Below are 144179 nucleotides of genomic sequence, written 5' to 3'. Positions count from 1 at the left end.
TATATAAAATGTCACTTTGATATATTACATTTTTGACACTACATATTTCTAAATCCTACCCCTCTTCCCTTCACTCCTTCTAACTACTAAATTACAGCAAACCTTTCTCTTAAGAGGCTGAAGGCTCTGATATACAACTTCCCACATATGCTTGTTGTAAAGATTCATTTTTAAGTTAAGAATATGAAATGATCACTTTTAACATCCTTAAATATTTTTCTGGAGCATGATTTTGAGTAGTTTCAAGTGTCATACATTATTTTATGTTTTTTTTTGTTAGATATTTAGATTTAAAATTTTTTAAGTTTTAAATAATCCATGAGACAGATGGGCATTTTTAACATTAAGTAAATAAACTACAAGGAAAAAAAAACTACTTTGGAAAATACAAGCAAGGGGCTGGAGGAGAGAGAGCGTCTTCTAGGAAGTAGAGATGAAGGATGATATGGAGAGTGCAGAGTACTGGCCATAGAAAGAGCTGTGGCCTTAACCTTCCTTCTTTGCATTCATCTAACAGATGAGACTAGCCACATGAAATGTTTTATTTCCTTTACAGACCTTCATTCAAAAACAAACTTATAAGAAAAACTACTGGATTGGATTATCATATGATATAAAGGAAGAAAAATGGAAATGGGTTGACACTGACCTACCTTTTGGGATGTAAGTGTCTGGAATGCATTGGAGCTCCAGCAGTGGTGTTGAGATTGGGAAGATTGTGTCTAAAAATATCTTTTCTTATTTCACATGGTTTTCACACAGAGGTCATTGGTAAGAGTAAGTAGAATGATTAAGAAAATGTTTTGGGAAGTATAATGAAAAAAGATGAGAAATGTCATAGAGATATTAACAAAATTATTATGGTAAACACATGCTCAGACAATGCATTATGAGGTACACAAAATCATAAAGTAATATGAAGTGATTGTATCATCGTGACTCAGCTAGTTATCCCTCCCACAATCACAAATGAATATTTTGAGGATCCCCCAACCAAATTCATCTGAAACTCCTTTATATTCGGTCTCAGACTAACAATGGTTTGACTTACAATTTTTCTACTTTACAATGATGTGAAAGAAATATGGATTCAGTAGAAACTGTACTTTAATTTTTAATTTGATCTTTGCCTTGCCAAAAGAAAATCTGCTAGTGATGAAGTTATAACATTTCCATATTCTAGACCTTTAGGCAATGGACTAAAAACGATAAATTATGTTATTGTAAGCTTCAGAATGAAACAGTTGATGCTGTGTTTTCTGTTCTACAGTAATTTTACCTTCATGAGTTTTTCTGGAAGAGGACAATGTGCATTTTTGAGCTCAACAAGAGTAACAAATATTGATTGCTCTAATCCATACCATTGTATCTGTGAGAAGAGAATTGATAATGTTTTGTCTACCTCCTTCCAAAGATACAAGAAGAAAAGGTGAAATGGAATTTTGTCATTTTTTTGTTCATTTGTTTCTGTGATAATTTGTGATTATTATGAAGTAATGTTTCTGATAGTAGGAATTAGTTTGCTGTGATGAGCTGACAAAAGAAGAAATCATAATTTTGGACTATGATTTAAGAGATCAGATGTCATCTGTCTTCTTGAGGAAGAGGGCATGAATTTTTTCTTTGGAGAGCAGTTTCCCCTTTCTTTAATGGCCCTGAGAAATTCTCTCTTTCTCTTTCCCTGAACCACCCATAGAACTAATTGGACACCTCTTGATAGCCTGGTTTTTGTCCTTGTTAATAGCTTGGGTCTTTTCCTGATTAATAGGATAAATCATTCCAATAGCCTCTGGGTGTGAGAGATGGCATAATTAAGAACTAAAAAATAGCTATCTTGCCACCCTTCTCATAAAAATAGATAATCAACTCTAATTAAAGTGTTTTTACTTTGCTATAGTTTCATACTTCCTGAGTGGTTGAAACAATAGTGTAAAAACTCTCATATAACCTTGACAGGTAGTTACCATTTGTTAATATTTTATCTGTGCTTTACAGTTCTCCTCTCTCTCTCTTCCCCACTCTCTTGCTGTTCCATTTGATAATAAATTGGGGACATTATGTCCTATTGTCTAAACATTTTATAAGAACATTTACTTTGTCTTGTATAACCATAGCAAAAAGGTCAAAATCAGGAAATTTAACATTGAGAAAGTACTGTAATTTCATCTATAGCCCATATTTGAATTTTTTCAACTGAGAAATTTCTTTGGTTTCTTTTAATCTGGGAGAATTCCTCAGGTTTATTTGTCTTTCTTGACCTTGACATTTTATTTATTTTTTTTAAGATTTTATTTATTTATTTAGAGAGAGACCATGTGAGCAGGGGGAGAAGCATAGGGAGAGAAGAGAGAAAATCTAAAGCAGAGTCCATGCCACGCGTGGAGCCCTCCCTGAGGCTTGGTCTCATGACTCTGAGATCGTGACATGAGGCAAAAACAATAGTTGATCACTTAACCAACTAAGCCACCCAGGTGCCCCTTGACCTTGAATTTTAAAAAAATAATTTTTTGAGTCCTTCTTTCATGCAAGAAAATTCTTCCATTTTAAGTCATGAAGTCAATGGATTTTTACCAACTGTATACACCCCTTTTTTTTTAGATTTTATTTATTTATTCATAGAGAGAGAGGCAGAGACACAGGCAGAGGGAGAAGCAGGCTCCATGCAGGGAGCCTGTATACACCTCTTAAACGTCATCAGGTCAAGACAGAATATTTGTATCACCTGCAAAAATTCCTTTCTTCCCCTTCACTACCCGCTCGGCCCAGGCAATCAGTGCTACCCTTTCTGTCTCTATGAATTAGTTTTGCCTCATATAGAATTTCATAATCATGTACTCTTGTATCTGACTTCTTTTGCTCAGTATGTTTTTTTTTAATTAATCTATGTTCTTTCATGTATCACTAGTTCATTCCTTTTGTTGCTGAGGTATATCCCATTGTATGTATATGCCACAATTTCTTCATCTCTCTAAGGACTTATGATATATTTCCTATTTTTGGCTATTATGAATAAACCTGTCATGAATACTGAAGTGCAAGTTTCTGTGTGGACATGTGTTTTCATTCCTTTTTTTTTAAATTAGATACCTAGGAGTTTGATCGTTGAGTCCTATGGTAAATGCATGTTTAGTTTGATAAGAAATCTACCTTGTTTTCCAGTGTGGTTGCAACATTTACATTTCCAGTAGCAACACACAAGAGTTCCAGTTGCTCCTATCATTGCTCATACTTGATATTGTCAGTCTTTTGAACTTTCACCAGTATGGTAGTGGGTGTGCAATGATATTTCATTGTGTTTTTAAATTTGCATTTCCCTGAAGACTAATAATAGTGAACATCTTCTCATGTGTTTTTTGACCATTTGTATGTCTTCTTTTGGGAAGTGTTTGTTTAGGTTGTGTACTTTGAAGTGTCTATTCAATCTTTTTATTTTTTAAAAAGGATTTATTTATTTGATAGAAAGAGCAAGAGAGCACAAGCTGGGGGAGCTGCAGAGGGAGAAGGAGGGGGAGAACCTGGCTCCTCCCTGAGCAGGGAGCTTGGCCCCAAGATGTTGAGATCATGACCTGAGCCAATGGCAGATGCTTAACTGACTGAACCATCTAAGCACCCGTGTTCAATCTTTTTTTAAATTAGGTTTATCTGTCTTCTTACTGAGCTGTACGTGTTCTTAAATAAATAAATAAGTAAATAAATAAATCTTTAAAATAGACTGTAGAAAGGCTTACTTCTTCCGTTCCTTGTTTTTTTTTTTTTTTTTTTTTCCTCTTCCTTTATTGTACTGGTTACGACCTCTGGTACAATGTTGAAGAGATTGATGATAGTACTCATCCATGTCTTGTTCCCCATGTTACAAAAATGTTTAGTTCTTCTGTCTTATATGTGAGGTCTGCTGCAGTTTTATGGAGACCCTCTTTATCATGTTGAAGAAATTTCCTTCTATTCTTGTTGATTGAGATTTTTATCATGAATGGGAGTTGGATTTTGTTATATAATTTTTCTGCATCTCTTGAGATGTTTCTATAGATACTCTCTTATAGTTATAGTATGGTAGATGGCATTAATTGATTTTTTCCATGTTAAACAATCTTATACTTCTTGGATAATTCCCATGTGGTCATGTTGTATTTATCACTATTTTTAATATATTGGTAGATTTGTTTGGGTAATATTTGTTAAAAACTGTGTACTAATATTCATGATGGATATTGACTTATTTATTTATTTTTAAAAAACATTTATTTATTTGTTTGAGAGAGACAGAGAGAGAGAGAGAGACAGACAGAGAGAGCGAGAGAGAGAGCATGTGTGAGTAGGGAGAGGGGCAGACCAAGAGGAAAAGATTGGTTCCCCCCTGAGCCAGAAGCCCAATATGAGGCTCCATTTCATGACCCTGAGATCATGGGTCATGACCCTGAGATCATGACCTGTTAAGAGTCAGACTCTTAACACACTGAGCCACCCAGGTGCCCCTCCTTTTTTTAAATATCTTTTTTTGTTTATGATATTGGAGAAATATTGGCCTTGTGTATTCATTTGAGATGTTTCTGAATTGTGGGCGACCACGAACTAGCTGGAGTAACTGAACCAAACCAGGCCCGGACTTGCGTCCCTCATTCACTCAAAAGGCTTGAGAGCCTAAAGGGCGAATAGTTGGTAGACGCTTGAGAATGGGCTTGAGCAGTGGTTCTCAGGGCTCGTTTGTACGTGGTCGCCCACATAACACAATAGATACAACTTATTCTGACCTGGGCATAAATGTAAATAAGGGTCTGTCTGTCCTTGCCGGTCTGTTTACCATACCTAATATTCCTTTGAAGTGTGCACATCTGGAGCAACAAGCTTATCTATTTACCAAGGTCTTCTGGCACCCGTGAGTCTGTCTTGCATGCTGAGAAAGGGGAACTTTGGAGGGTTTCACAAACCTGCTAAAAATAAACACCTTCTTGGCTTTGTTTTGCTCATGCTATAAAATGTTGTGAATCCTTGAATAAAGCTGGCATTGCTTGGACATCATCCACTGTGTCCCTCCTGTCCCCATCTCTTTACTTTTCTTTTATTTTCCTCATCCCCTTATCCTTGAGACCCTGATCGTGTTGCTGCTGCGCGCTCAACACTGAATATCTATTTTGGGGGTAGGATTTTAGTTTTCATTCCTTAAATGTTTTTTAAAATGTCCTGGAGAAATAAATAATCTTTGTTCAAGTTTTCTTGGGAGATGATATTTCATTAGGAATACCATTTCTTTAACAGAGGCTCTTTAGACATTATGTTTCTTATCAGTTTTGATCATCTTTATCTTTCAAGAAATTTGTTAATTTTGTCTAAATCACCAAATGTGTCATTTTCTTGTTTCTCACAGTCGTATTAGTTTCCTAGGGTTGTTGTGACAAAATGTCACAAATTTGGCAGCTTAAAGCCATCACAATTTATCCTCTCACTGTTTCAGAAAACAGATGTCCAAAACCAAGGTGTCAGTATGCTTCCTTTGAGACTTGGGGTGGTATCTTTCCTTGCTTCTTCCTGGCTTTTCACGGTGGCCATTGATTCATGGCATTACTTGGTTTGCAGCTTTGTGTCTCACTACCTGCTTCTGTTATCACATGAATTCTCCATGTGCATCTCTGACTTTACATACAGTTTCCTCTTCTTGTAAGGATGCCAGCCATATTGCAGTAGAGTATGACCTCATTCCAACTTGACTACACTTACAGAGACCTTACTTCCAAATAAGGTCATATTCACTGATGTAGGGGTTAGGACTTAAGCATATCTTTTCAGAGGATACAATTTAACCCATAACAGTAGTATTCCCTTATTATCTATTTACTGTTTGTAGGATCTATAATTCCTGTCATTTCTTTTCTGATACTGTTTGTGTTTCTGATATCATTGTATTTGTGTTTTTCTGTTTTTATCAGTCTAGACTTTATGTGAATTTTATTAATCTTGCCAATAAACCAGATTTTTGTTCCATTGATTTATGTTTGTCTATTTTCCGTCTTATTTATTTCATCTTTTATCTTTATTATTTTCTCTCTTCTACTTAATTTTGGCTGACTGCTTTTATTTTCCTGGCTTCTTAACTGAAACCTTTTTTAAAAAAAGATTTTACTGGGCATCCCTGGGTGGCGCAGTGGTTTGGCGCCTGCCTTTGGCCCAGGGCGCGATCCTGGAGACCCGGGATTGAATCCCATGTCGGGCTCCCGGTGCATGGAGCCTGCTTCTCCCTCTGCCTATGTCTCTGCTTCTCTCTCTCTCCCTCTGTGTGACTATAATAAATAAATAAATAATAAAAAAAAGATTTTACTTATTTCAGAGAGAGAGAGAAAGAGAGAGCATGAGCAAGGAAGGGTCAGAAGGAGAAGAATAAGCAGCTCCTCACTGAAGAGGCAGCTCTTCACAGAACATGTTTAGGGATGGATGTAAATGTTACATTAATGTAGGAAGTTTATTCTTGTTTGCATAACACATTGCTAATGAGGAACCACACAGAGCACATATCATGTAATGTGGTATTTTGAAGAGATAATAGTAAACCCTTATTATATAACTGTGTTTATGTTTCCAGACATGATGGTAATGTTGTACATGTAATATAACATATATTTTATAGTATAATTTAAATATTTGACCATTATTCTTTTATTGAAAGAAAAGAAACATTGTGCTATATTCTGCCCAACAATTTAAGAAAGTAAAACCATAAGAGTAATTATAAAATGACAATATTTCATGATTAAAATCATCATAATAATCTTTTCTCTACTTAGGTAATTTTTCTTCTCTCCCATTTTCCTATAGCCTGAATTTGTAAGTTTTTCTAAGCAGAGAATTCTCTTGTCTGTTTTCTTTAACTGTCTGGCCTGATGGGGGTGCTGTCAGACAGAACTTTCTTGTCCTCTTAGTTCTTCCTGGATTTCCTCTGCCATGCAAACATCAGGGAAAGATGAGAACTCTGTATGCAAACGACATGCAAAATGATTACAGAGATTGCCAGCTAACTAGCTCATGATTTTGACCAAATTATATCCCATTTCCCTCTCTCATTTTTATGTCTCTTTCTTCACTTCCTTTCTTTTATTACCTTATCATTAAATTATTTTTTTTCCTCCAGTTACTAGTCAAAAATACTTAATGAGTAATACTTGTTTTTGGCTCTGTGCCCCAGGTGAAGAGAGGAGCAAGGGTCTTCTAAGAAAAATTTAAATATAGGGAAGAATTATGATGAGAACAGAAACTTTCAGGATGCCTCTGAATGTTGAGATCCCCTGTCCTACTGCTTGGGAATATTGTCAGTTGTCCTGCACCTCAGATCTTTTCTTTCTGTTCAGACTATAGGAGGGAAAGTGAATCGCTTTCACCACTATTTCTGACCAAACTGTGGTACTTTCCAATCATGTCAGAGGTGTGATCAGCCGCTGTTGCTAGATATTTTTTTGACATCCTTAATTCTGCCTGATGGTGATTAATATTTGAAATTCAAAAGCAGGGGAATAAACTCAGGACAATAAAACTTTAGGGGAAGACAATGAGATACCACTTCACACCAGTGAGAATGGGGAAAATTAACAAAGCAGGAAACCACAAATGTTGGAGAGGATGCAGAGAAAAGGGAACCCTCTTACACTGTTGGCGGGAATGTGAACTGGTACAGCCACTCTGGAAAACTGTGTGGAGGTTCCTCAAAGAGTTAAAAATAGATCTGCCCTACGACCCAGCAATTGCACTGCTGGGGATTTACCCCAAAGATTCAGATGCAATGAAACGCCGGGACACCTGCACCCCGATGTTTCTAGCAGCCATGTCCACAATAGCCAAACTGTGGAAGGAGCCTCGGTGTCCATCGAAAGATGAATGGATAAAGAAGATGTGGTTTATGTATACAATGGAATATTACTCAGCCATTAGAAACGACAAATACCCACCATTTGCTTCAACGTGGATGGAACTGGAGGGCATTATGCTGAGTGAAGTAAGTCAATTGGAGAAGGACAAACATTATATGGTCTCATTCATTTGGGGATATAAAAATTAGTGGAAGGGGATAAAGGGAAAGGAGAGAAAATGAGTGAAAATATCAGTGAGAGTGACAAAACATGAGAGACACCTAACTGGGAAATGAACAAGGGGTAGTGGAGGAGGAGGTGGGCGGGGAGTTGGGGTGACTGGGTGATGGGCACTGAGGGGAGGGGCACTTGGCAGGATGAGTACTGGGTGTTATGCTATATGTTGGCAAATTGAACTCCAATAAAAAAATTAAAAAAAAAACTCTAGGGGAAGGGCATAAACCTTCTGTATCAGAATATTTTCAAGTAGAATCATATTAATTTTTTAAAAATATTTTATTTATTTATTCATGAGAGACACAGAGGCAGAGACACAGGCAGAAGGAGAAGCAGGCTCCACGCAGGGAGCCCAACGTGGGACTCAATCCCGGGTCTCCAGAATCCGGCCCTGGGCTGAAGGCAGCGCTAAACTGATGAGCCACTCAGGTTGCCTCAAATCATATTAAATTAAAAGGAGGTCATTGAGTAGAAGAATTTCTATTCTGGTGATGGAATAATGCTGATCCTCCAGAGTTTCCTTCATGTGGAAGTGAATTTCAAAGACTAAGAAAAGTGAAGATATACATTTATCTTCTTTCTTTAGAAATATTATTTTTGTGAATATTCATATCATCCTTTTTAGTTAGCTTTTATTCTTAATTATAAACTATAATCCAGATGAGGAATGTTTTTTTAATTTTCTGGAGGCATACAGATAAATAACTACATGAGATTTCGTTTTTCCTTACAAGTTGAAACTTCTTGAAGATGAACACTTTGTATTCTTGTTGAGACAAACCCATTTGAAAGAATCCAATTATTGTTTCTTAGATACTTTAAAACACAACTAATGGCCCTTCTTTTTAGTTTTGTTTATAATTATGTCCCTCAAAAGAGCATTCATTTGTTCTTTTATTTACTCGTTCAACAGTTGTTTAACACTATGTGTAAGGCATTATAGTTAGTACTGAAGTGCTACTGTAATGAAATCACAGGCCCTCCCCTTGGAGTGCTCAAACCTCATCGGGGAGAAATATTCAAAAATAATCGAAACAGAATATGAAAGCCTGAGTAATTGGGTCATAATTAAGGTGCTCTGAGAACTCATAGGAAGGATGGGATGAACTCTGATCAGGCACAGGGAAGACTTTTTCAGAAAAATCCATTCAGTTATATTTGCAGGAAGCGTATGTATTTTGCCAGTTGGACGAGACAGGAGAATGCATTTCACTGTGAGTGATTGTAATCCCAGCGCATAACTTTCCACAGACTGTTGTTCTGCCTGAAGGTACGATATGGGGCTTTGCTGGAGGAGCTGTGAATAGGGACAAGCCAGCATGGTGTTCAGCCAGAGCAGAAAACTGAAGGGCAGCTTTGTAAAGAATGGATGTGAGAATAGATATTTTAGAGAGATCAAACAGTGTCTGAAGGTTCCTGCTGAGGCCCAAACTGTTTCTCTTTTCTTCTTTGATAGAAGTCCAAAAACTCATCCCTCTTTTCTTTTCCATTACAGTTTTTCCTAACTCAGATATTCTTTAGTATCACCACTACCCTGGACATATACCTCAGGTGGAGTCCTTTTAACTCTACTGAGTTTATTTTTTCAAAGGCAATTACTTAGATTATTTTGCTTTTACAGTTTGTCTTTTATTAATTCATTTGTTTATTTTATTTTATTTTTTTACTGATGACTGCTATAGATAAACTAGCAGAGGATAACAATACCCAAGTAACACAGAGAAGGTTTTTCTTTATTCCCTATAATCTGTGATATATAGTTCCCAGCTCCTTTTCTGAAAGGTAAAAGTCCCTCTTGATCTGTTACTTCTACATTTATTTGGGGGAATAAGTAGTAAGTAAATCAAACATTTGTTGATACCTAGTTCAATCTTGTGTTAGCCTTAGCCTAGGGTAGCAGAGACTATTGGCCTATCCATGAGCCCCTGTAAATCATCTTTCTTCCTGTCATTCTCATAGGTTACTCCCCTTGCTGGCTCCCCTTTGCAGTGAGAGTGGCCATAGATCCTGACTTTGGCCTTTGAAACTTAAGACAAAGTTTGCTAGCTTTTTGGAATGGCTTGCGTTTTCTCTATTCTCTTTTTGTTTTCCAGAATACTGAGTTTCCTGGAGCTGTGGCAGCTATACCCTAGCAATGAGGTCATCAACATGCCCAGGGACAGATTAGGAAGATTTTGAGAGTCAACAGCGTTGCTGATGTTGTTGAACTCTCAGAGCAGTGCTTAGTCACTTGATCTCTGGATTTGTTATCTAGGTTGAAATTTATGTCTAAGAACCACCTGCCCATGGTTGTCAACTTCAGGTGGTTCCTGATCACCCAGAAGAGGGAACTCACACTAAATTGAAAACATAAACACATAATTTGACACATGGAAAAGACAGGGTGGAGAAATCAGAAGAGTTCTGTATTTCCTATTATTGTAGCTATACACTGTGTTCTTATCATCTGGTTTTACAATGTACAGAGGATGTGCTGTGCTATAAAACAAGATGGTTTAAGATTAAAAACAAAACAAGGCAAAACAAATGGAAATCTTGTGATTTGTGGCTTAGAAATAAAAGTGCTTTCAATCTCAGGCAGCCAAAGCCACAGCTTCTCAGCCTGCTTTTTCTCTGATAGGTCTGTTCTTATGTGTTTTAGTTCCTGACCTGTTATTTTAATTTTTTCTGATTGTGATGTCTTGTCCTAACACCTAATATTTCCACCCTCCTTAGGTTAAGCTATTTCTCCATCCGTGATTGGTACAGTAGCATCCCTCAGATCTACAGAGGATAACAAATGGGAAATTCGAATGTAAGCTTTATTAGAAAGGCCCTTCAAAGGAACTGTCATCAAAAAGGAAGAACGCCTACTCATATATTATTTTTTCTTGACAACTAAACCCCTTATGTCACATAGGATGTAGGAATTGTATGTAATGACTTTTTTTTTCTTGAACCATTATGGAAGAGGTTCTTACTTCGTCATATTTTATCTCCATGTTTCTCTACTTTCCAGAAATGACTGAGGAGGATATTTACACAATGTGAACTCTCGTGACAAAAGGAAGAGAATACAATCCAGGACTTCTAACAGGAAATACAATTATAGTTAACATTTATTTTTGGGGAATTGTAGTGTTTGAACAGGACCTTCTCTGTTCAAAAGTCCTTGCTAAGCGGTGATCTAGCATGTTTGAACACTTCTGGGGAAATCAAATTCATTTTTCCCCCCAAGCTAGTCAATCACAGATTTTAACTGCTTCTAGAATATGCTTCTTTATTCTGGATCAAAATTTTTCTTCTTGCATCGGATTTGAACAATTACTCATCAGAAGCATTTTAATGGTGAAGAAGAATTAATACTAGTCTCACATGCCTCATGACTTCTGAGACCGAGTCCAACTTCTCAGAGAATAGGTCATCATCTCTTCCTGGGTCTGAGAATTCATCACAGCCCAGAAAACACAGGAAAGATAATCTTACTTTATTTGACATAGAGTCAGTGTGTGTTTGGGGGTATTTAAGGGCATTTTGTCATAAAAGGAGATAAATACTAATGTCAGGAATTGTGTTCAAGTGAAAGGAAAAGTCAACTGATACAGTGAACTTCATTGTTATCTTAGTTTAAGAAACTACCACAACCACCCCAGCCTTCAGCAACCAGCACCCTAGCCAGCCAGCAGCCATCATCATCAAGTTCCCCCACCACAAAAAGATCATGACTCACTGAAAGCTCGCATGATGGTTAACATTTTTAAGAAATGATATATATTTTTTTCTTTTAAAAAATTTACTCATGAGAGAGAGAGAGGGAGAGAGGCAGAGACACAAGCAGGCTCCACTCAGGGAGCCTGATGTGGGACTCCATCCTCTGTCTCCAGGATCACGCCCTGGGCTGAAGGTGGCGCTAAACCGCTAAGCCACCCAGGCTGTCCCTAGAAATGAAATATTTTAAAATTAAGGCATACATATTTGTAAAGATATAATGCTATTATATACTTAAAAGAATACAGTATAGTGTGAACATAATTTTCTAGGCACTAGGAAACCAAAACATTCATTACCCACCCTACTGTGATATTTGCTTTATTGGGGTCATCTGGAACTGAGCCCACAATATCTCTGAGGTATGCCTGCACATAGTTTGAAATAGTGTAACACAAAATATTAGTATATAATAATAATAGAATAATGCATAATGAAATGTTGACTAAATGAGATTTAAAACACATATTATTTATAGTAAAGATTTTAGATTATAAAAATCCGAAACCTATGTGAAAGCTAAGAATTTTGACTATGGTATTTTTGTAACAACTAAATTTTAACCCTAAAACAGTAGGTAATTTAATTGTCTATAGTTTCAGTTAGATCACAGTGGGAAAAGGAAACAAGTCCTACACTCAGTTGTTTGATAAAACATTTCCTGAAATATTTTACTTTTTGTTCTAAGGATATTACTGTAAGCCCAGGAAAGTATCAAAGGACATAGTAATTGGAAAATACAATTATTGACTTAGAGAAGTCTAAAAAAATTATATGAATAACAAGCAAAATTAAGCTTAAAAACTAGTTATGTTTTAAGTTGAGTTTAAATGTAAGAATAGCAATAGATTTTGAAATAATCTTATTTGCATATGTTTATTACTCAAGGCATTTGAGGTATTAAAAAGAGACTCTTACTGCATTTTAAATTTTGTATAGGACTTGAGCAATTAAGTTGAAATTAATGTTCAAATATTTAAGCAGGTTTCAAATTCCTGTATTTGTGAAATAGCTATTTCTGTGTAATGAATTATCCTACAACTGATCTCACAGAGTTGGTGCATTAGCAGCTAGGCATGGCTAGTCTGGGTCCCTCTGACTCATGGTTTCTCACAAAGCCATTCCCAGGGGTGGGCCACAGTTCGGGTATCAACTCAAGCTTGATAAGGAAGGATCTGCTTTGGAGCTCACTCATGTGGCTATTGGCTGTCCTCAGGACTTCACTGGCTATTGCCCGAGACTTCAATTTCTTGCCCCGTGGATCTCTCCATAGGGCTATTCACATCATAGCTGTTTGTTTCTTGTGGGGGTGGGAGGAAATGGGGGAGAGATATAGAAACTAGTTCAAAAAAAAAAAAAAAAAGAAACTAGTTCACACTACTGAGAAAAGGATTACACAATGGCATTAATACCAAGAGGTGGGGAAGATGATTGGAGGCAATTTTAAATTAAATAATTCAAACTATAAATTTTAGTAAATATTATTTTCCATTTGCAAAAGCCGTTGATCAAGTTTGTATTGGTCAGTTTGCTCCCTAATTTGTGTCCTGATTAAACTATAAACTCTTTGAGGTGGTGCACTGTGACCCATCTCTTATCCAGCACTTGATACAATAGCCACCATGAATTTTACTTAAGCTTTATTTTATCTGGTTACTGATAATTTTTAAAAACCCAAATAACAAGAGTGCTTTTTGAAAACTTATGAGACCTGTGATATAAATTGAATTCTGCTTACTACATAGTTTCCAAAAGATCTTTTTCATTTCTGATGTTGTAATTTTGTAGTATGACCACCAGGTGGCATCATTGCACAGACTTAGCTCTAAAATCAAGGCTTTACTCTGGGAAAGGAACAAGGGGTGGGGGTGACTGGGTGACGGGCACTGAGGGGGGCACTCGATGGGATGAGCACTGGGTGTTATGCTATATGTTGGCAAATTGAACTCCAATAAAAAAATAAAATAAAATCAAGGCTCTTAAATTTAGAGATGTCTTGCTCCAAAGAATAAAGCAATATCTATTCTCAGAAAGTGTATTGGCAATGTTAGCAGGCCACTACTGAAATGAACTTAGCAAAATATATTTTAGTATTAAAAACGGTATTACTTTTTCAGTTCATGATTCTACTTCTAGAAGTTTGTCTTCAGAAAACAATATGTGAGCAAAATCGTACACACTCAGATTTTTATCACAGCATTATTTTAATTGCCAAATACCAGGGAAAACCTCATGTCCAGCAATAGTGGGAGGGTTAAGTATATATGACATAGCCATCTGAATTGAAAAATATGAAAACTTTAAAATTATTTTTATGAAGTATTCAGTGATATGACAAATGCTTTTGACTAATGTTAATTAAAAAATGGATTGCAAAATAATGTGTGGTCCCTATCATGTACAAAATATATATATATAGAAAATATGAAATGAAAATATATAGAAATATATTTTATCAGGTTTTTTCTTCATATTTTCTTTGTTGCTCCAGTTTTTAACAATGGCTAGCTAGAAGTAACATTGTGTGTTATCAGTAAGAAGTCACGTGTGAGGACAACAAAGCAATGGAATGGAAGCTTTTTTTCACTTACCATAATTTAAAATTCTTTGGCCTCTACTATGTTAAACCATAAAAATATTCACTTATTTTTCATTATCTAGTGTCTTTTATATGCCAGATATCACACTGTGTGGTGGTTATACAGAAGTAAGACACAATTTCTGCCTTTAGGGAACATATGGTCGAGAGAGAGAGAGAGAGAGAGAGAGAGAGGCAGATATTCTGTAATGTAAGGTGACAGATGCAAAAGATCAATAACAGCATAATACATTTTCAGTCTCAATTTTCACAATTTGAACTGTCAAATATTCTATTTATGAGTGTGACATACTGAACTTTGTACATATTTTTTATTGTGTAAAGATTTCCAAGAGGAAACATGATACATGAGCAAATAATATTTGCAAGTATTTATCTGATGGAAAAGATATTATCTACCTGTGAGAAATAGATTATTTGACACCGTTATCCAGGTAGATTACAGTACAGAACACTGTTACTAAAAAGTCTTGGCTTTTGAGTCTGCCATTTGGATTTTGAGGCTGGAATCAGTTTTTCTAATACAGATTTCCACAAGATTGGAGAGAGACAAAAAAATACTAAAACACAAAAACAATAAGGTAAAAACAAGTTCTGGCCACAAACACAGCATTTTCAAGCATCAGTCTCTTTAACACAATATCAGATTCTCATATGAATGTTGATTACTGCCCATACTGGAAGAATCCATACCCAAGAGGCCAAATTTAAAGTAAGCCAAGGATTTAAAGGTCCATATTGAATCAATGTTACTTAAAAAATTTACCATTTGCCTTGTTTCTAGACCTTGCAGGAAAATGAGGGAAGAGAGGAGGCCCTTGTCAGGGTCACTGTGCCTCCACACACTGAACAGGGTCTGCACTAGGCCTCATGGTACACAGTGAGATCCTTGAGCTTGAGACTTCCTGTGTGGTTTTAGCTAAAATACTGAGGCAGTCCCCAGCTGCTGGGTTAGATATGTTGATAATCTCTTAGGAAGTATCTGGGTCTATTTTTACATTTTATTTTCATAGAGTATTTGATAGTGCCTTTTATTCTATTTATTTTTATTTTTATTTATTTTTTAAATTTAAATTCAATTTGCCAACATATAGTATAACTCCCAGTGCTGATAGTGTCTTTTTTTTAAAATTTTTATTTATTTATGATAGTCACACACACACACAGAGAAAGAGAGGCAGAGACACAGGCAGAGGGAGAAGCAGGCTCCATGCACCGGGAGCCCGACGTGGGATTCGATCCCGGGTCTCCAGGATCGTGCCCCGGGCCAAAGGCAGGCGCTAAACCGCTGCGCCACCCAGGGATCCCTGATAGTGTCTTTTATAATGGGCTTTAAGTTATCCTCATGGTGGTGGAGGGTTGAGGTTGTAGAGACAAGTAGCAGGTGACCTAAAACTTACTGATGTGTTAATTATATTTTATATTTTTACTATTGGCTTGAATACACTTTGATAAAGCAATACCAAATGATGATAGTATCTGAGTTTTAACCAATTAGTAATTAGTGAAGGTGGGCCAAGAAGAGTGAAGTGCTGGTAGGTAACTAGGTGAGCATGAGAAAATGCAAATGTAGGGGATCCCTGGGTGGCGCAGCGGTTTGGCGCCTGCCTTTGGCCCAGGGCGCGATCCTGGAGACCCGGGATCGAATCCCACGTCGGGCTCCCGGTGCATGGAGCCTGCTTCTCCCTCTGCCTGTGTCTCTGCCTCTCTCTCTCTCTCTCTGTGACTATCATAAATAAATAAAAAAATTAAAAAAAAAAAAAGAAAATGCAAATGTAAATCCACTAAGTGGATAAGTCTTTGGGATATAACACTGACAGGTGAGTTCAGAGCTGTATCTCTGTAGGCTATGACTAGAATCCCTCTTGACACTGTGCCTGCTCTTGGTGTATTACCATCAAGTGAGGGATGATGCTCTACTAGCCTGGGCCTGGAGATGACCTTTTGCAGTTATCAAAAATCGTGTGTGGAGGCAGAAACATAAAGTGTAATTCAGTCTGGTTTTTCTTCTTCTTCTTTTTTTTTAAGATTTTATTTATTTATTCATGAGACACACAGAAAGAGAGAGAGAGGCGGAGACACAGGCAGAGGGAGAAGCAAGCTCCATGCAGGGATCCCTATGTGGGATTCAATCCCAGAACTCCAGGATCACGTACTGGGCCGAAGGCAGAGCTAAACTGGTGAGCCACTCAGGGAGCCCACAGTCTGGTTCTTATTCTATAGAAATATAATGAGATGCTACATAAATGATTCAACATATTCCCATTTTGTGTTAAGAAGGGATTTTATATTTAGGGACATCTTTACTTCTGAACTATGGTCAGCCTCTGGTTATTTAACTTTTTAGTTTCTCTTTGTTATTTATCCCACTCATAGATTTAAGGTTAGGGACTTTTCACAGTTATGACTGACTTGCTTCTGATGTCAATACCAGTAGATTTCAAACTTTAATTTGCCTCAGAATCCCCTGGAGAGCTTGTTAAAGTACAATCGTTGGGACCCACCTCAGTTCCTTGTTCAGTGATTCTGGAATGGAACCCGAGAATACATTTTAAACAGTTTTCAGGTGATGTTTCTGGTCCCAGGACCACACTTCAAGATCTTCTGTTATTGTTTACTTTTAATTATTTCACAATGAAAGTATTAGCTATATTTGCCAATTCCCTATGGTGTGTCTCAGATTCTTTCCTTGGAATTGCTTTTTCTGATCAGAGAAACTGTTGTTCATTTCTTCAAAGTCTCCATTAGCCTTTCCATTTCAGAGCCATATTTTCTGATTAAATGCTATTTCCACAATAGGATCTGCTATCAGAATGAAGGTTTACATTTTTTTTCCTTCACTAAGGTTCACTCCTTCCTTCTGTAGCTGCCTTATTCTCAAGGGAATCTCATTTGTGAACAAGTTCAATTCAGTTCCATCTCGATCAGGGGTCAAAATGATCCCTTTGTGGTTCCAACCTCCCAATAGGATGACCAAGTATCCTACCTTCTCTGGAGGAGAGCTTAAAAGTGTCCAGAACTGCTGATATATTAAATCACCCAAAGACCAGAGGTAGATGGTAGAAAATGCATGACCCAAGTCAACTGGGCTATTTCCTGCTTTCTGTTCCATTATGTTCAAAAGTTCTCTTGTTGGTATCCATCTGCACATCATCTTTTTTTAAAAAATAAATTTATTTTTTATTAGTGTTCAATTTACCAACATACAGAATAACACCCAGTGCTCATCCCGTCAAGTGCCGCCCCCCCAGTGCCCGTCACCCATTCACCCCCACCCCCCGCCCTCCTCCCCTTCCACCACCCCTAGTTCATTTCCCAGAGTTAGAAGTCTTTATGTTCTGTCTCCCTTCCTGATATTTCCCACACATTTCTTCTCCCTTCCTTTATATTCCCTTTCACTATTATTTATATTCCCCAAATGAATGAGAACATACACTGTTTGTCCTTCTCCGATTGACTTACTTCACTCAGCATAATACCCTCCAGTTCTATCCACGTTGAAGCAAATGGTGGGTATTTGTCATTTCTAATGGCTGAGGAATATTCCATTGTATACATAAACCACATCTTCTTTATCCATTCATCTTTCGATGGGCACCGAGGCTCCTTCAACAGTTTGGCTATTGTGGACATGGCTGCTAGAAACATCGGGGTGCAGGTGTCCCGGCGTTTCATTGCATCTGTATCTTTGGGGTAAATCCCCAACAGTGCAATTGCTGGGTCGTAGGGCAGGTCTATTTTTAACTCTTTGAGGAACCTCCACACAGTTTTCCAGAGTGGCTGCACCAGTTCACATTCCCACCAACAGTGTAAGAGGGTTCCCTTTTCTCCACATCCTCTCCAACATTTGTGGTTTTCTGCCTTGTTAATTTTCCCCATTCTCTCTGGTGTGAGGTGGTATCTCATTGTGGTTTTGGTTTGTATTTCCCTGATGGCAAGTGATGCAGAGCATTTTCTCATGTGCATGTTGGCCATGTCTATGTCTTCCTCTGTGAGATTTCTGTTCATGTCTTTTGCCCATTTCATGATTGGCTTGTTTGTTTCTTTGGTGTTGAGTTTAAGAAGTTCTTTATAGATCTTGGAAACTAGCCCTTTATCTGATACGTCATTTGCAAATAAATATCTTCTCCCATTCTGTAGGTTGTCTTTGAGTTTTGTTGACTGTATCCTTTGCTGTGCAAAAGCTTCTTATCTTGATGAAGTCCCAATAGTTCATTTTTGCTTTTGTTTCTTTTGCCTTTGTGGATGTATCTTGCAAGAAGTTACTGTGGCCAAGTTCAAAAAGGGTGTTGTCTGTGTTCTCCTCTAGGATTTTGATGGAATCTTGTCTCACATTTAGATCTTTCATCCATTTTGAGTTTATCTCAAAATGGTGCAAGAGAGTGGTCTACTTTCATTCTTCTGCATGTGGATGTCCAATTTTCCCAGCACCTTTATTGAAGAGACTGTCTTTCTTCCAGTGCATAGTCTTTCCTCCTTTATCAAATATTAGTTGACCATAAAGTTGAGGGTCCACTTCTGGGTTCTCTATTCTGTTCCATTGATCTATGTGTCTGTTTTTGTGCCAGTTCCACACTGTCTTGATGACCACAGCTTTGTAGTACAACCTGAAATCTGGCATTGTGATGCCCCCAGATATGGTTTTCTTTTTTAAAATTCCCCTGGCTATTCGGGGTCTTTTCTGATTCCACACAAATCTTAAAATAATTTGTTCTAACTCTCTGAAGAAAGTCCATGGTATTTTGATAGGGATTGCATTAAACGTGTAGATTGCCCTGGGTAACATTGACATTTTCACAATATTAGTTCTGCCAATCCATGAGCATGGAATATTTTTCCATCTCTTTGTGTCTTCCTCAATTTCTTTCAGAAGTGTTCTATAGTTTTTAGGGTATAGATCCTTTACCTTTGGTTAGGTTTATTCCTAGGTGTCTTTTGCTTTTGGGTGTAAATGTAAATAGGATTGGCTCCTTAATTTCTCTTTCTTCAGTCTCATTGTTAGTGCATAGAAATGCCACTGATTTCTGGGCATTGATTTTGTATCCTGCCACGCTGCCGAATTGCTGTATGAGTTCTAGCAATCTTGGGGTGGAGGCTTTTGGGTTTTCTATGTCATCGGCGAAGAGGGAGAGTTTGACTTCTTCTTTGCCAATTTGAATGCATTTAATGTCTTTTTGTTGTCTGATTGCTGAGGCTAGGACTTCCAGTACTATGTTGAATAGCAGTGGTGAGAGTGGACATCCCTGTCTTGTTCCTGATCTTAGGGGAAAGGCTCCCAGTGCTTCCCATTGAGAATGATATTTGCTGTGGGCTTTTCGTAGATGGCTTTTAAGATGTTGAGGAATGTTCCCTCTATCCCTACACTCTGAAGAGTTTTGATCAGGAATGGATGCTGTATTTTGTCAAATGCTTTCTCTGCATCTAATGAGAGGATCATATGGTTCTTGGTTTTTCTCTTGCTGATATGATGAATCACATTGATTGTTTTATGAGTGTTTGCACATCATCTTACACTCACTCTACTTTTCTACTTTCTCTCCCCCAGTGCCTGGAGGAAAACATCAGGTTCAACAAGCACACTTCTACTTTAGTCTTTTAGAGTACTTTCTTCATAAATTCATTTCAGCATTGTCCCAGGCTGGGTGAGAAACAGTGCCTTTCAGGGTATAAGTGAGAAGGAAAAAAGAACTCAGAGAAAAAGAAAACAGCAAGTGGTATAGCCTTGTAACTCTGTCTGTCTGTATTTATATATTCACTCATATACATTAGTTCATTCATATATTCTTTCTTCATTCAGCAAATATGAGTCTTCAGTTAACACTAATCACTACTTTTTAAGAGATTAGTTCCCCACCCCATATAATTTTCTAATTAAATTAAAATGGTATATAATTAAAAATATACTAAATGTGTATAAGCTAATTAAATGTACATTTAAATGTATAGTATTCTGATATATGACTAATAAGTGTTTAACATATATGTGTCATAGACTTTATTTTTAAGCTCCAGTCAGAGATAATACAGAACTGATGTTCTAGGGATCCCTGGGTGCCGCAGCGGTTTAGCGCCTGCCTTTGGCCCAGGGCGCGATCCTGGAGACCCGGGATTGAATACCACGTCGGGCTCCCGGTGCATGGAGCCTGCCTCTCCCTCTGCCTATGTCTCTGCCTCTCTCTCTTTCTCTCTCTCTGTGACTATCATAAATTAAAAAGAAAAAAGGAAAAAAACAAACCACACACTCAGGGATTCCTGGCTGGCTCAGTCAGTGGGGCATGTGAGTTTTGATCTCAGGGTTGTGAATTCAAGCCCCATATGGGCATAGAGCTTATGTAAATAAACAACAATAAAACACCACCAAAAACCTATATCTTCTTGTTTATAAAATTCTTATTAAAATAACGATATGAGTGAATCACTCTTACCTATAAAAAAGAGATGAACTAAATAATAGCATATGGAATCAAGTAAATCTAAAAAATCCAGCTACAGCTTGATTAATTTAAACCTTGGTTGTATCAATCAGTTCCTAAATGATTTGAGTTTTCTTATCTCAGAAATTAACTTTATTGGGGCATCTGGGTGGTTCAGTGGTTGAGCATCTGTCTTTGGCTTAGGTCATGATCCCAGCATCCTGGAATGGAATCCAACATTGGGCTCCCCGCAGAGAGCCTGATTCTCCCTCCGCCTTTGTCTCTTGCTCTCTCTCTGTGTCTCTCATGAATAAATAAAGAAATAAATCTTTTAAAAAGGCAAAAACAAAAACCCAGATCTCTCTGTAAGTGAAACTTGTACCTGTTTACTTGGTATCATTTAAGAATTAAAAGAAAAGAGCTTCTTCTAAAATCATTTAGCAATTTTGCATCACTAATGTGGTCATTATTATCTTTCATGCTATCATTTTGCACAAGTCCACATAATTTCTGAATTGTTTCTTTTCTTAAAAAATTTTACTTATTTATTTGAGAGGGAGATCGTGAGAGTGAGAGAGTGCAAGAACTGGGAGGAGGGATGAGGGAGAAGGAGAAGCATAGTCTCCTGCTTAGCAGCGAGCCCAATGTGGGACTCAATCCTAGGACCTTGTGATTATGACCTGAGCCGAAGGTAGACACTTAACTGACTAAGCCACCCATGTACTCAAGGTAGTTGTGTTTCATTAGCAAATCACTTAAAATTGTTAGTTGATGTCCAGGAAACTAGTTTATAAAATGAAGAAAATGATCTAACTAAATCTAGGTAACATGATGGGCAGTATGAGAGACATGGGCTAATTACCATGCTGTTTATTGATTGCCTGCAATATGCCAGGCACTATTCTAGCCATTGAAGTTACATTGATGAATAAAACATGCAACAGTATTCTCCTCTTATAGATAATACACTATAATGCAGGCATGATAGTGCTGGTGGGGATGACTGAGGACAAACCAAATATGCCAAGTAAATTATGTGGCACATTAGAAGAAGATAAATACTATGGAGTGTCGGGAAGTTTCTTACGTTAGCTATATCGTAGGGACTTTTGTATATGAAAGCAAGAGGAAGAGATTTCACTCTTTTAAATGGAATGGTCAGAGACAGAGTCCTTGAGAAATGACTTTTGCACAGTATCTTGAATGAGCAAGCCCTGTGGATTACCTGATGGGAGAGCATCCTAGCAGTAGACACAGCTGTTGCAGACTATGAGGTAGGAGTGTATTTAGCATGCTTGAGGGAATAGCAAGAGGGCCTGTGATGCTGGAGCAAAGTGAATAAGGAGGAAGAGATGAAGGTCAGAGAGACAATGATGGTGAGAGCGTGTAGGACATGAGAAAAGTCTAAGAACTTGGATTTTTTATGGGGGCAATGTGAAGCTATTAGAGGGTTTTGAGCAGAGGAGTGACAAAAGCGAAGGCTTCCTGGTTTAGAGACTCCCTCTGTACATTCTGTTGAGATTAGATGGTGTGTATTCTTTTGGGGAGGGTTCAGGGAGTATATGGGGACACAGGAGCCTACCTCAGAATGTGTTGGGGTAATCCAGGTGAGATGTGGTGACTTGATGAAGATTGCTAGGATTGGTGCTAGTATAAAGTGGCCAGATTCCACACTTCTTTCAAAGATGTGTGAGAGAGACAAATCAAGGATGCCTCCAAGGTTTTTGGTCCAGAAATTGTAACAATGATGCTGATATACTTATTCATGAGACACACACACACACACACACACACAGAGAGAGGTAGAAATACAGGCAGAGAAAGAAGCAGGCTCCATGCAGGGAGCCCGACCTGGGACTCCATCCCAGGTCTCCAGGATCATGCCCTGGGCTGAAGGCGGTGCTAAACCCCTGAGCCAACAGGGCTGCCCGAATGATGCTGATATTGATGTTAATAGGGCACATGTGGCATTCAGTTTTAGATACAATTTTCAGAAATCGATTAAACATTAGCTATATATGGATGTGTCAGTCACAAGGGCATTGTGATACGTTATTATGATGTTCAAGTGAGAGGTCTGTGTTGGGAATGCAGATGTTGCACACAGCAGTGCATAGACAGTGTGAAAAGTAAGAGAGTGGAAGTGATTCTTAGGAAATCAAAGGCCTGAGCCTTGGAAACCTAAATGTTTAGATAATGAGAAGATAAGATGAGGATAACCAGAAATCATTATTGAGAAAAGTACTTCAAGATACAGAAGAAAAACCATGAAGGAGCAGGTAGGGTAATGGAATCCCTTAAAAGAAGTACTACTGAAATAATAGCAGACTTTATTATTGTTTTTATTTTTAAAAGATTTTATTTATTTATTTGACAGAGAGAGAGAGAGAGCGCACAAGCTGGGAGGGTCTGAGGGAGACAGAGAAGCAGGCTCCTAGCTGAGCAGGGAGCCCGATGTGGGACTCTATCCCAGGACCCTGGGACGATGACCTGAGCCAAAGGCAGACACTTAATCAACTGAGCCACCCCCAGGCACCCCAATAGCAGACTTTAAAAGGTTGGCAAATTCTCACTGACAATTTTACTACCTGAAATTGTTATTTCCTATCAGTTACAGGAAAAGGAAAACTAAGTAATATTTTTTTCCTGTATATTGTAACCTCACTCCCAAATTTAAAATCCATGTACCTTATTCCTTCTGATTGCCCAGTTTCATAAAATTTTAATGATTTTTTTTTGTGTGTGTAAGACATTAGGCTGAGGGGGAAATGTGCACTCTGTTTTAAATGCATATAAACATCTTCTATGCTCAAAGTGAGGCTAGTGTTGGAGATGTGCACTCTGTGCACATTAATATGAATCATAGGAAATTGAAAAAAAACTCTATGTGCAGTTACAGTGTGTCACATAATGAATTTATTATATTTGGTTACTTCCTAGACGTTTCAGGAGTCTTAGAAGAAGAATTTTTCAGTTTTAGAAGAAGAATTTTTCAAGTCTTACATGTCTCACTCATGTATACATCCCAGTCTGTACTACCCTTTCTACTTTTTCCCTTTCTTCAATTGTCCATTGGCAATATTTCCATTAGTTTAGTTACAATTACTCTTTAATCTTACAACTATATGCCTCTTGCTCACTGTATGTCCATTGAAATAACTGTATATATATTTTATTTTTTAAAAGATTTATTTATTTATGATAGACATAGAGAGATAGATAGATAGATAGAGAGAGAGAGAGAGAGAGAGAGAGGCAGAGACACAGGAGGAGGGAGAAGCAGGCTCCACGCTGGGAGCCCGACGTGGGACTCGATCCCGGGACTCCAGGATTGCGCCCTGGGCCAAAGGCAGGCACCAAACCTCTGAGCCATCCAGGGATCCCCCTGTATATATGTTTTAAATTTGTGATAAATTTTGCCTGATAAACAGCTTTGTAAAATAAATATATTCTCTGATGCAGGGATTTCCAACAGAGTTTATTGGATGTAAAATGTGGACACCTCAAGTCATCAGCTATTTTTACTGTTGATTGTAGTAAACACTTTCATTACATTTGTGAAAAGGAGTTCACTGGCTCTGATTATTAAAAGTATTACTGACATCAAAATTTTAATATTTTCATTCTTCAACAGTTATTAGGGGAAAAATCTTGGAGTATTTACTCAAATTAGTCCACCATGCATGGTTTATTAAGGGTTATGATCTTTCAAACATTTCTCAGCAAGGGTAAAACACTAAAGTTTATAAATAGTAAAATTATGCATCCCCAAAATAAGCTTATTGTTTAGAAATTTCAAGAGTCAATGTATCAGAGAATGGTAAATAAAGTCAATTTGATTGAGTGTAAGATTTTACATTTAAAAAATAATGAAATGATCTTGATATAAATAAATAGGAATTAATACGTTTACATTGTTTGAAATGATGAACAAATCCTCTTATTAACCCATCTTGTTTGCTATTTACCTAGTTCCCTTCTCAGAGGGAAATATGTAACTAGTTTAGATTGTATTCCAGAGATATTCTAGGGAAGTACAAGCATATGCGTGCTGTCTGCTAAACAAAATGTCACATAACTACAAACAACAGTGCTTTTTCTTTACATTTTTGTTTAGAAACATATCCTGCAGTTTGTTCCATATCAGTACATAGGACCTGTATCACTGTTTGTAAGCAGCTGCCAATGCTACACTAAATAGGTGGACCAAAAATTTATCTACTAGTTTTATTTCCAATGGATATTTAGGTTTGTCCCAGAATTTTAAACTGTAGAAAGATGCTGGAATGAATAGCACTTAATACATTATCATTTACCATATAGCATATGTGTAGGGTTAATCTCTAGCAGTGAAATTTCTGTGTCAAAAACTGTTGTACATCAGGACACCTGGGTGGCTCAGTCAGTTAAGCATCTGCCTTTGGCTCAGGTCATGATCCCAGGGTCCTGGGATTGAGCCCCACATTGGGGTACCTGTTCAGTGGTGAGCCTGCATTTCCCTTTCCCTCTGCCACTCCCCCTGCTTGTGTGCTCTCTCTCTCTGTCTCTCTGTCAAACTAAATAAATGAATAAAATCTTTAAAAGAATAAAAAGATGTGTATATTAAATTTTAATAGGCATGCAATATTTCATTAGAGGTTGTACACCTATTATCTCCAGACAGTAGCATTAAAAAAATTCCTGCTTCCTCACTTCTTTACCAGCACAGTGTGATGATTTTGCCAATAATATCTTCACCAATAAAAGTGGTTTTGTTCTGTCATTTAAATGTACAAATTCCTATTATTTGTGAGTCTCAGCACGTCTTTCTGGTATTTCTGTTATTTGAACTATCTGTCCATGTTTTTGTGATTAATATCACAAACCTAATTTTGAGCAAAAGAAGCCTGACACAAAATAGCTCATTCTTTTATTACTGCATTTATATATAAGGTCGAACATTAGGGATGTCTAATCACTGCTATTAAAAACTAGGAGAAAAACTGCTGTGTGGATTTCTTCTTAAAAGTAATAATGGGGAATGAATAGTATTTACCATGGTGCAGAGTTATCCTTGGGAAAACAACATCCAAGGGGCATTTCTCCTGTGCTGATAATGGTGGGTGTAATAATCTGGGTGCTGGTTACATGGTTGGTATATTTATTCCTTCTGCTGTCATGACAAGTGTCATAACCTGAGTGTCTTTGAACAACATGCATTCATTTTTTCATAGTTGTGGAGGCTAGAAGTTTAAAATCAAGATGACAGGACCATGTTCCATTTGAGACTCTATTTTACTTGTTTGAGTAAATCCTTCCTTTCCTCTTCCTAGCTTCTGATGGTTGTTGGCAGTCCTTGGCATTTCTTGGTTTGTCTCTGTATCATTCCCATCTTTGCTTCTGTCATCACATGGCATTCTTCCTGTGTGTCATTGATCAAATATCCCTCTTGTCATCAGGAGATTCATCATATTTGATTAGGTCCCTCCCTAACGGCCTCATTTTAGCTTAATTAGATCTGTGGTGATTCTATTTCCAAAAAAGGCCATTATTACAGGTAGTGGGAATTACAATATCAAGATTTTAATTTTTACTTTTGTTTCCTTTGCTTTTGGTGTCATTTCTGAAAAAAAAAAATGTTGCCAAGACCAATGCCAGGAATTTTTCCTCTATGTTTTTTTCATAGAATTTTATGATTTTAGGTTTTATGTTTGTCTTTAATTCATCTTAAATTAATTTTTGTGAGTAATTTAATATAGGGTTCAATTTTATTATTCTGCATGTGGTTATCCAGTTTTCCCAATACCATTTTGAAGAGACTATCCTTTTTACAGTGAATTTTCTTGGCTTACTTGTTAACATTAGTTGTCCACATATGCATGCGTTTATTTTGGAGCTCTTGACTCTGTTCCATTTCTCTATTATTATGCCAGTACTATACTGTTTTAATTACTATAGCTTTGTAGTATAGTTTAAAATAAGGAATTGGGATGCCTATAGTTTTGTTCTTCATTCTCAGGGTTGCTTTTTCTATTCAAAGTCTTTTGTGGTTTCATACAGATTTTGTGATTGCCTTCTCCATTTCTGTGAATATTGCTATTGGACTTTGACAGTGATTGCATTGAATTTGTACATGGCTTTTTGTTTTTGTTGTTGTATGTTCCCTTCGTAACATACACATAAACTCCTATTAGGCTTTTGGCAGGTTTTTCAGCAAAAACTTTACAGCCTAGAAAAATAAAAGGGAGGATATATTCAAATACCTGACAGAAAAAATGCCAAACAAGAATAATCTCATTCATTCATTCATTCATTCATTCATTCATGAGAGACCACACACACACAGAGGCAGAGGCAGAAGCAGGCTCCATGCAGGGTTCTGATGTGGGACTCGACCTGGGGACTCCCGCTGAGCGACCCAGGCATCCCAAACAAGAATAATCTAACTGGCAAATATATATATATATATAAATATATATATATATAATTTATATAATTATATAAATATAATATATATTTATATATATAAATTATAAGCCTACAGTTAGGCAAAATCATATAACACAAAGCCTCCATTATATTAAAGTGTTGAATATCTCATGTAATTTGTTAAATACTGTACTGAAAGTGAAAAGTGAAAAACAGAATGGTTGTGTGGGTGCTGAGTAGTTGTAAGTACTTAAGTTGTTTTGGGATCACATGGCTTTCTGAGAGGTGTGGCTCACTGCCACTGTCCAGCATCATGAGAGTATGGTTTAGCCTGGAAAAAGATGAAAAATCCAAATCAAAATATAGTTTCTACTGAATGTGCATCACTTTTCCATCATCATAAAGTCATTATAAAATCACTGTCATAGAATCGTAAGTTCTCCCATCATAGGTCAACTTGTAATTTTTGTTCAGTCTATAGGATGGTACTGGCATAAAGACAGAAATATAGGCTGAGGTTATAGAATACAGACCCCGGAAACAAACCTTTGTATTTTTGGTCAAATGATTTTTAACAAGAGTGCCAGGACTATCTGATGGAAGAAATGACAGTCTCTTCAACAAGAGATACTGGAAAAATTGGCTATTTACATGCAAAAATAAAATTTGACTCTTAACTTATATCACATACAAAAGTAATTCAAAATGGATCAGAGCCTTAAATGAAAGACATGTCATCATAAAAATCTTAGGAGAAAACCAAGGAGAAAATTTTCATGACATTATATTTGTCAATGATTTTTTATATGTGACACTGAAGTGTAGACAACAGTTAAATTAATGGACTAATCAAAACGGAAAAATTCTCTTCATTAAAAGATACCATCAACAGAATGAAAAGACAACTTAGAGAACTGAGAGGGTGGCAGGTTTTATCTGATATATAACCAGAATACAACGAAGTATTCCTACAACTCAACAAAAACAATGGAAATAAATATCCTGATTAAAAAATGGGCAGAGAACTTGAAAGACAATAGTGTAATTGCTGGATTATAAGGTAGTTCTAATTTTAACTTTTTGAGAAACCTGCATACTGTTTCCCACCAACACTACAAGAGGGTTCCCCTGTCTCTGCATTCTCCCTGACACCTGTCATTTCTTGTGTTGATGATTTTAGACATTTTGACTGTGTGAGGTGATATCTAACTGTAGTTTTGATTTGTATTTTCCTGATGATGAGTGATGTTGAGCATCTCTTCACGTATCTGTTGGCTATCTTTATGACTTCTGTGGGAAATGTCTCTTCATGTCTTCTGTTCATTTTTTAACTGGATTGTTTGTTTTTTGAGTGTTGAGATTGATATATTGTTTATATATTTTGGATACTAATCCTTTATCAGATACATCATTTGCAAATATCTCCTCACATTCCATAAGCTGCCTTTTAGTTTTACTGATTGTTTCCTTTTCCGTGCAGAAGCTTTTTATTTTGATAATTCCCAAATGTTTATTTTTTATTTTATTTACATTGCCTGAGGAGACATATCTAGGAAAAAGTTGCTATGGCCAATGTCAAAGAGGTTACTGCCTGTGTTCTTCTCTAGGATTTTGATGGTTTCCTGTGTCACAGTTAGGTCTTTTATCATTTTGGATATATTTTTGTGTATGGTGTAAGAAAGTGATCCAGTATCATTTTTTTGCATGTTGCTGTCCTGTTTTCCCAACATCATTTGTTGAAGAGACTGTCTTTTTCCATATATTCTTTCCTGCTTTGTTGGAGATGAATTGACCATACAGTTGTGAGTTTATTTCTGGCTTTCTATTTTGTTCCATTAATTTGTATCTGTCTGTTTTTGTGCCAGTACTATACTGGCTTACTCACTACAATTTTGTAATATTATAGTTATAATGTTACAACCTAAAGTATAGAATTGTAATGCCTTCTGCTATTACTTTTTTTGACGGTTGCTTTGGCTATTTGGTTTTTCTCATTCCATACACATTTTAGGATTGTTTGTTCTGGCTCTGTGAAAAATATTGTTCACATTTTGTTGAGATTGCATTAAATCTGTAGATTGCTTTGGGTAACATAGATGTTTTAACAATATTTTTCTTCCAATCTGTGGATGTGATGAAATGTTTATCCATTTTTTTGGATTGTCTTGAATTTATTTTTTTAAGATTTTATTTATTTTTGAAAGAGAGAGAAAGAGCGAGTGCTAGTGGGGGGAGAGATAAAGGGAAAGAGAGAGAAACTCAAGTAGGCTGTGCTGAGTATAGCATCTAACTCCTGACCGGATCTCAACCACACTAAGATCATGACCTAAGCTGAAACCAAGACTCAGATCCTGAACTTACTGAACCACCCAGGCACCCCCGTCTTGGGTTTCTTTAATCAGTGTTTTATACATTCCAGAGCATAGATCTTCTACCTCTTTGGTTAGGTTTATTCCTAGATATGGTTTTGGATGCAACTGTAAATAGGATTGCTTTGATTGCTATTTCTGCCACTTCATTATTTGTGTATGGAAACACAACATATTTCTGTACAGTGAATTTCTATCCTGTGACTTTACTAAATTCTTGTATAAGTTCTAACAATTTTTTGGTGGAGTCTTTCAGGTTTTCTATATAGAGAGAATCATGTCATTTGCAAATAATTAAAGTTTGACTTCTTTCTTGCTGATTTAGAAGACTTTTATTTCTTTTTGTTGTCTGATTGCTATGGCTAGGACTTCCAGTATTATGTTAAATAACAGTGGTGAGAGTGGACATTCCTGTCTTGTTCTTGACCATAGAAGAAAAACTCAAAGTTTATCCCCATTGAGGATAGTGTGAGCTGTGGATTTTCATATACAGTTTTTAGTATGCTGAGGTATGTTCCCTCTCATCCTACTTTGTTGAGTTTTTATCATTAAAAGGTGTTGTACTTTGTCAAATGCATTTTATACACACAATGAAAGGATCATAATGTTCTTATCCTTCCTTTGATTAATGTGGTATATCACACTGATATGTAAATATTGAACCCTTTTGCAGCCCAGGAATAAGTCCCTCTTGACCTTGATGAATGATTCCTTTATTGTACTGTTGGATTTGATTTGCCCTATATTTTATTGGGAATTTTGTATCCATGTTCATCAATGATATGGACCTGGAGATCTTTTCTTAGTAGAGTCTTTTGTCTGGTCTTGGAATTAGGGTAATACTGGCCTCAAAGAATGAATTTGCATGTTTTTCTTTCATTTCTATTTTTTAGAATAATTTGAGAAGGATTGGTCTCAACTCTTACATAAATGTTTGATAGAATTTCAGTGTGAGGCCATTTGGCCCTAGACTTTTGTTTTTTGGGAGATTTTAGATTACTGATGCAATTTTCTTTCTGGTTACCTAAGTTTTCTATTTCTTCCTGTTTCGGTTTTGGTAGTTTATATGTTTCTAGCAATTTATTCCTTTTTTTCGGGTTGTCCAATTTGTTGGTATATAGTTTTTCATAATATTCTCTTATAATTGTTTGCATTTCTGTGGTGTTGGTATTAATTCTCCTCTCTCATTTGTTGCTTTTATTTATTTGGTTCCTTTCTCTTTTCATTTTGGTAAGTCTGGTTAGGCATTTATCAATTGTATTAACTTCTTCAAAGAAACAGTTCCTGGTTTCATTGATCTCTTCTACCTCCCCCCCATGTCATTTATTTCTGTTCTGATCTTTATTGTTTCCTTCCTTTTAATTTGCTTTCAGTTTTGTTTGTTGTTCTTTTTCTAGCTTCTTTAGGTATAAGATTAGGTGGATTTTTGTTTTTGTTTTTTATTGGAGATTTTGCTTGCCTCTTGAGGTAGGCCTGTATTTACTATATACTTTCCTCTTAGGACTTTTTTTGCTGCATGCCAAAGGTCTTGGACGGTTGCATTTTCATTTTCTTCATTTCCATGTGCTTTTTAAGTTTCTCCTTTGATTTCTTGGCTGACTCATCACTCTTTAGTAACACACTGTTTAACCTGCACGTATTTGTTGTCTTTCCAAATTTTTCTTGTGGTTGACTTGAAGTTTCATAATATTGTGGTTAGGAAGTATGCATGGTATTTTCTCAATCTTTTTGTACTTTTTTAAATAATACATTTATTTTATATTGGTGTTCAATTTGCCAACATACAGAATAACACCCAGTGCTCATCCCGTCAAGTGCACCCCTCAGTGCCCGCCACCCAGTCACCCCCAGCCCCCGCCCTCCTCCCCTTCCACCACCCCTAGTTCATTTCCCAGAGTTAGGAGACTTTATGTTCTGTCTCCCTTTCTGATACTTCCCACACATTTCTTCACCCTTCCCTTCTATTCCCTTTCACTATTATTTATATTCCCCAAATAAATGAGAATATACAATGTTTGTCCTTCTCCGATTGACTTACTTCACTCATAATATGCTCCAGTTCCATCCACGTTGAAGCAAATGGTGGGTATTTGTCAATTCTAATGGCTGAGTTTTAGTCCATTGTTTACATAGACCCCATCTTCTTTATCCATTCATCTTTCGATGGACACCGAGGCTCCCTCCACAGTTTGGCTATTGTAGACATTGCTGCTAGAAACATCAGGGTGCAGGTGTTCTGGCATTTCATTGCATCTGTATCTTTGGGGTAAATCCCCAACAGTGCAATTGCTGGGTCGTAGGGCAGGTCTATTTTTAACTCTTTGAGGAACCTCCACACAGTTTTCCAGAGTGGCTGCACCAGTTCACATTCTCACCAACAGTGTAAGAGGGTTCCCTTTTCTCCGCATCCTCTCCAACATTTGTGGTTTCCTGCCTTGTTAATTTTCCCCATTCTCACTGGTGTGAGGTGGTATCTCACTGTGGTTTTGATTTGTATTTCCCTGATGGCAGGTGATGCAGAGCATTTTCTCATGTGCTTGTTGGCCATGTCTATGTCTTCCTCTGTGAGATTTCTGTTCATGTCTTTTGCCCATTTCATGATTGGCTTGTTTGTTTCTTCGGTGTTGAGTTTAAGAAGTTCTTTATAGATCTTGGAAACTAGCCCTTTAATGACACGTCATTTGCAAATATCTTCTCCCATTCTGTAGGTTGTCTTTGAGTTTTGTTGACTGTATCCTTTGCTGTGCAAAAGCTTCTTATCTTGATGAAGTCCCAATAGTTCATTTTTGCTTTTGTTTCTTTTGTTTTCGTGGATGTATCTTGCAAGAAGTTACTGTGGCTGAGTTCAAAAAGGGTGTTGCCTGTGTTCTCCTCTAGCATTTTGATGGAATCTTGTCTCACATTTAGATCTTTCATCCATTTTGAGTTTATCTTTGTGTATGGTGCAAGAGAGTGGTCCAGTTTCATTCTTCTGCATGTGGATGACCAATTTTCCCAGCACCATTTATTGAAGAGACTGTCTTTCTTCCAATGGATGGTCTTTCCTCCTTTATTGAATATTAGTTGACCATAAAGTTCAGGGTCCACTTCTGGGTTCTCTATTCTGTTCCATTGATCTATGTGTCTGTTTTTGTGCCAGTACCACACTGTCTTGATGACCACAGCTTTGTAGTACAACCTGAAATCTGGCATTGTGATGTCCCCAGATATGGTTTTCTTTTTTAAAATTCCCCTGGCTATTCGGGGTCTTTTCTGATTCCACACAAATCTTAAAATAATTTGTTCTAAGTCTCTGAAGAAAGTCCATGGTATTTTGATAGGGATTGCATTATACTTGTAAATTGCCCTGGGTAACATTGACATTTTCACAATATTAGTTCTGCCAATCCATGAGCATGGAATATTTTTCCATCTCTTTGTGTCTTCCTCAATTTCTTTCAGAAGTGTTCTATAGTTTTTAGGGTATAGATCCTTTACCTTTGGTTAGGTTTATTCCTAGGTGTCTTTTGCTTTTGGGTGTAAATGTAAATAGGATTGGCTCCTTAATTTCTCTTTCTTCAGTCTCATTGTTAGTGTATGGAAACACCACTGATTTCTGGGCATTGATTTTGTATCCTGCCACACTGCCAAATTGCTGTATGAGTTCTAGCAATCTCGGGGTAGAGTCTTTTGGTTTTTCTATGTAGAGTATCATGTCATCGGCGAAGGGAGAGTTTGACTTCTTCTTTGCCAATTTGAATGCCTTTAATGTCTTTTTGTTGTCTGATTGCTGAGGCTAGGACTTCCAGTACTATGTTGAATAGCAGTGGTGAGAGTGGACATCCCTGTCTTGTTCCTGATCTTAGGGGAAAGGCTCCCAGTGCTTCCCCATTGAGAATGATATTTGCTGTGGGCTTTTCGTAGATGGCTTTTAAGATGTCGAGGAATGTTCCCTCTATCTCTACACTCTGAAGAGTTTTGATCAGGAATGGATGCTGTATTTTGTCAAATGCTTTCTCTGCATCTACTGAGAGGATCATATGGTTCTTGGTTTTTTTCTCTTGCTGATATGATGAATCACATCATATCAGGAAGGAAGGAAGGAAGAAAAAGGGGTGGTGGAAGCAAACAGAAATCAAAAAGCAAGAAAAGAAAAAAAAAAAGACAAACCAAAACACAAGGGGGAGTATCCTCTTATTCTGTATATTGTAAGTTCCTTGACTTCCCCTGGAACTTTCCAGTGCTGCTTGGTCAAAAATTTTTTTCCCCTGTCCGTCTAGCTGGTCTTCTGGGGGAGGGGCCTGTTGTGCTGATTTTCAGGTGTTAGCACTAGGGGGAGCTGCTCAGCCCCGTGCCTGGTGCAGGACTCTGTGAAGGATGTAGGGCTCTGTGAAGGATGTTTAAGCGGCTTATCCGGTGAGGCCCCTGTGAGGCTCAGTGGGGGTTGTTTACCCCGTGAGGCCCCAGGAGGAACAACCACAGTGGAGGCGGCCAGCCCTGGAGCTCTGGAGTCAGCTCCTGCAGTAACTAAGGAGCTCTCAGGCTGCAGAGGCCTGGATGCTCCGGGGGCGGGGCCACTGATCCGCTCCTCTTGGGGCCGCCAGGTGGCAGGAGCGTCCTTGCTGTCCTGGGCCTTCCTGGCCTCTGCCTGTCCCGGGGGGAGGCCAGATCCTGAGCTGTGTCCCGCCCTGTGCTTTTGGATTCGCGCTCCCGGCCTGCAGCCCCCTCCCCGGAGCCAGCGACGGAGCCCCTCTAAGCTGTTCCCGGGTCCAGCCGTGCGCGCTACAGCCCTTTAGGGAGCTCGGCCGCGGGGTGTGGGGCTCTCCCCTCCCCGGGGCGCAGGTGTCTGTTAGTGTTCCAGGGAGCCCGAGGGCATCCCCGCCCTCCTGGGGTCCTGTTCTAACTCCCTGCGAGCCCCTTTCCGCCCGGGAAGGTTGGTGCAGCTCCTGCTTCTCCAGGACGGGGCTCTCCTGTCCTGGGGACACTCGCCCCGGCCTCAGCCCGGCTCCTCGCGGGGCCCCTCCCCCTCGGATGCCTTTTGTTTCTTTATTTCTTTTTCCCCCGTCTTCCTACCTGGATAGAAGCGCGAACTCTTCTCACTGTAGCATTCCAGCTGGTCTCTCTTTAAATCTCAGGCCAAATTCGTAGATTTTCAGGATGTTTGAAGGTTATCTAGGTAATTTGGTGGGGACAGGTGACTTGGGGACCCTACCCCTCCGCCATCTTGCCCCTCCTCCTACTTTTTGAGGCCTGATTGTAACCTAGTATGTGATCTATTTTGAGAAATGTCCCATTTGTACTTGAAAAGAATGTATATTCTGCCGTTTTAGGATGGAAAGTTCTGCATATGTTCATTAAGTCTATCTGGCCCAGTGTGTCATTCAAAGCCATATTTCCTTGTTGATTTTCTGCTGAGATGATGAGATGATCTGTCCAATCATGTAAGTGGGGTGTTAAATATTATTATTGGATTTTTATTAGTGAATTCCTTTATGTTTGTTATTAACTGTTGTTTTATATATTTGGGTGCTCCCATGTTGGGAGCATAGATATTTACAATTGATAAACCTTTTTTTAAAAATATATTTTACGTGAGAGAGAGAGAGAGAGAGCAAGAATGAGTGGAAGGGGGGCAGAGGGAGAAGGACAGACTCCCGACTGAGTGGGAAGCCCTCACGGAGCTCAATCTCAGGACCCTAAAATCACCAACTGAGCTGAAGTCAGATGCTTAACTGACTGAGCTACCCAGGTGCCCCGAGATCTTCTTGATCTTTAGTATCTTTTAGTATGATGTAATGACCTTCCTCATCTCTTGTTACAATCTTTGGGTTAAATCTAGTTTGTCTTATATAAGTATTGCTACTCTGGCTTTATTTAAACATCTCTTTGCATGATAGATATTTCTCTGTGGCCTCACTTTCAATCAGCAGGTGTCCTTAGGTCTAAAATGAGTCTCTTGTAGACAGCACATAGATGGATTTTGTTTTTTTTAGCCATTCTAATGCCCTATGGCTTCTGATTGGAGCACTTATTCCATTTACACTTAGAGAATTATTGATAGATATGTATTTAGTGGCATTTTATTACTTGTTTTGTCATTGTTTCTTGAGATTTTTCTCTGTCCCTTTCTTGCCTTTGTTGCTTTTGGTCTTTCCTTTCCACTCAAACAGTCTCCTTTAATATTTCTTGCAGGGCTGGTTTAGTGGTCACAAACTTCTTTAGCTTTTGCTTATCTAAGAAACTCTACCTCTCCTTCTATTCTGAATGACAGCCCTGCTGATAGAGTGTTCTTGGATGCAGATTGTTCCCATTCAGCCCCTTGAATGTATCATGCCCCTCCCTCTGGTTTGCCAAATTTCTATTGAGACATCTGCAGCTAGTGTTATGGTTCTTCCCTTGTAAGTAAGGGACTTCTTTTGTCTTGCTGCTTTCAGGATTTTTTTTATTGCTATATTTTACATATTTAATTATAATATGTCTTGGTATTAGCCTGCTTTTGTTGATTTTGATGGAAGTTCTCTGTACCTCCTGGATCTAGATGTCTGTTTCCTCTCCAGATTAGGGAAATTTTCAGCTATTATTTCCTCAAATAAAATTTCTGCCCCTTTTCTCTCTCTTCTTCTACTGAGAATCCCATAATATAATTGTTATTATGTTTGATGGAGTCATAGAGTTTACTACGTCCATTCTCATGTTCCATAATTATTCTCTTTTTTTCAGCTTCATTTATTTCCATTATTTTATCTTTTATACCACTTATCCATTCCTTCGGTTCTCCTACCCTTGTGTTCATTGCATCTTGTATGTTTCAAATCTCAATTATTGCATTTTTCATTTCTGAAGGATCATTTTTTAACCTTTTATCTCTTCAATAAGGGACTCCTTGAGGTCTTCCATTCTTTCCTCAAGTCCAGTGAGTATCTTTATGATTGTGGCTTTAAATTCTCCATCAGGCATATTACTTTTTTGTTAATCAGGCATATTACTATGTGTGTTTTTTGATTACATCTTTGGCCACGACCTTTCCTTGTTGTTTCCCTTGGGACAGATTCTTCAATGTTGGGATTTTCTCTAAGTCTGTCTTCTTCTCTGTGTGGGAAAAGCCTGTTATGATTTCTGCTCCTGAGAGTAACAGCTTTATAAAGAGGAGGTCATAATGTCTAGGGCCTGGCACTGCGGGAATTGTCTTTGGTGTGTGCTATGTGCACTCTGCTGGTCTGTTCTGACTCTTCTATCCTTCGGGCCAGGCATCTCTAAAGGCTCATCTTGCTGGCTCTGGGCAGTGTTTGGTTCTTGGCCACACCAAGTATGCTCTGGTGTGCTTGTTAAATGAGACCTGATGCTATTTTCACTAGAACTGAAGCTGTGTAGAATTCTTTGGTTGGGAGACACGATGTGGGCAGGTGTTTCTACTAGTCTTCTGGGGAAGAGGCCCACTGCACTGGGACTGAAACAAACACAGCTGAGAAGGGCCATACTGCCAGAGCACAAGGGTGTGTGAATTGGTGTAGGGAGGTTAGGTGGCCTGTGCCAGTGCTCTGTTATTTATTGCAGGTGGTTCTGTGCTTATGCTGAGGGGAGGGGTAGGAAATGGCCAGCAACTCCTTTGTCCCCAAAGAGGGGTCTCCATGCTTGCTGGTGTCAGGGAAGTACTCCAAGCAAAATGAATAATCTCTCCCTGTGCATCCCAGGCATTTTTCAGATTGCAGTATTCATGCTGTCTACCCCAGATTGTTTGTCTGCCTTCTCTCCAGGAGCAGTGAGCCCTCTCCGCTTTATACTAGCTGAGACTGCTGACTTTTAAAATTCTGGGCTTTAGGTACCTAGGCAGGAGCATGCTGGTCTTCTTGGGGAGAGTCTCAGAGTGCTGGGATTGAGGGAGGTTTGACTGAGAAGGCCAGTTGTGCCAGAGTGCACTGGCTAGGCAGGTAGTGTCTGGGTTTGCCATCCTCCATGGGTGACTTTGTGCCTATGGTGAGGGGCAGAGTGGCAAAATGATGCCCATCACCTCTTTTGTCCCAATTAAGGGTAACTCTGCAAATGTCATCTCTTTCAGATATGCTCCAAGAAGAGTGAATAGTCTCTCTGTGTGTGCCTTAGGAGATCTTCAGATCAAACCATCTGCCCAGGGGTTGCTTTCCTGCTTCCCCAGGAGCAAGGAGTGCCCTTGGTGCTCTATCCAAGGTGCTTTATCCAAGGTGCTCTAGCCAAGCCATTGTCTGCTAAAACTCTAGTCTTCAGGTCCTACTTTTTTGCAAAAACTCATGAAAATCAGCCCCTCACATTTTTCCTGTCAATGGCATTGGGAAAATATACTCATGCTTTGGATCAGTGTTCTCCTTGTACTTTCCTCTCTGAGCATCTCCCTTTCACATTTCTCCATGACCAGGGCTCTCTCCCCTCTGCAGCTCCTATGATCCATTTCTTCCTCAAACCATGTTTCTTCATTTCCTACCTTCCTCAATGTGGATTCCTCTCTCCCTCTAGTTGTGGAGTTTGTTCTGTCAGTCAGATCAATTTCTTGGGTATTTAGAATGATTTGATAGTTATCTAGGTGTTTTTGACAGATGAAGTGAACCTAGAGTCTTCCTATAATGCCATCATCTTAGCTCCCTCTGGCTATCTTCTGATTTAAATCTCAACTGATAATGAAGTCAGTACCTTTCATATTTTTAGGTAATTTGAAAATTTAGAAAGGTCTGTTTTACATTGCTTCCTCTTCCAAACTAACATTAAACATAGGTGACTAGAAAACAGGCAAGTCTACTTTGACATTTCCTGCAAAAACATAACTATTATTCATAATTTTTCAAGATAGGATATATCATGGGGAAATTGCAAAAATCAAAAGTATGAGAGGAAACAGAACTTTTTTTTAATGATACTTCTGTTTCTGCTGACAGCTTTACTGAAATAAAGATTATTCTTGAAACTAAGGTAAGAAAAATACCAATAGTTCTGGTGATAGGAGAAGGCAAATCCGAGCTTAAGTCTTTAGCTACTGAAGGCAAAGTGTAACAGAAATGCTCCCAAATAATTTGAGATTTAATGTACCAATTTATGTTATTGATCAAAATTACACATGAAAATGTAAAGTAAACTGTCTCCTTTTATAATTTTCACTTCTGTTACACAAGCTATTATTAGTTTTCAAAGTAAATCACTTGTCCCTGTTCCTTGCTGTGTAATGTAACCAAGAATTTTGGACTCCTGATTTCTTCACACTCACTTAACTTTTATCAATTTTATTATAAAAATAAGTGAAAATAATATATAAGAAAAGCATAATATAAAAAATTAAAAATAAAACCAATTTTCTTTTTGACCTTTGCTTTTGGAATATTACTTCAAAATTTTATACACTTAGTTGCTTTATTATAAACTTCACATTAGTTTAGTTGGGTCAGCTGTCATTCTGCTCTATTCTGTTAACCTATGTTATCACGAACACTTCTGTCTCTCTCCTTGGTTTGTTTACTTATTATTTCATCTTCAGGTTAAACTGTGGCTTCTACTACTTTAAATCTTTTCATTCAGTATCATTATAGTGTTTATTTTTCTTTGACACAGGCTAGGCTTGGTGAATGTAAAAATAGTGAACACAACTGATATTTTATTGAAACCTTATATGATAAATAAAAGTTGAAGTAGAAAAGAAGTATGGGAAATATTTTAAGAAACACTAAAAATACACTGACATTGGTTATAAAAGTGTGTGGATGATTTAAAGACAGAAAGATTTTTGCATATAATGTCTCTATAACTAACTAATTAGTAATAGCCTCATTTCTCAAAATAGTTAGAAAATTAAAAATCAATCCTAAAAACAAGAGTCATATGCCCAAAGTATTATTGTTTTTACTCGCTCTAAATATTATTGATGAAATATTTAAAGCTATATATTTCATAGGTTTTCTACAACCTGTTACATCTATTTTAGTTATGATAAACCTGGCATCTTATTAAAAATGCCCTAACAACTAAAATCACTAATAAGTGTTTTTCATTGATGCTCTGCCCCAAGTTCTTAAGGATATATATGTATTGATTGACCTGTTAACATTAAAAATGATAAACACAATCTAGTCAACTTTTAAAAAGATCAGAGGTGGTATATTCCTGTAAATGTATGCTAACCCTGAGAGTCAATTTTCCACTTGGTTTCTAAGCTATACAAATGTTATTCAATACCTCCTAAAAGATTCTGATCCTAAAGTTCAATCTCCCAGCTAACTCATTTGCATGGTAGGTATTTTGAATGCTGCTGGAGAGGAGGGGACTTCCAAAGTCAGTCACTTCACTCAGCTGCTGCTTTCAGAAGCAGACAAGTATGAACTACAGTCAGGTGTTAATGCTTCACACCCTAGAAGACAGTGCTGCCCTGAGAGTTTACAAGTCCATACTATTTATCCTCTAAAACACATGCTCACAGTCAGTTTTCTGGTTTAGTCATCCTTTACCAGAAAGATATATAGTATTTAGTAGCAAAAAAAAAAAAGAATTATCAAATATATTTCTGTTAAATAATATATTTTGGTATTGGGGAATTTGACATAAGGCATAGAGAGCGATGTGCAGCTGCCACGCAGAGTAATTCCACTCAGGAGCCTGGAACATCATAGTTCATAGGCATGGCTAAAGACCATGTTTACCCTTGAGAGAAAGCCCTGTTGCATGCAAAATTTGCAGAATGCTTTCTCTCTTTATGTCAGAAACCTACTTCCTGAAACAGTTAGTTAGACCTTAGCAAAGAAAAAGTGTAATCCAAAGGCAAACGTACAAAAGAAAAAGCTAGAGACTCTCCATGTGCTACTGCCATTATTTAGAAGAGGATAAGACAATTGTGCTTTGGGAGTGATGGAAAAGGCAGCTCAAACCACGAAAGAGTGTTTTGAAAAGAGTTCACCTGGTGTCGCTGACATAGAGTTGAATTTCAGTTCTTATTACTAAGTATTTCTAAGAAGTATTTTAAAGCAGTAGAGCACCGGGCCCTTGAGGATCACAGATCAATGTGGTAGATGTGAAAAACAAAACAAAACTGCTTTTGTTCCAGTCTGACACTGACTTCTGGGGTTACATAGGGCTTTAGAGCTGCTCACTGAATTAAACTTTTTAAAACATGCTTTGATAGAACTAACAGAACAGAATAGTTTGATTTTGAAGCTTTAAAAGGGCTACAGGGAAACCTATTCCAAATTTTAATTGTGTCTCTGTTTCTGTCTTAATTTTATTGTTTAAAGAGTTAGTTTCTTCAGGCAATTTGAAGAGAACACAGGAAATAAGTAGAAATGTGGTTTTCTTCAAATTATCTCAACTTTTATGTATTTAGATTTAACGTGATATATTAAACAATCTGGATATCCTTAGGATGTTTGTTAAAAATAGAGGCTAAAATGTGTACACATGTTGACATTGTCTTATTTTTACTATATATATGTAGCAATTGCGATCTAACTTTCACTCCATAAAAAGAAATCATGAATCACATTAGGTAGAGTATGGATATTACCCTTTTTTATTTTTATAATTTTTCAATTTTATTGTTAAGTATTTCCTAATCTCATGAGATTTTGAGAGGATTTTTTTTTCAAGATTCAAGGTAACTGAATCTCAAGGTAACTGGGCTAAAGCCCAGTTTTAAACTGTTTCAGAAATGTGTATAAAATTTAGCATTTGAGTTCTCAATGACTCTTGTCTACACAGTAGAGTGCAGGTCTTAATGAGATACTGACACCAGTGGAAGCTGTGTGTGTATCTAATGTCACATGATCATTGTCTATCTTTCTTCTGACATGATCTCTCTGAGAGTCAAACATATCAGCAAGTACATCCTAGAGTCAAAGCAGAGGTTAAAGGTCTGCAGAACCAGGACATTGTAGTGGTATTCCTGACCAAGCCATTTCTCCAGCTGGTGAAATCCCAAGGCACAGATGCAGGTATTGCAGCCAGGGAGCTTGTGTGACCCATGCCTGTGCTGTCCCATTGAGGAGCAAAGAGGGATAAAGTAGAATTTGCTACAGGAAAGCTATATACAAAGTTGGGGGTGGGGTAGGAATGTTGCAGAAAATAACTGACTTTGGGATCTGTGTTAATTCATACCAAATGCTAACTTTATTCTATAAGTGAAGACAGGCATGGATCAGAATGGGAGTGGGTCAAAATATTTCCTATGCAGAATATGATTTCTTTAATCTTTAAATATTTTAAGGGATACTTAATTCTTTTTTAGACAACATAAGTCTGTGTTTTTTTTCCACCTTATCTCTATGGGTGCTACCTAACCAGTTAGCAATTAATTGTCCAAAGGCTAAATTCTCTTATCTTTCAGTTAAATGTAATACAAAAGTTTGATGCCTTGAGAATAAGATTATTTTCTATCAAAATAAATCTAGTTTTATATTTGCAAATTTCTTTTCTTGTTATTTTGTTATACAGATATGCAGTTAAAATACAACTAAAATAGAAACCGGCTACCTAGGAAAACATGACCTCGAGACAAGATTTACCTTATGATCTTGCACTTTGACAGAGAGAATATCTATTAAAAACAAATGGCAGTGTCTTTACGTATTAGATATGTATTAGATGGTTCAAATCAAGTTTTGTGAAGTTATAAAGCAATTAAATGATGAAATATTAGATATTTTTAAAACTCAAGAATCAAATCTATTTAGGAAGAACAGTTATATAGTCTTTCTACACTTAACAAAAATATTCTTTTGGGAAAAATGCTTTCTCTTCTTTAATCACTACATATTTATATTTTAGTGGAGAGAATTTATTAAGTATTTTTTGGAAAGTATTGTTTATATGTTAAGTGTAAGTGAAGGATCATTATTTGGATAAACATATATAAGCTATATATATAATACACATACTTTAACTAAATATATATTCATATATATTACTTGTCTTGGAGACTGTTTTCTTCCATCTACAAATAGAAAAGAGATCACCACTGCGCAGCATTGTTGTTAGAATGACAAGTCATTCCTCCCTCATTTAAAATTACTTCCTAAACTCCCTTTCCTTGAACCCCATGATTTCCACATTTTCCTCACACTCTGAAATGACCCAGTGAGTATGAAGTTCATGTGAATGAATGAATGGGGTCTGACAATAATGTGGCAGGTACGGTGTTTGTCAAATTTGTGTGTGTGTTACTAAAGAGGGAGTGACTCTATTTGTTGTCAAAATACTGCCCTTTGGAGCATAAAACAGACACTAAGTGATCAAACATAATTTTTCAAAAGATGGTATAAATCTAGATTTTTAGATGAGTTTGGAATATAATATACATTTTAAAATTTTGGCAATGGATTCAATTATTTTAAAAAAACAGTGAAAGTTAGCATATCATGTCCATAAACAGTAATGGACCTTTATTTAATAGTGTAGGATCGTTGTTCTAAGGTATTACAAAGAGAAGTTGAAAACAGTTTTCTTCCTAATATTCCCAGATAAATATTTACTTAAATTTGCTATTTTAGATTATCATGTTTATCATGCTTAGCATTTATTTAGCTGTCCCTGATACTTTATGATGAATATTTTTATGCCTTATGAACATCGCATAGGATTTGAACTGTGTTCTTTGCCTGCAGACCTCAAAAGTGAGTGAGGACAGACTGGTATATGCAAAGCTGAAATTACCCTATTCAAGGAAACAGGACAAAAGACATCCAGTGGGTAAAAGGAGAGGTAAAGGTTTTCAGGTTGTTTTCTTATTTTCTGAAAACATTATGAAGTCAGATAAGAAAAAGTGAAGACATGAAGATAATCATGTCTATATGTATTTGATATTTTATGTCTGGCTCTTTATACATCAACGGATATATTAAATGTAAGATTTATTATCACAGTGAATAGTGACATTCATTTTAAATCCTAGAATGAATTTCCATTTTGTTCTAATTCCAGGGGTTTTGCTATGCTCAATATTTACTCTATATTTTGCTTTCTGATTTGTACAGAATTTCCATGGCATATGGTTGCATTAATCCTAGGAGTTATATGTTTTTTCCTCCTGCTGGCAATCACAGTCTTAGGATCTATGTGTGAGTATTGGGCATACACAGTTTTTTTTTGAGGCATACACAGTTCTTATAAGAAAAATGAGCCAAAATGATAAATGAGATGTTACAAAAACTGAATTTCTGCAGAGCCTTTGTAAATCACAAAGTCCTACAGAAATGTTAATAATCATGATGGTGTCAATGATAATATTGATGATATGATGATGATTTTATTATTTTGCTAACACTTATTTTTTATGATACACAAATTAGGGTATATAATAGTTGCAATGGCACAAAATTTGGCTGAAATGTACAGTGAGGCTTACATATATATTCAACCTTATATTTTATGTAGAACGAGGTTTTCCATATAATCAGAGAATTGGAAAACTTTTATTTGAATACTACATCCTTTTTAAAAAATATTTTATTTTATTTATTTATTTGAAAGAGAGTGAGAGAGAGAGAGAGCACAAGCTGGGGGAGAGGCAAAGGGAGAAGCAGATTTCCTACTGAGCAGGGAGCCTGATGTGGAGCTTGATCCCCAGGACCCTGGGATCATGACCTTAGACAAAGGCAGACACTTAACTAGCTGAGCCACCCAGTTGCCCTGATTATTACATTCCCTATCATAATACAATATTGCTTAAATCATGGAGGATTATCAAGTTGGTCTATTTTGTATATCACTTTCTATATATTTCATCTCAATTTCTACAAATATGTATACAATACTTCTAATCTTTTCCTTGATGTTTATTAATATCTTGGTTCATTCATTCAACATAATTTTGGCTGAGGAACTCTGTATGGAACTAAAGATTCAAGAATTTTAAAAATCAGCTCTCATGAACTCAGTTTAAAGGGAAGATTTTTTTTTAAATGAAGCAGTTTTTAAAATAAATATTATTAGTGCTGGGACAATGGTATGAAGATATCAGAAGGATTGGATATTCCATGTGGAGGTCAAGAAAGCTTTCCTCCAGGATATAGTAATTGATATTATCTATTATAATTAGACTAGATAGGACTTAATCAGGAAGCTCGGGGTAGAGAAGACTCATCTCGGCAAAAACAACATGAACAAAAGAACATATTGATGTATTAGAAAAATTAGGTTTCTGGGAAAATAAAAGAAGTAGCTAGAAATACGTTTTGCTAGGTATGTAATTTATGATAATTTTAATATCATTTTAAGAAATGTTATATTTGTTCTAAAAACAAAAGAAACTGTTGGAAGATTTTCACAAGGGAAAAACATGATTCATGTCCCCTGAACAGATAGGAATTTTGGAAAGGTCAATTTGAATAGACTGGAAAGTGGGTGAGGGGGATCAGATAGGAGAATATTTCAGGAATCAGGATTATTTAGAATGAATTAGTGTCATGAAAGAAGTAATGAAGCATAGGGACCATATGTGAGAAATTTTAACATGTAGAATTGTTATATGTTATATGCCTGATGCCTGTTATTGATTGTGGAAGGGATACAAGTGAATCAGTGATACCATTTGACATCAGGCTATGCACTTTGGCAAATATATTCCACTAAATGTTATAGAAAGAACAAGAGAAACATTAGGTATGAATTGTTGTGTGTGTGTGTGTGTGTGTGTGTGTGTGTGTGTGGTAATAATTGTGAAGAGTGAGGAGCTTGTGGCATATCAGTGAGATGACCAGGAAGAATTAGATTGGTATGAGGTGAGTCTTGGCAGTAGGTAAAACCATCAGCATATATAAGATAGTTTTAAAAGTCTGGAAATCAAGAGAGATGCCTAGTAAAGATATGAATTGATTGTGTTTTCATCAATTAGTCTAACGTGTATTGATAAAAAAAAATAGAAGCATAAGCTAGGCCATGTTCTACCTTGTAGAACCAGGAAAAGTAGATTATGCTAGAATAACAAGGGTGAGAGGATGATCCTTAGGATAAACCAGTATTTAGAAGAAAGTAGAAGATGAGTAAACAGTGAAAAACAGTGGTGCTTTGGTTAAATAAGTAGCATTATGGCATCATATGGAAAGGAGACTAAAGATAGTCATGGGTTCCAAATAGTAGATGAAAATGAAGTAAAATAATCGCCAATACTATTTTTATTAAATTTAGCAAGAGAGAGGTGACTAATCACATTTTCTAAAGTAGATTCAGTGGAATGGTGGGTATGGTCAAAGCCTGCATTAATGACAGAGCAAATGAAGTCTCTGCAATTTATTTACCAATGGACTTTATGTAGTTTGTCAAAACAAACTACAATGACATACAGCAATGTGGACAAATCTTAGCAAAATAATATGAAATGAAAGAGCAAAATCACATAATTTCTTGCATATCATCATACTTTTAAAAATAAGCTTAAATAGTTAAAAACAAAATAAATTGTATTATTCCAGAAAATACATAAAGAGTTAATAATATCAAGGGGGTGATTGTAATGAGTTTTAGCTACACTGTTTGAGAGAGGTACAAAGATGGGATGAAATGAAATATCAACATAGATAAATGGAGGGCCATCTGAGTGGTTTGGTCAGTTAAGCATCTGACTTCAGCCCAGGTCATGGGCCCAGGGTCCTGGGATAGAGTCCCACATCAGGCTTCTTACTTAGGCGGATTTTTCTTCTCTTTCTTCCTCTGTCTCTGTCTGCAGCTCTGCCTCCTTATGCTCTCTCCCTCTCTGTCAAATAAATAACTAAAATATTTTTTAAAAAAATAGATAAATGTAATGGTTAAAATACTAGCTAAAATTCTGGATGGCTAACAAATCAGCTAAATAAAAAGTAAATAGAAGCTCTGAGAGTAATGTTGAGAGTGTTTCATGGATGAAGTATTATGAACAATCTTATGCTATCCCTAATCTAAGAGTTAGGAAAACAGTTCTGTTATAAAAAATATGAAAGAGGACAGTAAATTTTGTGGGAGAATTTACTGGAGATGAGTATATCCAAGAGATGGGAGCCATGAGAAGGAAAATGTTGAGCGCTCAAGGGAGAAATATAATAGTAGGAGATCACAATCACCAAAGATTCAGTAGAAGATGAAAATCCTCAGTAAGGATGAGAGTTTCAGACTTGTTCAACGAGAAGCATTTTTTTTTCTGAGATGGAGTGAGGGATGCCTGTATATTTATAGGAGGAAAAGCAGGAAGTTGGGGGGAATATATAGTTACCAGTGACTGTTTCTTTGTGAAATAGCAGATGAGGCCATCTGAGAGGGAGAGTCAAGGAGGTGCACTAGAAAATTTAGGAAAAGTATAAATACTGGAAATAGCTGTTGAATTGAGAAGAGTGTTACTCAATAACTATACTGTGTAACGTTGAGGTGAACTAGTGATGAGAAAGATAACTGTTGGTCAGCATTAAACCATATGTGTACAGTTTTGTGATTATTTTGAATCTGACTTTCAGAAGCTTGTGTGAAGTTGAGATGGTGAATGACAAGAGTATTTTGAAGTTGGGCATTTTCATATTTTTTTAATTTTTAAAAATTTTTAAGTGGGCTCCACACTCAGGACCCTGAGATCAAGAGTCACATGCTCTACAGATTGAACCAGCCAGGTGCCCCAATGAAGTTGGCTATTTTAAGTTGTTATTTTAAAGACTATGTTGCAAAGTTCTTGGAGGTCCTTCCAAGATTAGTTCTGTACCCTGTGTCCTTGGATAGACAGAAACGAAAGGACAAGGGAATTGGTTAGTCACAGAAATGATAGTATTTAGGTACTAGAGGTCTTAATATGTCTTCTTAATTCAGATCCAGCATATGAACATTGGAATGGGTGACTGAATTGAAGCAGTAATTGCATTTATTGCAGTTGAGTAAATTAAGAGACTGTGCAATTGATATTATTGAATTTTGTCTAATAGACATCCAATAGAATTTAGTTGAATGATGGTGAGCAGTAGTAGAATTGAAAATTATGTTTCTCAGTTGTGTAACAAAATTAAAGCATTTTTCTTTTAATGTTCACACACAAAGCAGTATACTTCATGCTTTTACATTTATTTGTGAGCTTTGGCAAGACACTACTGTTTCAGAGATTTTTAACTTTCCTTTTGCATATTAAAAGGAACTATCTGAGCTCTTGCTCCATGTAAATTCAATGAATCCATTATAAGTTTATTCTAGAGGAGAGCCAAATCACTGTATTTGGCTTTACATGTGAATACTAAATGCTAAATAAATACTAAATACAAAATTTCACCAACTTTAAAATATTTATTTGAAGAGTAGATGGCATAGAAGCTAGTTAATGTTTTATTTCAAGTTTATATTTTCTGACTTATATGCTTATATGTTTTGTATCTTTTATATACTTAAAAATAATACATAGCAAGTTACATTTTTATGTAAAATTCTGTTTTATTCTGTGACACTTCAAACTATTTTAGATTAACATTGATTGTAATTTCATTTAGTCAACAACATTCACTATGCCATTTAGAATTAGAGTGAGCATAATAATATGATCTATTAAAGGCATTCATGACCTTAACTTTATAATATGGATTTAAGTTTTTCAGAGGTGTTCTGGACACACAATGCAAGATATAAAGGACACAAAAGAAAAAAATGTTTCCTTTGTAGAAGTTGAAGATCACTCAATTTTACCACCTATCATAGGTATGTACTGAATACCTACAGTGATAGTTTACAGATGGATTCTTTTTAAAGAATTATCCCCTCTGTCCCATTTCAAGATATAATTTTAAAACTTTCTGTTGTACTTTGTCAGGTACTTTTTTAAAAAATCAAATCTATTTTCTTTATTATAGCTAATTGAACTCTTGACTTTCACAAACTCATGTTGATTTGATTGAGTAATTTATGTTCACGAATGAATTTTCCCCCAAAATAGATCCCTTGGAATTAACACCATATCTGTGTATTCACTTTGGTGGATTTCTTCCTGTGAGGAGGATATCTACTCCACGTTGTTGCAGTATATTTGTCCTCGAGAAGTCAAGATTTCTCAGTGTAATCATAACAATGATCTGAAGTCTGTTCAGAGACAGTCCCTGGTACCACAATTTGGCCAAAGAGCTCTTCCCAACATTAGACTTTTGGGAAGTGGGGAAAATGCTACTTTTTTGAACATTTGGTCTGCAGCAAGCAAGAAATACGTGGAAAGGGCAGGTCTCTAAGTGGTCTTGTGGTTGAGAACCATTGTGGCTTTTGTTTTCAAGATAAAGACTATGATTCATTTCAAGGAAATTGGTACTGCTGTGGGAAAAGCTGTTACTATTTTTCAAAAGAAGAGAAAACTTGGGAGAGGAGTCAGAAGTCATGCCAAGGCCTACATTCTAGTCTTATTAAGATTGATAATAAAGAGGAGCAGGTATGTTTACTTTATTCAACTTAAGTAAATGCTTTATAAGAAGTCTTATGTCTTTATTAGGATAATTGTTTCAACTTTCTTCCAATGTTATTTGGCCACTTTATTTTGAAGCACTTGTTAATTGATATAAATTTCTCTCGAGAGGAGACACAGGGGTAACAGAGACCTAGAAAAACCACTATTTTATTTATTTATGTATTTTTAAAGTAGGATCCAATCAGTCTAGAGCCCATAAGGGGCTTGAACTCATAAGCCAGAGACCAAGACTTGAACTGCAATCAAGAGTTGGATGCTTAACAGACTGAGCCACCTAGGCACCCCAAGATTCATTGTTTTAAACAATGAACAAGAGAAATTGCTCTGCTGTGTGTGCCATGGACTGATTTTCAGTCTTTTTATTGTGTGTGTTACACCTTCACATTTTAATATATATTAGATGGTTCGCTATTTAACTTCTCAGAGTTAATACAGGGCAAAGAAAAACTTTCTTCAATGGTGTGAGCAATCTAAAGAGGTAATTCACATTGTACTTTCATGAATAGCCATAGGAAAAAGAATGAAAAATAGATATTGAATATAGCTGGATTGATTTTTTAATGGATCTTTATTTTACTTACAATCCAGAATGTCAGAGGAAGCATCTCTTTTCTAGAATAGACAATCTAAATCACATTTGCCATTCCTTATAAAGTTTAGGACCATAAAGTCAATTGATTTGATTCTGTAGATTTCCCTCTAAAGATTCCATTTAGGCACTGAATTTTAGTTACACTATTTTGTCCTAGCAATGCTACTTCTAGTAGTATCTTATGAAGAATGAATTAAAAGCCCTATGTTTGGAAAAAACAAAAAACAAAAAATCTCCACAACATTCGGGGGTACCTGCTGGCTTAGTCAGTGGAGCATGAGACTCTTGATCTCAAGAGTTGAGAGTTTAAGCCCCATGTTGAGTGTAGAGCTTACTTAAAAAACAAACAAACAAAAAAAGCAAAGAAACCAACCAAGAAAAAAACTACCCTCCAAAAACCCAACCTTTAGGTTCTCTTGTTTATAAAATTCTTATGGGCAGCCTGGGTGGCTCAGCGGTTTAGTGCTGCCTGCAGTCCAGGGCCTGATCCTGGAGACCTGGGATTGAGTCCTGTGTCAGGCTCCCTGAAGGAAGCCCGCTTCTCCCTCTGCCTGTTTTTAAAAAAGAAATAAAATAAAATTCTTATTGAAATAGTAATATAAATTAATCACTTTTACCTATAAAAAACAGATGAACTAAATAATCACTTTTTTGGGGTATATTTTTTATTGGAGTTCGATTTTCCAACATATAGTATAATCCAGTGCTCATCCTGTCAAGTTCTCCCTTCAGTGCCCGTCACCCAGTCACCTCATCCCCCTGCCCACCTCCCCTTCCACTACCCTTTGTTTGTTTCCCAGAATTAGGAGTCTTTCATGTTTTGTCACTCTCTGATTTTTCCCACTCATTTTTTTCTCCTTTCTCCATAACTCTTTCACTATAATTGCTTTAGTTGTAAAATATAACCTTGTGGGTTTTTAAAAAAGATTTTATTTATTTATTCATGAGAGACACACACACAGAGAGAGAGAGAGAGAGAGAGAGAGAGAGACAGAGACATAGGCAGAGAGAGAAGCAGGCTCCATGCAAGGAGCCTGATGTGGGACTTGATCCCAGGACTCCAAGACACATCCTGGGCAGAAGGCAGGCACTAAACCGCTGAGCCATCCAGGGATCCCCTATCCTTGTGGTTTTGATTTGCATTTTCCTGATCTAAGATTCTCTTAGAATCTTTCAAAATTTATTAGCAATATGCTTTATTTGAAATATGAATGAATCGTATTTTATATGAAATATGATTTTATGTTTTGTCCATTTTTTCTTATTGGATAATTTTCTTATTGTTTTACAGAAATATCTGTCCTTTAGATTATTGCAGATATCTCCAGATTGAACCTTGTTTTTTCACTTTATTTGAGGGAGAGAGAAGTTCTAGGTTTAGAGGAATCATATTTACCTATCTAGTTTATCATAGGTGGAGATTCTTTTAAGGCCATCATGACCCTTTCTGGATATCTTTCATTCAGTCATAAACAGTTGAGTGATTTTGTCCTTTCCATTTCCATTTCTTCTCTACACCATGGAGAAAGTAGCTTGCCTCCTCCATTTACCATACCAGCATTTGAAGATAAAAATATCCAGTATTCATGAATCCTTGATTGCTGCTATGAATATTACTAATAATTCTAATTTTCCCACAGCTCTTCATTCAATCAAAAATAAAATACAATTATTGGATTGGATTATTTAAAGCAGGAGCTAAGTACCCCTGGCAATGGCTGGATGGCACACATCTATCTCATAGGGTGTAAGTTTCATTTCACAGTTTTCTCACTCCCTTTCCTCCTCAGGAACTGCCTGGTAGATTATAGGTCAAGAAGAAGAAAGGATTTTAGGGGATTTAGGGAATGAATATCTTGAATTCCACTTGATATCGCTTCTCAGATAGGCAATCAAATGCAAATCTCAGGCCTCAAAGAGACCTAAAGAGCATTATTTATTCTCATGTTCTTTAATGGAAGGTCCTTGCAAACACAGTAAAGTGATATTTTGTTTTTGTATCCTTCTCTTGTATGTTCTGTGATACTGGTATGTTCACTGGTATGGTTGCAGGAAATGGTAAAAATATAACAGGGAAAGAAAAGTTGTATCTAAACCCAGATGTCTCTGTCAGTGAAACTTGTACCTCTTTATTTGGTATCATTTAGGAACTAAAAAAAAGAGCATTTTCCAATATATCCTATAGTAATCTTATGTGGTCACTTAGTGTCTTTTATGCTATTATTTCACACAAGTGCACATAATTTATGGCAGTCCTCTCTGCCATCGATTAAATCCCATCGATTTGTTGGTTGATGTCCAGGAAACTAGTTTATAAAATGAAGAAAATGATCTAACTAAATCTAGGTAACATGATGGGCAGTATGAGAGACATGGGCTAATTACCATGCTGTTTATTGATTGCCTGCAATATGCCAGGCACTATTCTAGCCATTGAAGTTACATTGACGAATAAAACATGCAACAGTATTCTCCTCTTATAGATAATACATTCTTTTTTTTTAAAAAAATATTTTATTTATTTATTTATGAGAGAGAGAGAGAGGCAGAGACACAGGCAGAAGGAGAAGCAGGCTCCATGTGGGGAGCCAATGTGGGACTCAATCCCGGGTCTCCACGATCAGGTCTGGGCTGAAGGTGGTGCTAAACCACTGAGCCACCTGGGCTGCCCTAGATAATCCATCCTAATGCAGGCATGATAGTGCTGGTGGGGCTGACTGAGGACAAACCAAATATGCCAAGTAAATTACGTGGCACATTAGAAGAAGATAAATACTATGGAGTATCGATCGGGAGTTTCTTAGGTTAGCTATATCGTAGGGACTTTTGTATATGAAAGCAAGAGGAAGAGATTTCACTCTTTTAAATGGAATGGTCAGAGACAGAGTCCTTGAGAAATGACTTTTGCACAGTATCTTGAATGAGCAAGCCCTGTGGATTACCTGATGGGAGAGCATCCTAGCAGTAGACACAGCTGTTGCAGACTCTGAGGTAGGAGTGTATTTAGCATGCTTGAGGGAATAGCAAGAGGGCCTGTGATGCTGGAGCAAAGTGAATAAGGAGGAAGAGATGTAGGTCAGAGAGACAATGATGGTGAGAGCGTGTAGGACATGAGAAAAGTCTAAGAACTTGGATTTTTTATGGGGGCAATGTGAAGCTATTAGAGGGTTTTGAGCAGAGGAGTGACAAAAGCGAAGGCTTCCTGGTTTAGAGACTCCCTCTGTACATTCTATTGAGATTAGATGGTGTGTATTCTTTTGGGGAGGGTTCAGGGAGTATATGGGGACACAGGAGCCTACCTCAGAATGTGTTAGACTCATCTAGGTGAGATGTGGTGGCTTGATGAAGATTGCCAGGATTGGTGCTAGTATAAAGTGGCCAGATTCCACACTTCTTTCAAAGATGTGTGAGAGAGACAAATCAAGGATGCCTCCAAGGTTTTTGGTCTAGAAATTGTAAGAATGATGCTGATATTAATGTTAATATGGCATATTTGGAATTCAGTTTTAGGTATAATTTAACAAATATATTAAACATTTAACTATATATGGGGTTTCACATAGGCCATTGTGATATATGATTTTGAAATTTAAGTGAGAGGTCTATGCTGGGAATGCAGATGTTGCACAGAGTAGTGCATAGACAGTGTGTTAAATAAGAGAGTGGAAGTGATTCTCAGGAAATTGAAAGCCTGAACTTTGGACACCCAAATGTTTAAGATAATTATAAGATAGTGGGGTGATGAGGATAACCAGAATTCATTATAGAGTAAAGTGCTTCAAGATACAGAAGGAAAACCATGAAGGAGCAGGTTGGTTAATGGAATCCTTTAAAAAGAAGTACTACTCAAATAATAACAGATTTTAAAACACTGGTGAGTTTTTCACTGACAATTTTACTACTTGAAATTACTACTTCCCATCAGAGATATTCATGAACATTTGGAGGGAAATTAAAACTTCTAACATTTTTTTTCTATGAACTGTAGCTTAGCCCCCAAATTTAAAATCCAATACCTTATTATCATTGCCCAATTTCACAAAATTTTAATGATTTGTTTGTTGTGGAAGACATTAGGCTGAGCGGGGAAAAGTACATTCCTGTTTTAAATGCATTTAATACTTTCTATGCCAAAGTGAGGCTAGTGTTGGAAATGCACACTCTGTGCACATTAATATGAATCATAGAAACCTGAAAAAAATTTTGTGTGCAGTTACAATGTGTCATATAATTATTTTATTGTATTTGGTCACTTCCTAGAAGTTTCAGGAATCTTAGAAGAAGAATTTTTCAAGTTTTACATGTCTCACTCATGTATACATCCCAGTCTGTACTACCCTTTCAACTTCTTCCCTTTCTCCAATTGTCCATTGGCAATATTTCCATTAGTTTTAGTTACAAAAACTTTATAATCTTACAGCTATATGTCTCCCACAAGCATTGTATGTCCATTCAAATAATTATACATGTTTTAAATTTGTGATAAATTTTGCCTGAGATGACTTTCTAAAATAAATATATTTTCTGATGCAGGAATTTCCAACAGAGTTTACTGGATGTAAAATGCGGACATCTCAAGTCATCAACTATTTTTACTGCTGATTGTAGTAAACAGTTTCCTTACATTTGTGAAAAGGAGTTCACTGGCCCTTTCTTAAAATAATTACTATCATAGAAGTTGTAATATTTTCATTCTTTAACAGCTACTAGGGGGAAAGCTTAGAGTATTTACTCAAATTAGTCCTTTATGCATGCTTTATTAAGGGTTTTCAAACCTTCCTCAGCAAGGTTAAAACACGAAGGTCTTAGGAAATTACACATCCAAAAAATAAATGTATTGTTTTGGAATTCAAGAACTATTAAATCAGAGAAAGTCAAATAAATTGATTTTGATTGAGTATAAGATTCTACATTAAAAAATAATGAGATGATCTTGATACAAACAGGTAATTAATACATTCACATTGTTCAAAATATAAGAGATACAAAATGAACAAATTCTCTTAACCCATTTTGTTCGTTATTCATCTAGTTCCCTTCTCAGAGGCAAACATGTAACTAGTTTAGATTGTATTCCAGAGATATTCTAGGAAAGCACAGCTATATGCATGCTATTTGCCAAACAAAAATGTTACATAACTGCAAACAATAGTATTACTCCTTTACATTTTTGTTTAAAAACATACCCTGCAGTTTGCTCTATATCAATACCAAAAGAGCTGTGTTGCTGTTTGTAAGCAGCTGAAAATGTTACATTAAAAGGATGTATCAAATTTATCTACCAGTTTTATTTCCGATAGATATTTAGGTTTGTCTTAGAATTTCAAAATTGTAGGAAAATGTTGTAACGAATAGCATTTAGTACAGGATCATTTACCACACATATATATATATATATACAGTGTAAGTCTCTAGCAGTGCAATTTCTGTATCAAGGTGTGTATATTGAATTTTAATAAATATTTCAATAGAAGTTGTACATCTATCATCTCCACACAGTAACATTCAAGAATTCCTGGTTCTGTACTCTTTATCAACACAACACAGTATGTTATCAATCTGTTTGATTTTGCCCATAAAATCATCACCAATACATAAGGGATTATCTTGTGCCATTTAAATGCACAATTTCATATTATTTATGAGGCTAGCATCTCTTTCTGGTATTTTTTAAATTAAGCTATCTTCATGTCTTTGTGGATTGATATCACAAACCTAATTTTGAACAAAGAAATCAGACAAAATAATTCATCCTATAAAATTCTATTTATTTATAATGTTAAATACCAAGTAAGTCTAATCTCTCCTATTAGAAATCAGGACAAAATTTCCTGCAGTGTGGATTTCTTCCTAAAAGGAATAATAATCGGGAATGAATAGTATTTACCATAATGCACAGTTATCCTTGGAAAGAAACAACATCCAAAACCTTTAGTTTTGTTCTTCAGTCTTGATTGGTTTGTATATTTAAAGTTTTAGTGGTTTCATATAAATTTTGAGATTGCTTTCTCTATTTCTGTGAATAATGCTGTTGGAAGTTTGGATTGCATTGGCTCTACAGTTTTTTTTTTTGTTGTTGTTGTTATTGTTCCTATATGTTCCTATCAGGCTATTGGTGGATTTTTCAGCAAAAACTTTATAGAAACAAACAGGAAGATATATTCAACATGATGCAGAGAAAATGCCAAATAAGAGCAATCTATCTAGCAAATGTATTCTTCAGAAATAAAAGAGAGATTTTTCCCATACAAACAAAAGCTAAGGGAGTTCATCACCACTATGCCTAACTTGCAGAGAAATCAGACAGAAGATCAGTTAAAAAAAAAAAAAGAAGTCTTGAACAACATTTTAGACCAATTATATCCAGCAGACATATAGAGAACACTCTACCCACAACAGAATAGACATTTTTCTCAATTGCACATAAGACTTTCTCCAGATTAACAAATAAAATCTCAAGGGACTATCCATAGTTGAGAAAATCTTGAAAAAGTAGAACATAATTGAAGGCCTTACATCTCCTTATTTGAAAACTTGTAACAAAGTTACAATTATCAAAATACAGTCCTTCCTGAATTTATGATTTTTATGTCCCAATAAACTGATTGTAATTTGAAAATATTGTAAAACAAAGATATATATATAACTACCTACTGAAATAAAAGCTTAGACTGGCTTACCTTAAACATGCTTAGAACATTTACATCAGGCTACAGTTAAGCAAAATCATCTAACACAAATCTTCTATTATAATAAAGTATTGAATAGCTTATGCAATTTATTAAATACTGTACTGAAAGTGAAAAGTAAAAATAGAATGGTTGTATGGGTACTGAATAGTTTAAGTGCATCAGTTGTTTTGCTTTTGTGATCATACGTCTTTCTGAGAGATGCGTTCACTACCACTGCCTGGTATTATGAGAGTATGATACCACATATTGTTAGATCCAAATTCAAAACTCAGAATATGTTTTTTACTAAATGCATATCATTCTTTTGCCACCATAAAGTCAAAAATCATAATTTGACCCATCATAGGTCAATCTATTTTAAGTTTGGTTCTGTCTGTAGGATATTACTGGCATAAAGACAGACATACAGGGCAATGGAACAGACTAGAGGGACCAGAAATAAACCTAGCATATATGGTCAACTGATTTTTTTTTAAGATTTTATTTTTTGACAAAGAGTGAGGAAGCAAGTAGGGGCAGAGGTAGGCAGAGGGAGAGAGAAGCAGGCTCCCCCAGAACAGGGAGCCCAATGCGGGACTCAATCTCAGGACCCAGGGATCATGACCTGAGACAACTGCTTTGAAAAAACTATTTCCACACAGTTTTGGTAAAATCTTACAATCATTCTTGGGAAAGAGTTTAGCAGTTTTGTAAAAAAAAAAAATATTTTGCACACAATTACCACATAATTCAGCAGTAGCACTCTGGGGAATTTATTGCAGAGAAATGAAAAATTATTTTCACAGAAAAAATATGCTCCTGTAGACAGCACTATCTACAATAGCCAAATTTTGGAAACAGCTCAGTGTCCATCAACTGCTGAATGCATAAGCAAGATGCGGTATACATTGTAAGTCGACCTGGAAACATGCCCATATATATACATATATTTATTGTCCCAAAGGGACTTTCATTCCCTCAGAAATATGCAAATATGTAACATTTTAGTCAGATATAGTTTAAGCGATTATGTTTGTTTCTTAAACATGTTCTTGTCTAACGGTTCATATCCATCTCTGTGCAACCCATGAATTTAAGATGGCATTCATGACTTTTATCCCATGAGGACACTCTTAGGATAATGTGCCAAACCTAAATTATTCAGCTGGGCTTAATCCAAACACATGAGACCTTTCAAAGCATAGAGTTTTCTCCAGGTGGAGGTAGAGGCGGTTGTCAGAGGGACTGAAACTGCAAGAGGAACTCAATGCACTACTATGAGGATGCAAGGGCCAGGTCGAAAGAATGCGGCAAGAATGTGAATAGTATCTATGGGCAGAGAGTGCTCCCATCTGACAGCAAGGGAAACTGAACCGGACACCTATGGCCAAAAGGACCTGGATTCTGCAAACATTCTGAAGGAGCTTGGAAGTACATTCTTCCCTAATCCTCTAGCTCAAAGCCTACTCAGGCTGACACCCTGAATCGAGCCTTGTAAGACACTAAGAAGAATTCTGTTGAGCTCAGTTGGACCTCTCATCTACAGAACTGTGAGCTAATCAATGAGTATTGTTGAAACTTGCTAAGTTTGGGTAACACACCAAGAGTTGTTGAGAAAAAAAAGGGTGTGATATATATGAATTGCTCAGCCATAAAAAAGAACAAATTCTTAGCATTTGCAAGGACATGGATGGAGCTAGAGTATCATGCTAAGTGAAATAAGTCAATCACAGAAAGACAAATACCATATAATTTCACTCCCATGTAGAATTTAAGAAACAAAACAAATGAGCAAAGAGAGAAAGAAGAGAGAGAGAGGCAAACCAAGACAAAGACTCTTATCTATAAAGAACAAACTGATGATGACCAGAGGGTAGGTGTGGGGGATGGGGTGGTCGGGTGAAATAAGTGACAAGGATTACAGAGGACACCTGTTGTGATGAGCATGGGGTGTTACATGGAAGTGTTGAATCACTGTTTTATAGACCTGAATCTGATATTACACCGTATGTTAAGTAACTGGAATTTGAATTAAAACTTTAACAAAAAATAGACAACAAAAGAAAAGTAGAGGCATCTATTACGTGAACACAGACACAAAACCCTCAAGCTAATTCAATTAGCAAACTGAATCAAGCAATATATAATAAAGGGGGCCGAAACCATCACGATGAAGTTGGGTTTGCTCCTCTGAAGGATCAGTATCCTAAGTTGGATTCCGATGAAGCAACCCCTACAGCACAGTCGCCAAAACCCTTCCACAAGGAAGCTTCCAACAGGCCACCTGGGTGGCTAGGCAGTTGAGCGTCTGCATTCAGTTCAGGTGGTGATCCAGGGGTCCTAGGATTGAGTCCCAGACCCGGGTCTCCAAGTGGAGTGTGCCTCTCCCTTTGTCTCAGCCTCTCTCTTTGTGTCTCTTGATAGAAGCGCGAACTCTTCTCACTGTAGCATTCCAGCTGTTCTCTCTTTAAATCTCCGGCCGAATTCATAGGTTTTCAGGATGATTCAAAGGTTATCTAGGTAATTTGGTGGGGACAGGTGACTTGGGGACCCTACTCTCCTGCCATCTTGCCCCGCCTGGTCAACTAATTTTTAACAAGAGTGCCAAGATCATTTGATGGAGAAAAGGGCAGTCTCTTCATCAAGTAGTGCTGTAAAAACTGGCTACTCACATGTAAAAAAAAAAAAAAAAGAAAAGAAAAGAAATAAATTTGACCCTTACCTTCTACCACATATGAAATGAACTCCAGGGCAGCCCCGGTGGCTTAGCAGTTTAGCGCCACCTTCAGCCCAGGGTGTGATCCTGGAGACCTGGGATCGAGTCCCATGACAGGTCCCCTGCGTGGAGCCTGTTTCTCCCTCTGCCTGTGTCTCTGCCTCTCTCTCTCTCTCTCTCTAATAAATAAATAAAATATTAAAAAAATAAAATGAACTCAAAATGGATCACAGACCCAAATGTAAGACATACCAATATAAAAATCTTAGGAGAAAACATAGAGGAAGATATTCATGACACTGGATTTGGCCATGATTTCTTGTATATGACATCAAAGCATAGACAACAAGAGTTAAAACAAAATAATTGGATTAGATTAAAACTGAAAAATTCTTGCATCAAAAGATACCATCAACAGAATGAGAAGGAAACTTACAGAATGAAGAATGTGGCAGGTTATATACCTGAAAAGAGTTATATCCACATATATGGAGAATTCCTACAACTCAGCAAAAACATGGAAAAAATATCCTCATTAAAAAATGGACAGAGAACTTGAAGAGATATTTCTCAAGGAAATACATCCAAATGTTCAACAGGGATATAAAAAGATGCTCAACATCACTAATCACTGGGGAAATGAAATTCAAATTCAGTAAAATATCACCTCACACTCATTATGATGGCTTCAATGAAACAAAGAAAAAAACAAAAACAAAACAAAGAGGCCACAAGAGATGAGGTGGAGAAATGGGAAATTGCAAGAACGTTGTCAGAAGGTACAAAATCCCATTTTAGGACAAATAAGTACTAGGGATGTGATGTACAACATGATAACCACAGTTAACTCTGCTCTGTGGTATATTTGAAAGCTGTTAAGAGAGTAGATCTGAACAAATATCATCACAATAAAAAATTCATATTGGAGTGCCTGGGAGGTGCAGTCGATTACACATCTGACTCTTGGTTTTGGCTCAGGTGGTGATTGCAGGGTATGAAGATTGAACCCAGAACCGGACTCTGTGCTCACCACAGAGTCTGCCTGGGTTTCCGTCTCTCCCTCTCCCTCCTCCCATTTCCCCCTGTACATATTTTTTTCCCCCTCTCTCTCTCTCAAATAAATAAACCTTAAAAATATCCATATTTTAATTTTTCTTTTTTTTTGGGTATCTATATGAGATGATGGATGTTACCTAAACTTACTGTGGTAATCATTCCACAATATGTGTAATGAATTATTATTCTGTACACTCTATAAACTTACAAACTTAAACTCAATTATATCTTAATAAAACTAGAAAATCAAATAAACAAAATGGTAAAATAAGAATAAATTATGTTGCTTCTACCAATGTCAACTTCTTGATTTTATGTCATACATATTTTTATGTAAGTTGTTATGCAAATATGTGAAAAATTATATAAGAGCTAACATTATGGAAACTTGGTGTAGTATACCTGAGATCTCTGTAGCATTTTTGCAAGTTCTTGTCAGTCTGTAATTAATTCCAATCAAAAAGGGAAAAATTGAAAAAGACATTTGTAGTGCACATAACAATAACAGCAATAAAAAGATGCCATTAAGAATTTTTTTTTAAAAAACTTGTTCATTGGTATAAGAAAAAGGTAACCCAAATGTCCAGAAAATGCTGATTGTATGAATAGGCAATTTCATTGATATAGTGATGTTCACTGCAGCATTATTGATACTGAAAAATGAGACATCTGAGAAATACATGAGACATCTGAGAAAAAAGAAATAAGTGAGGTGTAGTATATTTAATACAGTGAAATTCTAGACTGAAGTTAAAATGAAGTTCCAGATCCTTTTGTATCAATATTGGTAGAACCTGGAAGACATGGTGATGAATAAAATAGCATTGTAGATCATGCACTGCAATACCTTCATTTAGGTATATTTCCATTCTGTATATTGTTCATTCATGATTATGTAATATATAAATATATAGTAGTATATATATAATTGCATTAAATATAAAAGTTGTCAATATGTAGGGAAATACAAAATCACAGACAAGGATACACATAATGTTTAGGTTGTCCCTCTAGAGGGAATGGAATGGGTATGGGAAGGAATATAAAGTCTTTCCCATTAGATCTGGATCTAAAGTACACAGAAAAATACCAGAAATTTTTTGCAAATTTCACAAAAAGAAAAAGGAAAAATAAAAAATTGTCAGAACATGTTTGAGAAAGGACAAAGTAGGAGAATTCATGCTACCTTGCTTGAAGGTGTATATAAAGACACAGTAATCAAGGTATTGGTAGAAGAAGATAGATACTCAGATCAATGGAACAGGATAAAGAGTTTAGAAATAGATTCACATGTAAATGGTCAATTGATTTTTGACAATAAGTGCCACAATATTTCAACAGAAGAAAGGTGCTTTCAACAAGTGATGCTGGAATAATTAGGAATTCATATGCAAAAACTTAAAAAAAGGAACTTAATCCATACTTTTGGCCATATACAAAAAATAACTTTGAAAAGGTGTCTACGAGGAGGGTTAAGGTGGTAGAAGAATAAGGCAACCCTAAGCTTATCTCCTCCCTTGAACATAGCTACATACACATCAAATGTGAACACCCCCCAAAATTGGTCGGAGGTCTTAGAGAACAAAGCTGTGTGTCTATTTGAGCCAAAGACAAAAATAATTATCCATGGAGGTAGGAGCTGAGAATTTATTTTGTGGGGAAAGGTACTGTGGAGTGGAGGGAGCCCTAATTAATCACAGAGAGAGGAGTGAGAGAGAATGAGAAGAGAGAGAGAGAGAGAGAGAGAGAGAGAGAGAGAGAGACAATGGGGAAAAAAAGAGTGAAAAAAATTGCAGAGGACTGCATAGGAAAACTGTTGCCCAAAACCATTGACTGGGAAAACTAGAGGGCTTAAATACCACTGGGTTTTGTTTGTTTGTTTTGTTTTGTTTTGTTTTGTTTTTATAAACAGCAGAACAGAGAGCCTGAAGTTTCAGTGCTCAGCACCATTGCCAGGGTTCTCTCTGGTGGTGTTCGGGTGGGGAAGGAGGGTGGAACCCAGGAGCAGACAGCACAGTCTGAGGATCCCAGGGGTGGCATGGGGTGAAGAAGTTCCCCTGCTTGGAGTGCATTTAGTATAGGTGATACGGTTTCTCTGCTGGCAAAATAGGCGGTGGGTGCCATTAGGCTGTGACATTTACTAGCATAGGAACAAAGACATGGGTGAGGGCTGCAAACCCTGGTGCCAGGTGTGTGTTGCAATTTACCATAAAGTCTGAACCACTGCACCATCATGGGACTGTTTTCTGGGACAAGCCAGTACCGGTTACAGTTCAGTGAGACCCTCCCCTCCAGAGGATCAGTGAGGTCTGTGCTTTGTGTGTGTGTGGGCTCTCTGAAGTATTGGGATTTGAAACTCAGCCATGCCTGAGATAAAACACAAGAGTGCCACCTGGCCCCGCAGGCAGATAGCTTGGGCAAAGACAGGGTAAAGACAGGGATCTGCGAGAAGCTAGGTACACAGGAGATGCGATTGGCTTTTCCTCTGTGAGGGCTTCCTGAAGAGTAGTGGGCATGTACTCCCAGTTCCAGAGAGGAGAGAGTGGGGGAAGTTTTCACCCCTCACCCACGAGCAGCAACTGACCTCAGTGAGAGAAAAACAGTATCACCAAGGGGACGCTGGAGGTACTTACACCAAGCCCTGACCCACTGTGCCCGGTAGCCACCGCTCCACTAGGGCAAGTTCACCTGAGAATCAGAGCAGCATGCACCTCCCTCAGAAGGACAGCACAAGCTTCTCACAAGCACCAGGTCTACTGATCATAGAGTGCGGCAAAGATTCAGCTCTAGGGGAAAGAGAATCTAGCTTCCTCTGTTTTGTTTTTTTGGTTTTGTTTGTTTTAATTTTTGGATATAGAAAGAGTAATTTTTAAATTTTATTTTATTTTTTAAAGTACTTTCATCTTTTAATCTTTTTTCTTTAAAGCTTCTCTTGAAGCATACCAATACATGCCTAAGATCTAGCTTTTTTTCTTTTATTATAAAAAAACTTAATTTAATTTACTTTTACTTTTTTTTTTACCATAATGACAAGACAAAGGAATTCAGACCAAAAGAAATAATAAGAAGAAATGACAGTCAAGGATCTAGTCAACACAGATATAACTAGAATTTAAAACAACAATTATAAGGATAATAGCTGGGCTTGAAAAAAAGCATAGAAGACACTGGAGAATCCTTACTACAGAGAAAAAAGAGCTGAAATCTAGTCAGACCAAATTTAGAAATGCTACAGCTGAAATGCAAACCCAAATGGATGCCATAATAATAAAGATGGATGAAGCAGAGGAACAAATTAGTGATATAGAAGATAAAATTATGGAAAATAATGATGTTGAAAAGAAGAGGGAAACATAATGGATCATGAAGGTAGATTTAGGAAACTCAGTGACTTATTAAAATGTAGTAACAGTCATATTATAGGAGTCCCAGAAGATGAAGAGAGAGAAAATGAGCATGTTTACTTAAGCAAACTATAGCTGAAAACTTCTCTAGAGAAGACACAAACATCAAAATCCAAGAAGTGCAGAGTACTCCCATTAAATTAAAAAAAAGCCAGTGATCATTGAAGCACATCATAGTCAAATTCACAAGATACAGAGACAAGAAAAAATCCTAGCAGCAAGGGAAGAAAAAAGCCCATAACCTACAAGGGAAGTACATCTATCCTCAGAACCTTGGCGGCCAGAAGAGAATGGGAGGATATATTCAGCTGAATGGGAAAAATATGCAGCCAAGAATACTTTGTCTTGCAAGGCTATCATTCAGAATAGAAGAAGAGTTAAAGAGTTTCTCAGACAGACAAAAACTAAAGGGGTTCATGACAAAAACCAGCCCCAAAAGAAATATCAAGGGGAACACTGTGAGGAGGGGAAAAATACCAAAAGCAACAAGGACTAGAAAGAAATAGAACATCAGCAGAATCACCAACTGTCTAGGTAACACAGTGGCAATAAATTAATATCTTTTATAATCACTCTAAATGTATATGGAATAAATGCTCTGATCAAAAAACTTAGAGTATCATAAAGGATTTTAAAAAAAAGCAAGATCCATCTATATGCTCCCTAAAAGAGACTTTTTAATTTAATTTAATTTAATTTTTTAAAAAATATTTATTTATTTGAGAGAGAGAGTGAAATAGAAATAGAGATCATGAGCAAGGAGAGGGGCAGAGGGAGAGGGAGTAGCAGACTCCCTGCCTAGGGAGGAGCCCGACATGGGCTCAATCCCAGGACCAGGAGATCAAGACCTGAGCCAAAGGCAGTTGCTTAACTGACTGAGCCACCCAGGGGCCCTGAGACTCATTCTATTTTACTTTTTACATTTTGTAAAACATTTATTTATTTATTTCAGAGAGAGAGAGAGAGGGAGGATGCACATGAGTGGGGGGGGGATGGGCAGAGAAAGAGGGAGATAAACAGCCTTCCTGCTGACTGGGAAGCTTCATGTGGGGTTCAGTCCCAGGACCCTGAAATCATGACTTGAGCCAAAACCAAGATTTGAACACTTAACTGACTGGGTCACCCAGGTGTCCCATAAGAGACTCATGTTAGACCTGAACACACCTGCAGATTGAAAATGGGGGGATGGAGAGCCATCTTTCATGATATGGATATCAAAAGAAAGCTAGAGTAGCCATACTTAGACAAATAGATTTTATTTTATTTTATTGTTTTTTAAATTTTTAAAAAAGATTTATTTATTTATTTATTTATTTATTTATTTATTTATTTATTTAGAGGCAGAGACACAGGCAGAGAGAGAAGCAGGCTCCTCACAGGAGCCTGATGTGGGACTCAGTCCCAGACCTGGGATCATGCCCTGAGCCAAAGGCAGATGCTCAACCACTTAGCCACTCAGGTGTCCCCAGATAAATAGATTTTAAAGCAAAGACTGTAACAAGAGGTGAAGAAGGGCATTCTATCATAATTAAAGGTATATCTATTAAGAAGATCTAACAATTGCAAATATTTGTGCTCTCAACTTGGGAGCACCAAAATATATGAATCAATTATGAACGAAATTAAAGAAACTCATCGATAATAATACAACACTAGTAGGAGACTTTAACACTCCACTTACATCAAAGGACAGATAATCTAAGCAGAAAATCAACAAGGAACTATGAGTTTGAATGACGCATTAGCCCAGATGGACTTAGCAGATATATGGAGACATTTTATCTTAAAGCAGCAGAATACACATTCTTTTGGGCTGCACAGAGAAAATTCTCCAGAATAGATCACATACTGTGCCATAAATCAGGCCTCAACAGGTCCAAAAACATTGAGATCACACCATGCATATTTTCAGACGACAAAGCTGTAAAACTTGAAGTCAGGGACACCTGGGTGGCTCAGCGGTTGAGCATCTGCCTTTGGCTCAGAGTGTGATTCTGGAGTTATGGGATCCAGTTCCACATCAGGCTTCCTGCAGGGAGCCTGCTTCTTCCTCTGCCTATGTCTCTGCCTCTCCTTATGTGTCACTCATGAATAAATAAATAAAATCTATAAAAAAACCAACTTGAAGTCAATCATAAGAAAAAATTTGGAAAGACCACAAATACATGGAGGTTAAAGAACATCCTACTAAATAATGGATGAGTAAAACAGAAAATTAGAGATAAAATAAAAAAAATACATGGAAGGAAATGAAAATGAAAACATGATAGTCCCAAACCTTTGGGATGCACCAAAGGCAGTCCTAAGAGGGAAGTATATTGCAATACAGAGGCCTACCTCAAGAAGTAGGAAAAATCTCAAATGCCAACCTAACCCTACACCTAAAGGAGCTAGAGAAAGAATAGCAAATAAAGCCTGAAGCTTGCAGGAGAAGGGAAATAATAAAGATTAGAGCAGAAATAAATAATAAGGAAACATAAAAATCCATAGTGAACAAAACTAAGAGCTGGTTCTTTGAAAGAATTAATAAAATTGATAAACCCTAGCCAGGGGTTATCAAAAAGAAAAGAGAAAAGATACAAATAAATAAAATCATGTTTGAAAAGGAAAACTCAACCAACACCATGGAAATACAAGCAAATCCATTCTTGACAAAAACCCTCAACAGACTGAGGGGGGCACTTGATGGGATGAGCACTGGGTGTTATGCTATATGTTGGGAAATTAAACTCCAATAAACAAAAACTCAACAAAGTAGGGACAGATGGAACATAACTCAATATCAGAAAGGCCATATATGAGAGACCCACAGCTAATGTCATCTTCAATGGAGGAATAACTGAGAGCCTTTCTCCTGTGGTCAGGAACAAGACAGAATGTCCATTTTCACCCTTACTGTTTAACATAATACTGGAAGTTCTAGCATCAGCATCAGACAACAAAAGGAAATAGACGGCATCCAAATCAGCAAAGAAGGTCAGTTTGACTCTTGCAGCTGACATGGTACTCTGTATAGAAAACCCAAAAGACTCCACTAAAAGATTGCTAGAACTGATACATGAATTCAGCTAAGTCACAGGTTATAAACATCAACATACAGAAATCTAGTGCATTTTTATACATTAATAACAAAGCAGCAGAAAAAAATGAATAATAAATAAAAAATAATTTGCAATTACACCAAAACCCATAAGATACCTAAGAATAAACCTAACCGAAGTACAAAATAACTATAGTTTGAAAATTATGATACACTTATGAAAGAAATTGCAGAGGATACAAAAAAATGGCAAAGCATACCATGCATATGGGTTGGAAAGACAAATATTGTTAAAATGTCTATACTACACAAAGCAATCCCTATTAGAACACCATCAGCATTTTTTTACAGAGCTAGAACAAATAATCCTAAATTTGGAATCAGAAAAGACTCTGAATAGCCAAATCAATCCTCAAAACAAAACAAAACAAACAAACAAACAAACAAAAAACACAGATGGGGATCCCTGGGTGGCGCAGCGGTTTGGCACCTGCTTTTGACCCAGGGCGTGATCCTGGAGATCCGGGATCGACTCCCATGTTGGGCTCCGGGGCATGGAGCCTGTTTCTCCCTCTGCCTGTGTCTCTGTCTCTGTCTCTGTCTCTGTCTCTCTCTCTCTCTCTGTGACAATCATAAATAAATAAAAATTAATAAAAAAATAAAAAAAAACACAGATGGCATCACAAGTATGGACTTCAAACTATATTACAAAGTTATAGTCATCAAGACAATATGGTACTGGCACAAAGACAGATACAGAGATCAATGGAACAGAATATAAAACTGAGAAATGGGCCCACAACTCTATGGTCAATTAATCTTCCACAAAGCAGGAAAGAATATCCAATGGAAAAAAGTCTCTGACAAATGGTGTTTGGAAAACTGGACAGCAACATGCAGAAGAATGAAACTGGACCACACTCCAAGATTGCTAGAACTCATACAGCAATTTGGTAGCGTGGCAGGATACAAAATCAATGCCCAGAAATCAGTGGCATTTGTATACACTAAGAATGAGACTGAAGGAAGAGAAATTAAGGAGTCAATCCCGTTTACAATTGCACCCAAAAGCATAAGATACCTAGGAATAAACCTAACCAAAGAAGCAAAGGATCTATACCCAAAAACTATAGAACACTTCTGAAAGAAATTGAGGAAGACACAAAGAGATGGAAAAATATTCCATGCTCATGGATTGGCAGAATTAATATTGTGAAAATGTCAATGTTACCCAGGGCAATTTACACGTTTAATGCAATCCCTATCAAAATACCATGGACTTTCTTCAGAGAGTTAGAACAAATTATTTTAAGATTTGTGTGGAATCAGAAAAGACCCCGAATAGCCAGGGGAATTTTAAAAAAGAAAACCATAGCTGGGGGCATCACAATGCCAGATTTCAGGTTGTACTACAAAGCTGTGGTCATCAAGACAGTGTGGTACTGGCACAAAAACAGACACATAGATCAATGGAACAGAATAGAGAACCCAGAAGTGGACCCTGAACTTTATGGTCAACTAATATTCGATAAAGGAGGAAAGACGATCCACTGGAAGAAAGACAGTCTCTTCAATAAATGGTGCTGGGAAAATTGGTATCCACATGCAGAAGAATGAAACTAGACCACTCTCTTGCACCATACACAAAGATAAACTCAAAATGGATGAAAGATCTAAATGTGAGACAAGATTCCATCAAAATCCTAGAGGAGAACACAGGCAACACCCTTTTTGAACTTGGCCACAGTAACTTCTTGCAAGATACATCCACGAAAGCAAAAGAAACAAAAGCAAAAATGAACTACTGGGACTTCATCAAGATAAGAAGCTTTTGCACAGCAAGGGATACAGTCAACAAAACTCAAAGACAACCTACAGAATGGGAGAAGATATTTGCAAATGACGTATCAGATAAAGGGCTAGTTTCCAAGATCTATAAAGAACTTCTTAAACTCAACACCAAAGAAACAATCGAATCATGAAATGGGCAAAAGACATGAAGAGAAATCTCACAGAGGAAGACATAGACATGGCCAACATGCACATGAGAAAATGCTCTGCATCACTTGCCATCAGAGAAATACAAATCAAAACCACAATGAGATACCACCTCACACCAGTGAGAATGGGGAAAATTAACAAGGCAGGAAACCACAAATGTTGGAGAGGATGCGGAGAAAAGGGAACCCTCTTACACTGTTGGTGGGAATGCGAACTGGTGCAGCCACTCTGGAAAACTGTGTGGAGGTTCCTCAAAGAGTTAAAAATAGACCTGCCCTACGACCCAGCAATTGCACTGTTGGGGATTTACCCCAAAGATACAGATGCAATGAAACGCCGGGACACCTGCACCCCGATGTTTCTAGCAGCAATGTCCACAATAGCCAAACTGTGGAAGGAGCCTCGGTGTCCATCGAAAGATGAATGGATAAAGCAGATGTGGTCTATGTATACAATGGAATATTCCTCAGCCATTAGAAACGACAAATACCCACCATTTGCTTCAACGTGGATGGAACTGGAGGGTATTATGCTGAGTGAAATAAGTCAATCAGAGAAGGACAAACATTATATGATCTCATTCATTTGGGGAATGTAAATAATAGTGAAAGGGAATATAAGGGAAGGGTGAAGAAGTCTGTGGGAAATATCAGAAAGGGAGACAGAACATAAAGACTCCTAACTCTGGGAAAGGAACTAGGGGTGGTGGAAGAGGAGGAGGGCGGGGGGGTGGGGGTGAATGGGTGACGGGCACAGAGGGGGGCCCTTGACGGGATGAGCACTGGGTGTTATTCTGTATGTTGGCAAATTGAACACCAATGAAAAATAAATTTATTGTAAAAAAAGAAACTGGACCACTTTGTTATACCATACAAAAAAATAAATTCAAAGTAAATGAAAGACCTAAATGTGAGATAAGAAACCATCAAAACACAGGCAGCAACCTTTTTGACCCCAGCCTCAGTAACTTCTTGCCAGACACATCTCTAAAGGTAGTGGAAACAAAAGCAAAAACAAACAAACAAAAAACTATTGGAACTTCATTAAGATAAAAAGCTTCTTCACAGCAAAAGAAACAAACAACAAAACTAAAAGGCAGCCTAATGGAATGGGAGAAGATATTGACATATGACATTGACACATGACATATCTGATAAAGTATTATTATCCAAATCTATACAGAAGTTATCAAAATCAACACCCAAAAAAAGAAAAAATCCAGGTAAAAAAATGGGGAAAAGATATGAATAGACATTTTTTTTCACAGAAAACATACAGACATATGAAAAGATGCTCAATATCATTCATCATAAGGGAAACATAAATAAAAGCCACAATGAGATACCACCTCACACCTATGAGAATGGCTAAAATTAACCACAAAAGAAAAAACAGGTGTTGGCAAGGATGTGGAGAAAGGGGAACTCTCTTGCACTGTTTCTGGGAATGAAAAGTGGTGCAGTCACTCTGGAAAGAGTATGGACCATTCCTCAAAAAGCTAAAAAAAGAGCTACTGTATAACCCAGCAATTGTACTATTATGTATTTACCCAAAGAATACAAAGGAGATACTGATTTGAAAGGATATATGCACCCCAATATTTACAGCAGCATTACAAAAATCGTCAAATATGGAAGGAGCCCAAATGTCCATTGACTGATGATGGATAAAGATTTGGTATATATATATATATATATATATATATATATATATATATAATGGAGTATTATTCAGCCATCAAAAAGAATGAAGTCTTGCCATTTGCAACACCATGGATGGAGCTAGAATGTACTAGACTAAGCAAAATAAGCTAGCCAGAGAAAAACAAATACCATATGATTTCACTCATATGTGGAATTTAAGAAAAAAACAGATGAACATATAGGAAGGGGAAAAAAGAAAATAAAAGTAAGGAGAGAGGGAAACAACCAAGAGACTCTTTTTTAAAAAAAATATTTTATTTATTTATTCATGAGAGGCACATACACACACACACACAGAGACAGAGAGAGACAGAGAGAGAGGCAGAGACATAGGCAGAGGGAGAAGCAGACTTCATGCAGGGAGCCCGACGTGGGACTCGATCCTGTGACTCCAGGATCACGACCTGGGCCGAAGGCAGGTGCTAAACCACTAAGCCACCCAGGGATCCCCCTGTAAGAGACTCTTAATGATAGATGATAGAGAACAAACAGGGTGGATATGATGGACATATAAGTTTATGTTAGTTGCAGGTGTACAAGATAATCATTCACTATTTGTATGTATTGAGAAATGGTCACAGGAAGTCTAGTCAACCTCCTTCCCACACATGAAATTTTGTATTGGAGTAAAAAGGAAGTTAATTCAGACTACAAATATCTTCCTTCTGGATTCAAAGTTTGCTTGGTTTTATTGATCGTTTTCATGATCATATTTTTTTTTTTATGATAGTCACAGAGAGAGAGAGAGAGGCAGAGACACAGGCAGAGGGAGAAGCAGGCTCCATGCAACGGGAGCCCGATGTGGGATTCGATCCCGGGTCTCCAGGATCGCGCCCTGGGCCAAAGGCAGGCACTAAACCGCTGCGCCACCCAGGGATTCCCCATGGTCACATTTTTTTATGGTGATTTCATAGCTGATGAAAGTCAAGTATGTGGATAACTGGACTAACACAGAAAACTGAGAGATTCTTACTGTCTATTAATCTATCTATGGGAGGGTATTAAAAGATTACCCTGCACCTAGAATGTTAATATATTAATTTTTATAGAAATAACAATGAATTATTTCTGTATTCAAAGCAAGACATAATGATAATAAGAATTATAAAACATTTAGTTCAGTTCTTTGGAAGCTAGCATGAATTGAAATGTAATATGAGTTGGAATTAACTGATCTTCAATTTAAACTCATTTAGAGATTTTTCTTTTACTATAAGATCAGTGTTGATGCTATGTTTCTTAATTTTGCTAGAGGTGTAATGATTTCTTTCAAAGAGGCTGAAACTAAATATATATGAAATTATTGGTAGGAAATAGAAAGGTATATGTGAGAAAATATATTTTAAAGATAAATGTGTTCTAATTGCTTCAGGTTTAATTTACACTTGCTATACCTTGGAAATTCTAATAGTGGATGAATTAGAAAAGTTAAATGAAATTATAAACTCATTTCAATTGGTGTGTCTGACATTCATATGACTACTGTCTGATCTGAGTCAGCCTCTGATGCGCTCAAATATTATTGAGCATTAAGATTTAGCCAACAACTACTGGCTAGACATTAATTAATGATAAGACATTTTACTAGACCTTGATAATATAGCAATGGGAAATGAGCTTCTGGCTTCTGGCTTCAAGGAATTCACTCTCTGTAATGCGGAGAGCACATTAGAGGACTATATGCTGGGTGGTAGAACAAAAATAATGGAGAGCTGCTATTAGAACTCAGAAGAGGGATGATTGACTAATATAGGTTCTAGAATAATGTGACATGTCAGCAAGTCTTCACAAATTAATGTTGATCTTAACATTGCTTTTGTCTATGAATGAGAGAGAAGAGAGGGAAAGGATGGTTAATAAAGTTCTAGATTTGTGCACTCAATTTTCTGAAACCAAGGAATCAGACAACATGATGTATTAACTTGGTTCAAAGTTAGGACATGTGGAAGATACATAGTATATAAGGGATTTTAGGGGGATGAGTCTATGAAGGAAAACAAAAATCACATCATAAAAAAGATAAAACCTTATATATAATGAAATTTTGGAATATAGGTGATGTTTGATGGGGTGATGTCCAGAGCCAACGACCAAGAAAGAATTCTTGGGATGTCTTTGGTGCAAAATGGTGGTTTTATTAAAGCACTGGGACAGGACCTGTGGGCAGGAAAGGCTGCTGCTGATTATATACCTGGGAATTGGGAGGTGTTTGAGGATAGCATACTCTCTAAGGAATTTTGGAAGCCAGGTTTCCAGGACTTTTGAGGGGGCTAGCTATTGTTGGGAAAAGGTCATTTATTACCATCTAATAAAACCTGAGTCATGAGACCCTTCAGATATATATCGGTGGGCCAAGTGCTTGGGGGATGAGTGCCAACACGTATCTTGGGGGGTTTAGAGATAAAGGAAGTTTCTAAAGGAATTTGTATAGGTTAAAGTAGACTTAAAGGACCCTGGGGGTTGGGCTAAGATTGCCTTTTGCCCTTAGCAAAGTATTGACATCTAGGCAGTTGAGTCCCTAGGAAAATGTCCCTCTGCCTGTTTCAAGGACTTGTCAATATGCTGCCCCAAGCTTGTGCTTTATCCTCAGCTCGTCCTCTCTTCCCCCATCATATAGATGCTAAGTTATTAAGACAAGATCTCAGTCTAAAGAGTTTTAATTTCCACACCAATATGCTTGTGAAATATCGGTAATATTCAATATTATGCTAGTTAATCATTATAAAGACTGCTTCACTACCCCATTCATTGAGAATCATCGATGCAGGGTTTGGTTAGCTTTTAAAAGCTACTTAACAGTAAAGCCAAATGATCAGATTTTAAAACAACACTTGATTGCCAAGCAAAGGATGAATACAAGTTCAAAGATTTGGGAATCATGAAAAATAATTTAGAGACACAATTTCTCTCCTGAATCTTTTCTAAGCTGTAATCCTTCAACTGTAATACCTGTTTTATACTTCGTTGTTAGCAGTCACTTCAAAGTTTAAAGTTCTTATTTTACTCAATGTCTTTTGCAAAACAGTACAATACCCACAGAAGTTTTCTATTGCTTTTCATGTAAGTTACCACTGTTCACACAAAAGGACCCAATAATTTGGATTTTAAATTTTATTTATTTGTCTCCTTTATGTCCCACAACTAATCAGCCATAAAATGTAGTCTGAGTATTTATTTTTCCATAAATATTTGCCCTTTCCATTTATTCATTTATAATTCTTCTGTAGTTACTCAGTTTTACCTTTTGCATGAGAAACACTTTCTGAACAGTTCATTTCTGAATCTGAGGAATATCCTTACTATTCTCCTGTGGAAAATCTGTGATAAAAACTTCCCTAAATGGTTAGATGGTTTAGTTTTTATCATTTTTGTGTTTGATTATAAAATGATAAAAGCAATATTTGATTGTTTACTATGTGACACTAATTATTCTTAATACTTCAATGTATGAAATCTTTAATATTTGTGACAAGATAGAATGTTGGTCCTGGATACATGATAAAAACTTCTTGATTAATTTATTATTGAAATATAGTTGACACAATTTTACATCTGTTTCAGGTGTACAACATAATGATTTGACAATTCTATTCATTATGCTAGGCTCACCACATGTGTAGCTACCATCTGTCACCATGTAATGCTATTATGATACCATTGACAATATTCCCTACTTTGTACCTTTCATTACCATGACTTATTTATTCTGTAATTAGGAGTACCTCCTACTCCCCTTCACTCATTTTACTCATCCCCCTACTGTCCTCTGTCAACTATCAGTTTGTTCTCTGTATTTATGGATCTGTTTCTGTTTTGTTTGTTTGTTTGTGTGTACCTCTTAAAAAAATCCCACATATAAGTGAAATAATTTGGTATTTGTCTTATTCCAGTTAGCATAGATCCCTCCAGGCCCATCTGTACTGTTGCAGAATGCAAGATCTCTTCAACTTTTATGGCTGAATAATACTCGAGAGAACCCTTATGCACTGTTAGGGGTAATGCATATTGGTACAGTCACTGGGGAACACAGTATGGATAGTCCTCAAAAAATAAAAAAATAGGAATACCATACGTTCCAATGAATCAAATACTGGATATTTACTGAAAGAAAGTGAAAACACTAGTTCAAAAAGATATATGCACCCTTGTGTTTATTTCAGACTTATTTAAAATAGGTAAGAAATGGAAGCAACCTAAGAATCCATTAATAGATAAATAGATAAAGAAGTGGTATGTATGTAGAAAATGGAATATATCTTTAAATTAATATGCTTATCAGAAAGTGTCTTTTAAATGGTTTATATGTATTATTTTACTTCATTGAGAGAGAAGTAAATATATTTTAATGAGTATATACATTATTTTTAAAATAAAAAATGCTCCTTTTAAAACTTAAACTCTTATTAAGCACTGCTTTTAAACCTCAGGTATGTGTATATGCATTTATCTATTTATTTATTTTGAAGTATAATTAACATAGAGTGTTATTTTAGTTTCAGATGCACAGTATAATGATTCAACAATTCTATAGATCAATCATGCTCATCAAGATAAGCATACTCTTAGTCCCCTTCATCTGTTTCACTTCCTCCTCTTTGGCAACCAACAATTTTATTTATTTATTTATTTATTTATTTATTTATTTATTTATTTATTTAAAATTTTTTTTAATTGGAGTTCAATTTGCCAACATATAGCATAACATCCAGGGCTCATCCCTCCAAGGGCCCCCCTCAGTGCCCATCACCCATTCATCCCAACCCCCCGCCCACCTCCCTTTCAACTACCTCTTGTTCATTTCCCAGAGTTAGGTGTCTCTCATGTTTTGTCACCCTCACTGATATTTTCACTCATTTTCTCTCCTTTCCCCTTTATTCCCTTTCACTAATTTTTATATTCCCCTAATGAATGAGACCATATAATGTTTGTCCTTCTCTGATTGACTTATTTCACTCAGCATAATACCCTCCAGTTCCACTTATTCTTTGTATTTAGAACTCTTTTTGTTCATCTCTATTTTTTGTTTGTTCTTCGTTTTGTTTCTTAAACTCTACATATGAGTAAAATCATATGGGTTTTGTATTTCTTAGCATTATACCTTCTAGGTCTGTCTATGTTGTTGCAAGTGGCAAGACTTCATTTTTTAAATAGCTGAGTATTCATCATTCCATTATATTATATACCACATCTTCTTTGTTCATTCATCTACAGATGGACACTTGAAATAACTGATATTCTTTTTCTTTAAAAAATTTTTAATTTCAATTCCAGTATAGTTAAATACAGTGTTATATTCATTTCAGGTGTATAATATAGTGATGCAGCAATTTCATGTATTACTCACTGTTCATCAAGATAAGTGCCCTCCTGAATCCCCATCTCCTATTTCACTTGTACTTCCACCCTCCTTCCCTCTGCTATTAGTTTGTTCTCTATACTTAAGAATCTGTTTCTTGCTTCATTTCTCTAATTCTTTTCTTTTTTCTTTGATGATTTGTTTCTTAAGTTCCATAAATGAGTGAATCATATGGAATTTATCTTTCTCAGACTTATTTCGTTTAACATTATACTCTCTCATTCCGCCCATGTGGTTGCAAGTGGTAAAAGTTCCTTTTTTATATAGCTTAATAACATTTCCTTGAATATATATGCCACATCTTTATCTATTCATTGTTCAATGGACACTTGGCCTGTTTCTATTTCCTGGTGATTGTAAATAATGCTTATACACAAAGAGGTGCAAGTATTTATTTGAATTAGTGTTTTTTGTATTTTTTCTAAACCCCATACCCCATGGTATTTATATACCATGTAACAATTTTGTGCTCCATTTGGATTCAATCCATATAATTATATAAGCAGTAGTTTACTAGTTTACTAGTTAACTAGTGTTAACTGTTTCTCAACTTAAATAAGTTTACTTTAAGGGAAAAAATGTATACCATCACTACAAATGGAGCCCTGTATTTGTTGACACAATGAGTTACAAGTAACCTGTAACTACTAAAAAATAAATTACATCCATTGATCTCTTTAAATGTGCTATATTTTAAAATGATACTATGATCTATTTATTAAAATACATCTGTAAAAAAGAATTATATAGAAACAAATCCTGGCATAAAACTCCTCTCTAGAGCCTGAGGAGAGAGAAAAATGGGGGAAAATATAGCTTGGAAATTCTTCTAGGTGTTCATTAATTAATAGAGAATAAAAGACTTGAAACACAGCATTGTGAGGCACTCTGATTATATTACTTGCATCATCATTAAGGGTTTTCTCACCTTACTCTCTGTGAGGTAAGACCTAAATGAATCTTACACAAATATAGCAGAATTGCTTGTCTCAATGTTGCTATAATATGTTAGTTGCAGGATTGAAATGTAAACTATATTTCAATCCAGAAGACATTAAATTAGCATCCATTATATGTAAAATATCATGAAAAGTGTTGTGGCCAAGGAATATAGAAGTTTTAACTTCTAAAGAGTGTAATAAAAATACACATAGAGAAATCTTCCTGCCAGAATGATGGCATGATAATCTCTGTATCACTGCTCCTCAGCAGAACAACCATAACTAATGAAATGCATCGTAATAAAAAAAATCAACCATCTAAAATCTTTGGAACTTGTTTTAAACGTGTGTGTTAAAATAAGAAACATTTATTTAAGAAAATGCACTAAATCTTGTTAAGAATAGTGAGAGGCTGTAGTCCTTGAGCCATGACTTGTGAACTTAAAATTGTTTGGTTGAAATATGATTATGACTCAGGAAAACAAATATGAATATGGGAACTTCAGCTTAATGCAAGATAGAATAAAAAATACATAAATAGTTTCCTGGCATTTGGTGAAATAATCAGATATATGTTTGTAGAAGTTTATTTGGCAATTTCAATAGGACTTTCAAAATCTGTTGACTTCAGGGTAAATTAGGAGGTGACAGGAATAGTACAGGAGAAAACTATTGAAGGCTGTATTAAGCATTTATGAGAATAAACACCTTAAAGACCAAATCTGTGCTGCAGAATGGAAACATGGAGGTAGAACCAAGAGAAACGGAGTGTTTATTGAAAGAAGTTGTCAGAGAGGAGGGAGAGATTTACACACAGCATGATTGATCATCAACAACCTCAAATACAAGGTTTCCTGGAAATATCTGGAATATGATCCAGGCTTTTTAGGTAAAGGAGACATCAGAAGCTTCTGAGGAATTTTGTAAATGGCCAAGTAATGACATTAGTGGTAGGCTAAAAAATATTTGACAAGGAATAGAATATAATACCAAGATTAAGTAAGGATCGGGGAAAAACGCTCACTTTCTTTTTGCATCTGCTTCTTAGGATGAGGATGTTTCCTCTTAGCTGGAGGATGTTTGATCTCTGTATATATTACACACTTTTCATTCATCTCTGAGAAATTTTAAGACACAGTTTTAAAAGGTACAAAAATTCACAGTTTTTTTAAGGTAAACTTTCAAGTTCTACCCTTCCGGTTTTCTGTGTAACACTGAAATTAGTATTTCATGTCATTTAACTGCTAATATATGATTTTACCTTTGCAGTTGTCTTCCAAGAAAGAGTTCTACCTCAGAATATTCACTTTTATTAGGGATGAGCATTTCTCTTTACACGCTTAGATATTGTCATTTCATCATCTGAAGTTTTCCAAATGTGGTATTATACTAATTTTAAAAGAACAACCATGTTATAATATATGAAGTATTTACACTACACTTAAAAATTGTCCCTATCCTGAAAAATACCAAAACATTTGTATGAGTCATTTTATTGCAAGAATAGTGTTATATGACAGGTTATTCTAAAATTTCTCCCTCATGATCTTTCCTGCTATAATTTTTTCTATTAATCTTTATTCTTTCTTTTTTATGTCAAAGAAAATTTGTTACCCCTAATCTCCTAAGGGATTATTGTCACCTCTTCCAAAATGATGTTAGAAATGAACAACTGTATAGTTAGGACCAACTTGGCTTAGCTGTACTCCTGTGGGGTTTGTTGTGTTATTTCTATAATATTTGAAATCACAGGATAAAAACAAACAATTTTCCTTGCAAATTTTTAAAAGTTAATTAATTTGTTTCAAGTATTTTAAATATTATCTTTAATCCAAGAAATTAATATGAAATAGAATTCTGATTCCATAAAATTTTTTAAAGTTCATAAGCTCACTGACTTGCCAGTGTACCCTCAAATTACACCCTTTTTATTTATTTTAATTTTTCAGACAATTATAATCTATTGTTATCTTTTATAGTATAATTGGAAATAAATAGGCTACTATATGTTCATAATATTCACTTTTGATATTTAATAATTTCCCACAAAATAACTTCTCTTAAATATTGCCATCATACAGAAAAACATTTTACAATGGCTTTAAAAATTGCTTGCCAAATCTGGAATGTATCAGAATGTAGAAGCTATCTCACACAAATAAGCAAAGACTAGATGTGGATGTGAAATAGAGATGTGGATGTGAAATGTGAAATGTGGATGTGAAATAGACAAATTAATTATTGATTGGGTCACCTGGGTGGCTCAGTGGTTGAGCATCTGCCTTCAGCTCAGGGTGTGATTCTGGGGACCTGGGATTGAGTTCCACATCAGGCTCCCTGGAGGGAGCCTGCTTCTCCCTCTGTGCATGTCTCTGCCTCTCTGTGCCTCTCATTAATAAATTTTATTTATTCTTTAAAAAAGTCTTTAAAAAAATTATGGGAATCCCTGGGAGGCTCAGCAGTTGGGTGCCTGCCTTTGGCTCAGGGCATGATCCTGGAGACTCAGGATCGAGTCCCACATCGGGTTCCCTGCATGGAGCCTGCTTCTTCCTCTGCCTGTGTCTCTGCCCCCCTCTCTCTTTGCATCTCTCATGAATAAATAAATAAAATCTTTTAAAAGAATCTTAAAAAAATTAATCATTGATTAAATAAGTACTTAATTACTCATATCATACCTTCATTGATGTGACTATTTACTCTGTTAACTCACATGGCTAATGCAAAGGATATGTTGAAATATTTGCTAGGAAAACTATAGTTATAGTCAATGGTAAACCATGAAAAATTACAGGAGATAGTTCATCCTGTAAATTAATTTTTAATTACTTAAGTTTACAGTATTACTTACAGTTTACAGGGAAAAAAAACAATCTGTGTTCACAAAAAAGTGGCACTGGTACAAGCAAGATGTTCTGAGAGCAAAAGCTATAGATAAAATTGGTAATACTTGTGTCCATGCAGTGCAGCTTCTGCATTGACTGGAGTCAATCCAAACAGAAGAGAGGAGCCCCAGAAGGCAATGGACTCTGTGTGGGAGCTGGGACCCGAGGTGATTCCTCAGGGTTCTATATGATCTCTGCTCTTGTTACCCAAGATGCTTCAGTATTTGTCAGGTATATGTGAACGTGTGAGAAAGCAGTTCATATTTGAACTTCTGGCTTCACATCTGCATCTTTCATTTTGGAAATAGGTAGTTTTTTCAACAGAGTAGATGAAAGGGCAATATAATTTAAATTTTTTTAAGTTTTATTTATTTATGATAGTCACACACACACAGAGAGAGAGAGAGAGGCAGAGACACAGGCAGAGGGAGAAGCAGGCTCCATGCACCGGAAGCCCGACGTGGGATTCGATCCCGGGTCTCCAGGATCGCGCCCTGGGCCAAAGGCAGGCGATAAACTGCTGCGCCAACCAGGGATCCCAAAGGCGATATATATTTTTTTTAATTTTTATTTATTTATGATAGTCACACACAGAGAGAGAGAGAGGCAGAGACACAGGCAGAGGGAGAAGCAGGCTCCATGCACCGGAAGCCCGACGTGGGATTCGATCCCGGGTCTCCAGGATCGCGCCCTGGGCCAAAGGCAGGCGATAAACTGCTGCGCCAACCAGGGATCCCAAGGGCGATATATATTTTTTTTAATTTTTATTTATTTATGATAGTCACACAGAGAGAGAGAGAGAGGCAGAGACACAGGCAGAGGGAGAAGCAGGCTCCATGCACCGGAAGCCCGACGTGGGATTCGATCCCGGGTCTCCAGGATCGCGCCCTGGGCCAAAGGCAGGTGCCAAACCGCTGCGCCACCCAGGGATCCCGGCAATATAATTTAAAGGACCATTTTGCATAGAATCCAAACAGCATATTTTAAAAAAAAAAAAGACTACCATCACCACCAAATGCTAAGACCCTAAATATAATCCCTATAACTGACGCAAACCTTCTAGGTTCTAAATAGAAATTGTTCTTAATTAAATATTTAAATCCATCATCTAAACTAATGTAGTATCAGTTAAATGAAAATCCATTAACAAGAATAGTCTATCATTCCCCAACATTTATCTGAAAGCGATTTTGAGCAATGAATTCTCAAGTCTTAAGTTTATTAGATTGAGAGCCATTCAATCCCTGGTTTCTTTAAAATACATCTAAATTTAATTGCTTTATCTTTTGAAATATTTTTTTTCTGTAACATGTTCTCTTTGCAGTCTGCTTTTCAGTTCATTCCAGCATAAATTTCCTTTCAGTGTGTAATCATAAAGAACAGAAATATGTTCAATTCCTCCTTCATAGTCTGAGGAAGCATTTCCTACTGTGTAATGGATAAACAGTCACAGTGCAAGTGAAATGTATGGATTCTAACTTACTAGAAAGTTGAAATAGCTTTATCTCATTTCACAGTCAATAATCACAGAATAACACAGTAAAGTGGTGTTTAGTTATAGATTTCATGCATATAGAAAAACATTTGAAAGTGGCACATTTGCAGACATCTTCCACTGAGTTCTAATCTGGAGAACTCATGTAAAGGGAAATGTATTTCGCTACTCAAAATAAAGGTTTACAGAAATGTTCAAACAGAATGCAATCAAGGATAACCATAGGAAACCTGTAAAAGAGTAATCCTATTTCTGTTCTGACTCTATGCTCTTTTTGGTTTTCTAATTGCCATTCCTTATATTTGTCCTGCTATCTCCAACTTCTAAAGACTTCACCACAACAGGCATCTGGCAAGGTCAGCACTCAACATCATTGTGATGGGAATATTAGACCCTGAAATTATTTGCTTATGCCTTGGCTTCCCACATTTGCAAGTCCATCAAATGTTTACAATCTTCTTAGTTACTACTTTCCTCCACTTAGAAAAAGTCAGTTCTCTGCCTGACTTTTTGATCATTTTCTTTTCACTATTGTACTGTTTTACAGTACTTTATCTTTATTAGCCAATGATGTTCTGTAATTACTTTCATATTCCATAGTCATAATAGTTCTTCCAGTCTTCACTTTGATTATGCTTCCCTTACAAATTACTTTCTCTAATTTTTTAGACATTAATTTACCTGGATTACTGAACACTTTATAAGAAGTCAGCACTGTGCTATGCACTTAGTGGCTATTATCTTAATCCTGAAATAATTTGAAATATCTAAAAAAATAAATCATTTTTTTATTACTAGGTAATAATAAAACTAATAGACTTATTGTTAAATTTTTGTTGGTTTTCCTTTCTGTCTTCATTTCAAGAATATACACATGTAGATAAACATAAAACCATCCTAAATTCACAGTCCTCTCAAGAAACTATTACATCAGACTGGAGTTATGGGTTTCTAGAATGATGGTTCTAAAGGTGAAATAAAATCTCATCAGGGATACATGCAATCTGCATGACAACACTGGGGGTATTAACTTTATAGCTTGATTAATATAGCATTTGCTAGGTATTGCTCTTGTAAAGTTACCATTTCCTGCCTTCCATTCTGTGTTATTTGTAGAAAGTCACCAAGTCCTGCCCACTGTAGGTGGTAGTAAACCTCCTGGAAAGAGAGTAGTTGAAATTTTTATGTGACGTTTGTCTTTAGGGGAACCTGGGTGGCTTAGCGGTTTAGCGCCGCCTTCAGCCCAGGGTGTGATCCTGGAGACCCAGGACTGAGTCCCACGCCGGGCTCCCTGCATGGAGCCTGTTTCTCCCTCTGCCTGAGTTTGTGCTTCTCTTTCTCTGTGTCTCTCATGAATAAATATCTTAAAAAAGAAAAAAAATTGTCTTTGGCTTTCCTATTTATTTCTTTCTCAATTATTAAATCATTTGTAATAGCATGGGCTCATGAATATTAATTTTATACTTCAGTTATGATCAAATGGTACCTTATACTGTTGCTTAAATTTTTTCATTTTTTGGCCATTGGGAGGTTTTTCAGGTTAGCTGGTGCAGGTGCTGTAAATGCCCCAATCTTTATATTTTTTTTAGCACTTTCTTACTTTCTGGCATTGTAAGATACTCTGAGCTTACCTTGTATTTCCTTTGTTCCAACCTTAAAATCAGTCATTTCTCCAAGGATCTGTAGTTCCTTTTACCAATAAATAGTATTTAGAAATCAGTATCTGGTACTGGGTCTGTGCCCTCTTTGTGGGATTTCATTGTTTGTAGGTTCTTCTTTTTTAAAAATATTTTATTTATTTATTCATGAGACAGAGAGAGAGAGAGAGAGAGAGAGAGAAAGAGAGAGAGAGAGAGAGGCAGAGACACAGGCAGAGGGAGAAGCAGGCCCCATGCGGGGTGCCCTACGTGGGACTCCATCCCGAGTCTCTAGGATCACACCCTGGGCTGAAGGCAACGCTAAACCGCTGAGCCACCGGGGCTGCTCCATTGTTTGTAGGTTCTTAAGTGGACAGAGCTCCATGATATGCTAATTCAGGTATATGCACATATGAATATTTATGTATCGAACTATCTGTATATATACTAAGCTAAACATGAGCACACACTGATGTCTGTGACTCTGCTCTCATGGCTAGGATTCACTTATACCTTCCCTTACTGCTTATCTGTAAGTGTGCCTCTGAAAGTGTGGAATTTGTTTTCTACCAGACACCATTTACATATTTGTTGAAACCTAATCTGGTGTCAATACCACATTCTCCTGAATATAGCTTATATAATAAATCTGAAATTAGGTAATGTGTACTTCCCAACATTATTCTTTTTCTTCCAAAATTAGTTTGGCTATTTTATTTCCTTTTCATTTCCATGTGAACTTTAGAATCAGTTTGTCAACTTCTACAAAAAATGTTGCTAGTATTTTTACTAGGATTGTGTTGAGTTTAGATTAAATTGGAGAAAATTGACATTTTACTATCTTGAGTCTTTTAATTCATCATCACTCTCTTAAAATTGCATTTGAACAGTGTATATCTCTTCAGTTTCTTTCTCATTTCTTAAAATGCATAGTAGAGATCAGGTATAGTGTAATTGTAATAAATTACACAGTTGTGATTCAAAGTAAAATTTTCCCTTATCTTTTCTAATTCTCTTCCTTTCCAGATCCATCGCATACTTTCAGGTCACAGATGGAGAAAATCCACTCAGTGGCACATTCTAGAATCCCAACCACTACGTTTAGTTGAAAATATGTAGCACATACAAATTTTGTATTGCATATCAGGTTTTAGGTCTAGTTGATACACATTGCACAGATGCTTGTTTTGTAGGCATTACAAGGGAAAAAATATTTTTAAAAGTTGTATTCTCCAGAGTTAGTTGCAGTTTTCCTTTTGAGTCAGAATTTCACCAGTCTGCATCTTAATAATAAATTATATATCTGGAGATTTGTATGTATAAATCCTTTAAGAATACAAAATGAGAGAAGAACAATAGCTAGGAAATGTAGCCTATTAATTAGATATTTGAGAATAATGTTCTAAGCAGTGAAACTTGACTAAGAGTAATATCAAAAATATGTTCAAAGTAGTTTTGATATGTGTGTGTAATATGAATAGGAGGAATAGCAACTCTAGTGTGTCTAGTGTGTTACATGTAACCTCAATGATATTTGTTTGTAGTATTTGTTTAACAAATCATACTTTTTAAGTTTTAATGAAACCAACAAAAAAGGATATGTTATATCTATATAATTTTAAGATTAAATTTACTGTGAAAATTTAAATAATAAGTGGAACAAATCCATAGACACTTTGTAATTTGTATTATATTATATTTATATAATACATTATAATGCTTTGTAGAAATAGAAAAAATCAGAATTATTGTATATTTTAATATACACAAACCTAGTTATCATCTTATTTTGTATATTTTGTGAATTAAACTTTGCAGGGTATTTCAGAGAATGATTTACCAAAGTAATTTAGTTTCTTCTCTCCAGAAAGAGGAATCCACAAATTGCTTTGAATTTGTTTTCACCAGAAATATAATTCTGAAACTGAAAGCTCATGTATATTTCTTTACCAAAATGACTTTATGTTCTACTATTTTTCTCTTCAAAACATTGATGTACTACTTTATTAAAGGCACTGTCTTCTTATGGTTTCACAGGCGAAAATAGGTAAAATCTTTTTATCGGGTAAAATCTTTTAATTTTGGAAAGCTGAATTATTTGTCTCATACTTTAACCCAGTAGAAGCAAACCAAAAATATAATAGTCAAAATATCTAATTAGATGTTTAATTATTTTGCTGATAAAGCAAAGAAAAAATTAGCCTTCGATGCTCAAACATTTTAGTTATTTTTATAGTACAATAATTTCAAACATAGCCTTGACGTGTTTTTATCTAACTCATTCAAAGTTAAAGGATTGAGCTGCCTTTTTCTGGTCATTCTACAAAAAAGTCAGTGAAATTAGCCTAAGCATATTAATTTCACATATTTTTTTTTGTAAAATTTTTATTTACTTATGATAGTCACACACACAGAGAGAGAGAGAGAGAGAGAGGGAGGGAGGCAGAGAGATAGCAGAGGGAGAAGCAGGCTCCATGCACCGGGAGCCCGACGTGGGATTCGATCCCGGGTCTCCAGGATCACACCCTGGGCCAAAGGCAGGTGCTAATCCGCTGCGCCACCCAGGGATCCCTATTTTTTATACTTACTGTTATTAAATATGTATTAAGTGCTTTAAAAAGAGAGCATACACATGCAAACTAAGAGTGCATTTGTAATTTATTAAAGTAGATTTGAAATGGAGCATTGTCTTGAAATGCATTCAACTTCAAAGTTTTAAATGGGTAAAGGAGATTAAGTTGAATTGACTTTAATACTGTATAAAAGTGGCTATTTAACAGAGGAATCATTTCTTCTGATAACTCCTTTTCTATCTTGAAAATTTGTTTTGTTCTACATGGGAGCTAGTAATCATTTGAATGCAATTGAATTATCTCTGTATTGGTGGTCTGAGAATCTGGTTATTGTGATTTCATCTCTTCTTTCTCTAAGTCCATCACTCCTCTTGATTTTCCATCTCCAAGGATATGTTCTATGAATTGGTCTATAATTCACCTCTCTTCCTTTTGTTTGTGTTTTTTAGACCTCTGTAAAATATGCCTGCCAGTTAACTAATTTACAAAACAGAATCCTTTTTTCATGGTACAATCAAGATGTAGATGGCAATCTAAGTGAGACACATTGGTTGATCACAGGAGGGTGTTAATATAGAACTACTCTTAGCTATGGTAACATCTAAGACAAAGCAAGTTTGAAGCCATTTTCCCCTTTGTTTACTTTGTAAAGTGGTGGAGGTTATAGAATTGTGTGATGTTAGCTTCTCAATAAAATCTAAACTTAAATAGTAATTTGTTTAAAATCTAGGATAATGTAGTAATAAAATATTACAAGGAGAAAAGATTATTCTATATATACAAAAGAAAAAAAGTAACATTTGTTTGATATTTATTAATTTATTTTAAATAATTTCAGTTAAACTATCCTTAGATATTAACTTTTAGTATTAAAACCCTTGGGGGAAAAAAACACCCTTCTCTGGTATATTCATAGGAGAATTTGACTAGCTTCCTAGGTCACTTTATGGACAATGGAAAATTATATCTTATTTTCTTAATAATGACATTAAATAAAACCTATAGGCCAAATGTCCTTTTATTATGTCAATACGTAAAATATCTAATAAAGTGTGATGTGAAACATTGAATATGCTTTTATCTCTTTCCTATGTATTTTTCTTCCTTGAATGCAAACTTTCTGTTTTGGAATTAACCCCAGTTATGTTTCATAGACTAAAGTTCTCTGTGGTAAAACATGAATAAGTCAGGGGATCTCTGGGTGGCTCAGCGGTTTAGTGCCTGCCTTTGGCCCAGGGCATGATCCTGGAGTCCCGGGATCGAGTTGCACATCAGGCTCCCTACATGGAGCTTGCTTCTCCCTCTGCCTGTGTCTTTGCCTCCATCTCTCTCTCTCTCTCTCTCTCTCTCTCTCTCTCTGTCTCTGTCTCTCATGAATAAACAAATAAAATCTTTTAAAAAAAACATGAATAAGTGATTAAAAGATAATCGTCAGGTACAAAAATACTAATAGAACATTGGCATCAGGATTGTTGCCAGGAAGGGAGCTTGACCTTGGGCGAGGTACTTTTCAGAGGTGGCCATTTCCTGAAAGAGTGACACCATGTGCATCCACCTTTCAGATTACTTTGCAGCTTCTTGAATAATCTCCAGTCCTGAAAGGGAGAAGAGAGCCAGATGGTGCAGTACAAAAATCTATGGCAGAAAGCAAGCCTATTCCTTCTGTGACCTTAGGAAAAGGTCAACCTTTTGCTAAATTTTATGGTTAAATGTTTAAAGTGAAAAAAGCTGTTTCCCCAAGAATCTGAAAATCTAGGAGAAAAAAACAATTAGAAATCAGATAATCATAGGTAATGTAATGAGTTTCATTATCTATATTTATCCACATCATAAAATGCAGTACTTTCACATAAAGGCTTACATTAATTTAATGTGCTCTGAATTTCCTTCTAGATTTCATCTTCTATAGATCATTATCATAGGGATTGGATTGCCACATGTAATAGCTGGAAATTCTTGTGCTCGGCATTTTTATTAACTGAATTTTGAGAAAAATATGCACAGAATCTTCCCTGGGTTTTCAATTTTAGACAGAGAAATCACTGATGGTGTAACTGAAGTGAATGAGTTTGCTCCTTGGTGAGTCATAAGTATAGACTAAACCAGGTGGGAGTGGCTCACAAAGGAATCTATTTGCAGCAAATAAGATCACAGGGAATACCTTCCAAAACTGTGACTCCCCAAGTGTGAGTGAGTGGGTTACTTTTAAAATAAAGAGTTAGGATGAATATTGAGGGAAGGGAGTTTTGTCATTGCATATTAAGGCTGGCATAGGGTTGCCCAGGTGTACGTAGAAAACATGCCTACACATGCATCCTATATTGTGTTAATGAAGCTTGTGCTCTTCTTTGGGTAGAACTTCTAACATAATGAGGTAAAAGTAATTGTTGACACTACATGGTCTATCTACGTAGCTGTCAGTTAGTGGTCAAGCTCAAACTGGTTTAAGCCAGCTAGAGCTCTTCTTGTTGTTTGTCTCTAAAAGATAAGGTTGAGTCTTGTGAAGAAAAGGGGTTAGTGAGCATCTTGCCGGTGACGCTTTTAACCTCATTAACCCTATGGGTAGGTTTCAGTGGTAAGAGAGGGTGGAGATTAGGAAGTAGGCAAGAGAAACAGCTTAATATGTATTCCAAAATGACATCTTTTGTAAAGCATAAATCATTTAATTGTATGTGTTCAGAAGCAACAGATTCTGTTAAAGAAAGTATTTCAAAATTCGTCCTGTCCTTAATTTCTTCATTTTTTTTTGTTTCCAATCTGTTCTTGGTCATTTATACATTCCTAAGCTATATATGAAGCATTTGTTGTATTTTATTGAGCATGATAGAAAGAAAATATGAATTAGAAGACAGACAAATATAAAATTTCTGACCCAGTAGAATTTTAGGTATCACTAATAGATAATATAGTAGATTTTTCTGGAACAATAAGGCACCAGTCACAGCATGGGGAGGCTCTCCTCTGGAGGATGGAAGCAAATTTTTGCTGTGATGGATCCTTTAAGATTTTGAATCCCAGCTGCACCCTGGGATTAAATACAGACTTGTGGTGTGGGGCATGCCAAAGGCCTGGGCACAAAGTGAGGATAGGGATCTGATGAAAGCCTGAGACACAAGAAGGAAGACTGTTTGTTTTTCTGTGAGAACTTCTAAGTGACAGTGGGCCTTAGTTCCCTTCTCTGGGGTTGAGAGAGAGCAGGGTGATGCCATGCTCTTCCCCTCTGCCTTCCTCTCCAGCCCATGGCTTCAGTTAGCAACACAGGGCCCCTAGTAGAGGCTGGAGATGCTTACACCAAACCCCAACACCCTGTACTCTGCAGGCACATCTTTTTAAAAAATACTTATCTATTTATTATTTGTTTTGCATGAGTATGTTCATTTTTTAAAATATTGTATTTAAATTCAATTTGCCAATAAATAGTATAACACCCAGTGCTCATCTTACCACTGGCCCTCCTTGGTACCCTCCCCCAGTTACCCTAACCCTCCACCCTCCTCCCCTTCTGCAACCCTTTGTTTGTTTCCCAGAGTTAGGAGTCTCTCATGGTTTGTCTTCCTCTCTAATTTTTCCCAATCAGTTTCCCTCCTTTCCCTTATGGTCCCTTTCATTATTTCTTATATGCCATGTATGAGTGAAACTATATGATGATGGTCCTTCTCTGATTGACCTATTTCACTCAGCATAATACCCTCCAGTTCCACCCACATCAAAGCAAATGGTGGGTATTCATCCTTTCTGATGGCTGAGTAATATTCCATTGTGTGTGTGTATATCACATATATATATCACATATATATCATATATATATCACATATATATCACATATATAGATATATGTATATCACATCTTCTTTATCCATTAATCTGTCAGAGGACATCATGGCTCCTTCCACAATTTGTCTATTGTGGACATTGCTGCTATAAATAAACATTAGGGCAGGCACATCTTTACTAGGGCAGATCTGACTGTGAACCAGTGTAGTGATCCTCTCTCCCAGAAGACAGCATAGGCCCCTCACACGCACCAAGTGTACTGATCATAGAATGTTCCAAAGCATCAGTTTCCTGGTGGAACTAGAACCAGACTTTCTCTCTCTTTTTTTCCGTCCTTTGGAATCAGGCTTATAATTATTTGTTTGTTTGCTTTGTGAAAACTTTCATTTTCTCTTTCTTTGGATCAGTTTTTTTTTAAATTTGTTTTGTTTTGTTTTTGGTTGGGGTTATTTTAATAAATAAAACAAAGCACACCTGGTTGGGGTTATTTTAATAAACAAATCAAAGCACACATGGTTTAATAAACAAATCAAAGCACACCTGTAAAGGTGCAAACACTCCCCACTACAAGCAAGGAAGAACTGTATGAGGACTGACCTGTGAGAAAGAGCAGCCAAAACACAACAGCAGAGTATACACAGAATATACCAGAAACACTTCCTGAAGCAACAGACCCTGGATAGTGCATGACACCTTCTTAATGTAACATTACTCTCAGGAGCAGGAAACATAGCATAATAAGCTTTCATAACATGCAAAAGACAAAAACCTAGACAAAATGACAAGACGGAGGCATTCTCCCCAAAAGAAATATCAAGAAGAAATCACAACCAGGGATTTTCTCAAAACAAATATAAACAATAAATGTGAACAAGAATTTAGAACAACAGTCTTTAAGAATCCTAGCTGGGCTTGAAAAAAGCATTGAAAACACAAGAAAAATCCCTTGCTGCAGAGATAAAAGACCTAAAATCTAGTCAGGCCGAAATAAGAAATTTCATAACAGAGATGCAAAATTGACTGGATATAATCACAGCAAGGATGGAACAAGCAGAGGAATGAATAGAATGAATAGGTTATATAGAAAGATAAAATTACGGAAAATAGAGAAACTAAAAAGAAGAGGGAAAGAAGACTGTTAGATCATGAGTATAGACTTAAGGAAATTAGTGATTCCATGAAATGCAATAAAACCAAATCATAGGAGTCCCAGAAAGAGAAAGAGTGAGAAAAATGGGAGAAGATTTATTTGAACAAATTATAGCTGAGAACTTCTGTAATTGGGGAAGGAAATAGGCATTCAAGTTCAGGAGACACAGAGAACTCCCAGAAAAATCAACAAAGATAGGTCAAAATCATGACATATCATAGTATAACTTGAAACATACAAAGATAAAAATAATTCTGAAAGCATCTAGGGGCAAACTGTCAATCTACAAGGGTAGATGCATAAGATTAGCACAGACTTGTCCAGAGAAATTTGGCAGGCTAGAAGAGAGTGACTTGATATATTCAGTGTGCTATATGGAAACAAATATGCAGCCAAGAATACTTTATCCAGCAAGGTTGTCCTTCAGAAGATAAAGAGTTGAGATAGAGTTTCCAAGACAAGCAAAAAACTAAAGGAGTTCATAAACACTAAACCACCTCTGTAAGAAAAATTAAAGTGGACCCTTGAGCAGGAAAGAGACCAAAAGCAACAAAGACTAGTAAGGAACAGAGACAGTCTGCAGGAACAGTGACTTTACTGGTAATAAAATGGCACTAAATTCATATTCTTCAATAATTACTCTGAATGAAAATGGACTAAATGCTCCAAACAAATGACATAGAGTATCAGAATAGATTGGAAATAAAAAGACCCATCAATATATGGGTCTCATATGAGTCATATGAGACTCATTTTAGACCCAAAGACACCTCTGGGTTGAAAGTGAGGGGATGGAAAACCATTTATCATGCTAAAGGACATCAAAAGAAAACCAGAATAGCCATATGTATATCAAACTAGATTTTAAGCCAAAGACTATAAGAATTGAAGAAGGACACTATATGATAATAAAATAGTCTATCCCACAAGAAGATCTAAAGTTGTAAATATTTATGTCTCCAGCTCGCAAGCACCCAAATATATAAAACAATGACAAACTTAAAGAAACTTATTGATAATAATACAAAAATACTAAGAGGACTTTAACACCCCACTTACAGCAATGGATAGATTATCTAAGCAGAAGATCAACAAGGAAAGAATGGCTTTGAATAACACACTGGGCCAGATGGACTTAACAGATATATTCATAACATTTCATTCTAAAGCAGCAGAATACACATTCTTTTTGAATGCACATGGAATATTCTCCAAAATAGAATATATACTGGGTCACAAATCAGCCCTCAGCAAATACCAAAAGACTGAGATCATATCATACCTATTTTCAGACCACAGTGCTATGAAACTAGAGCTCAACCGCAAGAAAAAATTTGGAAATACACAGATGTATGGAGGTCAAAGAATATACTACTAGGAAATGAATGAGTTAACCATGAAATTAAAGAAGAAAGAAAAAATTACATGGAAGCAAATGAAAGTGAAAATATCATAGTCCAAAATATTTGGGATGCAGCAAAGACAGACATAAGAGGGAGGTATATAGCAACACAGGTCTTCCTAGAAAAGCAAGAAAAGTCTCAAGTATACACCCTAACCTTATACATAAAGGAGCTGGAAAAAGAACATCAAAATAAAGCCGACAGCCAAGAGAGGAAGGGAAATAGTTAAGATTAGAGCAGAAGTCAATGATATAAAAATAAAAAGGAACCAGTAGAACAGATCAATGAAACTAGGAGCTGATTCTTTGAAAGAATTAACTAAATTGATAAACTTCTAGCTAGATTTATCAGAAAAAAAAAGAAAGGACCTAAATAAATGGAATCATAAATGAAAGAGGAGAGATCACAACCAACACTGAAGAACTACAATTATAAGAAACTATTATGATCAATTATATGCCAACAAATTGGACAATCTGGAAGAAATGGATAAATTTCTAGGAACATATAAACTACCAAAACTGAAACAGGAAGAAAAAGAAAATTTGGGCAGACCCATGACCAACAAGGAAATAGAATCAGTAATTAAAACTCTCCAACAAATAAGAGTCCAAGCCCAGGTGCCATCCCAGGGGAATTCTGCTGAACATTTAAAGAACAATTAATGCCTATTATGGAACTGTTCCAAAAAGAACTAGGAACAGAAGGAAAACTTCCATACTCATTCTATGAAGCCAGAATTACCTTGATTCCAAAACCAGACAGACACCCCACTAAGAAAAGGAGAATTATAGACTATTATCCCAGAAGAAAATGGATGCAAAAATTATCAATAAAATACAGGGAAAATAAAATCCAACATAACATTAAAATTATTCACTGTGGTCAAGTGGGATTTATTTATTATTGGCTGCTGGAGTGGTTCAATATTTGCAAATCAACCAATGTGATACATCACATTAATAAAAGAAGCAATAAGAACTATATAATCCTCTAAATAGATGAAGAAAAATATTTGACAAAATACAGCATCCTTTCTTGATAAAAATTCTCCACCATGTAGGGATAAAGGGAATGTACCTCAACATAATAAATGTCATATATGAAAGACTTACAGCTAATATCATCCTCAGTGGGGAAAAAACTGAGAGCTTTTCCCCTAAGATCAGGAACATTACAGGGATGTCCACTCTCACCACTGTTATTGAACATAGTACTAGAAGTCCTAGCCTCAGTAATCAGACAACAAAAAGAAATAGAAGGTATCTAGATTGGCAAAGAAGAAGTCTTTCCAGATGACATGATATTCTATCATGGAAAACCTGACGACTCTACCAAAAAATTGCTAGAACTGATACATGAATTCAGCAAAGCCACGGGATGTAAAAATCAACATACAAAAATCTGTTGCACTTCTATATGCTACTAACGAAGCAGCAGAAAGAGAAATCAAGGAATCTATGCCATTTAGAATTGCACCCAAACCCATAAGATACCTAGGAATAAACCTAACTGAAGAGCTAAAAGATCTGTACTCTGAAAACTATAGAACACTTATGAAAGAAATTGAGGAAGACACAAAGAAACAGAAAAACACTCCAGGCTCATGGATTGAAGAACAAATATTGTTAGGAGAAAGGGGAACCCTCTTATACCATTGATAGGAATCCAAACTAGTTCAGCCAGTCTGGAAACAGTATAGAGGTTCCTAAAGAAGTTCCTCAGAAAGAGAATCCAGCAATTGTGCTATGAAGTATTTACCCAAAGGATATAAAAATACTTACTTGAAGGGGCATATGCACCCCAATGTTTATAGCAGCACCACCAACGATAGCCAAACTATAGAAAGAGCCCAATGTCCATTAATTGGTCAATGGATAAGGAAGAAGTGATATATATAATCTCCACACAATGGAATACTATTCAGCCAAAAAAAAGAATGAAATCTTGCCATTTGCAGCAATGTGGATAAAGCTAGAAAGTATTATGCTAAGTGGATTAAGTCAGTTAGAGAAAGGAAAATACAAGATTTCACTCATACGAAATTTAAGAAACAAAACAGATGAACATAGGAGAAGGTAAGGAAAAGTAAGATAAGATAAAACCATATGGGGAGGCAAATCATGTGAGACTCTTAATTATAGAGAATAAACTGAGGGTTGCTGGAAAGGAGGTAGATGGGGAAATTGGCTAAACAGGTGATGGGCTTAAGAAGGGCACTTATTGTGATGAGCACTGTATATAAGTGATGAATCACTACATTCTACTCCTGAAACTAATGCTACACTAATTTAATTAACTTGAATTTAAATAACCACTTGGAAGAAGAAATAAATAAAACAGTTGCATAGTGTTCCAGAAAAAAAAAGCCGAACTAATTGAAATGGCAAGGGGAATGGTGGCTACCAGGGGCTATGGGATGGAGTAGATGGATAGATGTTAGTCAAAGGGCACAAACTTCCAGTTTTAAGAAATAAATTCTATAAAGCTAATGGAATAGCATGGTGATTACAGTTAATACTACTGTAGTATAATACAATTATTATATACTTAAAAGTTGCTATGATAGTAGATCTTAAATGTTCTTACCAAAATAGATATGGTAATGATATGATGGGATGAAGTATTAACTAACTTCATAGTGGGAATCATCTTGCAATATATAAATATATCAAATTAACATGTTGTTCACCTTAAACTCACACAATGATATATATATCAATTATACCTTAATAAAGCTGAAAAAAAAGCAAAAACCTCAGATATACTTCCATTCCCTTTCTATTCTTGTATGATTTTAGGTTTCGTATCTTTTTTTTTCAGCTTTATTGAAACATAATCTTTGTGGTGAAAGCATTGAAATTCTACTCCTTTAGCAAATATATATATATATATATATATTTGCTATATAACACTATATAATATAGTGTTATCATATTCATTTTACTAAAAGTTTATATCCTTTTACCAACCTCTCCCTGTTTCCTCCACTCCCCAACCCTTGACAATCAATCTTCTGTATCCATGAGTTTGATTTTCTTTTCCAGATTCTATTTGTTGTTCTCTGTTTAGCTTATTTCACTTAGCGTAATGCTCTCAAGGTCCATCATGTGGTGGCAAATGGCAGGATTTCTTTCTTTCTCATGTCAAGAGTAATATTTCTGTGTGTATGTATGTGGCTTATTCGTTAAAGTGTTTTCTTTTTAAAATGCATGGATATATAATTACTCAGGTGTAGAGGTGATTAATCATATCAAAAGGGTACACTAGAGTAAGTTTATTTCATTCTAATAGAATGAATGGATCCATGAATGAAGTACCATATATGTCCATATGTATATTTTTCATATTTGTTTATTATACGTGATATTCAAACATTAGATATCAATATTTTTTTCTTTTTGTCACTTATACTTATCTGAATTCTTACCCAATGCAATACAATCAGATTTTTAAATTTAGATTCAGAAAGCAAATAAAATAAAAATGAATTACAATATAGGCAAAAAGTCAACGTATGATATTTTTTAAAGTCTCAGTTCTCTCCATCCCTAAATTTACTGAGATTTTTAAGTGAACAGTAGTGTTATTATTCTTTTTAGCCAACCAACCTTGTATTTAATATATTAAAATATAAAATGCAATATATATTTAGGATTATTTGTAAGATTGATCTGAACTGGATAGAGAAGAGTGGAAAACATGACAACTGCCTGTCTAAAGTATCTTGTGTGGTTTCAACCAGACTGGCCTAAATATACATTCATTTATATGAGGTTATAACCCCAGTGATGAGAGTCATATCTATTTTTGTTTATATACAATATCTATTTTTACTCACTACAAATATTGAGCCGTGGGAGACCAATAAATGGTAAATGGTAGATTGTTGGTGGCTACCCAATTTTATTTATTTAAATAGAACTTGTATTTACTTGAAAAAAAAGTTGGTGGAGGGGGGATGGTACCAAAAAAGCTTAAGCCAAACTGTCAATATCTAGATCTATAGATTTTATTATGTGGTTTATATCTTCAATAGCCATTTGTTATAGGCTGTTATTTAAATCTACCTTTAACAGGTATCTGTTATTTCCAGTATTGCTCCTTTTCTTATTCCTCTGGTTGTCTAGACTAGGTTCTATGTACCTACATCTTCCTTCAGTACATATCCAATTCTCACGAAAATTTTCATTATGGACTATTAATTACAATTGTTTTATGAGAGTGGCTTTTCCTAATTTATTTCCAGATTATGATTTACATAAGCCAGATGCTATTAAAAGGTTTGTTTTACATAATTTAATTAAATAGGAATAATTTTAGTTTTGAAAAACTATTAGAAATATATCCAGCTGCTTTCACATTTCCTCTGTGGTTTCTTACCAAAGTTAGTCTCATACAACTGTAAGTAGCTGACCCACTTAGGCTAGGTCTGGACTTTTCACCAACTCTAGGAGGATAGTAGCAGAACAAATCTTTTCAGTCACCTGCCAACATCTTTGTGGGCTCTTCTTCACCATTGAGGAAAGAAATCATCTAGAAGGCTTCATAATGTCCAATGCTGAAAACTCTGAGCAGCCTCCAGGTATTTTTTTTAATTCAAAATCCTATATCATTTTAATGAAAATAAAATTTTAATTCTTTGTCTATCGTAACTGCTGGTTATGATTATAACAGAGACATAAAGGCCTTTAATTTCTTTAATATTTTTCAGATATACTGATAAGATACTTTGAAATAAAATTAACAGAAATAATAATCTGTTTCCTGGCTCAACCCAAAGTGTAATCAATCATTTAAATAGTTTTAGCTGAGTGGGCTGTTGGATGGAAATGTGATTTGAATGTCTTTGATTTCACTACTACTATAATATTGTTTTTCTAGCAATTTTTGAAAATAGTAATGAATCTTTTAAATTAAGTTCTAATATCATTTGCTTTACAAGATTATAAATTAATTGTGCATTTTCTTTATGCTAAAAGAAATCACAGAGGAGACAGAGACAATTCCTATTGTAGACTTGGAACCACCACTTGGCCTTCCTCCTCCCCTTCCTTCACCTCCTCCTTCTCCTCCTCCTCCTCCTCCTCCAGAAGGTGAATGGAGAACAATCTCTGAACCCACTAGGATGAATGGTACAGTATATATACACCAGATTTTATGCATTTATGTTCTCTCTTTGTTATCTTAAGGTACTTTACCTGATTTTACTTTTCTCTAGCTGTTACTATTTGGGAATTTTACAATTTAGAGAAAATATAGAGATTAAAAAAATTTCAAAATGTATATAGAAGTAAAACAAAAACACATTGTCTAACAAAGACATACACTAAAGAAAATACTCAAAGGTAAAAGAAGCCATTTGTCCAAATTTAGACATGTTTCCCGACATGAAATTGAGAGACTTAAACATGATCAAAATTCAAAATTTAAAATATGATCATGATTTAAACCTGCACTCCGATGTTTATAGCAGCAATGTCCACAATAGCCAAACTGTGGAAGGAGCCTCAGTGTCCACCGAAAGATGAATGGATAAAGAAGATGTGGTATATGCATACAATGGAATATTACTCAGCCATTAAATTTCAGCAAACTTGTAAAAAAAAAAACAAGAAAGGTAGAACCCAACTGTATGATTTCCTCCTTTTGGTCATAATGAAACATTTAGTAGAGCAGGATTTCTCAACATCAGCACCACTGACATTTTGGGCTAGATAACTGTTGTGGGGGATGGTCCAATGACTTTAGGACATTTAGCAGCATCTGTGGCTTCTACTCACTAGACACCAGTAGCACTTACCCCTCCACTATGACACCAAGAATGTCTCTACACACTTACAAATGCCCCTTGGGGACAAAATTGCCTCTGGTTGATAACCACCATTACATTATTCAGAAAGTTGAGGAAATTATTTGGACATTACTTATTAATATTATAGCCATTCTATATGATGGCGACATTTCACCTTATTTCGGAAGTGTAATTCTTCAGAAGTATAAATACTTTTTTTTTACACTAGAGTCTATAAGTTTATTTCAGAAGGAAATCAAGGAAAGGCTATAAACAATGATGACTGAAAGTTTGTTTTCTAGAATGACAATGTAACATATTATTGTAGTGAAACTGAAGAAATTATAGATGATGTTTGTCCTGAAACCAATTATCACCCAGTTAAATATTCCATAATATTTATAGTAATTCTTTAGTGGAAGGATATACCACTAATCAGCAAGTTCAAATAAAGAATTCTATCTTAACAATAACAGAGGTTTAAAATAAATAGGGATGCCTGGGTGGCTCAGCGGTTTAGCACCTGCCTTTGGCCCAGGGCGTGATCCTGGAGACCCGGAATTGAGTCCCGCATCAGGATCCCTGCACGGAGCCTGCTTCTCCCTCTGCCTGTGTCTCTGCCTCTCTCTCTCTCTCTCTCTCTCTCTCTCTCTCTCTGTCTCTCATGAATGAATAAATAAAATCTTAAAAATAAAATAAAATAATTAAATACTTCCCCATCTGATTATATTAGTGAGGATAAGATAATCTGAACTGAAATATTATAGTTGGCATTTAAGGATATTTAATACCTGTATGTAAAATTTTCATCTGTGGTGGAAATCCCCAAGACCATGCTCAGGTTTGATGATTGGCTAGGAGAATTCATGTGGGTACATGTACTTACAGCTAAGGTTTATGACAATGCAAGGATACCAAACACAGGCAGCACAGGGAAAAAGTACAGGGAGTGAAGAATAGTGGAGAGGAGGCTCAAGCTTCCAAGTGTCTTTTCCCAGTACAGTCACATGGGTCACACAAATTCCTTCAGTAAGTTGTGACAATGTGCCCTCCCAGGAAACTCATTAGAGAATTGGTGTTTAGGATCTTTATTGGAGCTGATTATAGAGGCAATCTGTGGCTGGCATGTAACAAAATTCCAGACAGAATTCCAGAAGGAAAATAGGTCTTCATCATATATTATGTGGTGTGCACAAACAGTTCAGGAATAATCACCCACTCTTATCAATAACTGTGGTGGGAATCCTCCTGATATATAGGTTTCCAGATGCCAGCCAAGGCCAACCTGACAAGCAGACCTTTCAAATAATGGTAATCAGGTCTGCTATGCTAACCATTTCTGCACATCCTGTTAAGTAGGGTTTTTTTTTTTCTTCTCAGTCAGCCTAAAAGTTCACAGTAATTCACACGTTGGATAATATCAGAAAATTTGAGACATTTTAGAGCAATAACAACTGGAAAATAATGGTATTACTCTTTCAAATGACAGAAGCTCACAGTATCTCTAATTATCCCTCACTCTGTTTCTCAGCTTCTTCTTTTCCTTTTCTCTGTAAGGAATCACTCCTGTGATCCTGGGAATCTTCAGCCTGCTGCTCTTGATATTTTGTGGATTCTTTGGTTATCAATGTAAGTCTGATTAATTAGGGGAAATTTTTTCTCATATTTCTTTAAACCATTATCAGATAATAGTTTTAGGTAAACATTTGGTTACCACAGTGAAAAAAGAACAGGCAAAAAATGACACGAAATTATCACAACTTTTTACTACATGAATGAATTTAATCTTGTGAACTCTCAATAACTGCAATATTTTTCCAGGAAGGCAATTTTATTGTAATTACTGTAGAGATATTGATAGTAATGATTATTATTATTTGAAAATTATAATTTCCTAAGAAATAAGCTCAATGAATTTACAACAGTACTTAGAAATCAGAAAATAACTTCTTTTATGATTTGTTTAAATTTTCAATGTCTCTAGCAGCCTAAATTAGATCAATAGAATGTTTTTATTATTACTAAAGTTATTTCCAACTGGTGATTTAAAAGTAAATGTTCTTCTTTGATATCACTAGTTTGATACTCAAAATTCTATAATTTTGATCCAGAGGTGAAATTCTAAACATTAAATCAACCAGTCATGATGCTAAAAGATTTATTCAAGACACTGTTGTTTTTGCTGTTTGTTTTATTGGGTTGGACCATTTTTATATTAATAGAAACATGCATTCAAATTTATAAGGAAATTATGTTGATATTTTAGATTTAAGCATAGACTTCAGAAGTAATAGTGGATAAATGAAAGAGTATTTGGCCAACTATCTTTTCACAGCTTTTGAAAACATTTATGGAGAACTTTCGTAAGGAGAAAAGTAAAAAAAAATATACTTTCTAATTGAATACACTGCTGTTTTGTAATTAAGCATGTGTTTTATATGTATCGGGAATTCTTGTTCTTAGACTTTCAAACTGTTGAGGTAACAACAACCAATATGAAGAGCCTTCACGAATGGATGGAGCTTTTCCAAAACAGAACCGAAAAATGTCTAAAGATCCAAAAAGTTCTTGCCCAAAATAAAGGTAATATGAGAGTTAGAACAAACTCTCTATACAGAATGCTAGTTTCTTTTTGCAGCCCTAAAATGGTTGGTTGCATAATGTAAATGGTTGGTTGCTCTCTGACACAGCAGCATGGTGGTTTTGATGGCTCCTTGCCTCTTCTCCCCATCATCTTCTGAAACTGAGTGAGTCAAACATTTATGAGACACAGCCTCCTACATTAACTATCTCATTCCCTCATTTATTCATTCATATTTGTTCTGTGCACACTAAATGATAGCCATTAGGCTGGTGATCAGTATGAACATCGCCTTTAGGAAGTTCAGGAGAAGGCATATAAACCAAAAAAAAAAAAAAATCAAAGTGTCCAGATGTGTAGTAGAGATATGTGCAAGATATTTAGGGAGCATGGAAATGGGAGAATTTAAATATATGAAAAATCATAGTGTTTTCATAGTTGCTAAACGCCTCCTAAGGAGAGAAGTTTAAAATACTAGAGTCATCATAAAGCTTATTTTATGCTAAATAATTATAATATAAAATAGTCTGTTTATGATAAAGAGATATTTTTTTACAAAGGCCTTGCATTACAATATTATTTCCTGTGAAGTATCAAATTTATATTGAATAATTAAATCAACCCATCTGAGAGTCCTTTAGTGATATGTTGTGTTAAAAGACAGGTTTCTTTCTTTTTCTTTTTTTTTTAAGATTTTATTTATTTATTCATGAGAGAGACAGAGGCAGAGACACAGGCAGAGAGTGAAGCAGGGTCCATGCAGGGAGGCCAACATGGCACTCGATCCCGGGTCTCCAGGATCATGCCCTGGGCCTAAGGCGGCGCTAAACCACTGAGCCACCTGGGCTGCCCTTTTTTTCTTTTTTTTTTTTTTAATTGATATATGCTTAACATATAACATTGTGTAAGTTTGGGGTGTATGACATGTTGGTTTAATGCATTTACATATTGCAATGATTACTGGGGTAGTATATCATGTCACATAATTATCATTTAAATTTTGTATGAGAGCAATTAAAATCTAGTCTCTTAGGAAGTTTGAATTTATAATACAATATTGCTGACTATGACCACGATGTGTGCATTTTAAAAGGCTGGTTTCTAAGCAATTGATTGTTTCAGCTAGAGATGAAACTAATTCAGAAGAGAAGGGAATTGAACCAAAAATATCTGTATATTTGCCACTTGATAATTTCATTATTATGACTCTTAAAATCGCAAAAAATAATCCAATGTAATGTGTATTCTCATCTATTAAGTCCTATTGTCCTATGTAGAAACCCTAGAGTGGGTCCAAAGCCAGAAGAAGTATCTCATTGAGGCTTTACAAGAACTAAAGGAGAAACAAGGTAATGTGAAAGAAATTGAGAAAATTCCGAGTTGATGATAATTATTTTTTAAAAATAATAAGTCTTAATATCAGTCATATTTATCTTAAAAGGGAAACATATGAAGCAATAGGCCTTGTTTGTGGGCTCTGAGGATCTATGGGCTCTAAGCTATAAATATCTTTTTCTTCCTAGGAGACAGGTGTGGACCTCCTCTGAATCACTGGGTTCAATACAAAGACTACTGCTACCATCAAACTATGGAAATGGTTTCTTGGTTAAACTGTTCTGATCTTTGTATCTCTTTGAATGCTACATTTTTAAAGACAGAAAGGAGTGTATTGAAGGTGAGATTGTATTTTATTCTTTGCTTCTGGGATATGAATATGTAACAGGACCACTCAAAGGAAGCCACTCTTTCACTGTGTCTGTAAGAGCAGAGAAAGGAATACTCTTTTGCTTCATTTTTCACTCATCTTTTCTTGGTGTGCTGTGCTTCAGCACACCTTTCTTTTCCCAACACACCAGGCATAACTTCCCTGTAAAAACATTGCATTTGCTGCTCCCACCGCATGCAATATTCTTCTCTCATATAGCCATGACTAACCACTTCAAGTATGCATTCATTCAGTTATCACCTTCTCAGTGAGCCTGCCCTGGGAACCCATTTTACTTTGCAACGTGTGCATCAGTGCCCACCTTCCATCATCCGCAGTTGCCCTCCTCTGTACTCCTAGTCCTTCTGGCCCTGCTCTAATTTTTTTTCTTTTCCTTTCTATTTTTTCCTTTCCTTTCCTTTCCTTTCCTTTCCTTCCTTTCCTTTCCTTTCCTTTCCTTTCCTTTCCTTCCTCTCTTTTTCATTATTTTATTATTTTATTTTATTTTATTTATTTATTTTTTATTTATGATAGTCACATAGAGAGAGAGAGAGGCGCAGAGACACAGGCAGAGGGAGAAGCAGGCTCCATGCACCGGGAGCCCGACGTGGGATTCGATCCCGGGTCTCCAGGATCGCGCCCTGGGCCAAAGGCAGGCGCCAAACCGCTGCGCCACCCAGGGATCCCTATTTTATTATTTTAATTGCAGTATGGTTAACATACAGTGTTATAGTAGTTTCGAGAATACAACATAGTGATTCAACAATTCTATATGCTATTCAGTGCTTATCATGATGTGTACTCTTTTTTTTAAAAAAAAATTAACTCATTCTATTTAATTCCAAGATAATGAAATTATTCTTTATTTTTTGTTAAGTGTACTCTAATCCCCATAACCTAATTCACCCATCCCTCCCCTCCTCTCTGGTAACCATCACTTTGTTCTCTCTAGTCAAGAGTCTGGTTTTGATTTATCTCTTTTTTTCTTTGTTCTTTTGTTTTGTTTCTTAAATTCCACATATATGTGAAATCATATGGTATTTGTCTTTCTCTGACTAGCTTATTTTGAATGGCATTATACCCTTTAGATCCACCCATGTTGCAAATGTCAAGACTTTCTTCTTTTTAAGGCTGGGTAATATTCCATCATATATGTATATATGTATATACATACATACATACAACATCTTCTTTATTTATTCATCTCTTGATGAATCCTTGAGCTGTTTCCATTTCTTGGCTGTTGTTCATAATGCTGCAATAAAAATAGGGATACATATATCTTTTCAAATTAATGTTTAGTATTCTTTGGGTAAATATCCCTTAGTGCAGTTACTGGATGATTGGGTAGCTCTTTTAACATTTTGCGGAACCTCCATACTATGTTCCACATTGGCTGTGCCAGTTGCATTCCCACCAACAGTGCATGAGGATTCCTTTTCCTTTTTTTCCACATCCTGGCCAACAAGTGTTGTTTCTTTGTTGTTGACATTAGCCATTATGACAGGTGTGAGATGATATCTCATTGTGGTTCATTGCTTTAATTTCTTTTATAGGATTTGCCATCTTCTTACATATCATTTGTATATATGATGTTTACTTCTATCTGGACTCAATACCCCCAAGCTGGGATTTTCCTCCTTTTTGTTCAATTGTATAGTTTGATCTAGAAGACTAAGCACAGCATTGAATAAGTGATAAAATGAGTTAAGAAAGGTAATTCATTTTTAGTGTGCAGTGTCCTCCTGAATATGCAATTTTATGTTGGCTATCTTTTCTTTTTTTCTTTGTAATTAATTCCTAATTTGAGAAAAGCACAGATGCTACAGAACTGAATTTTTTTTATATTTCCTTTATCAGTGGACATATATATACTGCAGTATTTTTATTTTTGTTTCTTTTACTTCTCACCTGACACAAATTCCATATTTTTCATCTCTAATGTGCTTTTAGTATTAATACTTTTGTACTTGTTGGTTCCATGCAGACTATCATGAAATTAATTGCAGTAAATCGTACTTGGCTTGGCCTGTCTTACAAGGAGGAGGACAATGAATGGAAGTGGGAGGATGGCTCCTCTCCTTCTCCTCGGCTGTAAGTTTCCAATATATAACCCAATTCCTAATTCCTTTTTTAATGTCTTTTGCTTAAAGAACTTGAGGAAATAGAGATTACCAGGGACAGAATTGAGACGTCATTTAGATATTTCATAATTAGTGTAACTATGCCTCTATGATTAGATGATCTGATTAATTACAATTTTGGATAAGGAATGTAATGTGGAGAAGAATATTATTATATATAAAGTTTGGGACATCTCTGTTGTTCTTAGGGGAAGAAGTATAAAGAAGTATAAAATTGTCACTCCTTGGCCAAGGAATTTGGGTCTTTTTTATGGTTTCAAGCACATATTGGTTAATTGTGATCCAGAAACACTGCATTAGACAACTATGGCAAATATATATATATATATATATATATATATATAAATCTGTTTCATCACTATGTGACAAACTTAGATTTTGTTTATTTTGATAATTTTGATAGTGGATTATTTTTATTTTGTCCTTTTAGGTTATGTTTGTCTAATGTTTAGTGAGACTATTTTTCCTATAACCATTAATAATACTTTTGACCTTTTTATCCTATTTATTTTTAATTTTTTTGGAATGGTTTCTTATATATTAAGTTTCTAAGACATGAATATTTTTCTGGACTTGCCTATACTGTTGTGTCATATTATTTGTCTATGCTTATGTTCATGGATGATAATTTTATTTATTACTTTTTTGGGTTTTAAATATGAATTTTATTCTTCTTCCTTTGCCAAATGAAATATCATATTTGCTTTGAAATAATATTCTTTCACTTTAAATTATTCAGAAACACAAGATATATCTTTGGCATATTTTCATTATAAGTGTCCAAATAAGTTTGTCTTGTAGGAAATATAATTTTCAAATTAATAGTTATAAAGGATAAAGGGGTTTAATATTACCATCTCAAAATTGTTTTAAATATGCTGGGTTTTTTTAATGAAGACTTTGATATTATTATATCAGGTTTCTTATGTGATCATGATCTCTTTATATAGGTTAATCACATTCCCACAATCACAATAAATTTCATCAATCGTCTAGAAAAGGAGGAATGTTATAAATACTATGACAATAAAAATATTTCTTAATTTTAGTAACCAGACTCAAGATGACATTGTATAATGTGGTTGATCATTTTTGTTATTAGAATTTTGTGACTTGAATGTTTTCTTCTACTTCAACCCCTGTACAATGTTTGATACACAGAATACTCAATAGGTATGTTGAATTAATGAATGGAAGAATGCATAAAATATCTTGGAAATTTATTTTCCTACCCAGTTCAAAATTCTCTTTTTCCTAATCTCTTTGTCATTTTGAAAAGGAATGTATTATGCATTTAATAATTGAGTAGATAAACTTTACCTTTTCCCAGAAGTACTAGATAATCAATTTTGCTGTGGAGTTGATGAAAGGTAGTTTTATTGACAATGGCCTAAAAAACTCTAGATCTCTAGTCAAGGACTAAATTCAATCAGAGTATTTGATAACATCTGCTGTATGGCATATATGTCAGTAGTGATTTTGTAGATTGAAGAACACATCAGATCAGAGGAAAGAGTTCTGACATATTACACACACATATGTACATATATATACATTTTAAATTTCATTGCTAATATTGGCTATCTGATATAATGTATTTACAAGAAAAATACTCCATCTGCAGCTGTACGTGCATAGTTGAATGGTTTCTATTATGCCAATTTATACTTAAAACATAATTTTACATCTCAGGTCATATGTCCTTTCATGCTATTGCCATAATTTTCTAGCCAGAGCATTCTCTTTCTCACTAGGCTGGTGTATATTTTCCCACTTGTAAATAATTATCATATTTTGTGAAACTTATTTATGGGTTCTATACTCATCTCTTCTATCAATGCATGAGTTCTTTATTCAAAAGAGGGAGAGTGTCTTTACTGCCTTGTTAGCACTAGGCATAATGAATTTCACACAGTAGTTTTTAAATAACACTAGTTTGAACATAGTGAGTTTGACCAGTGACTTGTGTTTTCTACATTTCCCCAGGGGTTTGCCAGAGCGAAATCTGGATTTCCAAGGGAATTGTGTGTATGTAAATTCATACACTGTTGGTACTGATAACTGCACTAAGTCCTCTTCATGTTTGTGTGAGAAGGCTGCCCACTAAAAATCAGACGAAGAATGTTAAGAGAAAAGCTATGAAGCTCACATCTCAGACTCAAGATCTGCTGGTCTTTATTCTATTGTTTTTTTTTTCATATTATTTGTAACTTTTTTTTTCATGGCAAAAACTGATCATGACTTTATGATAGAAGAAGGCAACGTCTAAAGTTGTAGCAGGAATACCACAGTAACCCAGAAAAGTTAGAAATTCAGAACCTGTTTGATTTTGTGAGAGTTATATAAATGAACTAATAAACATGCCATTTATTGTGACCACTTAGTCTTTTTGGATCTGTTTTATATTTCAAAGTCTGTTTATTCATTTATAGTTATGATCCTATGGAAACAAACCTTCAGAAGAAATATAATGGGAAATAGAAGCAATAAACGATTTAACACATACAAAGGATATAAAAAATACAGAATATCACAGCAACAAAAAGCATAACATTAAAAAAATAAAACAAATTTCTGAAGTCATCTATTTTCAAAATTGCTTGCAGAAGTCTTCCTAGCATATTTTAAATATATGTTTCATTTATATCTTCAATTCCTTACTTCCCCTTTTAGTTAGTGGAAAAAATATATTTCCTGTCAAAGGCTACTTTTAAATAGACTTGGATCAACTCTCAATTATCTCCCCACACTGTTTCAAGCTTTATGTCATTAATTTTTCCATCACATACATGCAACCACTTCCATTTAAAGTACATTACTTCCAAGAACATACCCATGCATCTGTACCCATCCGGTTCTACGCATATCCCCTTCAATTTGCCTCTTGTGTAGGCTTCTTTTCAAAGTAAATGCACTCAAAGGAAAAATCCACCCAGATTATATACTTTCTCACTTTCCGATAATTACCCAGAACATCGTTATTTGTCTTTTCTTTTTCTCCTCTTTATTGAGACTGCTTTTGTTTAAAATGCTAATGGTCTATTTGTTAGTCATTCATTCATTTCAAATTTTTTTATATGTCTTTCTGGTTTAGGCAGTGTGCTTAATTCACAAATACAATTTATTTCAATGCTCATACTATTACTTACAGAATTTTGCTGGATTCCTTATTTCATTCTTTTTTTTTTTATAAATTGATTTTTATTGGTGTTCAATTTACCAACATACAGAATAACACCCAGTGCTCATCCCGTCAAGTATTTCATTCTTCTTGACACTTTGTCATCATCATCATCTTTGGATATAGTATTATTTTACTTTGAACAGTTCTGCCCCTTCTTGGTTTTCTTCCTTCCACTCTGGTCCTATACTTTTAGTTTCCTTAATAGGTCTTTCTCTAATTGCTCCCTAATGTTTTTTAACTTGAAGTTTTCATTAGGGAACATTCATTTCTTTAGGATGATGTTTGATTTATTGACAGGTGTGGTAAAGAAACCTTTGCCGTAAGAAATTTCAGGCCTGGACTCAAATATTTTCTATTACAATACTTATATATTTGCCATCTGGCACATTATTTATCTATGAGTCTCAATTTCCTAGGTCACAAGATTGGGATGATAATAGCTGTACCTCCTAGCTATTTGAGGATTAAAGAGCATCATTGTTTGAAGCATTTAGAAGAATGATTAGATTAGAGGAAGTGTTTAGGGTTAGCTATTGTTTAAGATGAGAAGAAAATTTTTATGCTCCTTGTAAACTGTGGAACATAATATGACTTAAAAGTTTTCTTGTTAGAAATTTTGGTGATTAAAAAAAAAAGAAATTTTGGTGATTAAATACCCTTCATACATATGAGACTAATCTTTTTACCTCCTTAATTTAAATTTTCTTTCATTCCTTCCTATTCCCTTTCTTTTTCATTCAATAGTCTGCACAGGTGTTTCTTTTTTTTTTTCCTATCTTCTTTTCCTTTTACCTGTTCTACAAGTCATGTTGACTTTATTAATTACAGGTAACAGAATTCAATCTAGCTTTGGAAATATACTTGGTTACTATGTATAATTGAGGAAAAAAAATTTGAGTGAACAAACCAAAGGAAAGGTAGCAAAACAGCTTGGCCAGGGGAAAATGAGCTAGGAATCTTAAGTCTACCAGCCACCTGTGCTGATTTTCTCTGCCTTTCTCTTTCCATGTGGGTTTTATTTATTTATTTTTTCATGAAGACACATTCCTTTCTTGTAATTGAAAACATAGACAATAACTACTTTCAGACATTCATGTTATATCTTTTCTTATGAGAGAGTTTCCTATTTAATTTTACTAGAAAAAAATATTTACCATGTTAAGGGAGGGCTAAGCCATCAAAATATGGCCACCTCAGCTATAGGCAGATGTATGGAAGGGGGAGAAGTTCTCAGAAAAAAGCCTATAGTCTGACTAACAATAGCATGAATTTCCCTACAATCATACACTGATTTTTCCTGTGTAAATAAAAGTTCCTACAAATCAAATATATTCCTCAGGAAAGTCTAGAGATTTTAAGAAAAATAAAATAAAATAATAGCAAGCATATATTTAAATTTTACTCTGTGTCAAGTGCCATTACAAGTGATTTATATATGTAAATCAAATTTATCCTCAAATAAAGTAGATTGCAATATTTTATAGAAGAAAGAAGTGGCTAATTTAAACTTTCTAAGGTTATAGAACTTGTTAGTGGCAGAGCTGGAATTTGAACTCTGATATCTTAGTGTAAAAGTCTGTGCCATGAAACACGCTAGCATATACATCTTCTCATATATCTATTCAAAGAGGCGTCTAACATAAACATACTATACCACTTAATAGCAGATAAGATTATATTAGAAATGTGGGAAAATAGTGAATAAAAAATTTAATGACTCCATATTAAATACAAAATAGTGGGGAATTCAGAAGACTTTACAGGCTTTTCAGTTTTGCAGTAGAATTGGAGTGACAGTTAAAGAGCATGTTCTTTGGAGAGTATATGTGAGAGACACAACTCAGATTTAAGGGTGAATCGGAAGAGGTATCTTAGTAGATTTCTAGAACTATATCTTGGTATGTAGCAGAAGTCTCAAATTGCTTTTTGAATATGTTGTAAGTCAGTTTTCAAGGGAAACAGTATCTGAGACAGGTTATTGTATCAAAAATGCTCTTGTGACCAGCACTTTGTGGGAAAGGACAGTATTGGACAGAATGAACTGCAATGAACTGATAACCAACTTAGAGCTTCAGCCAACTGAATGGGAATCTCTGAAGCTGGGAAGGTCCCAAATTGAAGTGAGGGCCAGGTCGTTATCTCTCTCGTATCACTCAGACATGGATGTAGGTGTCCAGTAGGAAAGTGAAACAGATGACTTTAGCTGATGGCAAAACCTCTGGGCTGAGATCTCAGAGGTGTCATGCCTCAGTGTCCCTGGCATCTGTGGAAATTACTATTCTGAAGGGGGAAACAGGGCACAGCACGGCATTCACTATGGAACAAAGAACTCATACCTAAAGGACTGAGTCAGAATTAGTCAAAAGTCAATGTTATGCGTAAGAAGTTTTCTATAGAGAAAATAGCACAGAGAAAGGTTTACTTAGTGACCACTCGACCTCTAATTGAAAGGAGATGGAATAAAAAGGAGCTCTTTTTTTTTTTTACCCATTTGAATCAGGTATTTGGAATCATGGATTAAATCCAGTGATATCATTGGATATTTGGTTAGCTGATGGCTCCACTCAGTGGAGAACACAGAAGAAAGAAAAGACTTCTGGAAGTCCAGAATGGTAAGTTTCAGTTGCAATAAATTTGGTATATCTGTGAAATATCCAGCTGATTACATGCTCCTCAAAACAGAACCCTGTTGTTTTAATGAGAATAGAAACCCTCCTGCTTTATAAACTTCTCTTTTTAACTCATATATATACACAATCAACAATGGAACAAGTGTAGCTAAAACAAAAATTCTCAATTAGTTCTGCATTTAAACTCCATTTTTAGAAATAAAAATAGTTTTTAAAAAATATTTCCAAATGAAATAGAGGCAAATGAGAAATAAAGCACTTTTGAAAAGTCCTCTCATGCAAATTCAGAATCACCTTGTCCTTAACGGCTCTCAGCCTGTGAATGGACCACAGCAAAAGTAAATAAACACATGCGTAACCTATAGAGTGGAAGTAAGAGAATACATGATGGTGCAGTTCTTCCTATGCCCTGGCAGGTAGTCTCACTGTTCCAGAAATGTCTGCAGAAAATATAGAAGAAAGTTGGGGGCTTGTGAGGGACTTACACAGACTCACACATTGTTAGCAGTAAATCAAAAGACATTTTCTCTTCCACATTTCATTTCTCCAGTGCCAGCAAGAGTTATATCAAACTTTTTGGTAAAGAAAATTGCAATCTAGAGACGTCTGGGTGGTGCAGTCAGTTGAGCGTGTGACTCTTGGTTTCAGCTCAGGTTATGATTCAGGGTCATGTGATTGACCCTGTGTTGGGCTCTACACTCAGTGCAGACTCTGCTTGGGATTCTCTCTGCCTCTCCTTCTGCCCCCTCCCCCCTCTAAAATAAATAAATAAATAAATAAATCTTTAAAGAAAGAGAAAACTGTAATCAATTCCTTTTACCACAGTAAAAGAACTACATTCAACAATGCTTTACTAAAGACAGGAAACAGCAACAAGTGGAAGAGAGCAGGCTCGAACATTATGTGGGCATAGAAACATCTCCTTTGACTGTATTTACATAGTTTGCACGTTTGGAAAGGAGTGAAAAACAACCATGTTTTCATCGGTTGGACACTAATATAAAAGCCACAATAACTACACTCTATCCCTTTCATTTCTCTGTGACAAGATGTCAAGTTCATACCCAGCTGTGTTTGCAAGTAGCATAGCTATTTTGCTGACATGGTGTGGAGGTATAATACAATTTATATGCAACACAAAAATACAAAGTCAGCAAAATATAACTGCCAGTCATCTTTTATTAATAAAGATTATTAAAGTAGGATCATGCTGGAGAAGGAGATCTAGAACCATATCTGAGCAGCAATATTGAAATGATGCATAGGGGTAAATGGAACCACAGGAGGATGTATTGTTACATAGTCTTGTAAAAGAAAAGAATGTCGAAAATTAATATCTTAGAAACTTCTGGACTACAATATTTCAAGAATGATTGAGTGATAAACATGGTGAATACTAAAGAATATCCATTAGGTTTAGCTATAGAGATTATATCATTTGAGACCTTGTAACAGCTTTAATGGGATAGAAGGACAAAAGTTAGATTCACTCATGTTGTCACAAATGGCATAATCTCATTTTTTGTAATGCCTTCTAAAGAATGCAAATCAGACTGAGGAAGATGAGTACCTTATTTCATTCATATGTAGAATCTAAACACACACAAAGCAAAAAAAAAAGAAATAAAAAGCAGAAAAGATCTGTAAATACAGAGAACAAACTGATGGTTGACAGAGGAGAGGGAGATGGAGGGATAAGCAAAATGGGTGAAAGGGAGGGGAAGACACACGCCTCCAGTTATGGAATGAATAAGTCACAGAGATGAGAGGCACAGCATAGGGAATATAGTCAATTGTATTGTAATAGTATCATATGGTGACAGATGGTGGCTACACTTGTGAGCATAGCATACCATATAGACTTGTGGAATGACTTTCTTTTACACCTGCAATGAATGTAGCCTTGTGTGTCAACTATACTCAAAAAATTGTTTTTAGAAGAATAAAATGTTGCAGTGGCTTATGAGATGGAGAAAGGAAGTTTAGATTTTCTTTTCAAGATGTATAACTTAAGGAGATTGGGCAATAACTGGAGAAGGTGATGGGTTGGAGGAAGGTTGATTTATTGGTTACCCAACATCCTCTCTAGTCAGCAGAACTTCTAAACCAGTATGGTCACAGTGGTGTCTTTATTTTTCTATTGTGAGATGGTTCAGGACTTAGACAGTTTTAATGCTTTAGTAAAGAGGTAATATTGACGTGGTGAAGTACATGAACAATAGTGGCTATTTTAAATGGAAATTGCAGTTTGCATGCCAATATGGATGAGTAAATATTTTAACTGAAAACCGTCTGTAACATTTAGTAGTTTGTTTCCCCCTGGGAATTTAGAGAAAGAAATAGTTGTAACAGAATGGTCACTTTAATAAAAAATTCTGGACTTGTGTTTGCTTTTGTTTAATTGAAGAAATATTAAATGAATATGTTTGAGACTTTGGTTTAACTCAGTGCCTGTAATTGTATCTTGTAGATGACACAAACCATCTTATTTACTCCTATGTTATTAAGCTAAATATATAGTTCCCATTACTGCTTCTCATTTTTCTCTTACAACAAAGATCATAGCTGCAATTCACACAGTAAAATTATTTCTTTTGTGTATGAAAGAGGGAAAGCCAAAAATAATTTAAATGCATAAGTGGCATGAAACTAAGACATAGTCAAATTGCCCAAGGATTTTTTTATATTGTCCTGGTTATATGCAGATAAACTACAGAAAGAATTTTATAACTCATGTTATATGTTTGGCTTCTGCTTTTAATAATCTATGAAAAAATATATGTGAATAGTAAGTTTTCTCTTCTCTATGTATTTTAGTTATATAGAAGGTAAATTAATGGAAACTAGAAAATTTTAATTTCAAAATGGGAAGGACTGAGTCAGTAAGTGAATCCTCTCAGCCTCCATCTTGCTTACATTTATTTTATAAGGAAATATGGAGGATGTGTCCAGAAATTGAAACTATCAGACTGAACTAGTGGATTATCACTCAAGTAAGAAAACTTCAGAGATCTTCTCAGTTACTTCCTCTAAAAATATGGATTGAGGGATCTCAGTCAGGAAGAAGGGAGTAGAGAAAAGCCTAGTGCTGTGAGGAGTATACATACTTGAAATTTAAAAAAAAAAACAAAACAAAAAACTTTTATGGACATAGAAGATTCTTCAAAAATGGTCAATGTCAGTGTGAAATTGAAGTTAAAATGGTAGCAGTGGGCTCTGTGGAAGAGTAAAAGTCTCAGTATTTCAGCATATCATTTGACAAGGAAAACTCATACCATTCAATCTATTATCTATCTAATCTATCTATCTAACTACTTACCTACCTATCATCTACTTATCTATCATATATCACATATCCAGCATTATCATCATCTAAGGGCTCAAAACCTGTCTGACATTAAATGCTAAGTAAATGGTGGCTGAAATTAAATTTATTATCTCCTATATTATTATGCTTTCCCTACTACATTCCTTCTATTTAACACTTATTGTAAGGTAAGCATAACAACTATACTTTATAATTCCATATAATGACAAAAAATGTATTTGCACCTAGATTATTTCCTCTTTGTTTTGGACAAATTGAACAAATTAGTATAAATCAGTTAGGAGTTTGGTTTAGAGTCCATCTGGATGAAACTGAAATAAGTAAAAACAAAATTATAATAATTGAAATTTGTCTGATAAAGTTAAGATCTTCTACTGTCATATTTAAAAATGAAACAGATTTATAAAAAGACGAATATGATTATTTGCAATCAAGTGGCATTTCAAATAATTTAAGAAATGATAGTTTATTTCATAACAGTTATATAATTTGAAAATTATAGATCTCACGTATTCTCTCCATACTGTATACCAAAATATACTCAAAAGTTGAAAGTAGAATGAGATATATAAAGTGAAAAAAATAGTGAAAATGTAGTAACTAATCAGAATGGGAAGTCCTTTTTAAAGCAAAAATTACAGAAGATTTTCCAGGAAATTTGTGATGGTTTATAATTAAACTGGTGAAAATTAATTTTTAAAAAAGGAATATAACAATAAACTGAAAAATTAATTTATAAGCTGCATGATAGAAATGAGTTAATATTCTTAACATCTAAATATGTCTTGTATATCTGTAAAAAAAATAATGAAGATCTCAGTCATGTATAGTTCCCCCTTATCTGCAGGGAGGATAAGTATCAAATCCTATATATACTGCTTTTCTTGTATATAGTACCTGTAATTAAGTTCAATTTATAAATTAGGCACAGTAAGAGATTAATAGCAATAATAATAGAAAAAATTATAGTAATATACAATAATAAAAGCTGTGTGTATGTGTCTCAAAATGTATTGTACTCGTCCTTCTTGTGCTAATTTGAGATGGAAAATGTTGAGATGAAGTGAGGGGATTGTTGTAGGCACTGTGACTTAGTGTTAGGCTACTATCGACCTTCTGACATTGTCCTTCTGAGGATCATCAGCTTCCAGACTACAGTTGAAACATAGGTAATTGAAACCACATATGGTGGGGGGACTACTGTATACACTTTGTGAGGCACTGGAGAAATATCTGAAGGAACAGACAGTGGCATAGGATGATATTCTAACAATGATAAGAATCTTGATAAGAATCTCACAATAGTGTAGTTTTTAACCTTTCTTTAAACATTTAAAAGGACTACATAACAATAGATATAGAGAAATAATGGAGAGCTAAATATTGGATAGGATACCTATTACCAGAATGATACTTTCTGGTCAAGACTGAAGAAGTTAAAAAAAGAGAGAGAGAGAGAGAGAGAGAAGGCAATTAATGTGTACATTTAATTAAAACCCTCTGCTTGGTAATACTGAAGGTGTTTTTGCTATTCTGTAGCTAAAATAAATGCTGGACAGAAGTTTTTAGATTTATTTTTCTTCCAGTTGGCAACAGTGGAGGAATAATACGTGTTTTAATCAGGGTATTTGAGTTCAGATAAGATGTGATTCCAGCAAATGTATAAAAGTAAAAGGAATTCTTTATTACCTCCTAGAATCAATGCCCCTGTAGTGACAGAAAATGAACTGACTTTATACATAAAAACATTGAATTTGCATGCTTTTTTGCGTAAAGAGAGAAATCATCCATGGTTATTGGTAATAAAAATGCATTTCATAATCCAAGTAAGCTTAGTCAAAAAAAGAAGCAGAAATATGCTTGTCAAGTGGGGAGAGTGTTAGGATATGTTAGACAAAATGACATTAAGAAAAAAACGACACCTCTTCTCCAAAATCCATTCATTGAAGTTGCTGCATTGCATTCTCATGACAGAAGAGGCCACTCTTGACCTAAGTAAATCTAATAAAGCACCCACTTTACCACACCAACTCCATAAAAATGATATTTCACGTATTTTAAGCTATTACAGGAAGAACATAGAAAATGATTATCACATTTCAGCTGATGAAAATTCTCCCATAAAAACCAAACATGAAACATAAGAACCATATTATAACACTCTAAATGGATTTAAATATCTAAAACCAAAAATTGGACACTTGACCAAAAACTTATAAGTTAAGGAGCAAACTAAAGTGGAAAAAAAGTACAATTCTTCTTTCTTCCTCATTTATTATTATAGGGAATGTTATCACCTAAATTATTAGGTCTCATATCGTTAACTAAGCTTCTAACTAAGTAAGTATAATAAAGAATTAAAAATTAAACACAAAACAACGTAAAATGAAAATAATTAAGATGATAGGAGGAATAGAAAATAAATCAGAAATATACTTAGTAAACCAAAAGCAGGACTTAAAAAAAATTAATAACATTGATAAATCTATAGGTAGATTGATCAAAGGGGAAAAAAGAAAGAAAATCAGAAATGAGAGAGAAGACATGGCTACAGACACTACAGAGGTTAAAACAACAGAGTAAATAACATCTGTCAAAAGATAAACAATCCTAAGTCTTGTGTTTTTTCCTCCACTCTAACCTGTTTTATTTATCTCTTACAACTACCCTTATGTTAATACTGCATTGTTTTAATGCAGTCTGTAATGACACCTCTTCTGTTTTTAACGTTAATAATTTGTATCCTCTCTCTCTCTCTCTCTCTCTTTCTCTCTTTTTGGTTAGCCTGACTAGAATTTTATCAATCTTGTTGATAGTTTTAAAGAATCAGCTTTGGTTTCATTGACTTTTCCCCTTTGCTTTCTGTTTTCAATTTCATTGATTTTTTGCTCTAATTTTTATGACTTTCTTCTATTATCTTTAAGCTTAGATTACTCTTCTTTCTTTAGTTTCTTAAGATAGAAGCATTTTTTAAAAAAAATTTCTATTCTATGTATTTAATGCTAGAAGTTTCCCCTGTAAGCATTGCTTTTACTGTATCTCACAAATTTTGGTAGGTTGTATTTTCATTTAATTTAAAATTATACTCTAATTTCCCTTCAGACTTCTTCTTTTGCCATTTTAGTACTTCTTAACTGAATTCACTAATCTGACTGTAATTTTAAATAAGCAGTTTTTTGTTTTTATAAGGATGTTGTTTAAGCTCCAATTGTTTGAATGTTTCCTTTATCTTTTATTATTAATTTCTATATTAATGCAGTGGTGGTCTTGTGAAGATACTTTGTATAATTTCTATTCTTTTAAACTTGCTAAGCTATGTTTCATATAGTTGATCTTGGGGAATGTTCCATGAAGTTTGAGAAGAGCATGCATTCTACCGTTGTTGGATAAATCATTCTGTAAATGTCAACCACGCCAAGTTGATTGATAAGGTTGCCAGGTCATGTATATCTTTACTGATTTTCTGCTTGCTGGATCTGTCAGTTACTGATAGAAATGTATTGAAGTCTCCACCTAAAATAGTTAACTTGTTTATTTCTTCATATAGTTCTATCAGTTTTGTCTCATGTATTTTATACTCTATCATTAGTGCATTTACACTAAGGATTTTTGTGTTTTTGAATGCTTGACACTTTTATCATTTTAGATTGTTCTTCTTTATCTGTGATAATAGTCCTTGTTCTGATAGTATATATAATTGTCTATAGTGAAAGCAAATTTTGTAAAATTTATTAATTTTATTGTAAGGGGTATTAATAATATGCCAAAATTTTATCAAACATTTGCTAATTAAAAACAGAAATAAAGGAACAAAAAATTAAGCAGAAATAAATGGATCATTTTTGCAGACTCTTTACTTTTAAGTCACACTTGCAATTTTAGTACTTCTTAACTGAATTCACTAATTGGACTGTAATTTAAAATAAGCAGTTTTTTGTTTGAATTGCAGGTGGTTGAGTCTAGTGTTGAGGGGAGCTGCCTATAAAATAGAAAAGGTGGACATTCAACCACTTAAATTTTTCCAATAGTTTTATTTTAAAAATATTGGATTCTAATTGTTTATATTTTATGTCTTTCACAAACATTTCTCTCTCTTTCTAAAATTTTTATTTAAATTCCAGTTAGTTAACATACAGTGTAATATTAGTTTCAGGTATACAATCTAGTGACTCAACACTTCTGTACTTCATCCAGTGCTATCTTTCTTTATTCACTTTAAACATTATGACTATCAGAAAAGTAAAAGAAAAAAGAAAGAAAGAAAGACAAAAAAAGACAGATACTTACCTGAGTTATATCCTAAACATTATTTTGTGTTTTCTACATGTGATACGGAATGAACAGAAATTCTAGGGCATAGCATAAATTCCACCCCACTTATTTATTACTGAACTCACATTTATTGAGTTAACATATGCGTCCTGTTACGGAGATAGTCCTACATTGCAAAGATCAGCAAACATAGTTCATCAAGATACTTGTGGTCTATAGGAGATTAAGACACAGACATCATAGTGTAGAACAATAAGCGATTAAAGTGAGCCTAGGCTGTGTTAGCAGTATGTAAAGTGGGTCTCACACAAATGTAGACTGTGGAAAATATCCTACACTAGTTTTCTGTGATATTTGAGATTTAGCCAAATGCAAGGGAGTAAAGGATATTTCAGACAAGATACAGTATGCTCAACGGTAACACCTTTCTGTCTCAATGTTTTTCATATGCTCTATCATGCAGTAACAACAAAAAGATAAAATATTTGTTGATTCTCAGGGGATATAAGAAATTGAAAAGAAGTGTAACTCCTCTACTCAGGAAGCACTTAGAAGTGCAATATAGCCAACAAAATTGAATGTGGACAGAAACTGAATATATGTATAACAGAAAAGTAAGTAGAACAAACACTATGAGTGTGAGCTGGTGAGTGTGTGCCACGGCATCTCTGCTCACACCTATAGATACAGAGCAAGCACTAGCACTGCCAAAGCTGCAGTGGGACCTCTGTGGCTTTCAGGGGATGTGTAGCTCAGACTATGAGGTCAACATTGTCGGAGGTGATGTTTACTGACTATGTGGCTGAAATAATGACCTGAAATATGTGTGAATTGCTTAATGGAAAGGTTTCAAATGAAGCTATTTTTGTAAATATATTTCTTGACAACAGAAATACTATAAAGAATAAAATGAGGCCAATTTCAGGCAATAAAATAAATAAGACACAAGCAGAGAAAATGAGATTGATTTAAAGATACTCACAAACATATTAGAAAAAGGAAGACTAATATTCCATACTTATGAGCATACAAAATAAACCGTGCATACATAGGTGGAGAGGATTTGGAAGCCTAAGATTGTGCTGATATGGCTTGTGTCAAAATCCAATCACCTTTTATTATAAATAATATTAATATCCATGAATTAATGAATTATGATTGCATTTATAAGGACAATAAAACGAATATGAAATTTGGAGTTATAAAATGGATTGACATAAAGAAATTTAAATATACTATGTGAGTCAGTGACTAAAGGTGACTACAAATCTATTGAAAACATTGAATATTTTATTCTTCTGAGGAATTTTTTAAATTATTTAATTATACATATGAAGTCTATGTGTACATACATTGTAGGTTTTCCTGTATGTGTAAGATTTTATGTTTTAATACTGGTTTTGAAAATACTAAAATAAAGATATATAGGCCTTACAACTTGAAACATTCTATACAAAGATAAAATATATGAGGGGTTAATATATAATAGCTATTTGCTATTCTAAATTTTTGTATTTATTACCGTGTTTAATGTTGAGTTCTTTGTTCTTTACTTTTCATTTTTGGAAAATAGATTTATCAAAATCCTCTAGCCTACCAGAAATGAAAGTCTTTGGTGTACCAGATACAAGATCAACTACAGATTCACTGAGAAAGGAAGGGGAGAAACAAGACTAAGGTTTGAAAAGCTCTCACTGGCAAAGTTTTCTTGAATATGGAGTTTATAATCTCGCTAAATTCTGGAAAATTCTGATTTAGGATTATAAAAATTGGCATTTCAATTCTGAGGTGTGTGTAAACTTGGGAAGTTGGGGAAAGTCTTTGCTACTTTAAAGGACAAATAAAGGATGAGACACATAAAGGAGTGGTATGTGCCATTATAAACTGGCACCCCATAATGGCAAAGCACTCTATTCTCTTGTAACAAAAGGTAAACTTTTGCTTACCTTTGAATGATTGTGTTGGGATCTAGTAGAGTGAGAAATTTAATTCATGATATACAATTAAATTTGAGCTTTACTAATATTTCAATTGAATATAGTCTTATAGGGAAATTTGTTTCCTGATGCTTAATTGAAGAAGAAAATTGTAATTATTGAAATACATTTTATAAGATGGCTTAGAATTTACAGACCTAACTACATATTACATTTATCTGAATGCTCAGATTTCAAAGAGCTTTTGTGGAATTTTCTGTTGGTTATTTTTCCTTATAAAATATTCCAGGGACCTTAGAGCAGAGTTTAAAATAGAGTTTAAACTAAGATCATGTGAAAATTGATGTATTTAATTAAACTAATACTGATGTATTTAACAAGGATTGTTAACTTTGAGCCTTTATTTCTGTTGTAAGATAGGCTTAGGAAACAAGAAACGTTACAGGAATGTCTTTTTTCTTTAAAAGCAGGCCTTCTTTTTTTAATTTTTAAATTTATTTTATTTTTTTAATGGTGTTCAATTTGCCAACATATAGCATATCACCCAGCACTCATCCCATCATGTGTCCCCCTCAGAGCCCATCATCCAGTCATCCTCACCCCCGCCCACCTCCCCTTCCACCACCCCTTGTTTGTTTCCAGAGTTAGGAGTCTTTCATGTTCTGTCTCCCTTTCTGATATTTACCACTCATTTTTTCTCTTTTCCCCTTTATTCCCTTTCATTATATTTTATATTCCCCAAATGAATGAGACCATAGAATGTTTGTCCTTCTCCGATTGACTTACTTCACTCAGCATAATACCCTCCAGTTCCATCCATGTTGAAGCAAATGGTGGGTATTTGTCGTTTCTAATGGCTGAGGAATATTCCATTGTATACATAGACCACATCTTCTTTATCCATTCATCTTTCGATGGACACCGAGGCTCCTTCCACAGTTTGGCTATTGTGGACATTGCTGCTAGAAACATCGGGGTGCAGGTGTCCCGGCATTTCATTGCATCTATATCTTTGGTGTAAATCCCGGCAGTGTAATTGCTGGGTCGTAGGGCAGATCTATTTTTCACTCTTTGAGGAACCTCCACACAGTTTTCCAGAGTGGCTGCACCAGTTCACATTCCCACCAACAGTGCAAGAGGGTTCCCCTTTCTCCACATCCTCTCCAACATTTGTTGTTTCCTGCCTTGTTAATTTTCCCCATTCTCACTGGTGTGAGGTGGTATCTCATTGTGGTTTTGATTTGTATTTCCCTGATGGCAAGTGATGTGGAGCATTTTCCCATGTGCCTTCTGAACAGAGAGATTCTAGCTGGAGTCAAGACTTTGAAATCGTTATCTACAGATTTCAATAAGTTTATTTATTTTTATTTTTTTTAAATGACAATTTAAAAAGGGAAACAAAAGCTTTAGCTGCCCTTCCCCTAAATTCCGTACATCAACTTTTAATTAAGGGCCAGAGAATATACCATGTTTATTTTTCTTTGAGTGGAGCCCAGGGCCCTTGCTGTGATACAGTGTTAACTCTAAACTGCTTACAAAGACACCAGCCCTCACCCAAATCAGCATCTTGCCTTGGGATTGAGAAAGGTTTTTCAATAGATGCAGAGAAAGCATTTGACAAAATACAGCATCCGTTCCTGATCAAAACTCTTCAGAGTGGAGGGATAGACAGAACATTCCTCAGCATCTTAAAAGCCATCTATGAAAAACCCACAGCAAATATCATTCTCAATGGGGAAATACTGCTAGCCTTTCCCCTGAGATCAGAAACACGACAGGGATGTCACTCTCACCACTGTTATTCAACATAGTACTAGAAGTCCTAGCCTCAGCAATCAGGCAACAACAAGAAATAAAAGGCATTCAAATTGGCAAAGAAGAAGTCAAACTTTCCCTCTTTGCAGATGACATGATACTCTACCTAGAAAACCCAAAAGACTCCACCCCAAGATTGCTAGAACTCATACAGCAATTCGGCAGTGTGGCAGGATACGAAATCAATGCCCAGAAATCAATGGCATTCCTATACACTAACAATGAGACTGAAGAAAGAGAAATTAAGGAGTCAATCCCATTTACAATTGCACCCAAAAGCATAAGATACCTAGGAATAAACCTAACCAAAGAGGTAAAGGATCTATATCCTAAAAACTACAGAACACTTCTGAAAGAAATTGAGGAAGACACAAAGAGATGAAAAAATATTCCATGCTCATGGATTGGAAGAATTAATATAGTGAAAATATCAATGTTACCCAGGGCAATTTACACGTTTAATGCAATCCCTATCAAAATACCATGGACTTTCTTCAGAGAGTTGGAGCAAATCATCTTAAGATTTGTGTGGAATCAGAAAAGGCCCCGAATAGCTAGGGGTATATTAAAAATGAAAACCATAGCTGGGGGCATCACAATGCCAGATTTCAGGTTGTACTACAAAGCTGTGGTCCTTAAGACAGTGTGGTACTGGCACAAAAACAGACACATAGATCAGTGGAACAGAATAGAGAACCCAGAAGTGGACCCTGAACTTTATGTTCAACTAATATTCGATAAAGGAGGAAAGACGATCCACTGGAAGAAAGACAGTCTCTTCAATAAAGGTGCTGGGAAAATTGGACATCCACATGCAGAAGAATGAAACTAGACCACTCTCTTGCACCATACACAAAGATAAACTCAAAATGGATGAAAGATCTAAATGTGAGACAAGATTCTATCAAAATCCTAGAGGAGAACACAGGCAACACCCTTTTTGAACTTGGCCACAGTAACTTCTTGCAAGATACATCCATGAAGGCAAAAGAAACAAAAGCAAAAAGGAACTATTGGGAGTTCATCAAGATAAGAAGCTTTTGGAACGCAAAGGATACAGTCAACAAAACTCAAAGACAACCTACAGAATGGGAGAAGATATTTGCAAATGACGTATCAGATAAAGGGCTAGTTTCCAAGATCTATAAAGAACTTATTAAACTCAACACCAAAGAAACAAACAATCCAATCATGAAATGGGCAAAAGACATGAAGAGAAATCTCACAGAGGAAGACATAGACATGGCCAACAGGCACATGAGAAAATGCTCTGCATCACTTGCCATCAGGGAAATACAAATCAAAACCACAATGAGATGCCACCTCACACCAGTGAGAATGGGGAAAATTAACAAGGCAGGAAACAACAAATGTTGCAGAGGATGTGGAGAAAGGGGAACCCTCTTGCACTGTTGGTGGGAATGTGAACTGGTGCAGCCACTCTGGAAAACTGTGTGGAGGTTCCTCAAAGAGTGAAAAATAGACCTGTCCTAAGACCCAGCAATTGCACTGTTGGGGATTTACCTCAAAGATTCAGATGCAATGAAATGCCGGGACACCTGCGCCCCGATGTTTCTAGCAGCAATGGCCACAATAGCCAAACTGTGGAAGGAGCCTCGGTGTCCATCGAAAGATCAATGGATAAAGAAGATGTGGTTTATGTATACAATGGAATATTCCTCAGCCATTAGAAACGACAAATACCCACCATTTGCTTCAACGTGGATGGAACTGGAGGGTATTATGCTGAGTGAAGTAAGTCAATCGGAGAAGGACAAACAGTGTATGTTCTCATTCATTTGGGGAATATGAATAATAGTGAAAGGGAATATAAGGGAAGGGAGAAGAAATGTGTGGGAAATATCAGAAAGGGAGACGAACATGAGAGACTCCTAACTCTGGGAAACGAACTAGGGGTGCTGGAAGGGGAGGAGGGCGGGGAGTGGGGGTGAATGGGTGATGGGCACTGAGGGGGGCAGTTGATGGGATGAGCACTGGGTGTTATTCTGTATGTTGGTAAATTGAACACCAATAAAAAATAAATTTATTTAAAAACATAAATGTGAGGCAAGAATCCATATAAATCCTAGAGGAAAACACAGGCAACACCTTTTTTGAACTCAGCCACAGTAACTTCTTGCAAGATACATCCATGAAGGCAAGAGAAACAAAAGCATAAATGAATTATTTGGACTTAATCAAGATAAAAAGCTTCTGCACTGCAAAAGAAACAGCCAACAAAACTAAAAGACAACCTACAGGATGGGAGAAGATATTTGCAAAGGATATATCAGATAAAGCACTAGTATCCGAGATGTATAAAGAACTTATTAAACTCAACAGCAAAGAAACAAAAATGGGCAAAAGACATGAAGAGAAATCTCACAGAGGAAGACATAGACATGGCCAACAAGCACATGAGAAAATGCTCTGCATCACTTGCCATCAGGGAAATACAAATCAAAACCACCATGAGATACCACCTCACACCAGTGAGAATGGGGAAAATTAACAAGGCAGGAAACAACAAATGTTGGAGAGGATGCAGAGAAAAGGGAACACTCTTGCACTGTTGGTGGGAATGTGAACTGGTGCAGCCACTCTGGAAAACTGTTTGGAGGTTCCTCAAAGAGTGAAAAATAGATCTGCCCTTCGACCCAGCAATTGCACTGCTGGGATTTACGCCAAAGATACAGAAGCAGTGAAACGCCAGGACACTTGCACCCCAATGTTTATAGCAGCAATAAGTATTTTTTAGAAAAATTTAATGTATTTGTTTGAGAGAGAGAGCGAGAGAGAGAGAGAGAGAGAGAGAAAAGTAGCAGGTGGAGAGGCAGAGGGAGAGGGAGAAGTAGACTCCCAGATGAGCAGGGAGCCTGATACAGGCCTTGATCCCAGGACCCTAGGATCATGACCTGTGCTGAAGGCAGATATGCTCAATCAACTGAGTCACCCAGGCACCCCAAGAAAGTTTAATTCAACATCTTTGTCAGGAACTCAAGACAACTTGTTTTCTATGCAGCAGAATGGGTCCACCCTAGTCATTTGAAAGCTGCCTTTTAATGTTTAACCTGTTAACCTATTAACTCCAGGTTTGTGTAGGATGAATTTCTGAACACTGAGGATGGGCACCTCGTGTTAAACATATGCAAATATTAAATAATCTCTACCACCAGTAGCAAATAGGTTCCAAAGAAATGGCAATATTTTTCTTCATTTTCTGTGTCCTCTCCTTTTTACCTCCTAAAGTTCAGTCATTTATTAAGCCTTGGTAGCATCACTCCTAAATCTATTGCTTATTATTATTAATTATAATAATTATTATGTTTTATATTACCATCATGGATATTTTTCATTAACACTCTTATCATGCACTCTTAAGTTGCCTCTCGCGCCTTGTAACTTTGATATTTTCCTAGCTTTTCTTGAAGGTCAATATCACTTCTCTACAACAACCAGTTGTATATTTAAAACTCAAATTAGTCAATATAAGGTGATTTATGCAACCCAGTAAGCTTCCATTGCCTATGGATAATAATAAAGCTGCTTAAAGAGACACAGGATTGGGGGTGTCAGCCAGTTGAGTATCTGACTCTTGATTTTCACTCAGGTCGTGATCTCAAGGTTATAAGATACAGCCCTGCATCTGGCTCTGTGCTGAGCAGGGAGGTGGCTTAAGGATTCTCTCTCTTTCCCTCTCCCTCGGCCTCTGCCTCCCCCCCACCCCCGCTTGAGTGCTCTCTCTTTCCCTTTAAAATACAGAAATAAATCTTTTAAAAAAAAGGATACAGGATTATTCTTTATCCCACCGTTTCTCTCTTCATTTCCTCTGTCTTCCTAGTATTGAATATTGCCAAAAGGACCATTTGTTTTGTCTATGATTTCATGTGGTTTTCTTTGTTTTATCTGCTTCTCTCCTAAGTTATGTCATTAACCCTTAACAATTCTTTAGGACTCAAATCAGATATATTTCTTAAAACAAAACTGTTCCTAACCTCTGCCCTATGTCAACCCATGCCAGAATTAGATTTTGTGGTTCTTTTTCAAGGTACACATACGTATCACTGCCCTTACACAATTATTTGTAATTATTTCTATATTTTCCTCAAGTATACTAAACCATTGTATTATAGTGCCTGTCTCTATTCAGTGTGTAACAGAGAACTGGCTACCTTATAAAATCTTAATGATTATTAGTTCAATGAATTAATTAATGCATATTAAACTACCTACATTTAATTAAGTCTGAGTATTTTTACCTCTCATACCTTTCATAAGTCTGGAGAAAAAGTTTGGTATAAATTGTAAGTTGTTAGTCATAACTAATAGATGAACTAATGAATAATATAATGGTCCATTATTAAATATTTCAACCTTTGCATGGTGATACAGTTCAATATTATTTATATTATGTCCTTGTAAGGGACATTTATTTTTATCAGAGGAAAACTGTAGATTAAATTATTTATTTAAAAAAATAAAATTGAATGTAAGAATTGGAGCAGATGAATAGAGATGTTATTTTGGGAATGCTAGATTTTGTGTCAGGTGTAATATGGTTGGGAATGTAGTAATTCCTTGGAATAATTAGTAGCAAATATCATTAAACACCTGTTGATAATGGGATTATGATATTTAGAACATAGAATTTTTTCTATGATGTTGGAAATGTAATAATGGGGATATGATGAAAAAATATAGTAATGCCAAGATTCAGCAACCTAGTTCCCAAAGCAAAACTTGGAAACTCTAAGCTTCTAGTGTTTGTGATTAAGATGGAAACAAGTTAACCATAGGAGTGGTCAAGCCTCCATCTTTTACAACCCAAATCTTGAATAGTATGAAAACAATTTATCAGAAGCATTTGAAAAAGGAGAATCTGAATGACATCCGAGAAGTCCATTTACCCTTTCCATGAGAACTCAAAGTTCCCTGCATTCTGAAATTGCTTCAAATATTTCAGGTGTAAGAATGTCCTGTTCAAGTCTTAGTTGACACATTGATGAGAAATCTACTTTTTCCACACTTGCTTCACTCTAGGTTTTCACGGGGCAATCTGTGATGGTCAGAGATAATGTGTATTCTTGTTCTGGACTTAGGTTGTCAAGTTTCTCTTTTATACCCTAGCCCTAGCAGGCCTATATGGGAATAACCTAGCCTGCCCCAAGAAAGATGCATGACCTTCTGCTACTCTCCTTTCTTTCTACTAGCCACCTCATTTAATGGGGGATTTGAAATGCTGGATGGGATGCACGCAAGATGCAACTACTATACAATCAAATCACAGAGAACATTGGTGTTTTATTTGAATATTCAGGGTAAAAATATACATAAAATATAAAATATGTTGGAAGATTTCTTAAAGTATTCAAATTATTGTCTGTAGGAAATTAGCTAAGTGCATACATACATTCATGTTTGGGTTTGTAAATCAATATAATTTAAAGTGAAAACCACAAAAGATCATGACAGGGAACATTTAATCTTGGATTTTACAATAAGTGCAAGGTGTTTTTTAGACACTAGTAGGTTGTTGTATTTGCTTATCCTTTATAAATAAATTCTTTAAAAGAAATTTGTTGCATGATAAAGACCAAACAATATGCCTTATATACTTACTTGAATTGAATAAAAGCAGCGTGATTTTCAATAAAAATCAGGATGTGGTAGCTTCTCTAAAATGCTAATTTAAACTTACTTATAGGCAAAGGATATTTATCATTAAAAAATTATTTGGGAGAGAGAGAAAGCTGGAGAGGGGCAGAGGAGAGGGACAATCTCAAGCAGTGAAGAGCCCAATGTAGGGCTCAATCTCAGAGATTTGAGATTATGACCTGAGCTGAAATCAAGAGTCAGTTGTTTAACCTGAGCCATCCAGGTGCCCCTGGACAAAGGACTTTTTTTTTTTTATGATAGTCACAGAGAGAGAGATTGGCAGAGACATAGGCAGAGGGAGAAGCAGGCTCCATGCACCGGGAGCCCGATGTGGGATTCGATCCAGGGTCTCCAGGATCGCGCCCTGGGCTAAAGGCAGGCGCCAAACCGCTGCGCCACCCAGGGATCCCGACAAAGGACTTTTTAAAAAATTAAACAAACATTGCAAAAAATGTGTATCATACTGATTAAAAAGAATCTACTTAATAAATTACTCTGCAGAGTCTGATATGAATCTGAAATAATAACATGGAAATTGCAATTAAAAGAACAATTAAAATAACTAATATTTCTTGAGAGCTTAGAAGTGCCAGGTTGAGGCTAAATGTTACAAACATTGAAGTACTATATTCTTATTTCCATTTTAGATTAGTAAACCAGAACACTAGATACTAAATAACTTTTCAAAGGTCACACATTATAAGATTTAAGGCCAGATTAATTCCAGATCTCTTTGACTGAGAGCCCATTAATTGAATTCTTAACGTACATTATGTGGATTATTACAACTACTTATATAGTTGACCCTTGAACAACAAGGTTTTGAACCAGGTCGGCCCACTTACATATGAATTTTGTTTTGTTTTGTTTTTACAGAATAGCACTGTAAATGTATTTTTTCTTCCTTATATTTCTCCTTCTTCTTCATCTTCATCTTCTTCTTCTTTCTTTCTTTCTTTCTTTCTTTCTTTTTTTTTTTTTTTTTAGAGAGAGAGAGAGAGAGAGAGATTGTGGAGGACCGAGAATCTTAAGCAGGCTCCATGCTCAGTACAGAGCCTAATGTGGGTTTTGATCTCACAACACTGGGATCATGACCTAAGCCAAAATCAAGATGTGGACACTTAACTGAGCTACTCAGGTGACCCTCTTTCTTATGATTTCCTTTTTATTTCTATGATTTTATTTGAAAAGAGGGGGAGAGAAAACATGAGCGAGGGGAGTGGCAGAAGGAGAAGCAGACTTACTGCTGAGCAGGGTTCCTTTCCCATCCAGAATTTTTGTTCTACATCGTACTGTAGCATTCAAAGTTTCTAAAAGATCCCATGTTGAATGAGTCTATATATGAAATATCAGGAACAGATAAACCCATGGAGACAAAAAAGTGTATCAGTGACTGCCAAGGGCTAAAGGGAGGTGGCTATCTATCTATCTATCTATCTATCTATCTATCTATCTATCTATCTATCTATCTATCTATCTATCTATCTATCTATCTATCTATCTATCTATCATCTATCATCTATCATCTATCATCTATCTCTATCATCTATATCTATCATCTATCTATCATCTCTATCTATCTATCTATCTATCTATCATCTATCTATCTCTCACATTTTTATTCATTAATCTGCCAATGAACACATGGAGTCTCTCTATATTTGGCTATTGTGGACATTACTGCTAGAAACATTGGGGAGTAGGTGCTCCTTTGGATTACTAGTTTCTTTGGGGGTAAATACCAGTAGTGCAATTTTTTCTTTGGGGTAAATACCAGTAGTGCAATTACTGGGTCATAGGGTAGCTCTATTTTTAACTTTTTGAGGAACCTTCATACTTTTTCCAGAGTGGCTATACCTCCTTGCATTTCCCCAGCAGCATAAGAAGGTTCCCCTTTCCCTGCATCCTTGCCAACATGTTATTTCCTGTGTTGTTAATTTTAGTCATTTTAACTGGTGGGAAGTGGTATCTCATTATGGTTTTGATTCATATATCCCTGATGCTGAGTGGTATTGAGAATTTTTGCCTGTGTCCATTGGCCATTTGTGTGTCTTCTTTGGAGAAACGTCTGTTCAGGTCTTCTGCCCATTTCTTGACTGAAGTATCTGTTCTTTGGATGTTGAGTTTGATAAATTCTTATAGATTTCAGTTACTAGCCCTTTATCTGATAAGACATTTGCAAATATCTTCTCCCAGTCTGTAGGTTGTCTTTTGGTTTTAGCAACTGTTTCCTCTGCTGTGCAAAAGCTTTTTATTGTGATGAAGCCCCAATAGTCTTTTTCACTTTTGTTTCCTATGTTTTTGAAGATGTGTCTAGCAAGAAGTCGCTGTGGCTGCAGTCTAAGAAGTTGCTGCCTATGATTTCCTTTAGGATTTTGATGGATTCTTGTCTTATATTTAAGTATTCCAGTCATTGTGTAATTGTTTTTGTGGTGGTGTAAGAGAATGGTCCAGTTTCATTATTTTGCAGTGTGGCTGTCCAATTTTCCCAACACCATTTGTTGAAGAGACTGTCATTTTTCCCATCGGAAATTCTTTCCTTCTTTGTGAAAAATTAGTTGGCCATAGAGTTGATGGACCATTTCTGGGTTCTCTATTCTGTTCCATTGATCTATGTGTCTGTTTTTGTTGCCAGTACTATACTGTCTTGATTAGTACAGCTATATTAATTCAGTAGTACAACTTAAAGTCCAGAATCATGATGCCTCCAGCTTTGGTTTTCTTTTCCAACATTCCTTTGACTATTCTGAGTCTTCTGATTCCATACAAATTTTAGGAGTATTTGTTCCAGCTCTGTGAAAAATGTTGATGGTAGTTTGATAGGGATTGCATTGAATAAGTAAATTGCTCTGGGTAGCATAGACATTTTAACAATATTTGTTCTTCCAATCCACGAAAATGGAATATTTTTCCATTTCTTTGTATATTCTTCAATTTCTTTCATGAGTATTCTATATTTTTTAGAGTATAGATCCTTTAACTCTTTGGTTAGGCTTATTAATAAGCATCTTAGAAATTTGGTATAATTGTAAATAGGATTAATTTCTTAATTTCTCTTTCTTCTGTCTCATTGTTATTGTATAGAAATGCAACTGATTTCTGTGCATTGATTTTATATCCTGCCACTTTGGGGAATTCTTGTATGACTTCTAGCAATTTTGGGGTGGAGTCTTTGGGTTTTCCATGTAAAGTCTTTGTGAGGAGTGAGAATTTGACTTCTTTGTCAATTTTAATACCTTTTGTTTCTTTTTGTTATCTAATTGCTGAGGTTGGGACTTCTAATACTATGTTGAACAGTGGTGAGAGTGGACATCCCTGTTCCTGACCTTACAGGAAAAGCTCTCAGTTTTTCCCCATTGAGAATAATACTCACTGTGGGCTTTTTGTATGTCTTTTATGATATTGAAGTATGTTCCCTCTATCTCTTCATTGTGGAGAATTTTAATCAAGCAAGAATGCTGTGTTTTGTCAAATGCTTTTTCTGCATCTATTGAGAGGATCATATGGTTCTTGTCTTTCTTTCATTAATGTGATGTATCACATTGATTGATTTGTGGATGTCGAACCACCCTTGAAGCCCAGGAATAAATCCCACTTGGTCGTGGTAAATGAACCTTTTAATGTACTATTGGATCCTGTTGGATAATATCTTGGTGAGAATTTTTGCATCCATGTTGATCAGGGATATTTTTCTGTAATTCTCCTCTCCTTTTTGGTGGGGTGTTTGTCTGGTTTTAGGCTCAAGGTTATGCTCGCCTCGAAGAATGAGTTTGGAAGTTTCCTTTCCATTTCTATTTTTTGAAATAGTTTCAGAAGAATAGGTATTAATTCTTTTAATGTTTGGTAGAATTCCACTGGGAGGTCTTCTAGTCTTGGACTCTTGTTTGTTGGGAGACTTTTTTAAAAAAAGATTTTATTTATTTCGTCATGAGAGACACACAAAAAGGGTCAGAGACATAGGCAGTGGGAGAAGCAGGCTCTCTGTGGGGATGGATTCCTGATGCAGGACTTGATCCCAGGACCCCAGGATCATGCCCTGAGCCAAAGGCGGATGCTCAACTACTGAGCCACCCAGGCATTCCTTGTGGGGAGATTTTTGATTACTGCTTCAGTTTCTTCTCTGATTATGGATCTGTTTAGGTTTTATTTTTATTTGTTTTAAAGATTTTATTTATTTATTCATGAAAGACCGAGAGAGAGAGAGAGTGAGAGAGGCAGAGACACAGGCAGAGGGAGAAGCAGGCTCCCGTGCAGAAAGCCTGATGCAGTACTCGATCATGGGACTCTGGGATCATGCCCTGAGCCAAAGGCAGACACTAAACTGCTGAACCACCCAAGTGTCCCTCTATTTAGGTTTTCTATTTCTTCCTGTTTCAGTTTTGGTAGTTTATATCTTTCTAAAAATACATCCATTTCTTTTAGATTGCATAACTTGTTGCCATATAGTTGCTCAAAATATATTTATATAATTATTTGTATTTATTCATTGCTAATTGTGATCTTTCCTCTTTCATTTATCATTTTATTTATTTGGGTCCATTCTATTTTCTTTTCGATACTTCTGGCTAGGGGCTTATCAATCTTGTTAATGCTTTAAGGGACTAACACCTGGTTTCATTGACCTGTTCTGTTCTTGTGGTTTCTGTATCATTGATTTCTGCTCTAATTTTTGTTATTTTTCTGTTCCTGCTGGATCTAGACTTTATTTGCTGTTCTTTGTCCAGTTCCTTTAGGTGTAAAGTTAGGTTGTATATTTGACACTTTTCTTGTTTCTTGAGAAAGTCTTGTATTGCTATATACTTCCATCTTAGGACCACCTTTGTGCATCCCAAAGACTTGGAAGAGTTATGTTTTAATTTCCACTTATTTCCATGAATTGTTTAAATTCTTCTTTAATTTCCTGGTTGACCCATTCATTCATTCTTTTTTTAAAAAAGGATTTATTTATTTATTTATTTATTTATTTATTTATTTATTTATTTATTTATTTATGATAGGCAGAGAGAAAGAGGCAGAGGAGGGAGAAACAGGCTCCATGCCCGGAGCCAGACGTAGGACTCGATCCTGGGACTCCAGGATCATGCCCTGGGCCAAAGGCAGGCGCCAAACCGTGGAGCCACCCAGGGATTCCCGACCCATTCATTCTTTAGTAAGATTGCTCTTTAACCTCCATGTGTATGTGGTCCTTTCAAATTTTCCTTTATGTTCAAGTTTTAAAGCATTGTATTCTGAAAAGATGCAGAGAATGATCCCAATCTTTTGGTATCAGTGGAGACTTGATTTGTGACCCTGTATGTGAACTAGTCTAGAGAAAGTTCCCTGTGCACTTAAGAACAATGTGTATTCTGTTGGTTTAGGATTAAATGCTCTGAATATATCTGTGAAGTCCAACTGGTGCAGTGTGTCTTTCAAAGTCCTTGTTTCCTTTTTGATCTTCTGTTTGATCTGTTTTGATCTTCTGTTTAGGTGATCTGTCCATTGCTGTGCAAACAGATTCTTAATTACAGAGAACAAATGTCGTGGCGCTGAGAGAAGGTCATGAGGGAATGGGCAAATAGGGGATGGGGATTAGGAGCTGCAAACTTCCATTTATGAAGTAAAGAAGTCATGAGGGTGAAAAGTACACCACAGGGGATACAGTTGTGATACTTTAAGAACCTTGTATGAGGAAGAGATGGCAACGCTTCTCATGGGGAGTGGTGAATAATGTACAGAGTTGTTGAAATGCATTGTTGTGCTCCTGAAACTAAATAAGAGAATGATAGGTATACAGACAGAAAGAAAAATCACACATCCGTGGGAAGCTCCTCACTCTCCAGAAGAAGGAAATGAAAGCCCTAGAGCATAGAAGGGGCATTCTCAGTGACAGGCAGCAAATTGTTTGACAAAAACATCAATAGCTTGTTTTCTGACTGTAAAAACAATACTACTTAAAAAGAAATCAGACAACTCGCATACAGGGGCTCTAGTGCAGACAGGTGTCCAAAGACAGCCCTGTGGTCATTATTGGCAAGTGATATTGGGAGCCCCATGGGGGACTCAATGGCAGGATCCCAGGATCACAACCTGAGCAAAGGCAGACACTCTACCACGGAGCCACCCAGGTGCCCCAGTTTTTATATTTTTAAAAAAATGCTGGTAAGTAAACTATGTCATTATTAAATAGTCACACAACCCAGGTACAACCAAGCTGCCCTCAGAGATGGCTCTGTGACTCTTTCCCATCCTTCCCCTGACCATTACAGCCAGTCCTAGCAGCAGGCTTCTTGGAGCCATGGCCATGGGCCTCTGGGACCAGAGTGGGAGCATAAGAGAGGAGATGCTGGAGTGGAAAGATGCTAATTCAGTTGCTTTCATTTGACAAATTTACAACTTGACAATGGAACCCATTGCTAGGGTCTGTCCTGGTCCTGGAGAAGCCTGAGTAGGTGAGGGATATTGAGTCACACTGACTTCATGGCAACTTACACCCCTGTGTCAGCCTCCCTTGGGCCCCTAGCCACTGGTCCTGGTCCTGGTCCCAGGATGAGATTTCCCTTCCCTGGTTGAGAGTGATGCCAGGTGTGCCTAGGGGTTGACACTGGGCCCCCTCCCCATGGTAGTACATAGTCACCAGGTTGCCATCCCTCTCCATTCAGCCCATAGCTAAATCCCTGGGTGTCTCATGGGCATCCCCAAATTCCCTAAAGTAAGACAACCCTACCTCAAGGTGGTTTTGCTTGGTCCTTCCATTTGAAGAACACCCCAGCAATGTCCTCAGCTACTAGAGCTGACACCCTAGAGTGTTCCTTCCTCTTGCCCTGAGAGACAACCCATCACCACTGTCACTCACTTGTTCCTCTAGAATACCCTTGGACATCCTAGGCCAAACTGCCATGACCTTCACTTCTGAGGGATCCCTGTGCTTTCAGATACAACTGGAGCTATGTGTCAGGGGCTGACAAGTGATCCACACAACTTGCAGGCCTGACTGCCTGACTTCTATCCTTGCTGGACTTTGGGGTCTCTCAGGGGCATAGGAGACTTTGGGGGGACTTTGATGGGAGGGCCTCCCAAGGGATAGAGGGGCTCCAGGCAGACAGGGGGAATTTAGGGGGATGTGAGGACTTCTGAGAGATGAGGTGGTGCTCCAAAAGGACAGGGTGCTCCTAGAGGGATAATGGAGGTTCAGGGGGTATCTCCCAGGAGATGTCAGGTTGCTTCTAGAGGGAGGAAGACCCCCTGGGGAACAAGCATGGATCTAGGTGGTAGGATGGCTCCCAGGGGATGAGGGGTGGTTCAGGGAAATGAGGAGATTTAAAGAGATAGTGGGGGGCTCCAAGAGGGTAGGGCTACGCCTCAGAAGGCTACAAAGGTACCAAGAGGAAGCCTGTGGAGGGCACTACAGGATCCAACCCAATCAGGCCCCCAACCAGGATGCCACCCTTGGCTCTGCCTCCATCCCCACTTCCTTCCCATCCTAAGTGAGGGGACTGCTATGATCCCCACATGGCACCATGAGGTGCCCTTCATCACAGCAATGCTGCACTTACAATTGGAGTGGTTTACCTGTGGGATGAAAACCCAGGCAAGGGCAGCTCAGAGTAGATCTGAGTTTGGTTGGACCTGTAAATCAGTATAATGTTTCTTACATATTGGTGTCATGAATGCCTCAAGTAAATCCTTGTGTCCTGAAAAGAAAATTCATTGCCTTTTCTGGCCTTCTTCCCAAGACAGTAGGCTAGTGGCAACTTCAGCCTGGATACCAGGCGGCTACTGTGAGTTGCTAACCCTAAATCAATATATTCTAAAGGCAAAGATGTGATTCATATCTATGTCTCAGAAATGCCTATTTCTGGGCCTCCCAAGGGCTTGGAGTATAATCCCAAGTACAGGGTGCATTATGTAATCTTGAAAAGAAAAAGGTGGTCCCATATCTTGAGATGGTGAAGAGAGGCTCAAGTCAATACCTTGTTGAGAATCAAAGCTAGCACAGGGTAAAAACAATATACACATACCTGTTAAATTGCTACCAAGACAGTGAGGAACCATGAGGGTAAGACTCACAAGAAGGCTCAGCCCAAGAGATAAATCTGCTGATTCAGAGGACAACAGCCAAGTGACTGACCAGAACTTTCTCCAGAGTCCTAGGGATTGAGATAAGAATGTCCTTGAGAGTCTGTACTGAGGAAGGTGGGTGCTGGAGGGGTGGGGAAGACTGCCCTGACCATCTTTCTCATCCGGAACCTCTTGGTGGATAAATATGACCCCACCATCGAGGTGAGCTGTGCTGCTCCTGTCCCTAGCCCTGAATCCTGTTATGGGTTTGTCTTCTGTATGCTTCGTAGGAGGGTGTCCCCTCCTTGTGAGACCTGGGATGGGCAGGAAAGTTGCCTGGGACGGGCTGGTGGTTTGACTATGCTATCCTAGAGAGATGGGGGTAGTTCCTTAGCACTGTTCTCTTGCAGGATTCCTATTGGAAGCAAGTGGTCATCGCTGGTGAGACGTGCCTACTGGGCCTTTGGAAATGGTGGGCCAGGAAGAGTATAGTTCCATGTGGGACAAGTATATGTGCACTGGAGAAGGTTTCTTCTGTGTGTTTACATCAAAAACACCAAGATCTTTGAGAACATCCACCAGTATGGGTGAGCTGCTTCTGGGATCTTGGGGGCTTCCCTGCCCCTCTATGTTTCTGTGTCTCTCTGTCAGGGTCCTGGATGCAGCCATGCTTGCAGTCCACTGACTGGCTCTGACCTTCTTCCTCACAGGGTGCAGATCAAGCAAGTGAAGAACTCCAATGATGTACCCATGGTACTGGTAGGGAACAAGTGTGACCTGACTGTGTGCACCACGGGGTCCTGGTAGGCCTAGGGCCTCTCCACAGCTATGGCATCCTCTACATTGACCTCTGTCGAGATGTACCAGGTGAATGGGCTCCCCACCCCACAGCTAGCCAAGGACCTACTCTTGCTAGGAAACAGTGCTTATTGCCCCTTCTCCCCTGACATGGGCAGGCATGCTCTGGCTCCACTTCCAGGACCTTCTGGGACTCTATGGGACCCCCGTGACCCAGCAGCCCCTAGCTCTGTAAGTGTCCACAGATGGCAAGACAGGAAAGGTCTGGGCTGACACAGCTCCAGGAAGAGGCTGAGGTTCATGAAAGGGCTGCCCTGAGTCCAAAGGTGACCCTGGGGTTGTGGACTCTCTGCCCACAGAGAGCTCCGTGGGTCCTTGCTGGTACTGCCCTCTTAATATGCTGTTGGGGACAAGGGGGTTAGGTCAGATAGGAGGGGGACAAAAGATGTTCAGCCTGGGAGTCAGACTTAGGGTTCACCCTTCGGGGACTTCCTGAGGAGCAAGCTGCCTAATGGGGGTAGCCCTGGGGCTGCAGGATGAGCAAAGGCTAGCTACCTGTGTGTGGGAGTCAGGGTCGGGGAGAGGCTGGGATTCTTCATGAGCTTGAGGCAGGGTTCATTCGGTCCCCACCCCTGCCAGGCTCTCAGGCAGTGTCCCACTGCCAGCCAGCCCCTTCTTGTTGGGCCTGGAGGCTGCCTTCTACACAGTGGTGCAAAAGATCTGGCGGCATGAGGTGTGAAAGTTGAGCTCACCTGATGAGGATAGGCAGGCTGCATGAGCTGCAGGCCTGCTCTCCTGACAACTGCGGACACTGTGACACGCCTTGCTTGCCCTCTGGGCCCTAGGAGCACAGGCACAGGGCATGGAGGGCACATGCTGGGAGGAGGCATGACCCGAGAGAGGAGGAGGGGGAGGAGGAAGCAAGCACCTTTGGAGGCCAGCCAGCCCAGGGTCCCTGGACAGTGACCACAGACCTCCCAGGATGCTTTGCACAGACTATCATGAAGTGACACCACTGGCACCCTGACTGTCACTCTCCTTCCAGTCCCATCCTGGCCCACTGGGCACTGGCTGAGTGATAGTAAATTGACAGTCCTGTCCTGGAATTTGGCCAAGATTGGAAGGCACAGGGGACCCTCAGCTTAGTCTGCTTGAAGGCTCTTCTGCAGGGGCACCTGGTAGGGGCTGGTCATGCAGCCTGGACTGTGCCACCCTCTTCCTTTCTGGGTATCTGTCTGGGGCTTCCTGCACAGAGCTCTGGGCATTGCAGGAACAGGCTGGCTTCTCATTTTGGCACAGAAACACTTTATTGAACTTTCAACAGCAAAAAGAGGCTCTGGGCCAAGGATGTGTGTGTTCCACTTGGGAGGGAAACCTTCTTCTCCTTGAGGGGATGTTGAAATCACATGGGGGCCTGGAATCCCCCATCTTGGAATCTTTGGCTGACTCCGGGTGGCATCACATTTCCCGAGTATGGGGTCCCCGAGAAGCAGTTGCTAAGGATGGCAGAGTGATGGTCCCAGGCTGCCAGGTCCACACCTCCCAGCAACTTTAGGCCTGACCTGGGGCTTCAACTTTTAGGTTCCTGAGCAGGACTCTAAATGTCCCATTGGTGCGAGGTGACTGACTGTAAGATAACCCGGCATCTGAAGGAACTGGCCCCTTGTGTGGGTGAGGGTGGGGCCACCCGCCTGCTCATGTTACCTTTCTTTGGTATGATCTATTGCCCCCAGTCAAATTGCTTAGGACAGGGTTGATCCAAGTCAAAGACATGGATGTGTGGGGCATGCTCAGAGTGCACATGTAGGCTTGGGCCAGAATCCAGGACTCACAAGGGCCATGGGGGCTCGGTCCCAACAGTCAGTCTTCATTCTGGTTGTTGGGGGGGAGGGGACTCCTGTCATCTCTGTCCCTGCAGAGCCTGGGGCCATGCCAGGCCTTTCTGGCTCAAGCACTTGTGGCTTATGTGGGGGGTGCTTCATGAGAGGGGCATGAGCTGCAGTGACCACAGGGCAGGAGAGGTGTCCTGGGCCCTACAGCTCCATCTTTAGTGGGCGGGGTGGAGCTCCTCCTGGGAGTCCCTGGGCCAGGTCTGTTGTGTGCACCCTGGGGTGGCCCAAGGTGGTGCTGAAGGGAAATGGACCCAACATTCTGGCTTCAACCTACATGTATCCTCCTGGTTCACTGGGAGGGTTGGGAGGGAATTCCATCACTGTGGAGGTAGCCAGGCCAGTGAGGGGTCCTGGGTTGATGGCAGACAGGCCAGAACCTGAGCCGCTGGGGCTTTCGGACACAGGTATGCAGCCTTGGGCTCTGTGAAGAAGAACCCTAAGCAGGGCCCATGGGGTCTCAGCATAGGCTAAAGACTCCCATCTGCCCATAGGCCCTGGCACCCTCCCTGGCTGCATCAGACTCTCCCCACAATCAGTGGTAACATGCCCTGAGAGAACCCCAGGCTGATTGCAGAATGGGCCAAGGGCTTGTCCACACCCTAGGCCAGCCAAGCTGGGAGAACTGAGGCTGAGACAGAGGGGCCCCAGGACCCCCTCAAAGAGGCTTCTGAGCTTCACCAGGATGGGTGTCAGCTGCAAGCCTCAGCCTTAGAGGTCCAGGGCCTGGCCTGACTCTGGAGGGTGGCACTAAGCTCTGTTTCCAGAGGGCAGGGAGTGGGTCAGGGACCAGGTCTTCTTGGATGGCCTTACCCAGTCAATGAAACACTGAAAGAACCACTTGGCAGTGTAAATGCCAGTGCACATCTGTTTCTCATCCTGACCAAATGGGAGGAGGTGTCGAGGACCCACCCAGTGACCAAAAACCTCTGTGTGCCAGGACCACATGGAGCCAAGGGGATACACTTCCCATGGCCCTGCTTCGACGGTGCCCCTGGGGCCAGAAGAAGAAATAACAAAACAGACTCTTGCCAGCTGCAGAAGGGTCTGCACATCTCCTACCCCTGCCCCGGGCCATGGGGACAGTGCCTCTGGGGTGCTTCTACTTACCATGTGCTTCTTAAACTTTGGGAGTGCTTTGCCTTGAATGTGGCTATGATAGGCCTGGAACCTCAGCAGTTTGGGGAACCCTGTAATGAAGAAGCCTGAGAAGGCCCAGGCCCCCCAACAATCAGAGTCTTCTCCCCCACTAGGTAGGGGGTGAATCCTGGCAGTTGCCTCCTGTCCCATGCTCTGACTTAAGTGTGTGCCCATGCCCTCCTGAGCCCGGGCTAGAAATGTTCCTCCTCAGAGAGCAGGACTCTCTTCTAGGCCTGAGGAGGCAGGGGCAGAGGACCCACCTTACAGAGACCCAGATGGGTTGTGCCCTGTGCTGAGGACAAGACCTGTCTGACCCAGCACCCTCTTTTCTGCAGTGGCTGTGGTGGGAGCAAGGGGTCCCCAGCACTGAGGGACAGCCTCCAGAGCGGGGCAGCCGATGTGTGCTCAACCATCTCCTGTGCATGGAGTTAGGCTGTGAGCACACAGGAGTGGGAGACCAGAGCTGCCACCGGGATGTCGTCTGGCTGTGAGCTTGCAGAATGCCTGGGTGGGCATACAGTCAGCCAGACAGGAGACTGAAGGACCACCTGGGATACAAGAATGGTCCACAAATAGTGGGACTGTTGGCCATGGGTACAGGAACTTGAAGACAACCTGGGGAGGAAGTGTCTTTTGCCAGTTCAGAGACGGACTGGGTGGGGGTCCCTGCCTGCCTGGAGCAGCTCTGCAGGGTGACTCTCCTGAGCTCCAAGTCCAGTCCACTGGCCTGGCTGGCCCCCTACCATACATGGCATGCCTCTCGTTGGTTATCAGCTGAGCCAACATCCAGAAGGCATCCTCCTCACCCAAGAACATCAGCAGGATGGCCACGATCTGGTTCATGCCCTGGAAGTAGCCCACCTCCTGCAAGAGCCACACTTACGTGGAAGGTGGCCATCTAAAGTCGTGGAGTTTGGAGTAGTGGGAACTTTCCTCCCTGCCCAGTTACTAATTATTAGTAGGGTCCTTTAGGATCCAGACCCAAGTTTTACGACAACAGCGATGCACGCTAGAGCACCTTGCAGTCTCAGGCCTCAAGGACTCAGGGGCTGTCCCTCCCCAGCAGTGAGGTCTGCACCCCAGCCCCTCCTCCTTAGTCTTAGAGAGCCCTTCTCTTGCCTCTCTGAGACATTGGGAGCTGGTGTCCTTAACTAGTACATCATGTTTGGTCATAAATGCTCAAGACAATGATACCCAAGGGGTAACCTGCCTGGTGACAGGGATACTCACAGTGTTGTACATGGAATAGACCGAGAGAACATGGAACAGGGTTTGCTGCCTAGGAAAGGGGACAGGAAGGTGATTTTGCTCTTGTCTGGCCAACCCATACATCATGAGGCCAGTGAGGCCAAGAAACCAGCCACACAGGCCCTGCAGTGTTCAGGGCACCTCACTGGGCAATGGTTTTTTTTTTTTTTTTTTTTTTTTTTTTTTTTTTTTGATCAGGTCTACACACAATGAGATGCAGATACTCAATGTGATGGGTGTTTATTTTTTTTTTCTATTTGTCTCCATTAAAGTTCACACTGTGGGATGTGCAGCTCCTGGATTTTTACCCATCCAGCCCCAGAGCAGCAGCTCCACCCTGAACCTCCCCTTTGTAGCTAGGCATTCCCCCCTGCATCCGCTTGTGGTAGCCCCTGATGCTTCTCCTCCTCATGATCTGGCTTGTTCCAGATGTCCAGATGTTCCAGATGTCCTGTGAATGCAACCATACACGAGTCTGGCTTCCTTCACCAAGCACATCACACCCATGGCATCGAGCGCATGGATAGCTCATTCCTGAATTGTATTCTGTTTTATGGATTACCAGTGTTTGTTCATCTAAGAGCATCTTGATTGTCCCCAGATTTGAGCCGTTGTGAATAAAGCAGCGAACATCCATGCAGGTTTTATACAGATAAATGTTTTCAAATCATTTGGGTCAATATCTATGAGCACTACTGGGGCCTATCACGAGGCTCCGTTCAGCTTTGTAAGAAGCCACCAGATTGCCTTCCAGCATGGCTGCATGACGCTGCAGCTCCAGGTCCTGCTGCCCCACGGGCATGCCAACACCAGGTGCCGCCCGTCAGCCTTTCTGACAGGTGTGGGCTGGTAATGTGCTAGTGACAGACCCCGCACAGAGTTCCATCCCCTGCGTCCGTCCACCTGCACCCCAACCTGTCTGGACACACACTGCATTCCTTTCCCTTCCGCTCTGCCCCAGCATCATCAAGGTCTCCACTGGCACCTGGGGACTCAACATGAAACCCGAGTTTCTGATGATAAAAGATTGTCTAGAGAGCCTCCAGGTGGCTAAGGAGGTGCCATCACTGGCTGCAAACTAAGCATGTGCACTAAATCCTTGCAGGGTGGTGATCATGTCATGGGCATGCATACCAAGGGGATACCCATTTTTTACCTTTTTAAAATTTAAATTAAATTAATTAACATACAGTACATTAGTTTCAGAAGTAGAATTCGGTGATACATCATACATAACACCCAGGGCTCATGTCATCACATGCTCTCTTCAATGCTCATCACCCAGTTATCCCATCCCCCATCCCTGCCCTTGAGCAACCCTCAGCTTGGTCCCTATAGTTAAGGTTTAAATCCCTCTCTGATTCTGTCTTGTTTTATTTTTACCTCCCTTCCCCTCTGCTCATCTGTTTTGTTTCTTAAATGCCACATATGAGTGGACTTATATGGTAATTGCCTTCTCTGATTGACTTATATCCCTTAGCATAAGCATAATACCTTTAGCTCCATCCATGTTGTTGCAAATGGCAAGATTTCTTTCATATATATATATACACACACACACATATATATTTATGTATATACATCATATTTTCTTTATCCTTTCATTTATCAATGGACATCTGGGATCTTTTCACGGTTTGGCTATAGTGGACACTGTTGGTATAAACATTGGAGTGTAGGTGCCCCTATGTGGAATCGCTATTCTCTAAAATGCATACAGAGATGTCCACAGATAAAGTAGACCCGAGGTCCCTGGTTTGCTGTGACACCCTTGAGGCTGGGGAAGCATGGGATGAGCACAGAACCCTGGGCTGGACCTGGTGACGGCATTGGGGCGTTCATCATACTATTTCTCTTTACCAATGATGGAAATTGTCCAAAACAAAATGGAAAAAAAATCAGATATATATATATAAAAACACCAAGAGTGAGTGTTACTTATTCTGACCCTTCTGACCCTCATTTGGTCCATGTGTATCCTTGTCCAGCCTCGTCTGTGTTGCCTGGCCCCCATCTCCCATTAGTGTCCCCTACCCACGGCCCCCACCCTCTGCTCTTCACGTGGCCAGATCTACATAACCCTTTGTGGTTCGGCTCACAAAGTGATGCCAGGAGTGCCTCTCCCCACCACAGGGGTCTGTCTAGGACTGGGCCACCAGCCTGTTCCCTGAGCTTGCCCTTGGGGAGGCTGCTCCCTGGAATCTGTCCTCAGGGCAATGGTCCACCTCAGGGCACTGGGAGAGGAGAACTCTTAGATTTCTGTTCCTGACACCCACCTGAGTCCTACAGCCCCCCAAGGTGGAGTGTGGCAGGGAGATAGGTGGGGCTGTCAGGGCTGAGAGGCACCAGGAGAGGTCTGGGGCCCTCCAGGTCTCTAAGGCACCTGATTTCACCCCCCTTCCATGGGTTCCCCCTAAGCTCCTGAAAAGGCCTCATCTGAGGATCATGCCTCTCCCACATGTGGAAGGGCCCTACCTCATATTTCCTTCCCTTTGTTCTCTGACTTCACCTTCTCAGTGTCCAGCAGGCAGGACTTAACCTGACCTCGCACCTGCAGAGGGACCCCTTTGTAGATGCTTCCATGCATCTATAGGAAAGAAGGCAGTGCTGGTGAGACAGGCCCAGGGTGGTACCAGAGAGCCGACGGAGCATGAGGCATCTAGAAACTTCTGGCCTTCTGCTCCATGGTGTCACTGGAGAGGCTGGTCTACCTAGTACTGGGCCTTGTCTCCCACAAGGAGGAGGGGACTGTGGCTCTTACCTGATGCTACCTCTGGTGCCCCTTGGGCCTGGGGGGTGGCTTTGGCTCTGGCATCAGACTCCCCAGGCAAGGGGATACTTCTGGGGGTGGAGGGAGGGTGTGTTGGGCAGCTATGGGCTGCCCTCCCCATCTCCCCAGTGGGACAGAGTATCCTCCCTCCGTGGGCACCCGGAGCCCCACCTTCTTGCTGTGCTGGTATGTGTCCCATTTGCACAGCATCTTCACCTGCTTGTCTGCTCTCCAGGTCTCCTGGCATTTTTTGCTGCAAAATGAGAAGTAGAGGCAGTAGCTAAGCTGCCAGCTGTTTCAGATTGCTGCTTCATGTAGTGTCCAGTCACCTTTTGGGCCCTTAATGTGAACAAACTCAGAAGAGCCAGTAAGGCACAGCGCCTCACACTGGCCCTGGCTCCCCGTCTCGAGGTGTGTTCCTGGCAGCACATGTAGCCCTGGGACAGGGGGGTTTGGTGAAATCCCCCTTGGGACAGCTTTGGGCACTGGGTCTGCAGAAACCTAGCCCCATGTCCAGCGACCACATCCAGCCCTGTAGCAGATCAGACTATTACCTTTGCCTCATGGGGGCTGGGGCCAGGCAGCTCCCTTTCCCTGGAAGGCAAGAGAAGCAGAGCCCTGAGGACTGGGTCCCTGACCCCCTGGCCCACAAGTCAGCCCAGGACAAGTGGGAGAAGAGGGCTGACCCCAGGGAGGGCAGGGGCTTCCAGGTGCCTGTGGGTCATCCAGGGGCAGCATTCTGTGTGGGAGTCTGAGAAAGTTTGCTGCTGGCAAGTGGGGTAGGAGGTGCCCCCACAGCCATCCCCAGGAGGTGACCTGTCACTGTCCTAGAGTGCGCCAGCCTGAGAGCTGTCAGTATAGACTGGTTGCACCCTGTGATCGTCCAGCTGATGTCCCCACACCTTCACAGGGCCTCAGTGTCTAGTCTCCAGCCTGCCTCTCCCTGCAACCTGCCATCATCCCTGCTGTGTCCTGACTTCACCCTTGTTTTATGTCAGGACATCTGTTAATCCCTTGTCTTGTCAGAACTCTTGAGCATGACACACCCCTGGCCCATCCAAATGGACACTTGTCCCTGGGTGGTGAGCAGTGACCAAGGGTCCTGGGAGCAGCCCAGTTGGCCTCCATCAAGTCTCCAGCCTCTGTGAGGTTCTTGTGGTTGCATCAGCCCAGCAGCCACCTTCCCTCTCTCCCACTGTTCTGTCCACCTTCCCACGTGCCCTCCCCAGGGCAGACTCCTCCTCTGCTTCCCTCTACCTGTCCATGCTGGTTGTCCCTTCCCTCTGCTCTGCACCCTCCCTCCCTGACCTTGTCTTAAAGCTGACAACTTCCTGCAGTCCCACAGAAGCCTTTGGAGCTATGGAGGCCCTTGCCTTGAGGGTGTCAGTGGGGAGCATCAGTCCCATCTTGCTCCAGACCAGACTGTCCTCCTACAGAAAGGACGTCATGTCCCAGAGCCCCTCACCCTCTGGAGCCTGCTGAACTGACTGGATCCACCCTCTGAGTACAGAAGGCACACATATGGCCCTCCCCGAAGCAGGCCTTGAGGCCACACCTCTGAGTGCAGAGGTGCCCGGCCCAAGGCCCAGCTTTATTCCTGCCCACTTCTGGGTTTGCCTCCTGGGTATCGCAGCCCTAGGCTAGCACAGACTCTGGCCCTCAGCGGGCTCCAGGGGATGAGGGCCTGACCTGGGGAGATGGGTCCTGCCTCCAGAGAGGCATTCCTGTAAGTGGAGACCACTCCACTGAGATGTGATGAAGGGGTGTCTAGATGACTCACTGCAGAAAACCGTGATGGTCAGTGACCCTGCACAGCGAGAGGTCAGCATCTTCCTGAGGTTCCACTGGAGACCCTGCTTGGTGTGCCTGAAACAGAGGGGGCCCACACAGCAG

The 144179-nt window shown here is 37.3% G+C and overlaps 2 protein-coding genes and 1 pseudogene across 2 annotated transcripts in view; 2 read left to right on the top strand and 1 right to left on the bottom strand.

The window, feature by feature from the left end:
- The first annotated feature begins 52252 nt into the window (after positions 1-52252).
- On the top strand, positions 52253-105690 carry LOC129517109 (NKG2-D type II integral membrane protein-like). Its single transcript, XM_055336736.1, is given in 8 exon segments — positions 52253-52361; positions 87063-87111; positions 98685-98782; positions 99617-99736; positions 101012-101083; positions 101258-101409; positions 103427-103533; positions 105570-105690. Coding segments are annotated over 8 exon segments (828 nt in total).
- Positions 105691-134433: 28743 nt separating this feature from the next.
- Positions 134434-136017, top strand: LOC129517108 (GTPase HRas-like; annotated as a pseudogene).
- Positions 136018-139809: 3792 nt separating this feature from the next.
- Positions 139810-144179, bottom strand: part of LOC129517150 (USP6 N-terminal-like protein) — an 8095-nt gene continuing 3725 nt past the window's right edge. Inside the window, exons 3-5 of the mRNA XM_055336800.1 lie at positions 144067-144152; positions 142458-142539; positions 139810-139967 (exon numbers count right to left, since the gene is read on the bottom strand). Coding sequence (XP_055192775.1) covers positions 139821-139967; positions 142458-142539; positions 144067-144152 — 315 coding nt within the window. The 3' untranslated portion in view covers positions 139810-139820. The remainder of the gene's footprint in view (positions 139968-142457; positions 142540-144066; positions 144153-144179) is intronic.

Source organism: Nyctereutes procyonoides, unplaced genomic scaffold (genome assembly GCF_905146905.1).
Source record: "Nyctereutes procyonoides isolate TBG_1078 unplaced genomic scaffold, NYPRO_anot_genome, whole genome shotgun sequence".
Taxonomy (NCBI): domain Eukaryota; kingdom Metazoa; phylum Chordata; class Mammalia; order Carnivora; family Canidae; genus Nyctereutes; species Nyctereutes procyonoides.
The sequence above is the reverse complement of the archived record's forward strand: the minus strand, read 5'-3'. Positions and strand labels throughout refer to the sequence as shown.